The 137,362-nt window shown below is 39.1% G+C and overlaps 2 protein-coding genes across 2 annotated transcripts; one reads left to right on the top strand and one right to left on the bottom strand.

Moving 5' to 3' along the window:
- Window positions 1–13,362: 13,362 nt before the first annotated feature.
- Window positions 13,363–23,759, top strand: LOC309586570 (uncharacterized protein; the record flags this gene model as incomplete). Its single annotated transcript, XM_082303706.1, has 5 exons — window positions 13,363–13,603; window positions 17,564–17,659; window positions 21,414–21,518; window positions 21,937–22,032; window positions 23,650–23,759. The coding sequence occupies 5 exons, from the start codon at window positions 13,363–13,365 to the stop codon at window positions 23,757–23,759; spliced, it is 648 nt and encodes a 215-aa protein (XP_082159832.1).
- A 6,441-nt stretch (window positions 23,760–30,200) lies between these two features.
- VWDE (von Willebrand factor D and EGF domains) lies at window positions 30,201–70,422 on the bottom strand (the record flags this gene model as incomplete). Its single annotated transcript, XM_082329559.1, has 31 exons — window positions 30,201–30,221; window positions 31,783–31,886; window positions 32,455–32,550; window positions 33,814–33,909; window positions 34,012–34,107; window positions 34,611–34,706; window positions 35,045–35,140; window positions 36,469–36,564; window positions 37,094–37,189; window positions 37,274–37,369; window positions 37,701–38,381; window positions 39,916–39,978; window positions 40,581–40,718; window positions 41,284–41,503; window positions 41,621–41,871; window positions 43,805–43,919; window positions 44,295–44,399; window positions 45,014–45,169; window positions 48,011–48,147; window positions 49,381–50,366; window positions 50,823–51,031; window positions 52,448–52,721; window positions 54,760–54,833; window positions 55,165–55,379; window positions 56,063–56,207; window positions 57,556–57,645; window positions 59,142–59,401; window positions 60,095–60,160; window positions 62,191–62,422; window positions 65,162–65,346; window positions 70,335–70,422. The coding sequence occupies 31 exons, from the start codon at window positions 70,420–70,422 to the stop codon at window positions 30,201–30,203; spliced, it is 5,583 nt and encodes a 1,860-aa protein (XP_082185685.1).
- Between the last annotated feature and the right edge of the window lie 66,940 nt (window positions 70,423–137,362).

The following is a 137,362-nucleotide window of genomic DNA, read 5'->3' as shown; positions in this document are numbered from 1 at the left end:
CGTGTCAAAAAGCCACAGTCAGCTAAAAATCAAGACATATTTGAATAGATGTATCTATAGTAGCTTGGACAATATTCTACAGATGGAGAGCTAATGCTCAGGAATGACATATGCAGGGAAGACATTAAGGTACTTACACTCCATTTTAGCTCTGTTGTATACATAAACTGTGAACAGCTTAGATGTGAAAACTCACCAAGTCCCAGGGAGACAATGTGATGTACTATGCGGGCTGTGCAGATTGCTGGGTCATCTCCTTCTATTGCAAATCCATAATGGCCAATACTGAATGCAAGGATTGCAAAGGAGACACAAATTCTTAGTCTCATAATAACTCCATTCACTGCGCTAGACTGTATTGTGTATTGACTTCCATGTCAGCTTACAGATAATAGCAGCAGAGGAAAAATAGCTATGAATATGATGTTATTCTGTGTAGGTGTTCTTAGCACTGAAAACAGGAAATAAAACATTCTTTTTCCAGACCACTATTAGATTATTTTTATTCTTATATTGAGTTATATTTCTGTTTCATAATAACCCAAGCTTTTACAATTTTAATTTTTGCAACTTCCCTTGTTTGGTACTACTTTAAAATCAGTCTTGCTTGGCTTTGACTATATACTGCTTATTTTACTTCTGTGATTAGCCTCATTGCCCTTGCAGCAATGAAAGTAACTCACAAAAATAATATCCGTAAGTATACCCAGGAACAGTAGCATTGGCCTGCTGTCGGCCAGTACCTAGGCCATAACGCTGGTTTTGCATTGAGTAGACTCCAGTGGGATGATTTTTGTGTATGCAAAATTATTGCTACCTGGCTTTGGCTGTGCTGCTTAAGAGGAGCTCGTGACCTCCTTTTCTTCTTGCAGGCTGGGCTGGCCAGGAGCCACTGGTGGGGTATTTTTTTTACGATGGGAAATGTTTCCTTCTTAGGGTTATTTGGCTTATCTAAGTTTTCACTAAGAAAATTCCATGCAGGTGTAAACAACAAAAGCTTTGGTAATGTCTTTCATATCTTTTGCCTTCTTTCTGAGGAAAAATGCACTGTTCTTAAGAGGCCGATGTTACGCATTAGGAGTTTTTAATTTGTGCGGGGTGTTGATACTGGATGGCTCAGAGTGCTAAGGAGAAGTATAGGGACCAGGTGTCCTTGGAGCCATTGGGATGGTTCAGATTCCCATCAGCCTCAGCTTCTTTCAGCAGTGTAACAAAAATAGCACTTTTAATGGTGACTCAAACATAACTGATGTTTCATATTGATTACCGAGTGTAAAGGTCACTGCAAATTGTGCCTGGAACACTTGCGTGCCACCCCTGAGCTGGCTGAGGGGGGAAGTGATGGCCCTGCTTTTGTGATATTCAGCCCATATGCTCCTCTGAGTGCCATTAAAAATGAAGTGAAATGGAGGATGTATGGTTTATGGAAAAGAGCGTGACTGTTTTGTCACCTTCTTCCTTGCAAATAACACTGGTTTGCACTCGCAGGGCAGGCTTATTTTAAGGTGTCAGGGCAGTAGGATAGCAAGTTTATCAAGGCAAGCGACCAACTTTAGAAGTTCTAGTAGACAGCAGAAACAAAAAGTTTTGTTCTTTTCTTCATAAGCGATGCAGTTTGTTTTGGCCCATAGACTAATACACTATAAAGCCTGAAATATATCAACCCCCCCAAAATGAAGTCAATCACCTTCTAACAATGATTTGTCTTAAAACAGGGTCCTGCAACCTACATTAATTCTGCAATCCACATTAACAGGCCCTTATTGTTAGCAAATAGTTAATCGAGGCTTTGAATATTATCGTGCATTTAAGAATAGTTATTGTACAAGGTAGTTTAGAAAAGATAAATTACATGAATTGTATAACTACAGGTGTTTTATATTAACCTAAGTCCATGCTATACTGCTCTTTTTGTCCCTGTATAGCCCTATCCCATGATTGGATTAATCACCAGCCAAGTTAATCAGTAGATAAAGATAGATGTAGCAAGAAAAGATGAATAATTGAACAGCTGATTAAGACATTTTAACTGATGTAGACACTAGATGAGAATAAGGGTAAGGTAAGCATTCATAATATAAGTTAAGAGGTCAGATTCTTAGAATTTAAAGAGGGTTTTAAATAGAACACTGTGAAACTAGACATAGAAGGGAAATAAATGACTTTTATGATCTTGCATTGGACCAGTGGTTGAAGTGGTCTACATGGTCAATAAACAAGAACTGAAACGGAACACAAAGAACTGATTTACCAATGGAAAATCAAGGACTTTCTGCTGACCAGAAGAATGAAGAGTTGAGGACACAGTGGAAACCTTAGGTGGACTTTGATAATCATGTAATTGTTACAGAAACATATATAAGGTGACAATTGTAACACTTAGATGCCATTCACTGAGGTGATGGCCCAACTCTGAGTTGTTAATAAAGCAAACTTAGAGATACCCACTTTCTGGTGAAAATTCTTCAACACTTACTTATAATAACTTTGCAGAGCAACATTTGATATCCTCTACTGAAGTATTTTTGTTAACTTGTCAACCAGTATAGGGTCTTAAAAGAGAACCATATGCTCCCAACATGAGCAAATATATATCTGATAGAGGAATGTTGCACAATTGTTTATGCAGATATACCTTTTGAAAGATTTTACTGTTAAATATTATCAGGACTGTGTTTGTTACTAGTTATCACTGTGGTGAAATACAATTATTGATTAGAAATTATTTTTAGAAATTCAAACTGCTGCCCCTGGGCATATTTCTAAAGAGGGGATGGATATATTATAATCTGACAGTATTAATTAAATCATATTTATGCTGTTTTATTCTGTTTTGCTTTAGAAAACTTTCTAAAACTCGTAATGAAAGTTGGGAAAAAGAAAGTTGTTAAAAAGGGGGAGGTCTGTTCTGGCATTGTCTAATCATTTTGTTTAAGGCAAAGGAGAGGCAAAGTAATGCAGGACTGGACTTTTTCATCACTGAAATCAGTAAAAATGAGTGATTTCAACATTAATGTTAACCATTGCAGAGAGGAAGAAGCTGTCTTAGAAGCTGTTTGCAGTATTGAGGCTGGTTTTCAAATTTAATTTTTGTTTAACTTTTGTTATTCTTTTCTCCTAAAATATGACACAGTACATATGTCCAGTCTACCTATAAATCTCCAACCAGTAACATTAAATTTGGAAGCAAAATCATCTTATGCATAAGTAGGGTGAGCTGGAAGTCTAAAATGCTAAGCAGCTGGGCTTTTACTACCCTTTTACTTGATATCTTTATCAAGTATACTCAGTCAAATTTATACAGTCAACGTTTTGTTTTCAATTGTCTAAAACATTTTTGCTGAGCTTATTTCTACCATGTTTCAAGTCAGAGTGGTGTTTGCAGCAGCTCTGCACTCCTCTGTTCGGCATCTAAGTCCTATATATGCGGTGCTACATCCATTATACAGCTATAGGTAGGATCAGCATATATGAGGTGATGTGAATCATTTTGTGCCTGTGGGGCACATTTCACCCAAGGATCTGTGAGTTTTAAGTCTCCCAATGGTTGGCAGTTAGGTGCAGAAAGGTATCTTGTTTATTTACATTTAGTTGCCTGTTGTGGTCATCAGGACACTGAAACTTTGATAACTGCCAGCTTTGTCAGTGCTGGATTTAAACCAGCTCAGAATAATTAGGTGATAAAATGAGAAAGCATGAATGTCCTCTATCCTCATTTGAGATTCAAATATAACTTGTAATTGTTGTTTTGTAACAAGGAGAAGGAAGCCTTCCAGAAGAGGCACAGCCTAAGAAATTTGATTAAAATATGTCAGATGTCAAAATCACCTAAGGTAATGCAAGGGATTGCATTAGTAATGCTTGCAGATGTGACATTTAAATTAGAAAATGGAGAATCTTATGTCTTGGAAGTCTGATTTTCAGGATTTTGGGGCTGGGACTATGCTAGAATATCAGGCTACCTCAGGCTCTGTTTTCATGAACATGTGTTCCAAGGTGTGCATATCTGTACATAAAGTTGCCATATCGCATTTATAAAAAGTGAAATTAAGGACAGCATTACCAACCTTAGGAACTCAAAAGACAGACACAAAACCCCCACTATTTAAAAAAAGTATTTTTAAGAAGTTGGCAGAGTTTAAGAATTTTATCTGCTTGAATTTTCTAGGATGACATTCTTAGTTCTTTTTCACAGCCTTTAAAATTAAAATTGAGTATTAAAACTATTCACAGGATTCCAGAGTCTGAAGATTTAGGGGAGAAAAAAGCAACCAAACAAACCACAAACGGTGAAAACCTTTCACAATTGGCAATACTGTCAATACTCAAGTATGACAGTTACTACTAAATACAACATGAAAAGTCTTCACAGTCAGTGCAGACAAAAGTGTCCCTCAGCGCTAGTGTCCATCAAGGGACTGAGTTTAAATGGGAGCACAGCACATGAATGGCAGAGAGAGCTGAGCTGATCCACTGGAGATCGCCTCATGGGATGTTTAGAGACAGACAGATGACGATAACAAAGATGCTGGGTTTTTTTCTACAAATGTTAAAATTTCCTAGATATATTCATTTCCTCCACCTGTTTCCCACACATACATGAATCAGATGTAGATTTGAGATATTTTCATTGACATTAATGATCATTTTCACTTTTTTTGTTTGTTGGCTAACATGAATTTTAATTCAGTGTCAACTCGTTTGCTCTGTTGTCCTTAAGGATTTAGGCTAGCAACTTTTAATTTTTAAGTTTCTTGGACCCAGATTCCAGCTCTATTCAAATTAGAGGTGGGATCCCTTGACATGATCATACCTAAGCAATTTGGAAAGATGATGTCTACTGGTGATTTTCAGATGAATGACAGCGTTCTTTAGAAATAAACTGTTACCCGACTTCCTTCTTTTTTCATATTCATTTCCTGGCCAGACTTGCACAGATCACATAAAGACACATTTGTATTAGACATGCTGTCATGATTTGAAATGTGGACCAAACAAATAAAACCATGTATACTCCAGCTTTGCTATTAGCTCTAAATATGAGTTGCCTCACAACTTTCTGTTGCCTCGCCATTTGTAAAGTGGTTCTGCTATTTAATTTTCCCTCAGAAGTGCTGTGACAATTAGCACAAGCAGGCAACATTTGTAACGAACTTTAAATTTGTAAAGTGCTCCTAAACTTCTATTTACTATTTACTTGAGCTACCACTTTCTTTGTTCAGAGGTAGATTTGAGGTAATATAACTTAACAAACATAACAATGACATGAAAAACATAGAAATACGTATTAAACTAATTTTTTAACCATCAGCTGCCAAACTGAAGTCGTCTCTGTTGGTGGACAGTAAAGAACTGATTGTACTTTTTTTTTTTTTTTTTTTTTAAATAAGGAATCATTCAGAGTGCTGATCCTTTGAATGAATTCCAGCATGAGTAATTACATCCTACCATATCTAAATATCAATTAGATGTGGTCTTTTTTTATTCGTTTCCTGTTCCACGTTGCTGGGTTGTGTTGCTGTGCCCTGTTGAACAGTAGCCACATTCACCCTAAAGTTGGCAACATTTTTGTGGCAGACAAAGTGATATCTTTATGTCTCAAGGTTGATTCTCTGAATGCTTCCACAGACACTGGTTTTGCTCTGGGGCAGCGTCAGTAGTGTTGCTTTGGCTTACGGCAGCATAAATGTGTGTAGGGATTATGGTACAATAATAACTATTATAAATATCAGATTATTAATAATATTTGATACAGTGGACAGTTGATGAATATAAAGCTGAATCCTGTGAGGCAGAGATTTAACTACTGGAACAATATAAAATTCACTACTCAATACTAAAAAAACCCTATCTTAGAATTAATATTTACCCTCTTGGGTTTTTTCCTCAAGTTCATTGGGATGAATTGTGAATATGGACTTTCCACTTCAATTAATTTACAGAACATTAGGCCCCTGGTATTTATACTGTGTGCAGTGGTGTGGTATCTGAGTTATAGTCAATAGTTATACCAAGTGCTATTCAATTATTCTTTTCATTGGATATTATGCCAAATTTCTTTGAGGGCAAAATATAATATTCAGTGACCAAAAAAAATCATTTATTTATGAGGGACATGGTTGAGAGACCACGAGTAGTGAGGAAATCAAATTCTTTCCATTTGCTTGCAAGCCCACTTCAGCAACTCAGCAGAATACAGTGCAGAAAGAAAAGAGGACGGGAAGAGGACTATTGCAGTTTGACTTTGATGGCATTGTGAGATACTGAGCCCTTTAAACTCCAGGCCAAATAAAAATTCAAGGTACCTGGCACCTTGCAATATCACACCCTTTATTTGCCAGGATGTAGGGCCTGATACCACAGTGCTGAAGAAAATAAGGAGGTTTCCAGATGGCCCTAAAGGAAGCTGGATGTGATACTTAGAAGTGTCTCACAGTCATGCTTTATCTGGACTTTGGTCCTCAAGAGTCATTTTTGTATATGAATCACAGATTTGGTTTCTGCTGATGGGTATCTGCTCAGCATCTTTCAGATGGTGCATCTATAAAATGGGGCTGATCTTAGGACCTATAGCATGAGCAGAAAATTCCTTAGTTATAGTGAGACTGGCCTCGGCTTTCAAAATTAAATTGGGCAATATTTGTGTAAACATTTGGTCCCTCCTTGTTGCAGCAACTAACCAAGGTGATCTGCAGTGGAAGATTAGGGCCTTGTTTTATAAAATTGCAACTTTGAAGTAATGCTTTATGTTTGTGAAATCAGATAAAGGGTCACTGGCCTACCCGCTTTGTATAAATGGAAGGTTTCTTAGCTTAGACAACACCAAACATTCCTGAAAGATAGAATCAGATCCAACAAGGAATTAAGGTTACAGTTGAAAGCTGATCTGTTTGCCAGGGAATAAGACAAGCCTTGATCAAAAAGATCAGTACTCTTTTAATGGACAAAAGAAACATCGTTTCCTTTTCTGTCAGGTAATTTACATCCAGGAGTCAAAAGAGGGAGTAGTGACTAGGTGACCTTGTCTTGCATAAAACAGAGCTTCAAACAGAGCTAAACTGTTTCCAGTGAGCCTGGCTGGTCTTTTGCAAGTACTCCTGTATTGCTTTGGGATACCCAGAGTCCCCAGGCACAGATTTATTCTGCACTCTAATTGGAAATGCCTAGGAAAGGTGACAATACGAGAGATTTATAACTAATTGCAATGATTAAAGTGTTGATTCTGTAATATCTCACTAACATATACCATTTCCATGTTTTTATCTAGTATGCAAGTTAGATCTGTGAACAAGGGCTTCAGTGCACATCAGTCTTGTTGACTAAATACCACATATTGAGAGTTTGCCATTATGTGAAGAAAATTACTTATTAGAGTAATTAGAGGTTTTGAAACCTGCATACAGGGCTGGCATCTTTCAGGTTAAAATATTTGTTTCAGATAAATTAAAATAGGGCTTCAGATTATGAAAACAGGGCTAGGTGCACTAATGGTGACAATCTGTATACTCAATCCATAAAGGCCCTTAATTTTGGACACCAACAAGAGATGTGCATGGCAGTTGTAGACGAATGTTTGTACGCAGCCTATACATCCATAATATTTCTGCTTACCTAATTCACACATGGGCATGTTTGAAAATAAACCCATATATCATTTTCCTTCTTTTAGCAGAATTATAGTGACTTTCACACATATTTTCCAAATGCCACCGTAGCCCAACTGCACTGGAAGACAAATCAGTATTCAAACTGTCAACAAAGAAGACTGATGTTGGTCATAAGTCCCTATTATCTGAAAGATTTGACATGGACTTGAGTTGGGATACAGCTTTGATCAATGCTGCTTAACTGTATCATTACCTGATGGCTCATCTATACATGATAGAATGGAGATCAAATTATGCTGAAAAGTACTTATAAATGTGAGTGCTACTTGTGATGCCACATCAATAAACAAAGCGCCAGCTCTGGATGACGTTATTAGACATAATTAAGTACAGCACCGAGTCCAGCTGTAACAGTGCAGCTATGACTGCCAGAGCTTTGAACCGCACATACCACACAGTGCTAGGAAAGAGGTTAGCTGTGTAATACACCTCCTAATGTTACCACCCACACCAGCAAATCTACTTGATTAATGAGGTACTGACATTTTATTAGATTATTGTGCATCACCACTGCCCAAGCACCCTCTAAAATTTCATATCCTGATTTCTAGGCTTATTGTTTTCTTACAAGTCAGTACATTTGAGAGCAGGTTGTGCTGTGTCATGGCTGGTTGATTCATAAAATCCCATGGCACGTGAAGATACAAGCTTATACTTCTTGAATATTTTTCACACCATAATGAAATAAAAGTCTTTGAAATAAGCAAGAGACACATGCGCACGCTCTAGGATGGTCAAAAGTGGGGTATGGAGTGGCCATGGAGTTGTGGGAGAGCCCAGTCCTTGTACCTGCTCTGCCTTACAGGGAGCAGAATCTCAGACTCCAGGGGAGCATCCTTATTCCCACAATATATCGCCAAGTACCTTAGCTCAGATTATAATGCAGGTTTCGCTTCTTCCCTGTCTTCTCCGGACTGGACAGCAGTGCCCCTGAAAAGGCTATTACGTATTGCTGTCTATGATACAGGTAGCCAGTATAGCAGAAGGATGTTGACACTCCTTCCTCTACTGTTTAAATAAGCAAAAAATGAGCCTGTGAATGTCCTACTCCTAAAACTGCTTTCTTTTGGTTTTAGTTTGAAACTAAGTATCAAACATAACCATTACAACATGAATGAATGAAGGCGAATTCTCTTTGTCTAACTCTCTACTTAGCAACTCCATTAACAGCTGTCCTTTTTTTTATCAGATTGTGCTTCTAAGGCTAAAGCATGTCAGATGCCTGGAAGCATTTCTGTTTTCAGTGAGAACCTCTGTTAACATGACACAATCCCTTTAAAATGCAGACATGCACTCAGCAAATTTGATAAGCCCTGAGATGAATTTAGATGCACAAAGATGGTGAAGCGGCCTAATCCTTCCTACAGAAGATAATGTTTAAACAAAATTATTTCATTCAATGAAACACCTGGGCAAGCTTATTTAATATAGTCTTTGCATTTAATTATCTCCACTGAAGGGGCACTTACCATATTTCAAAATATGATCATTTTCTTTCGTATTAATTATTTTAAGATCCTCAAAGGAAACCTGGAGAGAAATAAAAAAAAAAAGGACTCTTAATTAACGTGAGCTACCAGAAGTCATCTTTTTGGAATAGAGAAGCTGGGATATGGGACTGAAAATAAACAGTACTTTAAAAATCAGTCTCTCTGCATGAATGATGAAAAATAGCTGTTTAAAGCTGAAAAGAATTCTGTATGAATGAATTGTTGCTAGGCATTAATATCAGAAAGGCACACTTACACATTAAACTGTCTTTTGGAGAAAAGACAAAAATAGAAAAAATAATTCTGTGAAGAACTCAATATGGTCCAAATTATTGGCAGAAGTCAAGGAAGTGTAAAATTATGATATACTCAGAGAACAATACAGCCTAGAGTCAGCGGCTCAGTTCTTTTCTTCTCTCCTTTTGCTCTTGTGGGGTTAGCATAAACAAAGCTATTCCTTTTGGGAAGAATTTATTCCCCAATATGTTTCTGGCAAGCAATTTTACCAAGAGCGCTCTCACTACACAATGCAATTACCCTCATATTTGCAAGAGGGAATACTGTATATGAAAATAGGAGACCCTGTTCTCCCCACCACAACTGGAACTGCAGTAGGAACAGGGTTTGGCTGTTTTTATTCTAGATAATAAATTTACAGGCTACAGCAACTAATGCATGAGTAATTAGATCACTGCTTTGTTTGCAGCATCAGTACTACATGAAAGGATATTTGCAACATGGAGTTGCATAGGATGAATGTAATTGTACGTATTGAAAGGATAGTTGCAACATGGAGTTGCATAGGATGAATGTAATTGTACGTATGTATCATCTAAAAGTTGCTTTGGTTGCCTAGGTACAAGCAACAGGGGAATTGTGCCCATTTTAAGCAATTATTTAGTATTGCACTTCTAGGCTTCTCTTGTTTAATCATTTAACATGTTACTTTGCTCCTTGAAAGGCTAAATACAGTCTCACAAAGATCATATTACACGTGCCTTAATCTTTGCAAGCGGCCAGACAGCATCTCATGCTATCAGTAACAGATTTGCCTTGTATATTACTCCCTCTAGGAACTGTATGTTCCACACTCCGTAGGTGTGAAAAGGGATCAAAGCCAGCTTTCCAACAGAAGTACTTTTGCCTTTTATTCTATCAAGCAATTACACAAATTTTAATTTCCAGTCAAAGTGAATTCAGTTACCAGACCATACTACTGCTTCATCTAGACAACAAATTAAGCTGTTTTATGCCACTCACAAAACTAATTCAAAGTCAAATCTCACTGTTCCAGACAGACGGTTTTTTTCCTTAGTTTTTCAAAAGGCACGAGGTTTATCATAGAATCATAGAATGCTTTGGGATGGAAGGGACCCTTAAAGGTCATCTAGTCCAACCTCCCTGCAACTGGCAGGGACATCTTCAACTTGATCAGAGCCCCATCCAGCCTGACCTTGAATGTTTCCAGGGATGGGGCATCCGTCACCCCTCTGGGCAACCCATTCCAGTGTTTCACCACCCTCATCGTGAAATTTTTTTTTCTTGTGTTTAGTCTAAATCTACCCTCTTTTAGTTTAAAACCATTACCCTTTGTCCTGTCGCAGCAGGCCTTGCTAAAAAGACTATCCCCATCTTTCTTGTAGGCACCCTTTAAGTGTTGAAAGGCTGCAATAAGATCTCCCCGCAGCCTTCTCTTCTCCAGGCTGAACAACCCCAGCTCTCTCAGCCTTTCCCCATAGCAGAGGCGTTCCATCCCTCTGATCATTTTTGTGGCCCTCCTCTGGACCCTCTCCAACAGGTCCATGTCCTTCCTGTGCTGAGGACCCCAGAGCTGGACGCAGCACTGCAGGTGGGGTCTCACCAGAGCAGAGTAGAGGGGCAGAATCACCTCCCTCGACCTGCTGGCCACGCTTCTTTTGATGCAGCCCAGGATACGGTTGGCTTTCTGGGCTGTGAGCGCACATTGCCGGGTCATGTGGAGCTTTTCATCTATCAGTACCCCCAAGTCCTACTCCTCAGGGCTGCTCTTAATCCCTTCATCCCCCAGCCTGTACTGATACCGGGGATTGCCCTGACCCAGGTGCAGGACCCTGCACTTGTCCTTGTTGAACCTCATGAGGCTCACACAGGCCCATTTCTCAAGCTTGTGCAGGTCCCTCTGGATGGCATCCCGTCCCTCCAGGCGTGTCAACTGCACTGCTCAGCTTCGTGTCACCTGCAAACTTGCTGAACATGCACTCGATCCTGCTATGTCATCGATGAAGATATTATACAGCACTGACCCCAGGACGGACCCCTGAGGGACACCACTTGTCACTGGTCTCCATCTGGACATCGAGCCATTGACCACTACCCTCTGGATGTGACCATCCAGCCAGTTAGTTATCCACTGAACAGTCCACCCATCAAATCCATATCCTTCCAATTTAGAGAGGAGGATATTGTGGGGGACTGTGTCAAAGGCCTTACAAAAGTCCAGATAGATGACATCCATAGCTCTTCCCTCATCCACTGATGCAGTTACTCCATCACGGAAGGCCACTAGGTTGGTCAGGCAGGACTTGCCCTTGGTGAAGCCATGCTGTCTGTCTCGAATCACCTCCCTGTGCCTTAGCATAGCTTCTAGGAGGATCTGTTCCATGATCTTCCCATGCACAGAGGTGAGGCTGAGAGGCCGGTAGTTCCCAGGGTCCTCCTTTTTACCCTTTTTAAAAATGGCTGCAATATTTCCCTTTTTCCAGTCCCCAGGGACCTCGCCTGACTGCCATGACTTTTCAAATATCATGGAGAGTAGCTTGGTGACTACATCAGCCAATTCCCTCAGGACTCTGGGATGCATCTCATCAGGACCCATAGACTTAATGTACGTTCAGGTTCCTCAGGTGGTCGTGAACCTGATCTTCTCTTACAGTGGGAGGACCTCTACCCTCCTGATCCCCATCAAATGGCCCATTGACTCAGGAGGTGTGAGGAGAGAGGTTGCCAATGAAGACTGAGGCAAAAAAGTTGTTGAGTACCTCAGCCGCCTTCTCGTCTGTTGTTACCAGCTTGCCACTTCTGCTCATCAGAGGGGGTACGCTTTCTTTAACCTTCCTTTTCTGGTTGTCGTACCTGTAGAAGCCCTTCTTATTATTCTTTGCATCCCTTGCCAGGTTCAGCTCCAGCCAAGCTTTGGCCTTCCTCATCCTGATGAAAGTTTGTTTCATTTTTCTGTAGAAGCTTTGTGTAGGTGTATCCTTTTATAGCTGTTGGTCAATCAAACCCATCTGAAAAAATTCCCTTGGGCTCGGTCTTGGCACTGAAAGCGTGTGCTTTCTCTGGGAAACATTTAAAATTATGGGAAATGCTTGTGAAAGACAGGGAAACAATGAGGTGAAAATTCCAATCATCTATGTTTGTGTTCTTGCAACCGAAGATATTTTCACAATTGAAATGAAATATATTGCTATTTGTCACAGAACTGTATTCAAGCCAGAAGTTCTCAGAGACTGTACGCTGGATGAGGCAGCAGCATGAAACTTGCATTCTTCCAGTTTTCCCATCTGCAAAGTGGCAGTGAGTTCAGTACATCAATCCTCTCTCTCAAATCACCCTTAAATATTGTGTCGCAATATTCCTGTCGTGTGGTGACTTCAAAGATGGAAGTGAATAGAAACTAGAGGTTCCAGAAGGTAGTGAAGAGGGAGGGAAGCCAGCTACCTGGCAAGAGCAGTGCCATCCTGCAAAGGGGCGAAGGGCCAAGGGACGGCGGGGCCCACTGCTAGGCTTCACGCTGAGGTGGGCTCCCTCACCTGCGCGCACTTTAGCCCTGATAAATGGCTGCTCCTCTGCTTACGGCGGGCTCTGGGCTGCGGCCTGCAGACCCCCCGGGCCCGGTTTATCTCAGCCACTGCGGCCGAGCGCCGCGGGAGCCCCTGCCGCCCGACAGGAGGCCGGTGCGGGCCGCGCTGGCCCTGCCCGCGGACGGGTAACCCGCTGTCTGTCACGGACACCGCGGGGGGCGGCGAGGCGAGGCGAGGCGGGGGGAGGCTGGCGCTGCAGTGGGGGTGAGGAGGAGGAGTGGAAAAGAACTGAGAGGGGGGCAAAGCGAGGGGGGCGTGAAGGAGCGGGGGTGAAAGGGGAGTGAGCTCCGAGGACGGGGAGCGGAGGGGAAGGGCGCGGAGCTGCCCGAGCCAGCGGCTGCCGGCGGGCGAGGCGCCCGGGCCATGGCGCGGCGGGCGGGCGGCGGCGGGGGGGTGCCCCGCCTGCTGCTCTGGCTCTGGCTGGCGCTGTGGGGGCTGTGGCGCGGCGGCGAGGCCGGCGCCCTGCCCGCCGGCGGGGCGGCCCTCTCCCTGGGCGCGGGCCGGCCGGCGGCCTGCAGCCCGCGCTGCCAGCACGGCGGGCTCTGCCTCGGCAACGGCACCTGCCTCTGCTCCAAGGGCTACGAGGGCGAGCTCTGCCAGCACGGTAACGGCCCGGCCTCGCCCCGCCGGCGGGGCGCTCGGGGGCGCCGGTGGGCGGGAAGGCGGCGGTGGGGTCCCTCGGCGGGGAGCCGCCGCGGGGCGATGGCGGGCGGGGAGAAGGCGAGAAGCGGCGGCCGGGGCTGCGGGGGGGAGCTCGTTGGAGGTGGTGGTCCCTGGGGACGTGTCTTGGCCTGAACAGGGCTGGGCACAAGTACCTGTGTGTGAGCTCTGGGAGCTGTCAGCCTCCCTGCAAGTAATCCCGCCGGGAAGATCCGAGGAGCTCGGGTTTGGCTATGGTGTGAGACGGTGGTGGTTGGATGCTGGGGAGGACGCAAACGAAGTGGGGTGGAAGAAGATGGGTAGAGACACTCGGTGTCTGGCGAGGCGAGGCAACGACAGCAAACGGACAGAGCGCAGGCGAGAGCCGGCTCCTGTCTGAAGGCGCTCACCTGAGGTGGGTAGAGCCAGCCGTCGGGAATGGCCGTGTGGTCCGCAGGGAGCGTTTTACCATCTGCACATTGGGTGAACATCCACTTACAGGGCAGGCTTCGGCGTCGGCTTCCTTTTGTCATTTTCTGTATGCGTGTTTAAATGCTTACCTGAGTAAGGCATGATGCTTTTAGAGGCTTGACAGCTTTCTGCGCTTGACACGCAGAATCATTTGTACATCCCGTTTCCATGGTGGGAGGCGTAAAGCTAGGGTGAACTGAAGCCTGTTCCTGATGGTTTCCCAGGGGAGGCAAGTGTTTTTGAAAACATTGCCCAATATGCAAAAGTAAACATTGGCAAGAAGAGTTCCTGTCTAAGCCCTGTTTAATGTAACATGCCCAATTTCTAATTCCTTTTTTCAAAAGTTTAACTACAGAGCATTGTGGCTAATAATTGCTAAAAAACACTCCATATCAGAAGTTCTTTTGACTTGCATTTGTCCTGTGTGAAGAGGTAATATAATTTGTACAGTATTTGGTTTAGTTCTCAATGCCCTTCATCTAAAGCATGATTTTTTATTTTTTTTTTTTTAAACTCTGAAATGGGATGCTGAAAATTTCATTCAGCACCGTGATCATTCATGGAGTGTTGTTGTATTTAGAAGCTAAGGCTAGCGGGTGGCGACAAATGCTGTATAGCTCATGCACTGCGTAGTGGGGATGAATAGCTATGCAGTATGCGCTGTTCCCAACAACTGTTGGACCCTAGACATCTTGGGGTTTAGAGGAGATGTGAAAGATTGTTGGAGGTGCAGATCTGTTTTTGAACTAGAGAGGTGAATTCTGGTATTGTTAAGGGAACCACTGAATGCTTGCTCTCATAAGGTCATCAACGCAGAAAAAAAATTATATAAGTGAAACTTCATCCCTTGTTCTGTCAGGAAAATTCACTGAGATACATTAACTTTTTTTCTCCCCCTTCTCACCAAAAACATAGAAATGAAGGGTGGGACATGTCTGTCTGACTGGGGGGGGTGTTTTGTGCTGGGATTTTTTTTTTTTTTTTTTTTTTTTTTTTTACTTGAAGTGTCGTGTTCTTGAAATAGTGGGGTAAAAAAAGTGTTTGTGATGCCTCTAGCCTTTTCTGGCTATTGAGATGATTGAGAGGGGAAGGAGACAATCTGTTCTGTAATTAAAAAATGGTGGAGTGAATTTCATTACAGTTGAAGGCAGTTTGGAAAAAAACTATATTTGCTCTGGTTTTAAGTAGATGATCTCCAAACTTATTTGAATTTGTGGTTAGAAGCTAAATTGGTCTAATTATATACACAGATGCTATGTTCATTATAGGTTTTGGAATACCCTAACCTGTGGGATCGTAAAACATGGATATAACTGAGGGTAAAAAAGTTGGGCAAGACTTTTTCTAGGACTGGTTCTCTCTAGTTGAATGGATCGCTTAGAAAAGAGCTTTTCCTGATTATTCCTCTTGCTCAAAGTGGGATCACAATGACACACAAGTCAAACATAGAGTAGTTCCGGTGGACTCAACGGTAATACCCGTGAGCGGTCCTAAGAGGTCTCTGAACGTGGGTATATTGTAAAATACTTCAGGGTGCATTCAGCATAACCTTTATTCTGATGAAGCCACTGGTAGCATGTTGTGCTATGAAGCTACAGGTCAGATCCCTCCCATTCACTGGAGGTAATCTTGCTTATACCTAAAAGTCTCGGAGAAGCTGCAGATACTTTGGCAAAGGGTAAAACAAGCATAAGGAAAAGAAGTGCACTTTGGAGGCTGTGGATTTCAGGGCAATATTTAATTCTTTCATAAAGCCCTTGCCCTTTATTGAAGCCCCTGCTTTCTAAAAGGTGCGTGCCCAATGGAGAGTCTTTCTTCAGCTCTCTCCTATAATATATGTTTTGCATGGAAAAGCATCCATCCGTCCAAATGGTAAAAGTTAGCAGATGAGAACAGTAGAATAGGACTGCAGTACTGCATAGTGCACACAGCTAACCTTTTGGTATCTCATTGCTATTCTCTTTCCCCACCCCTGTTTCATGCCAGTGCTTCCCACTTGCTATGCTTTCTTCATGCAGGTGGTATCAAATTTAAGTATTAGGTCTTCAGGGCAGGGCTGGTCTCTTACTCTGTGTATGTGACTTCACAGTGACATTCAGATACCACTGCCATATTAGTATCTTTTAGCATAAATAGGTAAAGTAAACCTTATAAAACTATATGACATAATACAGAAATAGAATTTTTCTTAAATTGAGAGCTCTTGTGCGGCATTTCCAATGAACTGAAAGCATCTGGTAAAACCGTTATGCAGAGCTGAGTGCTGAATGGTTCTTTCATACATGCCTGTATCCTTTATTTGCATGCAAATACTCATGCTGCAGATACTAATGTGAAAAATTCTCCATTCTTCAGTGGGATTGCTTGAGAGTGCATTAAGTATACGAGGGCAAAAATCAGTGTGGTGTTACTCACTGCTCATCTTTTCCCTTTTCTTCCCTCTGTTTCAGACTTCTCACCCATCCAGTCAAAGGATAAAACAATGTGATGTAGACAACTCATCTCATACCTGTTGTTAATTCAGATGAGACTCCCTGAAACACATGGGTTTCTAAAATCTGTGTGTGAATAAACAAATGTTTTCTCAGACACCAGGGCTGATTCAGGAATGATTTATGAGTAGCAAGGAGGGCTATGTGATGGGTAATTTATTTTCAATCTGACTGGACCTGCCCAGAATTTTTGCAAAATTAAGATTTTTATTTGTGCCTTATCCAACCTCTCCAAGCTGTCATCAATGAAAAAGTTGCAGAATTTGTGATGATCATAGATGCTTTCTTCCCAACAGATAATTACAGCTGTGACAAAAGTTACATTTGTCTCAGATGATTTCTAAACCAACACTGTACATTTCAGAAAAGTCTCTGAGAGGCCAACCAAGGCAAAAAAAAAAAAAAAAAAAAAAAAAAAAAGAGGGTGTTGGAGAAGCAAGTTGCTGTCTTGCTTCTGGAGACATTTTAGAGAAGAGGTATGAGGACACGAGCATGTAGTTTTTCTGGAGAGGTATGTAGGAATCCAGGAGAGTTAAGTCTGATATTAAATCTTAATAACTGGAAGGTGCCACTGAAGTTGCAGCATTTTTTATTAAATCATTCTTCTTCTCACCTGTTTTCTCACCTGTCATTACTTGACTTCAGTTATCAAAAGCTTCTTTGGCAGTCCAGCTATGTTCCTTTGTTCTTTTTTAATATGGTACTCTCTTTTGTCTATTCTGTCCAGGGTCCAAACGTTTCCTTAGTTTTGAGTGTTTAAAAGCTTAAAACGGTGCAGTGCTCTCTGTGCAGGGAAACTATTTCACTATGTGGGGATGGTAGGGCAAACATATCTTAGGAAATGCGAAGACAAAATGAGTACTCAGAGACTAGAATAATGCAAATTTCTTATGTACTTAAGCAGTAATTTTGGTAAGCTTCACCAGTATTTATCCAAGCTTTGTTTGTTGTCTGTGTTACAGCAACATGTTATCCAAAATGCAAAAATGGTGGGGAGTGCCTCAGACCTGGAAAATGCAGATGTGCACCTGGCTATGGAGGTAGATACTGTCATAAAGGTGAGTAAAACACCAACAAGTGATAGCTTGGAAAGACAAGAAGTTTGAAAACAGACAAAATTCATTTAGGACTCCTCAAGTCCAGGATCTAATGCTCTTTGAAATAATGACCTTATTCCTTAGACCTCTGACCTTCCTGTCAAAAAATGCATGCTCTAGAGGATCTGCATGCTTGCAGGAGAATGAGATGGAGTATATGTACTGAAATTTGTTGTGAGAATCTGAGAGAATTTGGTCCCTTGGAAAAAAACCTTGTTTATGTGTTAGGTAAATATTCTGTAGTTTAAATGCTGTTTAGCTCTATAACAGACTCTAAATAATTTAATGCGATGACTTGTAGAGATACATAATTCTGTGTTAGGTGGTTGAAACTTTTGTGTAATATCTGCAAGATGGTAATATTGAGGGCAGGTTGCTAAAGATATGTATGGCAATGTATTGTTGATAGGTAATGGGAGGTGACAGAGATGATGAGTAGCAAAGACCAATTTTTATGGTTTTGTGAAGCCTATCAAATATATGCATGAATTGGAAAAGGCAATCCAAGAAAACATTGTTGTGTTGTTCTGAACTGATCATACTACTGATTATAACTTGGGTTCTGAGATAAAAGGGGAAGCAAACTTGAAATATTTGAGGGGAAAATGATGTGGTAGGCAAGATATCCCCAGAGAGCGAAGGAAAAGAAAGCATTGTTTTCCTTTCAGAAGAAATGCCTCAACGTGGCACTTAAAAAAATCCTAGAAGTTCTTTTTGAACAGATGCTGGTAAATTAATTGGGCAGTCATCACTGCTGAGAACTTAATAAGCATTCTGTCTGACTGTGGTCACAGCAGTTAGCAACACCTCACAGGATTCTCTGTTTGTGCTTGATATTTATTCTGCAGGCATTTTCTTTATTTCCTTCAAATGTGAAATGGCTGCAAGAGTTTACTTGGAATGTAACCTAATGGGTACTCGGGGAAGGTACTCTGCTAACTTCTGCAGCTCTTTGGAGTCTTGTTGTTGTTGGGTTGTCTGTGGGCTTTTTTGTTTTGTTTTATTTTTTAATAAAGCTGTATTTGGTATGTTATGAAGAAAGCATGACCTGAGTGTACCTAACATGGTAACATCTGTTTAAGTTTGCAGAAGCTTAAACTGTAGCTCTGGGATGTTAACTAGACTGAATGGGAATTTGACTGCTAGTGATGATAATTTGATATCAAATCAGAACTGTTAACATTATAAAGGAATAAGAAAGATAAGGAAGTGCCTTCTAATGAAGAACACAGTACTGTTGTGTAATGCATTGGGGAATAACTGTTCATTTTGAGTAGACATAACAGTGTTGACAGCAGTGGGGTAAACTGGAGCATGGTCAGCTTCATTTTCCAGCAAAAAGATTTTTTTTTTTTTTTTATTTCCTAAAAGCCAACTGAAAGTGTAGGTTTGTGGGGTCTTGATAGGGACCCCACAAGAAGGGAGAACTTTACCTTCTCAGAAGAGCCTAAGTCAGAAGCAAGGTGAGAAGTACTAGTTAAACAGGAAAAGCAGAGTGAGGATTCAGTTTATGCTAATACTACAGCCTAAACTTGGATTTGTATCTGAGTAAAGGTCCTACTTTCATTTGTTATCACGTTATCCCTGTAAGGCAAAGGATGTGCTTGTGCTTACCATTAAGGTGCAGTACTGTGGCATATGGAGCCTGGATGTTCAAACTTGCAGTGCGGTGCAATGTGCTATTACAGAATCATAGAATCGCACAGAATCACAGAATGGTTGAGGTTGGAAGGGATCTCTGGAGGTCTTGTCCAACCCTCGTGCTCAAGCAGGGCCACCTAGACCCAGTTGCCAAAGACTGTGTCCAGGCAGATTTTGAATATCTCCACAACCTCACTGGGCAACCTATGCCAGTGCTTGGTTACCCTCACAATATCCACTGCTCTCCCCTCATCTACCAGGCCAGTCATTTCATCGTAGAAGTGTATCAAGTTGGTCAAGCATGACTTCCCTTTGGTGAAACTATGCTGACTATTCCTGATGATTTTCTTGTCCTTAATGTGCCTGGGAATGGTTTCCAGGATCAGCTGTTCCATTACTTTCCCAGGGGTTGAGGTGAGGCTGACCGGCCTGTAGTTCCCTGGGTCCTCCTTGCCCTTCTTGAAGATTGGAGTGACATTTGCTTTCCTCCAGTCTTCAGGCACTTCTCCCAGTCACCACGATCGATCAAATAGAATCAATATTAAATACATTAACTTATACCGTGTGACAAAGAAATATGCAAACAAGCCTTGAAGAGCTTTTCTAGCTGTGCTGGAGTTGACTTGCGTGTCCTTGTGTGTTCAGCATTTGTGCCAAAAATCCGTTAGCTGAAATCATGCTCAAAACTTGTGGCAGAACAGAGATTTGGGCTTTTTTTTTTTTTTTTTTTTTTTACCAAGTATCAAGCAGACATCCCAACTGTTCATCATTATAATAAAGGATAGTTGTTTCTCTTCAATACAGTGAAGGTTGTTGTCATGGTTTAACCCCAGTCAGCAACTAAACACCACACAGACACTCGTTCACCCTCCCCCCCAGTGGGATGGGGGAGAGAATCGGAAAAAAAAAAGTAAAACCTGCGGGTTGATATAAAGACAGTTTAATAGGACAGCAGAGGAAGAAAAAAAAAATTACAAAAGAATATACAAAACAAGTGATGCACAATGCAATTGCTCACCACCTGCTGACTGATTCCCAGCCCGTTCCTGGGCACTGATCGCTGCCCCCTGGCCAACTCCCCCCAGTTTATATACTGAGCATGATGTCATATGGTATGGCATAGCCCTTTGGCCAGGCTGGGTCAGCTGTCCTGGCTGTGCTCCCTCCCAGCTTCTTGTGAACCTGGCAGAGTGTGGGAAGCTGAAAAGTCCTTGACTAACACAAACACTACTTGGCAACAACCAAAACATCAGTGTGTTACCAACATTATTCTCCTACTAAATCCACAGCACAGCACTATACCAGCTACTAGGAAGAAAATTAACTCTATCCCAGCCAAAACCAGGGCATTGGTGTATACATTTACATTCATGCTTGTGAAAGGATGCATTTGATTGTACAGAACAGTGATTATGCCATATTTCAAAGATGGTGCACACCACAGTTGATACCAATCATATGTCTGGCATAAATAATGCTTCATTAATGAGGTCTTCAGGGCTTTGATGTGTAGAACAGTTCTGGAATGAGGAGGCTGACTTAGATAGTTGGTCTTTGGGAAGGCACCACTCGACTATAGTCATAGGTTCATTTGTCAAAGTAGTATCCCCTTCTCTTCTTCCTCTTGTTATGCGTAGGTCCTGTCAGGCCAGGAAATATATGAATCCTTGACCACATGTTACTGGCTTACCACCTGTGATTTAGCAAGATCAATGAGAATATGCGTGTTAGTAGTTACTGTGGTGTAGCTGATGAACAGTTGGTTCACAGTTGGGGCAGGGGGGGAGCTGTGCCATAGCGATAATCATGTTTGTTTGTTGGTACTCTCAGGCTAAATGCTCAAGCATTTAAGCACATGTTAAATTTTAACAGCATTTTGAGTTGGCATTTGCAGACAAGGTTCTTTCATCCTCACTCACTCCTTATAGAACTGTGCCTTGCTCTGAATAGTTGAAATTTTAGTCTTTGCAGATGTGATAAAACAAGCAGTTGATGGTAGACCAGCTGTTTAAAGATAATTGTCTGCAGTCCTATGCTGCTTCTGAAATTCACTGCATATGCTGTTCTTCCACAGTAAGCTGTGAAGGAGGCTGTCAAAATGGTGGGGAATGCATCTCTGTCAATGGAGTTGTGAAGTGCCTTTGTGCTTCTGGCTGGACAGGATCAAGATGCCAAGAAGGTGGGTATCTACATTCATGAAAATATTTATATTGATTCAAAATGTAACTGCAGTAAGAAATACATTTTAAAAGTATTAAGAGGCTAATAACTATGGAAATGTCATTGGATTACTACATTACTAGAAATGAAGGACCTGCATTGTTGGAACATACTCAGATAAAATAGCGTCAAATTATTTTGCATTAAAGTGTACATCTGTTAACATTTAAACCAGAATTCTTAACACAGTACATAAGTATTTTTTTCCATTTTCATGGTCCTGGAAATGCCTTTAGAGTTATACCAGTTGAGTATCTGGCCTGGAAGAAAATGTGTTTTGCCATTTTGATTTGTATCATCCTGAATCTTTCATTCTGTCAGGATTCTTTTGTATCAGTTTTATAAATCCTGCTGATTTACTCATTCTTTTCTTCTAGCAATTTGTCCCCAAGGTTGTCGGAATAATGGAGCTTGTGTGGCTCCTGGGATTTGTAGCTGTCCAGCTGGATGGGTCGGTGGGGCATGTCACTTAGGTAAATGACTTCTGACATTTTTCGTTTATCCTTTTCTCTGCTTGTTGGATTTACCAATATAGCGTTCAAATCTTCAGTGCCTAACAAAGCTGCTAGGAAAGTATCTTAGAATTGGAAATGAGAGCTGCTTCTGCATACTGTGGATCTTACAAGTATGCATAAGGAATTCTATTCTATTTTCAACTTGGTCAGAAAGACAGAACTTTTCCACTTTAAGTAAATTCAGATTCAGGTTTTGATTGTCACCAAATTCATGACTTGGTATGTCTTGTCAGTATTTCTGAAATATTTTCTATAAACCGAGACCCCATTACAAAGAACTGAAAATGGCCATTATAGAAACACTATCACTACTGATGTGGGTTGGAAGCTTCATTAAATTTTATGCACATGGAAAATTGAAACTTGCTTCTCCCTTTGAGGGTAAGTCGGCAGAATCAACTTCAGGTGTTCTTAAAAAGAGTAAGAGGAAGCTGGCTGTAATCAGGATTAGTACTGACTGACATTCTTGCTGAACGACTTGTATTTTCCCAAATTTTGATTCACAAGAGCAGATGATGATTATAAAAACTTTAATCTACTCTTCTCTGGCAGGGCCTTGTATGCTCATAACAGCACTGCCTTGATGCTAAAGGCAATAATCCTGAGACTGTAAAAAGGAAAGTTGTTTTTGTTTGCTCTCTAGGAGACTGAGAGAAAGCTCATTTAAATATTACTTTTGAACTGGATATCATGGGTGCAAGGCCTCTGGATTAAGTACTCTGCATTTGAAATTTTTGTGTGGCTGTGGGGAATCCAAATCGGCTAGTGTTAATTCTTCTGCAATATATATAGTCAAGCAAACATTAACAAATAATATTTTAACGTTCCCATTTGACCAGCAGAACGCTTATCCTTTATATTAATCAGTGTATTGAGATAGAGGGTGATATTAAAAGGTAAGTACGGGAGATGCGGAGAACATACAAAATGCTTAGCTCCATTCCCTGCACCAGCAATGACAACAGAAGTGTTCACGTTCTTAATGTCAAAATAATCACTGTTCCTGAACTAACTAGAGATCTGCATCCAGCTTGACTTCTGTTGGTACAGATGCTCATAAGCAAATTACAGCCCCGGCTTGTTACCTGAACTGGTGTGTAGCTAGGGGACAGCTAAAGCTGTGCCCACTCAGTCCTCCTCTACTCTTCTCTTGGGGGAGTGGGGGAACAGAAGGGCAGTGTGTCAGCAACAGCTAGGATGTGGCAGTGGTTTCCTCGTGGATGTGGATCCAAGAACCGGCTTGAGTAACTTTCAGCAGGAATTTTTATTGTTCCCTCACTTTCATGGAGGCATCCATCTCAAAAATAGCCTGTGCCTTAAAGAACAACAGAAATGATAGTATTTTAAAAGGAGAATGGAGCATGAATAAGACTAGATGTACTGTGGCTATATTCCAGTGAAGACCATGATGCCATAAATTGAGAGGCATTGCTTTTCAGTTCGTCCATTATGCTTTTATTTATACTGTCCCAGTGCAGTCACCAGGGAACAATTCTGCTAGCACAGTAACACAAAGAAGAAAAATGATCCTGTGTTGTGCTGAAGACATACTGTGTATCTGGTGTCTCGTTTCAGCTGTATGTAAACTACCTTGTCAACACGGAGGAAAATGCATAGCTCCAAACGTGTGCAGATGTCGACTGCCGTACTCTGGTCTACAGTGTACAAAGAAAAGGAAGGAATGAAGCAACTTCAGCAAAGATAAGCTGCATTTTCTTCATGTAACTCTTCGTACAGAGATGAAGTCTGCAGCAGTGGGGAACCTTAAAACAAACATGGTAACTAATTGATTTCAGATAGCTTTTTGTCTTCAGTATATTAAGTAAATGCTTTTCTATATGAAAGAAAAGTATTGCTGATTGTAACAAAGCTGTTAAAAGTATCCAAGTGTGTGTAGTGTATGGCACACATTTTCTTCTGTTCTCATTTTTCTTCATAAGCAGAAGTATTATGTCTTGATTGATACAGCTGACCTTGAAATAAAATTTACTCTTCAAATAAAGTACTTCAGAATAGATCTATGCTCTTCTTTTTGTTTTTCTTTTTTTCCCCTTTGACTAGAAGTATTGCGTTATATTAATGATGTGTTTTTAAAAAGGCCATGAAACAAAATGTCCTTAATTCAGATTATCAGAAGTGGATGTTAGTTCAAGTATAATTTGCCTTTAATAAGATTACACAGTTGCAAGAGTAAACTTGCAGAGTTTGCATGTTTCTGAACATCAGCAAACTGCAAAGCATCTTATTAAAATCCTAGTTATCGTTTTGTGTATGCTTCCTGCCCCTCCCCCCCAATCAGATTTGGATCTTGATCAGTTAAACAGTATTAAGAAAAAAAAAACACAGTGCTTGTTCAGACAGTTCCACTATTACTTTCTAAAAGCTTAATCCATACTGATACTCTAAAAGAGTCCTTATCTTGACTACTTCTACAATCATATTATCTGATCATCTCTCAATTTCCAATTATTTCCCTTCCTTATCCCAGTAAGATAGGGAAATATGTTTATCTCCGTTCTGGAGATGTAGATGTTGATGATTCATTCCTATTCAAGATGGTGGTGTTACAGGAGCAGTAAAATGGGAGGCTACAGACTGGCAGCGAGGAAAAGCTGTGTGTCACAAACCACCTGTGTGGAGGATGCTGAGGCTGGTGTTCTGGACGTGTTCCACTTTGGCCTCATTCAGGTTTTGCAGCCTTTTGAACGGGCTGCAGGTTGGACCGAGGCTCCTATGGTCATTGTGCCATGTCTCATTTGTGCTGTTTCTTGAATGCTACAGTTGAGGAAGGTTTTGCCAAAACATGCAAGTTGTATCAGTCAACTTTCTGAACGATGCCCAAATCCTTTTTTTTTTTTTTTTTTTTAGATAGATTGATTTTCATTGTCTTCTAGGTGAAACTGGAATTTTTGGTGGGAGAATTATGCATTACTTTAATTCATTTGCCTATGTGTTATTTTAATCCATTTGATGGAATAACATTGTATCTGTGTATAAGCTCCCTTACCAGAAGGTGTAGCTTTCATAGGCAGAGTGACTTACACAGGCGTGTTTCTCCAGGGATTACAAGCCTCCAAGCATTGTCGGGAAGCAAAGGAAATGGGATCTTCTCAGTTACCAGCCTTCTCGGAGGGCAAATGAAAGACAAGGGTATAGCTCATAAGACTCCTCTTTTCTGTCATGAGCAATTGCTGTGGTGTGCAGTTGAGAAGCCTTCCTCTGTCCTTGCTTTGGAGGCTTGTTGCAGTTGGTTCAGATGAAACCTGCTACGGACACGTGTTATGCGGGTTTTGTTGTCGGGGCGGGGGATGGAGTAAGAGGAGTGTATGATTTTTTGTGCCGCTTTTGCTGTGATACACTGGATATTTCAGACATGCTGGTAAAAAATGTGGTTTTCATGCATGGAACAAGATGATTTCATCAACGGTTCTGGATTAAGCTTTATGATGATGAAATTCTGTGTGTCTGTCACAGTTCACTACAATAATCACACCATAATTTAGAAATTCAGGAATGAAGTTGAATACCTTAGATGACATACTGCTTGCAGGGAAGTGAATGGAAAAAAATTAATTGCCTCAGACCCAAGATTTCAGAGTAAATGTGCAGATGAATGTAAATGCAAAGAGGTGTGATATCCCAGTATTGTTCCTGAAAAGACTGACTACTTCTAATAAAGCCAAAAGTGACAATAATGGTGATTAGAACCCAAAAGAGATATTAGCATTGTTAGGAGCATGAGACCAGGAGCAGTCGGTGAGAGACCTGTAATTGGTGTTTCTGAGCAGGCCAGAACACATGCTAATTTAAATAGTTCTCTGTTTAGAAATGATTGAAGTAAGCAAGCAGTAATTTGATAGCACACAGAATGTGATTGCGTATTTTAGAAATACTGCTTGAATGTAGCACCATCTACTGGCTACAGGGTTTTTCGTTGGGATTTTTTGTTTTTGTTTTTAAGAAATATCATTTAAATCTCCGCAATGTTTTAAGTGAGTCTAAAAGTGAATTTTCTAGTAGTTAAAGTAGAAGAGTCTCAGAATGTCTTATTAATGACAGTTCAGGTCCTCAAATTATTATTTCCACAGTTCCACATATATTTAATGAAAGAGCTGTCAGTACCTCGAATACTGTGTTCAGTTTTGGGTCCCTCACTACAAGAAGGACATTGAGGTGCTGGAGCGTGTCCAAAGAAGGGCAACGAAGCTGGTGAATGGTCTAGAGCACAAGTCTTAGGAAGAGAGACTGAGGGAAGACCTTATTGCTCTCTACAACTACCTGAAAGGAGGTTGTAGCGAGGTGGGGGTCGGTCTCTTCTCCCTAGTGATAAGCGATAGGACGAGAGGAAACAGCCTCAAGCTGTGCCAGGGGAAGTTTAGGTTGGATATTAGAAAAAACTTCTTCACCGAAAGGGGAGTCAGGCATTGTGGAAGAGGCTGCCCAGGGAAGTGGTTGGGTCCCCATCCCTGGAGGTATTTAAAAGATGGGTAGATGTGGTACTTCAGGACATGGTTTAGTGGTGGACTTGGCAGTGATAGGTTGACGGTTGGACTTGATCTCAAGGGTCTTTTCCAACCTAAATGATTCTATGATTCTATTCCTTGTCTTTTTTTTGTTTCCCACTCACTGGCAGATTGCACATACAAGTTACAGCATGTAATTTTTGGAGCTAGATGTGTCTTCCTGTGAAAAGCTAGTTATGCGTGCAGCTCAAAGGTGAAGAAAAATGCTATAGAACAGGTTACCTCCCTTATTTATTAGAGCTAACTGTAACACCTTATACAGATGCTCTGATTTTCACTAAAAACAACTGGAAAAATTGTAGGGGTAGTGCAGTAGTTGCATTTTTGATATTCTGTCTTTTTAGAGCATGTGTGGAAAGGTGAGAAGTTTCTTCTTTTTAATGTACTTACATGCACATTTTACCATTTATATTTTCTCTTCTACTGTTAGTGGTTGTAGCAAGAATGGAGTTAACTTGGTTTATCTGTAAAATATCCTTTATCGGCTAAACTGAGCTGTGGGTGGAAGTTGAGTAAAATGACCTGACATCGCCATGCGATACCTTTATACAAGAGAAACAGCATCAACATCTTCGGTCATTAGTAACGCTTTCTAACCCCTGTCTTTGGTTTTTGTATATGTACCCAGGTGTTATGTTTTATTGAGAATTTAAATTTTGGATTTTCCCATTTGGGCAAGTAATGGAGTGGATATAGCCAATTTGTCAAGTAGCTTAAGCTTTTATACTGATTTACTTCAGGGTTTGTGCTGATTCTTCATGGGTTTGCTTTTGGTACATGGAAATGTTAACTCACTTTCTATTCTCAGATATGAGAGTATAAAATTAACTTTTGTAAAAAGAAAAGAGCCTTTCACGAGGCCTTTTTTTTTTTTTTTTTTTTTTTTTAAATCACAGCCAACATGGATACAAATGGAGGAAACTGAGTCCTTGCTAAGATCTGTAGTATCTTCTGCGATATCAGTCCTTCCTTCAGAAATCATTCATTGTACTGCATTTTAAAGATCTTTTCAAGATTATGGGCAAAAGCCAGCCTGCACTTGGGAGAATTTCTGCTGGCCTGCAGAGCAACTTTAGTGCAAGCAGATAATAAATGGATGATGTACACAGGTACCTTCCAGCACTGTTTAGTATTTAAAGAAATCATGCAAGAAAATTCAGGGAGGACACCTGTATTCTGTATAATGGGCTAAGAATCACTGCAAGATCTTCAGTTTGGCACAAGTTGCCCTTTGTTCCGTCAGACTGGGACTGTGGCAGCTCCTGCAGTATGCAACCCTTCTCCCCTCTTCTCAATCCCCAGACTCTTTTGGGCCTAATTTCAGATTGCCTTATGCAATTTTAGAACAGTTTTGTTAACCTGTGTACACAAGCCCTGTACGTGCTTCTGCCTCTTGTTAAACTGAGCAGTTTTACTGCATTGTTGCAATGTGCTTTCTAATTACAGTGAATTCTGTTTCACGTGCATGATGGACAATCTAGTAACAAAATAGTTTCAACTAATTACATAATTACTGGGCAGTTTTGAAGTAGCTGGCTGCCTTTATGCATGTACTAGTAATTTTTCTGCTTCATGGGCTTGCTTGGAAAATAGCACAGCTTAGTGCTGAGCATTTTTAACTACTGTAGCAAAACTCTGGATGTGCTTTGGTTCGCACAGCTTGCATTTGGAAAATGTAAAAGAAATCAATTTCTGCCTTTAGAAAATAAATGGGAAATACTAGAAGTTATGATGAAAAAAACCCCTTTATTCAGCCTGAAATCCTAGAAAGGCATAGACACATATTGATTCAGTGTTGTGAACGGAGGGTTGCACAAACTCATTAACCAAAGCGCTATTAACAGTGTTCCTGGCAGATGTTCTCTCTCTCTTTAGCACAACACCTCTGTAACTGACACGTAGAATGGGAATTATTACAATATGAGATTATGCGATATCGATGTGTTTGCATTTTAAAAACATTTTCAGAACCTTGTGTATTCAAAGCATCACCCTGAGGCATCAGTTCCAATAGCTAGTCAGGTTTTGTTCATAGAGATCTTTATGAGATAGGAAACTGTTCAAGTGGAGTAGGTTTTAAATAATACAACAGTTCCCAGCCCGTCAGGCTATCAGCCAGTTGGATGCTCGATTCAAAGAAACTATGGAAACACTGAAACTTAAAATACAAGTGGGAAATTGAAAACATTTTTTAGATTCACCAGTCAGGCACTTGGAAATCCATCAGGTATCATTCTGGAATGATGCTGAGCTCTCAAAATGCCAGCTTACTTTGCAAAATTACTTAAGAGGACTATCAGAAGGTGAGGAGAAATCTAGGCACAGAGCTGCTAACAGCTATGATTTGGCAATCAGCATCCCACAGTGGCAGTAAATGGCAAAACGAGCTCCATTTTCTTCCTATTCAGAATATGTGTGTGTAAATTGAATAGTGCTCAGGAGAACAGGAACTCATGACGTTTATTTTTGGTTTGTATCTATTACCAGAGCTCAGTTGGTTGAGGCATGAACTGAAATGTCTTTCACAGCTCTAGGGGAAGAATATGGTGGTCCTCTATAGGAAACTTCAGAAAAAGTGGAATTTTATTTGTTCAAAAACTATCTATCTGGCTGGTGGTAGGTCCTAACAGTTCATTGGAGCAATAGGTAATGCAAAAACTCCTCTAAAGTTTTTACAAATACTTTCTGATTTGATGCATATGTATGGCATGATTACAGCCAATTCCTCCTCTTATTAGTTCCTATTTTAAGATTCAGCATGGCTAAAAGCATTGTCAAATTTCTCTAAGAGACTCAGGGACAAAATTTCCCCGTTATTAGTGAATGCCATCTCAAAACAGGGGCATAAAAGTCTTACAGACACACAGATCATTCAGCAGCTGGGTACTCAACTGCCTGAGTGTAAATAATGGAGAAGTAAAAAAAAAAAAAGAAGAGTCAGTGTCTGGCTCCTGGCTACAAAGGCTTGCCATAGATAAACCAGAATTATTCTGCATCTGGATGACAAGACATGCAGCCTTGCCTCTGTTGTTAGTAGCCAACTCTTGTGTTAGGTTCCCCTTCCTTCCTCCCTACTAGCTAGTCATTGTAACAGACTGACACAAATACAAGACAAAGAAGAAAAAAATAGTTCTGCTTTTCCATCTGTATGCAGCCAAATACTATGTAGGTAAACAATGTTTAAAAACAGAAGGTACCATTCACAAGCGATGAAGTGCTGCCTTCCTTCCTAGAGACACGTAGCAGCTATTACAATCTTGTTCCCACAAAGGAAGTCTCATAGCCCAGTTGACTACATCCCCAAACTGCAGAATTTTGGGTTTGCATCACTCATCAAATCTGTAAGCCCAGTGAAGAATCAGAGGCTGTGGGGTTTGTGCATGAGGTAGCAAAAAGTTCTAGAAATATACATGTTTTAATGACTACAAGATGGTTGTATTGAAGCTCACCAAAATTCATGACTAATACAAATCTTTTTCAAAATAATGCTTCTGGATATTCCTTTCATTTAAATAAACTCTGTAATTGCCTTCAACCCTCTAGCTATTTTCAAGTCTCATACATCCGTGCGGTATTGCAATTTAATTGATACACTTCTTTTCTTCAACCATGATGCTTTTGTACCTTGGAGAGAAAAATAAATACATAAATGTAAAGATACTTAATGACATTTTTTACGATAAAGTTTAAGAAACAATTCTAATGAATCTCTGCTTTCCTGGTATGGAGAAACACAACATTAAGTTAAATTTGTGCATCTAATTTGTTTATTTCTTTAAGAAAATGTGCCATTTTGGTCAGTGTATGATACAGCACTGTTTGACTGATCAGCAATGTATTTTCTAGATTAAAGATACGCTAAAGCTTTCCAGTATATATTTATGTAAACATTTAAATCAAAATTATTTCTTTTGTTCAGGTCACATTTTAGAAATCCATATTACAAACATTATAGCCTTATCATCATAGGATGTGTAGTTTTATATTTTCAATGTGTGTATGAGCATTTATTAATTGTTTCAATTTCTTAAACATATTTGCCCCACCTCTAGCAAGTTACCTGCTATCCCACCACAAGTGGTATTGGCACTGTATATTGATAAAGTAGAAAAAAGATCTGAACTCCCTCTAGTTTCAACTGGGAGAAACTGAGGCTGGATGAAAGTTAAAGCATTGCTGTCTTCCCTGTTTTTTACCCGTTTCTCACTACAAATGCCTGCACATCTAGCAGTCACGTGATAGGTTTTACATTAAAAGACATAATGTGGCAAAGTACTAAAAAGAAAGGAAAGACGGGAAGGATAGAATATGCTAGTTTGGCTGCAGTAGGAGACCAAAGAACTAAATTGTGCAGGTGTGAACAGTGGCATGTAATTCAAGATGAACGTAAAGGAACAGCACCAGCATGCAGGGCTAAAATCAGCTAGGCTATGTCCCAGCTCCACCAAATGAATTCTGCTGGCACCAGAAAAGTCTCTAAATATGTTGAAATTACAAGAAGGGAAACATCACAGATTATGCGAGAAGAGTAGCTTTCTACTTCAGACATCACCAAAAAGTTAGTTGTAATGAAGCGTTTAATTAAATTACTTCAGTGAATGACTGTCAGCTCTCAAGCAAAGGAATACAACAGAAGATTACGTGACGGAACAGAGAAATGGTCATCATTCACTATAAGGCAAAAAAGTAAAGCTATTCCCAAAGTCACACCTGGGGATAAGGAACATTTGTATAAAACAGGGAGGAACTGAGTGACGCTGTAGTTAGTTAGTTAGTTAGTTGAAAAAGATCAGGGCTTGACTTAACGCAAACTAAGAAAGTCAGCAGTGGGTTACTCTTCCCTAAAATGGGGCCAGATGCTGGAAAAGAGAACAGTGGTTGTTATGAAGAGGATAGTTATCAATGCCTGCTGCAGCCACTTAGGGAGATGACAAGAGATAATCAGCTTAATTCGAAACAAAGGAAATTTTCATTAGGTGTTGAGAACAATTCTGTAAGTATTAGAGCCTATAAATTGCTGGAATAGCTCTTAGGAATTTTATGAATTTTCCCTCACTGGATACGGAACAGAAGAAATTAGACAACCACATTTGGTGTATTTCGTGCTGCTTCATTGCACAAGGGTGGACTAGATAATGACTCCCAAACCGCTGCATCTGTGATGGTGGCTTGACTCTACATGTACCTGAATTTTCTTCCCACAGAGGACTCCGGTATAACCAGGACGACAAGAGCATACGTTAGGCAATACACACTTGCCTCCAAACAGACACTTCTGGTTGCACACAGCTAAAACAAGAGAGGTACATACGTGGCTTTACTCATGAAAACAACTTGGTGAAGGAAAAGTGGCTACTGTCTCTATATACTTATTCTGCTTGCTTACAGGAGCTGAGAACTTGGTAGGTATTTTCATGGGGAACACCCCTCAGTGTGAGGAGGCTTCACAGTCCTGTGGAGCCAACAATGTTCTTACGCCTAGCCGGTCCCCCTTACGCTTTGATGCAGATTTAATATGGGAACATACTGAGGGTGTGAATCGGACTGAGCGAGGGACATGACTAAGGTGGTTTTTAACACATCTTACTATCTCAAGCTATTGCAATGGCCTCTCAGGGCTGTTGCAGCAGCGTACAGTGTTAGAGCAAGCCACTGCATACTGCCACGGTCCCAGACCCCAGACTACCATCGTTCTGGAGGGCTTCAAAACAGGCAGAGGAATTTCTATTCTTTATCCTGCCTTTGACACAGATTTGGGTTAAAATACAACCAAGGTAAAGGACTTCTAGGCACTACGTATGGCTGAAGCGTTCTTAACTGTGCTGAAGCAAGAGGTTTCAGGTCACATCGTTCTTACGTGTTTGACACTGGATTCCTTCCCACTGTGGAGGACAATGACATGTACTCGGTCCAATACACTCCCCACCATTCTTACATTCCTGAAGACAGATCGCTGCACAAACATCATCACAAAGTTTGGTTATATCCCAAGTCATTACTTATTATTTACATTTCAGGATGCCCACGAGAGGTCGCGTGCTTTCCATACACAAGAGTCACATCTTCACTGAAAATCCATCTGAGATCAACAGGATATTAAAGAGAGGCAACGAGAAACAAAAAGCCCTAGAGCCAAAGCATGCATTGAGATGTTCTGATGCATGACAGATTGCTACAAAAGCCTGAAATACTGAATTAAGTCAGCACCACTAAATAGCTTTGTTTTTTCCAAATTTACCTTTCTAAAACCCACACCTTAATGAGAGATCTTTTGTCTGTCATGCAATTTAACACACGGTGAATCAAATCATGAAGATTTGATCCAAAGTTATTTTCTATGACCCATTTTTCTGCACATTCGTCCCTGCTTATTAAGCCATAATCTAAACCATTATTATTTCTCATTGGTTAACTGACTATTTGATAATCAAATCTCTCTTCCACAGTGTCCAAGAATACCTCACTCCTGTCAATATGGGTAATATCTTTTTCAATAAAACTTTCCAATAATTACAGAAAGTAATACAAGGGAAATTGTTTTTCCTCCATGCCATTAGAGAGCTCATTGGCCATATCAATAGCTGAGCCTCGGGTGGGTACTATGACAGACACTAACACTTTATCTATTGGATTTCTACCACCCAGCCTCACACTGATTTTCATGCAGACTGTGCTTTTATCCACGCTGCCACATTTTATTTATGCACCATCAATATCTTCATTAAGATACAACGTGACCCACAGCTGTGCTACCATCAGAGTCCTATTTCTACCTTTCCTAAAGAGCTCATGCCCATTGCATCTTCTAGTCCAATCGCTTCCCACTGTTTCCCGTTTTCCAATCTTTCACTGTACTTCTTTTTCTATTGTATCTGCTTTTATGTCCTACAGCACAAATTGACATTCTTTGACTCAGCTCTTTGCAGAAATACAGATGTTTCTTATTTAGACAAGAATTAAGAAAGAAACATTATTTGCCGTACAAGAATTTAAAAGATATTTTGGTCTCGTGATTTAGCCTAAAAGAACTGCATGGTATTAGTTATCCTTCCTAAATTTTGCTGCCACGTGATAGACCATTATTTTTCAATGTGTATATATTCTTGAGTTCTTTGGCACTAACTTCATATTACTTGTGTGGACAGAGTTGTCCTTAGTCATATATTTATTACTTTTAAGGCATGGTTCTCCCGTTTGTTAACTACAAGATACTCACGAGTGTTACATCTTTTTCCTTTCCATCCTGAAGGACAAGAGCAAATGTTTGGCCCTACGCACCTTCCTCCATTCATGCACCTTGGCTCACAGACACCTTAAAATCAAAAACATCTGCTGTTTAATACATTTAACTGATGATTACAGAATAATTTATTGTTTACTTTCGGATCCTGGAAGGATTTTAACACTGGCTTACTTTTTTCACATCTTCTGCCCGTGTACCCATCAGGACAAGTACAGACATTATTTCTCATGCAATGACCACCATTCTTACAAGGCGGGCTGCAGACAGCTAAAAGATACAAACAGGAGGAAAAGGCTGTAGTTTGCATTTTGTTTGACTTCGTGATATACGTCTAGAAAACAAGACTGCAACACTAAAATTCTGACAGCTTATATAGGCATTCAGCACTATCAATCAATATCAGGCCTGTCTCATAAAAATCATATTAATGTGGTTTGGTGCCTGCATCAATTGTAAAAACAAAATCAGAAAAAAGGGGTCAAGGTTAGCAACTGTATGTGTACACAAGTAACCAGACTACATAATATACATGGGAACTGGTTGAACACTGATCAAAAGGAAGACAAGGCAAATTTTGAGTCTCCCTTCTCCTTGGATGTTCACTGAATCAGCCATAAAATCTAAAAAATAACATTATCTCTGTTTTGCACCACTTCTCAGGTACATGACTTGATAATTAATTTTGTGTCTTAAGATAACAATGTTTTCTTACAGATTTCCTCATAATGGCAGCTAAGAGGGGAGGGAAAAAAAAAAAAAAAAAAAATTACCATTCTGACACTGGGCACCAAAGAATCCATGTGGACAGAGGCAAACATCTGGCTTAGTACAGGAACCACCATTGAGACACACAGGGTCACACATCGCTGCAGAAACAGGGTCAGGAAGAGTGGGAAGCGTGACATCCAAATAAAGTCTATAAAATATGTGCTTCTATTGCAAGGAGAGGAATTAAACACCTCAGATAACTGCAGGTAACACCATTCACATAAAATCTGTACCCAAAATTTTAGGATCAGTATTGGACTCCCTAGAGGTGCTGATGGCAGCAGAACTAACATGCAGAGACAAGAGGGAGTGCGGAGGCTCTGCGGCAGTAAGCAGCCACCCATCGCTGCTGTCTGAGCCACGCGGTTCCAAATTTCAAACTATAGGAGGTCCTACAGACGCTCTCCCGGGAACACGGATGTTGCAGGAGTGTTACCTGTACTGCATGTAGGTCCGTACCACCCAGGTTTACACTGGCAGATGTCTGGAGTAAGACATTCACCACCATTTTCACAGTGTCTGTTGCAAACCACTATGATCCAAGAAGTTGGGCAAAAACAAAGGAGAAGGGGTCAGGGAGGAGACGGGGCAGGGAGAAAGAGGTATGTTACAAATTATGCTTGATTCACTTTTCAGTTCTTTCCCAAATATTAACACTGGCAATAACATACAATTCCACTAGTTGAAGAGGAATTGCTGAATAGATTAATCCAGATGCAAAGCCATAAAAAGCTAGCACCAGACTATAAAGGTAAATAAAATGTCTTTCCATGTAATTATCCATGGTATGGTTATAGTTTAACCACTGGTTTCAGTGTTAAAAGTCTAGAAAATTTCAAATAAATTCTAAAGAAAATGGGAAATTCAATACTAAGAGACAAATAGACCATGTTACACGATGGATTTGATGGACTCCAAGAAAGTTCACTGAAGTGTCCTCCATCACTTCAGCAAGTGCAGCTGCATGCATAGAGTGACACGAGACTAACAAGCAAAGACATTAAAATATCATGGCTGTGGAATCACTTCTTTAGGACAGTATCTCATTCTCTTTAGTATTGCTTAACAAAAAGAGCTGTATTTTTTTTTGTGTCACAACTGAAACTAGAACAAGAAAAACCGAGAACAAAGAGTCCTGGGATTTGAGGAGGAGAGGAACAAAGGATTTTCTCAATTCGGGGTCAATAATGCAGTGGTACGTTCAGCTGAATGACATATAAACAGCATGCCTAAATTTGGACTCTCTGAATGATAAAAATTACCGGTGTGAAACCCACCCAAAATTTGGAGTTGCCAAATTGCAGCATGTAGAATTCAGTATGTAAAAGACAATTTATGCGAGACTAACTAATTCCAATTTTTCAGCTATGATCACAGCAAATTTTCCAATTTTCATGCCAGGTAAAAAAAAGACCCCATAATGTTGTTCTGAATTCAGTTTTCCTGTATCCCAGTTCTTCTGACCCACCAATTCACTAATAACAACTTCTGAATGTACCCCAGTGTTTAACCAATTTAAGACGATAGAAGTTAAAAAGCTGTAAGGACATATTAAACATCTCTGTTTGTTCTGAAGGTAGTATCACACACGCAACGTGCGCATTGTTTCCACGTTTATGAATCATAAATAATAAACCATTTGCAATTTTTATAGTACGTTATGTTTCCAAAGTTTTGTGCAAATACTATCTAACTAATGTTCGAATAGCCCAAGCATGGGAGCCTTCAAAGAGGCACGGGTATTATGTCATTTGCTAGCATTAGACAGAGTGCATCAAAAACTTAAACCATAATTTTCTTTCTTGCTCCTGAAGAACAGGAGAAATGTTCTGTATTCTTCCCTTACGCTTTTTTGCTTACTTGTATCACATCTTGGTCCCACAAAACCATATGGGCAGGTGCAGAGATTTCCGGCCAAGCACGTGCCTCCATTTTGACAGGGTGGTTTACAGTGTGCTGCAGATATAGAATTATATCGTTCAAGAAATCACCTCTAAAAAGATGCATGGATTGGTTATGCTTTAGAAAAAGGAAATGTTAATAATTGACAGTGAGCAAAGAACTGGAAATAAAATAAGGAGATGTATGCAATGCCTTTTGGCAAGAATAAGTAACAAGAGCAACTTAATTCCAACAGAGTACACAGAGTCCCAACAGTGGTGGTCACCCTGAAGAAAAGAAATCTGAGACAATTTCCAGACAGGACTTCCCACTCTTCAGGATTGTTTAGCTTAGAGGCTTCTACATTCACTGGTGAACTCCTCCACTTACTGTGAAAGCTAAATTTAGGAATATCCAATCACAAGCAACATTTACAGTGTACATCAAAAAAAAGTAGGGTATATACCAAGAAGTTACTCAGAGTTCTGTTAAAGTAAAAATAAAATGAACACACCTATTTGCTGTCAGAATGAACAGTCATGGAAGGTATTTACAGCATCCTTTGGGTATTTATGGATTCAAAAGAGAAAAATATTCTATTTACCTTCCTCACAAGCGGAGCCACTGTATCCTGGTAGACACTCACAGACATTGGGCTTAATGCACTTCCCATGGTTTTTGCAATCAGGTCTGCATAGAGCTGTGCAAAAAATCAACAGTGACCTTCAAATCATTAATTTGTGGATATGAGTTACCACAGGCTAAATCAAAATGCCATACTCACCAGCCTGACAGTTATAACCAGCATAACCAGGCTTGCATTTGCAAATATTGGGTGCTACACACTCCATATTTTTGCCACATGTTTGTCTACATCTTGCTGAAAAGCAATGGACAAAACAAAGAAAGGAATAAGGAAAATGAAAATGGCATTTCAGCACAACGGTGTCTTGCCTAACATAATGAACAGATCACATAGAATCCATTAGGTCCCTGCCCATAAGTGGGGAGCCTGAGACACATCAGAAAAATATTTTTAAGTGCATCCATACAACTAAAAACCTGTAGGCTTTGCCAATATTAATAATGAAAATGAGAAAATTCAATACTCTATGCATTTCACTGATCACACAGTAACAACATACTTTCAAGTTATAAAGATGTCACAAGATTCTTCTCTGCAAAGCATTTAGTGTAGTTATTTGTAATACCTCTGCAAGTGAAGCCATCTCCATAATAACCGTAAGGACAACGACCGCACTTGATGCTTCCATCCTGACTTGGCTCACAAGGTACGCCAGGAAAACAGGGTAAATCGGTACAGGTTACTGCTTTAGGAATCACTATTTCACTCAATTCTTCAGGAAGCATTTTTGGCGGGACAGTGACTTCAACACGGACAAAAGGTAAAGGACTCGCTTTATGCTTGGCTAACAAGTGCTGAACTCTGTGAGCATTTCCACCTTTGAATACTTTGCTTGGCAAAGAAAGCCCTTTGCTTATATTTGTTCTGCTGCTAGGAGAAGTCTTCCTGCTGGTCTCAAAATAGCTGTAGGCCTCAACTTGTGCCCTGGTTTTCTTCTCAGGTGATACAGCACGGCTCCTTGAAGATGCAGTCATCACAGCATCTACTGAAGAACTCTCTTCCGTGTTAGCAAGCTGACCACTGATGGTGCTGAGAGCATGAGCAATGTTTCCAGTAACAGCAGGCTGTACAAAAACACTTCTCTGAGAAATAAGTGACTTCCAAGAGGTGATTGTTTTTACTGTGGAGGCTGGTGGAGTGCTGCTGCTGACCATTTCTGTAGAAATAAATCTCTCGGGGACATCTGTAGAACTAGGAATATAGCTTGAGATGCTGAAAACCTTCTCAAAGGATGATTGTTGAAAACCTACAGCATGTCGGAAAGAAAGGGGGGAAAAAAGTATGTGAATATTTTGAGACTTTTTTCCTTCTGAGGGTAGGGAATGTCTTCTGAACAGAAAAACGTACAGCCCCTTCATTCTCTGCTTCAGGAAGTCTCTCCATGTGCTACATCATAATACACGTACGCAGTAGAACCTAACTCCTAACTGGCAGAATTGGAGAAGATCAAGGTATTCTGGCTACGTCCTTTCCCACCCTCACCATGGCCTTTTCTTGGCTGGAAGATAAGGAGAAAGCACCATCTATATGAGGCAGACAGCAGAGATTTTCTCCCGTACTGGGTCAATAAACAGCTTTACTGTCAAAGCAAATTACCAGCTCCTTATACTGCTTCCAACTAGGTAACAGAAACAGAGTTTAAAGAAAAGATACTGCTTATGGTTCACCAGTGTGTCTAAGTGCTAGTAATATGCCTAGAGTCTAGAAGCAGATATTTAATCACAAGTATGTATATGCTTATACTTACTGATGCACCACGGACAGTATTTTAGGTGAATAATCCATCACCTTGTAGCAAAAGTATTACCGTGTTTTACTCTCCAAACTTTTTTATCAACTTTCTTGAAGTTTCTGCATGGGTTTTATTAGTAGGATGTTTCATGTGTTTTATAAGCAACAGAGACTGACTCAGCCTCCTCACTGAAAGGAGTGCAAAGTGAATAAAAAGTTCTTCATATTCTGCCCAGGAAAAGTGGGTGGTCCGGCGGGTTGTGGAAAGGAGTATGGCACTGTAATCCCAGAATGGCAGAATGCCGTATATGGGCTTTCAGCATTATGGGGCAGAGAAGGAATGAAACCAGAGGAGAATATCCAACCTAACTTAAGCTTTGTCCCTAACCGCATTTAGAATGGTACTAGAAAATGGTCTACAAAAGGTTAAAACTTTACTGAATCTTATTACAGAATGCTGTCTTTTGCAGCCATTTTTCAGCCAATGAAGAATTATCCAGCACTGGCAGCAGAGTGAGAGAGTTTTCCTCCTCCCCCACTAACAATTCAGAGATAAAGGGAAAAGACACACAAGAATTTCCTGCAAAGAAAGCCCCAGCAGGCCCAGAGCTGGAAATGCCAGCAGCAGCGTTTATGGAGTTTTGGAATTAAGACATTCACTTGCCATATCCTTCCCCTTTCCTTTGAGTTAAAGTAGGAAAATGGCATTCAACATAATGCCATAAACTTTTGCCTATCTCATATAACAGATGTCCCTATCCCCATGTTACCTATTTTATGTCAGTGGTTAGTCACAAAAACAAAAGGCAACAATAAGAATGTCATACATCAGACTGTCAATAAAATGACTTGACTGACCTAAGGGATTTGTTGATATTGACATTTCAGTCTCATTTTTCACATCAGAACACAACCCCAGTAATGAATTAAATTGAGTCAAACTGAAAAATTAAAGTGACTAACATAAAACTGACTAGAACCTTTATTTGTCAGCTATATTCTTATCAGTATGTGAATCAGAAATTCCATTTTCTTCATGAAAAAATCACCTTTATGCCCTCCAATTTCTCCTGTGGAATCCTTTCTTTCAACATTAGTGTCTTCAAAGCTTTCTAAAAACAAAAGATGTGAAGGCACATTAGTAGTTACTTTTGTTTTAACTGCAAATAAATTACAGAGTTAAAGTTTTAGTACATAAAAATAACTCAAAATTCAGAAAGCAGATGAAGAGTAAAAATTGTTTCTTAAAAGTTTTCAATACAGTATTTTAAAAATACAAGTTATTCAGTAATTGCATTGTAACTATATGTTTGGGCACCTTATTTGGCAAGTGCCTTGATTTGGGTAAATAGTTCTATGTTAAGCAATCCAATAGAACAACATTTTGTCAATAATTGCTCACATTATGAACATAATGCAGAAAAAAAAATAAATTTCATTGTATTCTACTTTGATATAAAAGAATTGGGGTATTTTGTATCTATTTTTTCTAGTCACCTGAAAAAGTGCTTTACAACTATGTGACCCAGTGCAGTCTGATGTTGTCATCAACTGAGATTTTGTCCCAGCCATCAACAGTCAGAGACACAGTCCTGTTTTGCTGACTACTGAAGAGAGTTCTAAGTTACTGTTAGAAACATGAAGCACAACCAAAGGTATTTTATCTGAATGACAACAAGATAATAGCATTCTTCTGAAAAACAAATAATTTTACCGTAACATGACTTCCCATCTCCTTGCAGATTATTTGGGCATGGACCACAATAGTAAGAACCGAAAGTATTGAAGCAAAATACTCCAGGGAAGCAAGGACTGGATACACATTCATCTACATCATCTTGACAATTTTTACCTGCATTGAAACACAGATTTTTTTATTTTTTTTTATAATATTGTGTCACTAGACTTTTTGACAGTGTGTTTATAAAAGATAAAAGTAGAATGCATGCAGGTGCTGAAATACAAAAGAGGCATCTATCAAGTGCAACAAAGTGTTTCAGTGCATCAAATAAGTACAGCTGACTAGGTTTGCTATTCACATTTTTTCATCTTATACCAAGTATCTTGCTTATTGTGGAATATGGAGAAGGTGGGCTGTGAGGACTACATGTTTATCTGTAGGCATAGGAGGAATCACACTGTAACCAAACTCATCACTCCTATGTTTAACCATGTTGCTGTGTTTACCTCTGTGGAGGAAAACAGTGGTGTGCTCTCATAATATAAACAACCATCGTATTCATGCAAGAAAAATCTTGAAGTATATCTTATAACTTTACCACAAGACCATAAAATTTCTTCATACTCTAACAGTAAGCTATTTGCAGTCAAAAATTTAAAAAAAAAGTAGACATAAAATTAGAAACTCCTATTTATCACTACATGTGATAAATACGTGTAAAAAAGTAGCAATTTACCTTGAAGTTCAGGTGGACATTCACAGTAATAGCTGTTTATTCCATCCACACATCTGCCAATACCACACTGGTTAGGTTTACAGTCATCAGTATTCACTTGACAGAGATCACCTTCAAATCCAGCCACACACACACAAAGATATCTTCCACTTCCAGGTGGGAAATTAATGTTTGTCACACATGAGCCATTATTTAGGCAATCACACGATTTTACACTGACCTACAAGACATGCCCAATAAGACAGTTTTCTTTTTTTAATGAACTAGCAATGAGTTTTGTAATTAGATATCTTAAACATCTTACTAGTAGGTGTCATTTTACTGTAATATTCATTACCTCTATTTCTACTTTAGTCTTTGCATTGCAGTCATCTGTCAAAGAAAATGTTAATTTATGGAGATTCATTGACGCAGCTTTCCACAAAAGGAGACCTGATGGGGAAAGACTGGCACCTTCTGGACCAGAATCCAATGTGAAATGAATAGCAGAGCCCTCTGGATCTGAAGCCAAAAACTGATATACAAAATCTTCTCCATAAAAAGTCTGTAGCATACCCTGAAAAGTTTCAAGCACTGGAGGCTGGTTATCTGCAACAAAGGAAATATTTTAAGCAAAGTTGCAATATACTTATAAAAATTAAAAGGTGCATATCTTTCTATTAAGGAAGTCACATGTAATTATTTCTCTTAAATTCTAATGTCATTTGAATGGCACAGGAAAAACACAAGGTATTTTCGTTATAGCTGTAACAACATAACCAAGAAATTACTTATACTACGCAAGAGCTTATAAAGATGCAGTGCATCTATACATAGAAAGAACTCAGAATTTATTGAATTTAAGCACTGTGTTTTAACTATGCAGAGATAGTTAGCAGATGAAAGTACAGGTAGCCATGAAACTCAGAGGTGATGGTGTTTCCTTTAACAAATGAATAGACATTGTTAAGCAATACTTGGGAATGGGCTGCAGTGACCATCTTGGCAAAACTGAACATGAGGTGATGGAATAAGTTATTCACTCGTTCCTAGAAAGGATTTCAACCACACAACAACTTACTCACTGGTAAGTGTTAGTCTATTTAGATGCCTGCACTGTTGAGCTCTAACCTATTTGGCAGGAATAACTAGATTTCTAGAGACTCCAAGTGACAACAAACAACCAAAACCCCAGCACCAGAATAAGTTCTGTGAAAGAGAGAAGCAGAAGCCCTGGGGAAAGTGTAGGTTTTGAAGTTGGACACGGGAAGGTGATTAAGATTGCTAAGTTCTGGGTTACAGTGAAGCGACCGCTCCAAGCAGGAACCCTCCCACTATGGCAGAAACCACGAAGGGAGAAGAAGGTGTAATCAGTGTCTCAGCAGTTAGATTCTGACACCCTCTTCCTAGTGTCATCCAATCTGCAGAAAAGGTTGCGCTTCTGGGTTTTGGGGAATTGCCTCTGGTTTACATTCTTCTCCCATTTCTGACTTTGGCAATATTGAATTCCAGTCCGTGGCTGTAACATGGAAATCCCTTGACTCCCTGACTGCTGGACGAGTTTCATTTCATTCATTTCATTCAGGATTCATTCTTTTGGAATAGGTATAGCTACCTTGGCTTTCGGTACAAGTTTGAAATAGGAAAAGATTCAGCAAGACAAGCACCAGAAGTCCCACACATACAGGACCCTTCCCAATCCAGGCAGAGTCTTGCCAGCACATTCACCCATTAAAACACTGATGGAACGCTTGTATTTGAGATGTTACGGACTCGGGTTGATGGGGCAGGCTGGATGGCTACTAGTAAAGCCCCAAGAGACATCCCACTTGCTGAAGGGACCAATATGATTTGTATATCCAAAGACTAAGATCTGAGCCAAAAGACCTATAACTTCTAGGCTAGAACTTTGTACTATGGAGAAGGAATATGAAGAATCTAGACCAGGTCGTCTTTTCATAGTGCGGTTTCTAACTGGACTGAAGTATGATAGCCTTGGATATACTTTCAAGTATTTGTTTAGGCCATTTATCTATGCCATCAATGTGGATTATGTCCAAATATTAAGTGGCTAATAAATATAACATGCCATTTAATTCAGTTTGTGTTCTCATCTTGTTTGGTATCAGAGTCATTTGTTGGAAAATATCTTTTATTCCTAAATGTTGAAGACAAACATTTGTGGAGGTAGCTGTGCCAAATACCAAAAGACTTCTAAGTGCCAATTAGGCTGACAGTTGTTAATTATCATTAGTTATTTGTAATGGCTACTGGGGGGGCAGGGCAAGGGGAAAAAAAGAAAAAAAGAAAAAAAAAAAAAAAGCCTTTTACATGTATGCTCTGGAGAACAAAATATCATTTTCAGAAATTAGGAGAAATATCAGATGAAAACCAAGATTAAATTACAAGCTAAAGTAGGGGGTACTAAACTGTAAATGAAACACTTCACTAGTTAAACTTAAAACTTCACTATTTCCATGAATTTAAAAACTTAATAGATTTTCAGCTTCTTGCTATTAAAAGAAAACTATTTAGAACTTACTTTCAACAACTGACCAAGTCAACTTTGATATATCAGGTCTGCAGAGTAAGCAAGGGCTGGTTGGATTTGTGTCACCTTCACCATAACAGAGTCCATCTATGTTGCATGTTTTCTCCTTTAAGAGAAATGACAATGTGATTCATTAATTTTTGGTTATCAAACAGTAAATCCGGATGAATTTGTAGAGTGTCAAATAAAATCTAATTTAATCTATTCTGCACTTCCACTAAACAAGTAAGGTTGTTTTTAAATCTAAACAACTGACAGCATGTTTGGTTTTATTTGGTAATTATGTAAGTGCTTTTGGTTTGATTTTTTTAATTCAAAATTGCCTCATCCCAGCTTCTCTTTCTGTGTTTATCATTTCTGTGCATGGAAAATCCATGTTGGGAACAAGAACAAGGTACGTTCTGCTGATTTTTCTAGATTTTTTTCTGCCTGAAAAGATGCATGTTTTCATAATAAACATAGAGAGTAATGAAATACATACCTTTAACTGACATAACGCAGATTCTTGTGGTTCACATGTCTGACAGGCTCCATCATATAATATCATTGTTTTAGAGTTGCTATAAATTACTCCATCATTAGAAATCTGCAAGATGTACAGTAAAAATGGATTAACCCATACAGGCATCAACGTATCGCCAGCGTGGACTGCTAGCTTGAGCTTCAGCTCATTGACAGACACCTACATTTAGCTGTTCAAACTCTCCTAATAGTCATCAGAAGTCTAATCAATCCTGCCAATAACTCTAGGCAGATATTTGACCAACCACATGTAGGTGTCTACTTTAGGGTAAATTGAATAGTGTGTAGACTCTATTGACCTTATTGACTCAATCTGTATGAGAGCTCAGATATATATTTCACACAGGGATTCGTCCATGTAGACTGGGCTCAACTCAATTTTTCCATAAATGTGTCTAATGTCATTTGAAATGCTCTAGGGTAACTACCTGGCCTTTATCTTCTACTCTTGAAGAACGTGTGTCTCTCTAGGTGCTAGGTCATATTTACCAGTCCCCTTGCAGGAGAATGCTCTAAAATGGCACTCAACACTTAAGCTTAGGTGATGAAACTGAGACCCCAAGTTAAGCAAGCAGAGTTTCACCTTTAGTACCATTTAAAAAAGGGTAATATCTATGTAATATATTTTCATCGTAATAGGAATATCTGTAAGTGAATATTTGAAATTTCTGCAGGTACCTTTATTTGCCATCTGGCAATGGGTTTATCATCAACCAGATCCATGATATCAGACTGCTGGCCATCCTTTGGTAACAGGCAGTCGACAGTCCTGGCATTTTGAAAGGCAGCTGGCATAGTTAGAGGTTCTCCAGGAATCCATTGTCTATCATAATACTAAATGTTAAGACAGAAAATCTGTTTTTCAATGAAATACATTATGAAAATATTTTTATCAGAGAAAACAACCATGTATTGCACAGTGTTTGAACAAGTCTAACGTCTCTGGATGCAGTGGGAAATACTAAATGCCATTATTTGCACACATAGATCTCTACCTAAGCCTCCTACTGTGGAAGAAAAGGCAGAGGTCTTTCCTGCCGCATGGCCCTTTGGCACTGCATTGCCAAGGAAAAACAGTTCTTCCAGCTGGAGAGTAATGGGAGGGTTAAGCAGTGGGTGATCCTCTAACAGCACTGACCTGATGTGTAAGTGCCTGTATCCCTCTCCATCTCTGCTCCCATGAGAGGACAAGCTTTAGTTGAAGGAACAGATGAGGTTTTTGGCAGGGCTCAGGTATCATTCTGAGTGCTGGGGGAATACTGGCAGTTAGCCATTAAGCCCTTGCACAAGCCAGTAGATTACACCAGGACAAGTCATCCAAGGATCTCGAGAGTTCAAGGTAACAGAATAGGCATGATAGTACTATTTGACTGAAGTACTGATGTGGAAGCAGGGATAAGCATACTGAAAATAAAGTTAGATGGAAGTAAGAATCCAGACAGACTAAGAATCAAGAAAACAGCAAGATCAAAATAATTTTGAGCTTGACTAGGTTTTACTGAGCTGGCATATTTTTTTCAGTTACTGGAGCCAATCAAGACATTTATTCAAACAGAAAAATAACAGAAAAAGGAAGAAATTTGCTGAAAAGACATATGAGCTATTTTTGTTCCAAACAAACGTTTTGTTTTTCTTTCACCCTATACTCAGTTAAGGAATTCACAGCATGGGTGAGTAGAAGTGTAACAGCTAAATATTTCTAAATATGTCATTTTGGGTGTATTTAGTACCATAACCTTTGAAATGTGATGCAGTCTATTTCTCCAGAAACCTTTTGTTATTAGCCGGAGGCAAGTTCAGCTAATTTTTTCAGAAACATATTAACCTTTCAAAAACCAATTAAAAAACCTTCATATCTACTAGCATTTTAGCTCATTAGGTTCATAGAAAAACTTACTTCTGCAGTTCAACATAAATAAGAAGGAACTAAAACTGGATTTTTGTTTTGGGGAGGTTAAAGACACTCTCATCCTTTACAAAAATCTTAGTAAATTCTGGATCTGTGTAACCACAGGTTCCTTGGCCATGTCCTACCCAAACCTCTATCAAGAGATGTGCAGTAGTCCTGCATCTGTGAGGTACTTCAACAGAGAATTCTCTGAACCACCTCTTTCAGCATGATGCACGAGACCTACATTCTTCCTAACATGGTAGGACAGCCCATGGACAATGGACTTGATTTAACCTCTCAAAAGTGAAAATATAAAAAATAAGAAATTCAATGTGTATTAGCTCTAAATTCTGCCAAAATGTGTTTTCTATGAAATTTTGATCATTTAAGTTTAATCTCAAAATACATGGAGTTCTATACTGTTGCAAGTCCATTGACATTTGCATAAAGTCACTACTACTCTGGTCTGAAAATTAAACAAACAAAACTAAACAAAACAAAACAAAAAAAGCCAAACACCCTTTCTTTTGTATTTTCAAGGAAAAAATTCTCAGCTTCCTCCTCAACTGCAGATAACAGCAGTAGTGTTCATTTTCTAACCTGGCTCTTGTCAGTGAGATCATCATCTTGTCAGTGAGATCATCATCAATAAAAGTGATTCAATAGAAAGCTTTTGTAGTTGAGAGCCAAATACACCACCACAAAGAGTGTTATATCAGAATATCTTGCCATGAGTTAAAACTGAGACATTTCAAACTGTGATAAGTGAACTCTCAATAACGGTCTCACTGTGAGCTTGGTCTAAAAGTCTTTTAACCTAATGGAGTGTAAACTTACTCTCGACTTTATCATTTCAAGCCAACTTGCAGATGAGTGGATACATGTTGTGTTTAAGAAAAATCTATAGCCAGCATTGCTTAATCTGCCAAAATAATTTTAGCATCTGCTGGAACTAACTAAAGAAAACTTGTCTCAAGAACAAAATTTTCCTGCCAAATGGTTCCCCTTTTGCCATCTCCCCCCCACCACTGCCATCATCACATTAATGAAACCCAATTTTACTTTGAAGCTTTTTTATTCTCGTGTCTAACATGACTTAAAAACTTGTAATTGCCTATTGTTAATTCCAGGCTAACACTTGTAAACTGTGTGTAAATTTGCCTTGAGCAAATTCTAGGTCTGAGTAACAATAGTCTCTATACAGATTCCTCTTAGTTTACAGTGCAACATTTTTAATCTCCTCTTCAAACCTGGGGTATAAAGCTGACATGTATCATTAAATGGCTGTGGTATTCTACCCCGGGGAAATGGACAACACATCAAAAATGCCTTTCTCTTTTCATAACATTTATTATGTTTATAAAAGGGCTATTTCAAGCATTAGGTTTGAGACAGAAATCTAGTAATGTCTTTAACCTTGTTGTCCTTTTTCAAAGAAGTGGTACTTCAATTCCTCTCCATAAGCACTTAAAAACACGAACAAGGATGTACTGGTTGTTACTAATAGGGCTGCCCTTGCCCTTTTCTGATGGATAGCTGCTGTACGCTGTTATCTCCCTCTCGGCTGCTGAACATTCCCATTATGTTTTGTATTTCTCTTATCATGGAGGAAATGGCAATCTTGCAAAGACTTGAGTGTCTGCTGCAAAGTGCTGAGTGCCTTTGCTTTTAGTTTCTATTAAAGCATTGGGTTGTACCCACATCATTGAATAACATTAGACATTTTTTCCCCGTCATTCTCTGAGAAGTTTAAAATGTAATTGTTACTATGCAGGGAGACCTACCTGTAATTTGATAATTTCACATTTCAGATTCAATGAATCCCTGAAGCCATGTCCAAAAGCTCTCACTGATGTGCAGTCATACTGTCGAATATCGCACAGCCCAGCATTCTCCAGCTCTGTAATTTCTGGAGCCTGGTCTTCGAAGTAGAGATTAGACAATGAATGTCAGTATATTAACTCATTCATATGCATTTACATTATGTTTATTTCTCTATCCAAATAAGAAAACTACGGAAACAATGAAATACGGACCCAGCTGAAGAAAGGCATAAACAGAAACATTTTTTATTGTTAAAATAAATCTTAACTTTAAAGCTGGGCTTTTGTCTTCTCTTGGAACTTGAATATTATGAAGCAAAGAAAATATTCATCTGATAACAAACATTTGCGAATATGTGTTTTACTTTCTCATCTATGGTTCTTTACATCACACTTGCAGAATAAAATCTAAATGAAACTCAGGCCCTAGTAATAGGAACTGGAAAGGTTACAGTTATGCAATAATTTATAATGGGAATTTTTTTTTTAAAGACTAAACAAAAACATCTCAGGTCGAAGTTACTTCAGGAAATAAACTGACAAAGAATAGAACATTCAAAAATAGTTTCTATGAAGCAAAACCAGTTTATTTGACTTCAAGAGGAATAAAACATTTCCTTTTATTATTCTCTTACCTCTTTCTCTATTTGCCTTTAAATAGGTCACTAAAACAAAAACACCATTGCAAAACAAAACATTAACAGGTTTTGTTTTGAAAAGGTTTTGACTTCTGTAGTACCTTTCATATTTTTCCAGTGTACCTGCTTAACTGAATTTTTAGTGAATGTCTTATTTATGGGGGGGGAAAAACAAAACAAAACAAGACAAACCTGACCAGCTCTATTTGCTGTAGGTCTTTTTAATACACCATCAATTCTGCTCCCACCACATCTAACAGCTTATAGAGATGTAACATCACCAAAGAGAAAAACATCCCACTTACAGTTAATAAACAGGATCACATAGACTATAAAAAATTAGGGAATGGATGGATGTGGCAGATCTTCCCTGAAGAAGACAGAGTGTGAAAACATTGCTCATCTCTTGGGGCAATACTCTGGATTGCAAACTCACCAAGTAGTAAATTTTTTAAATCTGACATAACGAAACTAAGCTCATGTTTTGCCCTTCAGAAACAAGAAGGCTGAAGAGAAAACAATTACAGCTCTATTAAACTGGAACTAAATTGCTGGATAACGACCAGGGCCACTGTAGGAAACCCTTGTCAGCGTACAAAAGCAGCAGCGAAAGGCAGCAAAATAAATTTATGTATGTTGCACAAACATTGAGAACATTATTTAAGTAAATCTCACTTTTTTCTCCCCACTTACCAGACAGTATGCTGCAGTCATATGAGCTGTAGCCTTGAAAACATGCGCAGCCCCATTCTGTACATTCCCCATTACCGCTGCAGAGACTGGGACACTTTAATGCAATAAGTAGGCTCTCAACCGACCCTTCAAGTTCCTGTCGGTTGGAATTTATTTCTTCTAAAACTCTCTTCTCACATTCATTCTCTAGAAGAGCTAAGGAAGCTTCTGCCCAACTGAGGTCATCTTTCAGCAGCAAATCTTTAACACACATATTGATCGCATCCTCTATTCGCCGGCCAAGAAGGCCGCCACAAGATCTTCCTATACTGGAATTAGCTATTGCCTGTTGGCATAGTAACAAAGCACTGGACTCAGTGAGGCCAGAAGGTGTGGGCCAAGAAGGAAGAAACTTTTGGTCGGTGTCAGTGGCATGGTCCTCTGGGAAAAAATAACTATATCCCTCTAAGTCTGTTTGGCTAAGACTTTGGAATAGAAATACTGGATGGTATTCATAATAATTTTGGCGCTTTCCCCTACTTGCAACAGATTGACTTTTGTGAAGATGACTACCGTAACGGTGAGAGTTTCTTTTAATGCCTGAGCTTGAAGATCCTTTTCTTTCTACATCAGTATTTCCCACTGAGGTTGCAGAGACATGTGTGTTCATTAGTGATGTTTTGTGAAGTTTGGTTTGATTATCCTCTCTCTGCAGAAGTGTAGATGAATCCATTTCATGTGGAGATGAACGTTTCTTTAAGCCTCTGACAAGATCGACAGGACTGAGATACTCAGCAGTGACATCCAGGTCTGGTATCAAAGAAAGAAATCTACCATTTTCACTTTCTTTACAAGACCGAGGAAGTTCTGACTGAGAAACTGTCTCTAGTTTATTCACTGATGGATATAATCCAGCATCTTCAAGTGCGCAGTCACAGAAGACTATTTTTCTAGAAGATGATAAAGAAGCAGGTGTCTTGTCAAACAAGCTATCTCCTGGTGAAATTCTAGAGAAGAAAGAAAACGATGAAACTGTATCTGAACTATTTTCATTGTTTTAGCAAAGCATTAACATTTGTTTTGCTTTTTGTTGTTTCATACTTCTACAGCATACATCACAGAATCTGCAGCATACAGCTATATTTAAAGACCAGTTAAATCACAAAATCATGAGAGTAAGTTATAATAGAAGAATTGAGAAGGGTGGATATTTTCTGTATACCTTGATACTTTGCTCAAACCTACTCAAACTAATCTTACATCATACTACTTAAATACTAATTTGGCACTTCAGTTGCAATTTTCTCTGAAATTAATTATGGAATATAATGATGGCATTCTAACATTAACTTAAAAACTTAGGAAGATTATTTTTTATATTATTTTGACAAGTTTTTAAGAGTGTAAAGGAAAGGTTCAACCAAAAATGATGACATTTGATTGAAACAGAAGTATTTTGTTACCTCCATTCCTTAATAAAAGAAAAAGGAACATTAGCATGGTTTGGGATTTTCACCCCACTTGCAGTGTGATAGTCGTTCTCTGCACTTCCATCAAAGGTGCCACAGAGTCCCATTGTATGTCTGTAATCTGAACTGGGTGCCCTAAGTGTTATGCTCATTCCCCATTCACTCACATCAGCACGAATGAAAGCTCCAGAAGAAAACAAAACCTAAAAAGAGATTGAGGATATCATGATGAGAAACATGATTTTTATTTTACCTAATAAAACCAGGTATGTTTGTTGGCAAGGAACAATTGGAAAAGGCCAGGCATATAAAGATATCACATTAAATTCTTGCTCTAACTATTCTGGATCAGACAAATTTCATTATTCCTTCTTCTCATGAAGCCCTGTAAATAAAAACCCTATACATCTCAACCTTAGCAGGCAGCTAGGTGGTGCATTATAGGTCCATGAACTTCATCCATCATTAGCAGGTATATTGTCGAAGGTCAGTGACTGCAAAATCACAGAGAATCAAAGATCTGCTGGGCTGCTCACTCTTCCCATGCTAGCATATGGAAAGGGATGATTATGGTAATATGAACAGACTCTTTGGCAGTACCTTTCTTGACTTTCTTTTTTGTCAGCTACATGGTTCGCTGTGTTAGTAGCTTAATATACAGTCACTTTCTACCTTCAAAGTTGATCCTAAATGTTCTAGATAGCTCAGAAGAGTCTCAAATATTTACTATTAAATTTTAGACAGCTTTACAATCTCTTGAAAGAAATACTATAAGTCTCAAGAACAAAGTCCACTGCTAGTTTAAATGCTGTTTCTATTATTTACTTGCTGTACAAATCTGAGCAAGTCACTTAAAAGGATACTGAGGAACCAGAAAATTAATTTTTCTATTGTCTCATGCCATCTTAATATTTCATATCTGGGGTGTTCAGACGAAGAGCTTCAGATAAAAGTTAAAGATTTAAAATAGACTTGCACCAATAGCCAAACCCAAGTTGAAAAGGCATATCTGTTTTTATGGCTTGCCTTCCAGACCAACAGAGTGATTAAAGAGCACTTGAGGGCTTCACTTTTACATTCTGCTTCATTTGAAGTTCAGTGGAGTCCTACAGCAATTCTATCTACAAAAGAAAAGCTACAGGAAATTATAAAAGCAAACTTGAATGTTTCATCTGAGGGCCACGTTCTCTAGAGAAACCATCTACACTTCTAATTATGTGGATGTCATTTGGCATACTTAATTATCTGCATGCACAGCCTTCCTATATGACACTGGCATGAGCAAAACAGAGCACATGGAGATCTCATTTTGGAACATCAAGGCTGCTAAGTAAGTGCATATTGAATCTGAAAACTGCACCTTCCACACAAGGGTTGTATACTGTGACTGACAACATGGTTCCAGAAGAGTATGCATGTTGACACATCCTTATTTTTGAGGACAACATCCTTCACTTACAAGCAAAACACTGGCCAAAGGACCACAATTGTAAAATAAACATTATGCTATTGCTTAACTGCAGAAAATAAAACATGTTTTAGTTCTGAAGTTGGTGTGAATTGGTAAAAATAATTGCTGAGATAACCATTACATCCGGAAACAATTATTTACTACTTACTGTTACTTTTCTTCCTAGGTAGGATTCAGTGATTCTGACATTGCTTCCTGTTGTGTCTCTATTTATTACAGATAAGTGTGGCTGTGACTCACGTAGCTGACCACTGCACATGTCAAATGCAATTATATCACTTCCTTCTTTGGCAACAAAGCCACAGTTACAGGATGCTGGGTAGTGAAGACTTCCACAGTCCCACTGGCGAACATGAACTTCAAAATCTCGAGACGTACTCTTATAGAGAACAAATGTTCCCGTTTTAAAGTTGTCATAGAGTCTGGAATCAAAAGAATAGCATTTGATATCACTTTGGTTACAAAATAACTATATCGCCACATGTCAGCAACATTATCTTAAAACAGATTTCTAATATTTGGTGAACTTTGATCCTGCAACTCATTTTCCTGCATCAGAAAACACAAACAGTACAGCCCACAAATCAACACACAACTTTGTTCTGAACAAACACCATCATATCTTTCTCTGTGCAGCTCTAAATCAAAAAAATTAAACCTGTTTTACAGCAGAAAAATATGGAATAAAAGAAGGATCATGAGGGGAGTATGTGTAGACAATGGTTGTGAATGGAAACATAACCATGAAGCCACTGCCATTCTTTGATGTCTTTTTTAACAGTGCTTATGACAGGGAACTGGAGGGTACTTCTCAACCTTTGTGTTTCTGCAGCAGTACACCTATGCAGCAAGAGCAGTAAGATGCACACCAGCGTCCATGTGGGGGGCAGCTGCTGAAAACTGCGTAAGTACCCTTGACAAAAGGATTTAGAAAGTCACATACTTTTAAAAAGGTCTCCTTTAGTAAGATGGAGATGGGGAGTGCTTATTCCTAAAGATCTGAAAACTATTTAAGATGAAAACCATAAATAGCAACGTCTTTTTTTTCCTTAGGGTTAGTCATCTGTTCCCTGAAGCAAGGTTAAAATAGCCAATTTAATGATTCAGTGGTGAGAAGGGGGGGGGGAAGAAAAGAAAGAAAAAAACCCAAAACTTTTGCTGCAAGTTTAACAGCCTCTTGGCTATAAATGGCATTTGACAGTTAATTGCAGAATGGTGATTTGCTTTGTGTATAATGGGCCAGCAGACAAACTGCAGATGGCTACCCTACTGGGACTGCACAGGATTACCCATGATTCAGTAAGGACAGTGCCTTTTCTATTTGTTTCCTCAATTTGTAAAATAAAGTGGCAACAGACTTTATCCTTAAAAAGAAAGTTCTTTCCCCGCAGCATCATGCTTCCAGCCAGACTATATCACAGTAAATCACTGCTTCATAAGAAAGCTTGATCACAATGCATCGATGGTTAAAATGCCCAGTGAAGCCATCTCTATAATTTTCACTGAAGGAGGAACTGCAAGATCAGGATAGCCCCAGTGACTTTATCATCATTATTATTATTATTATTACTAGTCACAGTGCTATCAAAGAAGCAATTACAACTTGTCTTTTGCCTTCCGTTATCAAGTTCACAGGAGTGGGATTGTGGGCTGAACATCCTTATTTGGAGGCAACATATCCTCGTCTTCTTACCCTGCCACTTGAAGAAATGTGCGTCTGTTGAGCAGAGAATATAGAAGTCCCAGGTGTGCAGCCTGTGTTTGTTTTGACACCTTCCATGAACTAGAAACACTTTGAAAGACAGAAGCATACCAGAAACATGCCAGCTGTGGGCAAGGAAGCTGTCTTCACTTTAGAAAGGTCAGTGATGTGCAAGTGACAGCAGTGAGTAAGTCGCTTTCAATGCCATTAAGGAACTCAGCACAATGTTACACGGACAGCAGATAGCTTCTAGCAGCTTGATCCTTACAAGGATTCAGATACTGACACCCAGAAATAGGGAAACTATGCCATAGATCGGAAACACCTTTGCATTAAAACAGTTTTGCCTAATCAATAATTTTATCATTGTTCATATTTAATAACATTTCTATCTTTCATAGTCAATAGACTACAGCAACCACTCCTCTCTTGGCATACTCCTCTGAAAAGGAAAATAGTCCATTTGCTTCACTCTTTAGCCACAACCCCAGAACTTGCATTTAGAAATACAAATATTACAAACATCATCATGACTGGCAAGCTTTTACTAACTAAAGCACGTTTATCCTTATTGTCCAAGAAAGAATGTAAAATACAGAGTGCAGCTGTGGATAAATACAGCTAACTTGTATCACCAGCACAGATTTTAAATAAATTAAAAAAAAAAAAAAAGGTAAATAAATACATCAACCCCCCCCAAAAACACCCACAAAAAATCCCAACACACTTAAAATCAAAAGCAGAAATCCAGTGATTACCTTCCATCAAATGTGATTATGTGAGGGTCAGTAAATGAGTAGCAGTAGGCAGTGGGTAGATCCTTTACTGTAATCTTCAAAACAAAGAAGCACATAGTAAGCCATGTCAGATTAGTAAATAAACAGACTCAGGCACATTACTTACTTATCTTATGATACTAGTTTACATTCTAATATATATATTATATTATACTATACTTTCAATCAGAGTAGTTATATAAATATTAAAATGTAAAAAAATTAATTCAAATGAAAATGCAGCATTTCAATGAAAATAAAACAATGGAAAAACTGACCACTTAAAAACCTTGGTGTGAGTCAGCAAGTCACAACTGAAATAGAAACTTCATTAACATCAGCCACATTTCTGGCCAGTTTACAGAGCTTAACATGAAGATTTTCAACCTGTGTGCTTTCTGGAACATAGCCATTCCACAGGAAATTCTCACTGGTTATAGGCTCGACTGCAATTCTGGTAATTCTGTCTCCATCCTGCATAAAGTCTGTCACAGCAGTGAAGTAAATTACAGCTTGACTACAGATTCCGTTATTGCAGGGTTTCTGGAGAAGATCCACATGGCAAGAAGAAAGAGCCAAGTTTAAACCTAACTGCTCTTTACCTGTTTTAATGAAAACACATCAGTAGTGAGTTTTCCTCTAAATAAGTCACATTTTGTATGCTACTGTTAATACAGATACTAACGTAAATATTTGCAAACATTTTAATAAATTAAAATAATTATGTATTTTTCTTGGGTTTAGTCATGCAGAACCCTCTCTCTACATCTTCATACACACACCCAGGAAAATGTTTTTGTATTTTCCAGTTTGATAAACAAATGGAAATCATGACAGGCTTGCTAATGTGACACAAAAATGGTTGTCTGCATACGCAAGGCTCCTCCTGGGATTCATAGGACTTGTGCTTCAGAAAGTACTACAGAAAACTGTAATAATAGTAAAAAATGAGGACTTCACGACTGCATATACAATACTTGCAATGCAACAGGTCAACAATATGAACTGAATTATAGAACTTTGCAAGTAATGGTATTCTGTCTATTCAAGTTAAAGAATACGGCTCCGATATCCATAGCTGCCAAGAACACCTGCTAACTTCAACAAGTAATGGATTATGGACACATTCTTCCATACTTTCAGCAGCAGTATATACAGCCTGTGAATATTTTGTTTTAACATTTTAGAAAGTATTTTACAATGTAACAGCTTCTCCAAAGAAGGAGACCAGCGGGAAAAACACATTAAACATACAAAATGCAACAAAAATCAGGATAATACTTACCTTCATCAACAGTATTTAATGTTAGTGAGATTTTGCAGTCACTTTCAAGCTGGCTAAACTCAGGACAAGGAATAGGAATGCTACTTTCTATTGCCAGCCTGTATTCCTTCCCATCTTCTGATATATCATATGTTTCTGGATGTATCTAGCAAAAAAGAAATTGTACTTAAAATGCAAGCTTTGTGAGTAGACTGCAGCACTGCTTACTAACCAGCTGGGAGTACAGTATAAAAAACTAAAGAGATGGAATGGCATGGTGCATGGCCTGCTCCGCTTGATCACACTTATTTAGATGGTCTGAACAGCAGTGGCATACTGGGAAGAGATGAGGACACAGGAGCGAGAGTCTTGAAGAGGTGGGAATAGGGGGCAAGGATAAGGAAAAGGCAAGAGTAAAGGCTAGCTAGACAGGTAAGGAATCAGCAAACCACATTAACATCACATAAATGTATTCTTTGGGTAACTTCTGGAAGCTAAAATACAAACAGTTTGGTGTATTGTCTGGGGGGAAAGGAGAGGGAAGCTACCTACAGCCAACAATGTCCCAAAAGAATTTGGAAGCACCATATTTCTCCTGGGATTCCTCTCCGTAAACTTACAACACAGCTCACAATAGATGCATAATCAAAACTGCAACTAGAGATCAGTAACAGAGGCCTACAACTGAGCGTTGTACATGGGGTGAATGAAATCCTGAATGCAGCCTCACAGGGAAACAAAAATAACGCACTCACACTTTGCAGTGTGCACTATAGACTTGCACTTACACAAGATAAACCTGGGCCCTGATCCTGCAGAAACATAAGCTCAGGCTTAACTTTATGAAGGGCAAATCCTGAAGTCAACAGGACTATTCCCAACACATAATGACATGCAGTGTCTTTCTGGGATTGGGGTCCCATTCCTGGCCAGCAAATGGGTCCCTATAGCTATGTCCGCAGTAAAAATGGAGCTTGCTCTCTGACCAAGTGGCACGGCACAGCTCATGCCCCAGTTTGCCTCTCTAAGCCCAGACCAGGTTGGCCTCACCCTTCCCTTACCCCCACGGCTAGCTGAGAAGAGGCGCTGGCCTAGGCTATCCCGTGAGCCATGTGCTGGCAGAGCCTGTTGGCATAGGCCGTAATCATGCCAGAAAACGCAGCAGCAGTTAAACGTAATGGACAACAGTGTGCGGGGGCTCAGGTCCGAGCCGTGACCCTCCTAGGTTACAAATACAGCGTCAGAGTTGACCCTAGCTGCTGGAAATCAAGGCTTTCACTACGTGCCTGCTGCCGATTCAGCCTTCCTGCACCCTGAGTACATGCGGAGCATAGAAACAACTGTGACTGTTCTGCTTTTTGACAAATTTAAGTTCGCTACAGCCAACAACATGCTCCATTAATTCACAATTAATACTTTTTGAGTGCCTTCTAATTAGAGGACTGACTGCTGTAGCAATACTCAGAAAGATTCCTACTATGATAAAGTAAAACATTATTTTCTTTCAAAATTACCTTAATGCCAGCAAAAAATTCCTTGCTCTCAACAGAAGAGCTTTGTATATCCGGCTTCTCCATGAAAAAAGCAGAACTGCTACAATAGACCTGTAGGGCAAAACCAGCATAACAGAATACATTTTTGGTATGAAGTGGTCATGTGAAGACAAAACCCAGCCATCACGGGTCAGTTTGATGGATTATTCATGCCCAGTCTTCTGTTTGCACCAAAAGTTACCAATTGCCAATGGTGCTGCTTAAGAAAAACATAGAAACAGACTGAGCATCCTAAGACCTTTTCCTGGCATACTCCACCAGCGGTGCAGAGACTTCTTGAACTAAAGCCCGCATACAAACCATCATGTTTAACAAGCACCTAAGCCTCCACTGATTTAACAAACCCCTTCTGGAGCATTTCTACACCCTATGACATCTTGTGGAAATGCATTCTGTACTTTATTACATGTTATTTACTTCTTTTTGTCCGTTTTACGTTTTTTGCCTTTTAATTTTGTTGAGTGCCCATTAGATCTTAGATAATGCAAAACAACCATCCCCTCTTCTTACTACTTTTTTCCTGGTGTTATGGGCCTGGATAATCTTTTTCAAGCTGAAGAATTTACTGCAATTTCCCTCCACTGAACCAGTTCCATGCTACTAGACACTGTGGTTTTGCTTTGGTTTTGTATGTTTTCTTTATTTTGCTGCATCCCTTTTGAGATGTGTTGACCACACATGCAATATTTCAGATCCTAGGAAAATCAAGAACTCATAGCAGCAGCAGGTAGTTTATGACTGTGCCTTTCCTTTTGACTGTCACCGAGCTAACACTGTCAGACAACTATTCACAAATTCCCCAAAGGATTTTTGAGGATTAGCAATTGCTATTGTTGTCCATAAGCCATCCAAGCAGCCTGGCTTTTGCTTGAACACACATACACACCAACCACATGCTTTTTTGTTTATTATTTTGGCCAGGAAAAATTAACCTATATTGTGGTATATACAGGTAGAAAGCTTATTGATTTTCCAATGCTTAATCTTCTCAAAGTTACTATGAGAGCCTAGGTCTTGATTCTGATACCACAGAAGGTAATGCTCCCACTGCTTTTGATGGCAGAGATTAAACCATTTAAATCCAATCCTAGAGACAAAACCATCAAGCAGCAGCTCATTATTGATTCAGAGAAACTAAATCTATCTAATGAATCAACAACACAGCTTCTCACAACCTCTGGCTCTTACAGCCTCTCACTTAGATGCAGTTGCATCCAAAAATCCTCTTAATTTACAGTATCAAATAAAATCACAGTAGAGGGTGAAGAAGATGCAACTTGAATAAACATTTATCTCCTGGAGACACACTATACTGCACTGAGACAGACAGTCTCAAAACCTTAACAGCAGTGATAATTACCGATATATTCAGTGGTTTTCCCACATTCACATGGGCACTGTTGGTGTAAACAACAACTAGAGGCAGTACGCTTCTGCCAAGAAAAATTATACAGCAAGGTACTGGAACTCTGTCTCTAACAACTGTTAATGTCTACTGAGACATATTTATAAAGATACAAAGAGATTATAATTATGTTTTAACATACTCTGTCTCCAAGTCTGATGTTTATCCCATCTAGTTCTAGAAGTGAGAATGTATGAACTGCTGTTTCATGTTTCAGTTCTTCTTTGACACCTTCAGGAGAAAGTCTTGACCAAGTTACAATGAATCCGACTGAGCTGTTTGTAAAAGGAATGCCAAAGGTACACCTTAGGTAAATGCTGCCTTTGATCAACTCTGCTACAACTTCAGGAATGGCTGGTAGTGGTGGTGACACAGATGGAGAGGATGAAGGAGCCAGGTTACCTAGTCAAACAGAAGCGTGGTTTGTGATTTTTATTCTGTGCAAAAACAATATCGGATGAAATCACATTGACATATATTTCACCAATTAATACACTAATAATATTTACCTTTTTCATATGTGGAAATATTACATAATTGCTTAGAGAATCAGAGAAAATGCGTACGTTCCTTTTATTAATTATTAAAAGGAGAAAAAACTCTTTATCAGCCTTTGATTATATTCTAGCCAATAGGAAGGTGATGAAGAGGGGGGGAAATCCCCAAAACAAGGGAATAAAATACAATTAATTATTTTACTAGACAGGAGAGAGCAACATGCAAAGGAATTTGGAATTTGCTTGACGGAAGAATATTTTCTCTACTTATGAAGAAAGGGTGGGGAGGGGGGAAGGGCTATGTAAAAAGGAACAGAATAAGCAACAGTGTCATTTCTAGATTCATCTTACATTTGACTCCCAAAGATTCAAAGTAATTCTTTTTAACATTTTGGTACTTATTCTGAGCATTATGCTGAGAAAGTACTTTTGTAATCCAAGGTCTGAAATTACCTCCAAACTGCTCATTTTGCAACAGACCGAGCAATACTGTGGATAACATGAACATGTTTTTATTCAAGACAGAATATGACTAAATGTCGATATTATTGGGTCACAGATGCACAGAAAATCTTGAGAGTCAAATGAAAATACTCACTGCTACAGACACCTTGAATTTCCATTCCCTCAGGATCACAGGTTTGTGGCTTTGCATCTGAAATACCTATAAATTGTTCTTAAATTGTATATTCACACACATAGAGTATGTACATCAATGCTCTTAAATTATTGCCCTATGTTAAAAATACACCAAATATCACAAGACACTAACTGAAGTGTAAATTAGCAGAACAGAAGCAATCTTGTAATCCGACCCATATACAATTATGGTAGCAGTCAGTACAAAGCCTTGCATTGGAAACCACAAGTAGATTGGCTACGCCTAGGAGGAAGGGTACAGAACATTCTACCACCTCTACATCTTTTACTGCAGATGTACCCAGCCAATACCTATAGATGTTGTTAGTGAATAAAAAGGAATTAAACTATTCTCTTGAATATATGTTTTGTCTCCTCAAATGCACATCTGAATGCTTATTCATTAATTGTAACCCTCGACAGCCAAATTCAGTGCAGACCTGCTTTGAAAAAAATCATCTTTCCTACAGGGGCCTAAGAAAATGTGCTTGTGCACTGCTATTGCTTGATACTTTGAATGTTATATAAAAACAAGTGGAACTTTGATTAAACATGAAAATACCAGTGTGTTTGTAACAGGACTAGAAAGAGGTTAGTCACTTCACTCAAACTAAGTCAAAAGGACAGCAGCAACACTGAAAACCCTATTCACCAAGAAGAATGAAGAGCAGATTTTGATGTTGCATGCTTCAGTGATATGATAGAGCATTTGAATTCCTTAGCATGTAGAAGAGAGACTGTTTGAAAATTTGCATCAAGTGTTTACAGCTATCAAGTGTTAAGGAGAAAACACAGTACACATGGTAACATAGATACAAAAAGCAGCACAAGAAGTACAAGGCGCTTTGCGTGAAAACATCATCTTAAAAGGAGGCTTTTGAACTCAAAATGTGTTTCCTATTTACAGTATTCAGCAGAGTCAAACCAGAGTTATGTTTCTTGCCTACTTTGTTTTCAGGCAGTAAAAATTTGCTAGCTCACTGTCTATGGTTTTTACATCCTCTTTCCTCTCCATGAGCCATCATCCAAAGTAAATGCAAAGTTTCTATAGTGCAGGAGTTCTTCATTGCTTCAGTCACTTGCATGCTGAAATGTCCCATTTCTGGCATTTTTTTTCTGTCAACAAATCCTTGGAGAATGCCTTAACAATTGGGCCTAAAGATATAATGATAATAAAGCACCAGAAAACCCACTAAGAGTTTTGCTATTAAGCTTTTGAAAGCAGTCGGTAACAGAGAATATGACTTAGAGCAATATAGTATATGATGCATAAAAATATTGCTAGTATTTTCACAATGGTGTGTTATACGAGCTAGTAAGTATTTCCTACTACACTAATTTGTCACTATTTCACAGTATTTATAACTGTAAGGATTTAACTGTGCCTTTCTTAAGTTATCTAAAACATCTAGCATGAATAATGAAATACTGAAGTTTTGAGCTGTGAACACCAACACACTTTTGCAGCAGAAGAGTCCAAGACAACATGAGACATTGCAAAAGGACTCTACTTCGGTTCTTTCTCAGGGTACTAATAAAGTAGAGCATTTCTGTGTTGAATTTTCTTCTAGCAACAACATGTATACTCTACAGAAAGATGATAAAAGAGTTACAGCAAGAAAAATATTCCCAACAATGCTAAACAATAATTGATATACATACAGTTTGGTCAACTTCTTAAACAGAATTTACTCTGACACATAATTCTACGCATATTCAGTAATGGGTATTTGCAGAGTACGAGTGCCATTGTAGGCACTCTGAATTTTGACTTCTAGATGTGTCTTATATCCCCACCTCTGTATATGGAAAATTTCAATTCTTAAGTTTCTGAGCTTTGAACAATACTTGAGTGCTAAATATAAGTTAAAAAGGGGTGGTGTGAACCCACCTTACCACACCATTTTTCTATCGTATCAATATTAAAAGCAAGGATTGCAAGACATTTTAACATGTATAACTATTTCCAGACATTTCCATTCAGCCAAGTATCAGAGAAACACACTTCCACGTAAACACACACACTTAGTTGAGTCAGAGCATGCATTTTCTCACCTTCTGCACAATACCCCATGCATCCTTGGGTGGGCTGCAGTAAGTAAACAAAGAAATCTCCGCAGTTCCTCACACTGACAGGGATTTGGAAAAGACAGCAGTCTTTTGAAGCGCTGAAGAAAAACTGCCATGTAGCACAAGCTGTTAACTGTTTGATCTCACCGGGTCGAGGCATGGATTCTGACTCCCTCAGAGACAACCAGACAGGAGCTTGAGTACCACAATGATTCATCTTCAGCACCAGAGAAAAACATCAGAAAATGGTTAATGCTATATCAAACTGTTGCTGTGCTTTAATGAGAGGTACATACGTATTCAATTAATTTCCTGCATGAGCTTTTAGCAAAGTTTAGACAGTATAATTGAGGGCTTGCTTACTTTCCTTCTCAAGCTTGAATACAAATACACACAAAAGAGAGTTAAGCCCTTCTTTGAATCTGATTAATTGGTGTGTCTAGAGACCGGCTATAATTTAGTGCCTGACGAACTTAACCAGGAGCCACACCTGAATGTTTTGCCCGAAAAAGCTAACAGTTGTGTTATTGCTTAGTGAGTTACTCTACACCCATTAACCTACAGTAACTGACTGTATGCATGCTATTAGAGCACAGCAAATACAAGGTAGAACATGCATATGCTGAATATCACTAAAGGTGCTAAAGCTGACATGTTTTATCTGCCCTTTGACATGAACTGCAGGCCCAGCTAGCCTCCTGGATTTCTGCTGAGATGTAGCCAGCTGATGCAAGGTTACTGACTTGCAGCCCTAGCCAAAAATGCAGGACACCTGATAAGTCCTCTCTGACTTTCAATTGTGATTTAAGGGGCTGTTGTTTCCTCCCTTGCAAACAAAAGCGTTGTTCAGTGCTTTTCCTCACAGAGTGAGAAGTGTGCTGTGGCATAGTCTCCCTCACCACTGTGGCTATGTGAGGTCTTCAGCTCAAAGAAGCTGCCATGCAGGTCACAACTTAACAGTGGTACCAATCATGGTAACTGAAGTGCAAGTCCGATTTAGCAGACACCAGAGTTTACCAGTGGAATACAGAAAAATGAATCCTGAGAAAAGGAGACAAAGAAGGAATCTGGTTCATGGGTTACTAAAATGAGTTAAAGATCACCTCCTGTCTTTCATGTGCTGCAGAAAGCAACCTGAAGAGAAACACCTAGAAGGACGCAGTGTGTTAAAGCTAGCATTTGGAAAATATTTACACGGAAACTATAAATCTGAAATTGTGAGATTTTGAGAACCTCTTCTCCTTCATACAGCGCCTCAAGTATTCCTTTCTTTGACCTGATAGTGAAACAACATCTCAAATCATCTTGTCTTTAGACCTCTTGGTCTAAAGCCTACTGCAGACTCATTGTGCAATTACTCATCTCAAAAGTGCACTTTTCTTTCTTCGTGTAGAATATCTGAGCCTACCACCAATCCATCAGACAGACAGAATTAATGAGAAGTAGACAGAAATGGGATGGATTGTTTAACAGAGTCTGAATCTTTGACAAGGATTAAATACAGCTATAATAAAAGTTCTCCTAAAGGGAAAGAAAGGAGGAAACTTACCAAACGAGACGTGCATTTTAGTTTGGTTTTAATGCTTTGACTTTGCGATTTTAAAATAAATGTCTTGTTTTTGTCAACAGATGCAAAGAAGCAGATGTCAATGCATAAATTTCATTTGCTGAATAAGTTTTGAATCAATCTCTTTCCAACTGTAATTAGCTGGACTCCTCTGTATTAGGACAGTAGCCTATTTTTACCAAATATTTACTAAGCAATGAGAATTTTGGTCAGAGTTCTAAAACTGTCCTAGATGATCTGAGCAGCTATCTTTATAGTCTAACCTCTGTTCTGAAAAACATATCGCTTTTTCCCCTGGTTTATCATGCTGGTTCTCTGCATGAAAGTATCCATTTTGAAAAAATACAACTAGTTAATTAATTTGTTTGTACTAAATCTAACTGAAAGAAAGTTCTTCTGGAATCATACTTTTTGCTAGTTTTTTGCAGTATAAAAGCCTGGATAACAGTAGCCTCTGCAACACAGCCCTCTGAGTCCTTGAGTTAGCTGCACATTAAAGGTACTTCAGTGGCTTTACACTACTGTAAGATTTAATAAAAAATTAATTAAATAAATAAATAGAAATGAGAGGGGCTGCTATAAACTCAATTTAATTTTATTAGTGTGTTTTAACTGTTTAGTATTCCTTTAAAAGTGTTTTATTGTTGGGCTTTTTTTTTTTTTTTTTTTTTCCAGACTGTGACCAGGCAATTTCAATTCATTAGAAAAATCATGGGTAAAATATTCTAATGACATTTTTATTATTTTTAAACAAGGAAATGTTTTAAAATAGGAAACTACAAAGATATATCTCCTTAGCATATAACAATTACAGAGATGTTGGTATGCTCCAAAATAAAGCATTATAAGTCTGAAAGTATTAAATATTAAATTGAGTCTTAAGGGACTTGCAGATGACAAGGCAACTAATTGTCAGTTAGCTCTGTTAGTTCAAGTCATTTTAGGAGTAATTGATTCTCTCTAACATGATCACTTTAAGAGCTCCACAATTACTGGATTCATGTGGGTGCAAGTCTTTATACTGCTTTCATGAGGCCTTCCTAACAGACTGACCATCACATAGTGGAGTTTTACAACGTGATATCCCTGCTACGCTGCCACTGAGAAAATCTTCTCTAGCAGTGACTACAAATGACAGTTTTTGAGTGCTCTAAAAGGGATGTAATTTATCATCCTCTGCTATTGCCCACTCTGTGTAAAATTTTCAACGCTTAAGACTTAATTGTCCAGTTAACATATTTTAATATACTCAAGTCTTTAGAGAGAATAGGTACTCTGTATTCCTCCACATCAGTCTCCATAACCGTGTATTTTTTATATACCTATCCTACTGAAAAATTCTTAAGAAAAAATATGTATTTCTCATAATCTAATGAGTTGTAACAATACCTCCACACACTTGGTCGGCATCTCAGCAGGCTTATCAAAAATCATAAAGCGATACCATCCTGGTGTTAGGGAATGGTCACATATTAAATCCTGAATAGCTGATTGCTGGAGGTGGGATGAATCGAAATCAACACTTCGGTAAGGGCTCTGCAGGATCTGATGTCCACCAGGAGAGCATTCAAGAACTGTGGAGCAAGAGTATTTCGAGAATCAAGATGGAATGCCTAACAAGTATGTTAGAAAAGATGTTAAGTATTTTTAACAGGAAAATATGGATATATCGCAATATGATGTGAAGCTACTTTTACTGAAAAACATATTGAAGTCTTAGTAACAACAACAAATAGGTATGTTAGTACTCCAAAATTTAATAGAATTCATCATATGGTAACTTCCTCTTCTTTAAGTGGACAATAAATGCAAATTAATAACCACGTTAGGCATTACCCTAGATGTAAAAACAGCGGAAAGGAATATGTTTATACTTTCTCTTTGGATTTTGACTTTCTAGTACCACTGATGTTTATGAAACCTAACAACCTGAATAAAAATGGGGTGTCAGACAGAAGAGAGAATCAAAATCTTACCTCAAGACGAGTAAGGATTATCCAAGGGTCTTTTGTAAACAGGCTACCACTTTACAGCATTCATATGCATGAAATGAAGAATTCCCTCAAGTGGATGAGAGGTAGTTGCATACAATTTGCATGTAGACATGCAGATCGTAGCAAAAGTGTGTATGGAAATGGGCAGATACTTAGTTACACATTTTAAGTCAACTTGCATGATGGACATGCTAAATTTTAATAAAGTAAATACAACTGACAAACATATTTTTGGACATCTAAGTGACCTTGTGGCCCCCAGAAAAAGCTCAAAATTGCTGATAGGTAAAAGGATGGATCAGAATCTAAAGAAGTCTTTACAACAGTTTTTTTTTTTAAATGCAGACTCATTCAGAAATAAAGCAGAATGCCAGAATTTCTGAGTCTGACCTGGCAGCTGAGTTGACTCCTGTCAAAGACAATGACAATAAAAGTTCTGGCTAATGGCATATTGCATGCAATGTACTGAATGGCCATTCTTACTCAGGAATGTGCTTGGGAAGTGACAATAGGGGAAAATAAAGTAAGAGAATGTTTATAAATAAATAACATTTAAAATATACCTATCTATTACTAACAAATTTAAAAAAATGCAGCTGTAAGCAAAGCTCTATAATCTTAGATTTTGAATATTAATACTCTGATCTTCAGTTTTTCCTCCCAGGTTTTTCTGTATTTCGTCCATGTTTTGCATGGTGTAATTGTGTCACTGATTAGAAACATATTTTGGTTCAAATCATGCAGTAATGCACTATCTATCTTCCACATTTTTCATGTCATTGTCCAGATAACCACAATTATAAAACAGTTTCAAAATCAGGTAATTCCTCTCCTTTAAATGGAGAGGATGGCCCAGTGAAAGAACAGACTTCATCTCTTTCAAGCACAGTATGAGAATCCTACAGTCTTTCAAAGACTGAAGATTTAATCTGATATGGCTTTAGGCTACCCAGGCAGGTAACAATAGCTTTATCTGCTGTCCTCTAAGGGCAGATGGAAGTCAATGTGATTGACTGTGCCACCACTGTGCTTCCGAGTTGCTTGTAGTAGCCTGTAGGCTATTTGTGTCCATACAAGTTGACCTTATTGAGAATTCATCCTTCATTGGAATTTGAAGAAAAGCCCTTGAAGAATCACTGGTCAGTCATGTGTGTTATTGAAATGTTTTCCAAGCAAGCTACAGCACAAGCAGTTTACGAACCATGGCGAAAGTTTCTTCCTGTCTTCTATTTTTACTGGAATTCTCCCTTTCATACAGCACCCTCATTAGTTTTCTTTCCTGTAACTAAATCACTCCTGAAACAATTAATATCTGTTACCTTTTCCATTAATAAATCAAGCTAGACATGAGACAAGTCTTTATTTTCTTTTCCTCCACAGTTTAATTAGATCATCGTTTGATAGATCTTTAAAACAGCTGACTGTACTCACTTGTAATAGGGTTATAAATCCTACTAAAGATCAAACTATACGTTTCTTCTTATTATGCACATCACTTTAAAATGTCATCTAGCTCTTCGTGTATTCTTTCTTCCTTTTTAGAAGTATGCTAATATTTCCATAATTATTGCTTGGAAATCTCATGTTGCCTAACACTGGTTGATTTTTTTTTTTTCTTTCTTTTCTTTTCCTTACCCATTCTGCAAAACAACTGAAAATAACCGTCATCATCAACAATACAAATTAAAATATTTTATTACAAATTTGAGTGTAACTGATGTGCTGTCTAACTCTAACAACAGCAGAAACAAATAAAACTATTATATTTATGGACACGTATACAAGAAATGAATGTTGTGTTCTCTGTGAAAAAGTTACCCCTGCAGACCAGATCTGCTCAAATCACAGGCATTGAAGAGGGGAGTTGGCTAAATTTTCCACTGAAATCATCATTTCCTTATTCAGGATGTATAAAAAAAATAATTTTGATACAAGCATTCTTTCAAAATTCATTCTCAGAATGATGAATACTGATTTTGCTGTAATGCTCCAGAAAAGCTTTGCCTGTGTCTAACACCCAGCAATTTTCAGCCCAAGAAGTCAAATCTGACAAAATAATAAGGAACTGAAAACAGGGTCTGATAACTTGAAATTGCTAAGGAAGCTTACCTACAGGGCAAGCTCACCTACCAGCTCTGCCTAGTATGGGAGGAACATTGAAGTATGGGAAGATGTATGTGCTACTGTTGACTTCATCCGCAATCACAAAACATTCTGACATGTTCTGACACAAAATGGAAAACTCATGTCAGTTTTAACAGAATTTATCACTTAAGCCTGATTATTCTTGATGGAAGTATTTCCATACATATGGGAGTATTCTTTTTAATTCTTTCTTTTCAGACCTTTAAATGTATTAGTGATTTAGTAACTTTAATTTTAAATATTTGCTTTAGAATAATAAAATTCTAATTATAAAATACACGAATGAATACTTGAGAATTAAGACCATGAAATTCAGACTCCTTTGTAGATTTTGCACCATTAGTTTAACTTAACCTAGCAGAGATACATGTGATACGCTATAAGGAGGGACTTATTTCTAGGAAGTCAAACTCTCCCATTTTGTTTGGAGGTCCAGATACTACATACTGCCTGCTGAAAAAGCAATCCGTCTTGGGAAAACATGGAGCTGTTTCCCTAGAATTTGAGTTTACTTATCATATTCTGTGCTTCTTTCCACAAACACCCTGTATACTGCATATGGTGCTCTCCTGTTCTTTAACTGAGGCCTCCACATGCCAGAAGAATTTGATTCCATATTTGCATTTTCCTGACTGTCTTCAGGATTAATAGAGAGAGCTTTGTCTGGATCCATCCCAGACCTACTTGGTCCTCCCAGATACTGAGAAATGTGACCCTAAGCCGGAAAAGAATTCAACTTTTGCAACATCTTAAACAGAAGGATAGCATTGTGCTGGCAGATGAGCCTTTTGGGAGAGATGCAGATGAAATCTCTGCCCACACACTGGGGTTTGTAGTATGACTGCCACCAACTGGGGCAGGTAATGGGTACTCTGAACACCACACGTTAACCAAAAGCCAAAGAGGTTCTTGAAACCAACACAGGAGCTCATTTTCCACAAAGAAATATTTAAGTGGCTCCCGCTGACTGCCTCTGAGGCCCTGGGGTGGAAAACGGGAGTTCCACAAAGGAACGACTTTCAATTCCCTGTTCACAGCTCTGTTCCAAGCCATGTGCAGAGAGGGGCTGATGATTTTCCACCTGTCCGTAATGTTTCCAGCATTATGGAGCAGTCACGGACTGAGGACTGCTGCGTGCAAACCAGAGCAGAGATGGGAAAAGGAGCCACTCACAGAGGGAGGCACAGGCAAGGGCAAAGTGGCAGGACCGACAACTCAGTTCCTCAGGTACAAATAGCTTATCAGTTTATATCTCCTGCTGTCCAAAGGCCAGGATCTGGCAAATGACTACAGATAAACAAATAGTGCCATTAGTAAGTGCTCACTCTGATCCTGAACGTGCTTTTTCTTGCATCTACTGGCTGCAAAGGATGCAGCATATCAACATCCCATGGCAGAAATTAGAACTAGGACTGCAGTTAATGAAAGTGCTCAGATGTATTTGTGGATTTAATCTCTTCCAAAAATACTAAAATAGAAAGAAGTTCACTTTTTGGAAGAAGTTATCCTGAAATAATTATTTTGGGCAACACTTTTAAAGCAAAACATACAAATGACTGTGACTACCTAAAAGATACCATTTGCTTGGATAAGACATAGCAAAGAACACGATCACAAATGTTGTAGCAATGACAGTATCGCAACGCAATGGAACAGGAATATGAATACTCCTATACGCGGAACAATGAAGAACATAGAATCAACACACGCACATTAATACATCTTTATAAATAACCTTATTTGAATGGATGTTAAAACACTTTTCAACCACTCATGTCCACACCCTAAGGGGGCGTTTCGTAAAGGTAGTAAACAGTTGCATAACCTTTAAAAAATGTAAAATATATGCTTAGAGAATATTTTCTAGTAGTTCTCAATATGATACGCTATTGCATTTACTCTTTATATGGATTTTCTCTCAGAAATTTGAAACAATACAGATACGGGTTTTGCAAAGCGTTTTGCAGCGGTCCCAGCTAAGGGTGTGCCAATGCGCCGCATGCGCTCCGGCACACAGGGAAAAGAGGGCAAGGAAGAGAGAGCGGGAGAATCGACACTCCTGGTCTTCGGTAGGTTTTCCCTGCAGGTGCACTGTGACAGCGACAATTTCTATTTTGTCAGTTCATAAAGTTAAGCCTCTTCCAGTGAAACGAGTTACATGTAACTGCCGGGCTGGAAGAGAAGCGGTGTGCGGGCACGGGGGAAGGACCGACCCGAGCCGCCCCTGGCACCGGCCGGGGAGCACGCTCCCTGCCAGGGCGCTGCTTCAAAGCCCGGCGGGGCTGAGGGCGACCGCTGCCCTCCCCGCCCCACGCCGCCCGGGGCAGCCGCCCGCCCCTGCGCCCTCCCCTTCCCCGGCCGGCGGCGATGCCCCCGCCTGCGGCCGCTCGCCCCCCCTCGCCGCCCGGCCCGGCGCCGCTTACCTCGCCGGCGGGGCCGCGCCGCCGCCAGGCACCCCAGCACGGCCGCGCAGAGCCAGAGGCGGCGGGCGGCGGGGGCGGCCCCCGCCATGGCCCCGCCGCTCCGCTCCGCTCCCCTCCGCCGCACCGCTGGCCCGCGGCCGGGAGGCTCCGCCGCCGCGCTCCCGGGCCCGGCGCCCTCTCCGCTCCTTCTGGCGGCTGCCGGCGCCCACCCGCGCCTCCTCCGCGCAGCCCCTCCCTCGGGGGGTCCTCGGCCGGGCCCGGCCCTCCGCCCGCCTCCCTGCCGGCCCCCGGCCCGGCCCCGCCGGGGGTCCGCTCCCGGCGCTCGGGCGGCGGCGGCGGGCGGCGGCCTGTGCCCGGGCAGGGCGAGGGGGGCTCGGGCCCTGGGCGCCAGCGGTTCCCCTGCGCGCCCGGGCATCCCCTGCCCGGATTTCCCACGGCGGGGGGGGTTTCAGCAGGCGGGCAAAACATTCAGTGATTCTTGCCGGGGGTTTTGTGAAGATGCTTTTCTGAATCCCTGGCAGCCCCAAAGCTGGTTGGCGTCGTGAAAGGGCAATGTCCTACTGTCCTCTGATCCCTAGTCGTATTTATTTTCCAGTGTGCAGTAAAGTGCTGAAAAAGAGCCGGTTTAAAATTGTTTGCTGTGAATCCGTTGGTCATTTCCTTAGATCACCAAGAGTGTTTTATACTTCTGCTTTAGTAATGATTACAAAAAGTGCTGTGTTTCAACACTATTAATGCTGAATGAGTTAAGCAAATATTCAATGGTTTCAATCAACCAAGTTTCAAGGCTTGCTGCAAGAGACTCCTGTTTGGAAATGTCTAGCAGCGGACAAAGAGGACAAACTCAGCGTTTTAAGATTTGGTAATGCTGGTATTTTTCTTTGTAGGCCTGAGGCTGAGCAGGCACTGAACTACTTTGCACATACAACGGTATACAGCAGTCCACAGAAATGTTTCATGTTCTCATTAGGGTATGCAGACCTAAAGCAAACAAATAAATGTTGCTGACACTAAAATACAGCTTACTGCCATCCACTGAACATCTGCAAGGGTAAAATGTTTGGTGAGGACTGCTTCCAGGAGGTACTGACCTGGCAGAGCAGGTTTCCCTGCAGAAGGAGGTATCAGGGCTTGGAGTCAGGCAGAGACAGCGGCGTTGTGTGGGTAACCTCAGCCTGCTTTCGTGCACACACCTTCAGCCTCTTCACTGGAAGAAGCAGTTCAGCTCCATGACGGGAGTGAGTTTTTAAAAGGAATTGCTGGCACAGCCTGAGCGTTGAACTCAGTCTTGGATTTCTGTCAGTTCTCTGAGGCAGATACTTTTCTCCTAAGCATTCAGGGAAGTTTTAACGATGAGTTTTCTTAACTGTTTAGTTAACTATCTGGGTTATTTGTTACCAGATGTGATGAACTTTTATCCTGGAAAGCTGCATACATCTGAAATCAGTTTGTGTTTTGTTTTTTCCCAAGGTGTGTGTTTATAAAGACAAAAAGAAAGAGGTATTTTACAAAACAAGTTACAAAATAAGGACTTAGAAAGACTGATGTGAGAAGCTTTTACAAAATTTAAACATTGAGCTACTTCTTTGACCCCTGCTAATCATGATGGAGTGGTATTTACAGGAGGATTAACACCTTTCATCATGGATCATGGAGGAGACCAAAAGAGGTGGCAATAACGGCTGCTGGGGTAAAGATACCTTTCATCTTTTCTGCCCTGGTTTTCCTCTGCCAGCTCCCTCTGCTACTATCAGCCTTGTAGCCTCTTACAGCGATAGCAGAGCAAGAGCATATAGTGATTAAAAGAGCTGACAGCTTGCCAAAAGTAGTACTCAGCACTCACGGTGACGGAGGTGCATCAGTGACAGTGAATTTATGAAAAATGAAAGTAATTCTAGAGCAGCTGCATGCTTATAATAGGAGTATAGGTCTTTCCAGCAGGTTGCAATTGCAGAAAGATTTAGACAGTAATTTACATAGTTTTAATTAAGTAGATCATAGGCTGTGTAAAATCGCTTTGCACTACTGCAAACATCTCTTTCACTTATGATGGAATATGAAGTCAAACTATAATTTTGTATGTACATATTATTAAGTAGCAGGATGTTTGGGAGGAAAAACCAAGACTGTCGAATGGAGGAAGAATTTAAGATACTGTAAATGATTATGTAGTCCAAGTCATTACTGTTGCAAACAGTTTAAAGTTTGACTGAAAACACGACACAGGGAGCAATGGTATCATTGCTAGGGAGCATTTAGACATTGCAGCACAGAGCAGCATTTCCCAGAGCGGATTTTATGAATAACAATGAAGAAAGAGACGTGTAAGGTTGGCTTTGAAAATTATTCGTAGACTAACTTCCAGTTTAGTAATCTCAGTCTGTTCAGTAAAGCTTTTAAATATATGTTTAATTTAAGGTGGATTCTTAAGTTTCATCTATGAATGAACTAAATTATTTTTTTGAACGAAGTCTGAGTAGAATTGCTGTTGCTGACTCAGGACTGACTTATGAGGGAGGGAAGAGCATAGTGATAAATCGGAGAAAACAGACGTGTTGGATGACAAGGAGCAGGGACTTGGGCAATGGTGAAAAGAGAGTCATTGCAGAAGTTTAAAAATTCAGATCAAAAAGACGGGGGCTCTGCTGATGGTAAGTCCCCCGTGCTGCAACTAGTTTGTACTTGTTTAATGGTTTATCTGCATACGTTTGTGACTGTGCAGTTCTGGCGTGTGTGTATGCATAACAGGAATCCTAGAAAAAACGTGAAAGAGAAAAAAGGGAACTTTCTCATAAATGCAGCCAACATAGCAACTTCTTACTTCATCTGTCACTCCTATTGCCAACATGCTAGTGTGACCTCTGTAACAGTGCACCCTAGATGATGAACTTAATATATGTGAAATATGTGTCTTTCTTACACAATATTTAACGAGATGATGTTATCCCAAATTGCATTTGGGGGAATAGTCCAGAGTGGGCAGCAGGCAAGTGGATAGCAGGCTGATTAAAGATAAAGGAGTAACAGCCTTAAGTATTACAGATGACTAAGTCAGGAAGAACGATCAGCAGCGTTTGCCAAAATGCGTACGTTCACAAATACGTTGTGCGTAGCTGTTCAGGTGCGAACTGGAAATGAGAAATCACCTTTGAGTTTTAAAAGTATTTGGCTCCAGACAAAGCCACGAATGGTTTTTGTAGTTGTATCCAAGCCCTAAACTCAAAGGTAAATAGGGGATCACCTAGAACAAAGGCAGTGCTTGTGGCAGGCTGCTTGGAATAACAAGTAATTAGGGTGAATGCTGGTGCAGGGGAGAGGGGAAGCGGAGGCTGGGAGCTGAGGGCAGCAGCTGGGTGGGTGGATGCTGTCCTGAACAATGAATGCCCAAATCCCACACTTAGGGCTTCTTAGCGATATTTTGTAAACAAAGGTAAACAATTAGAGAATAATCTGATTAAGTTTAAGCTAAAATTGCCCGCTATATCTGATTTATTATAAACCTTTTCTTTCAAACTGTGTAGCTAAGAGTACGAATGGAAGTCTGTCTTAAATGAATCCTCTGTGCTGTACCATGAAGCCTGTCTGTACTGTAGGCAAGGTAATTCTGAATAAGCCCTTTAAACCTATGTTGCTGTGTTTGTTATCTGTGCAGAGATAGAACATGGATGATAACTCCCAGTAAAGCTGTGAGCAGAACTTGGAACCTGGGAGAGAATTCCCTGCAAAGCTTCAAAGGGTCATTGTAGTAATGCCAAGTGCTGGATGTTTGGAAAGTGTTGCCTTCAGCAGATAACACCCCTCTTGCAAGGAGCAGATGGCTGAGAGATAGCCCACAGCTCTGGGCAGATCTAAAAGCATCGGAGAGGGATGAGTTCTCTTGCACTTGCCCTTTAATGTTTTTAGTTCTTGCTGTAAAAATAATTTCTTTTCAATTGTGCCAGTTCACGTATGTGAGTGGTAAGTGAACTTGTCCTTTCTGAAACAATAAATTGTGAACATTCTTTGTCTAATCTAATCAATTCTGTCCTTAAAGTCATATTCCACTCTTCCCTTCAAATTGTGGGTTGTGTGACTTTTAACTGAGCTAAGGTTCATTTGATTTAAAAACATGGTTTAACAGCTCTGAAACTAATGGCCCAAAACGTCACTAAGACATAGGAAGACACACTAAGACACATTGCCGGTTCCAGTTCAGAATGAGATATTTGATTCTATCCCCCACCCCTATCTTTGACACCAAATAAATACAAACAGAGAATCAGTAGTGGTCATATGCATTTATTTATTTTGGTCATTCTGTGGCTAACATTACAGCGTTGCAAGGGATTAAATTTGCTCATGTTTATTCTGCTGGTGGCTTTTTCTTAAAACTGCATGGCTTTTGAGTGGCATTTGTTTTTCAAAATGCTTTTAAAATTTGTAGAAGGTATTTTTTAAACTGCCATGTACATGTACTCAGCGTTGACAGTCTGTTTAGCTTTCAGAAGTAATGACATCTTTAGTATGTTTTAGCTCCTAATTCTCTTTCATATTTGACCTCTTGTGTATACTATATTTGACTTATGTAGTAAAGGACTTCAGTATAAAAATCTAATGTAATTTGGCTTGGATAAGCAGTATGAGGTTTAATATGAATCGTAGGAAATCTATCTCCAGGGGTTATTAAGAGCCAGATAAAATCAGTGGTAGGCTTTCCATTAACTTCGGTTGTCTTTGGATCAGCCCCTTACTCTTTTATGGTTCTCAAGTATTTTTATATTCTTTATGACATAATGGCTTGAAACTTAACTCAAAGGTCTATCAGCTGCATTTACTCAGAATGTGCCAGAGTATTTTGAAGTCTGGGAAGTCCCTTGGCAGGTGGAATATGAATGGAATAATCTTTGTTTTACCCATACTGAACTGTGGCACTGACATGTAATTATGTTGATCACTTGCACGTGATACAACTGTCATGTATTATTTCTTCTCTTTCTGTCTCCCATGGTTTGTTTTTGTGTGTGTACAGCTTAGTAAGTTGTAATTTTAAAAAAGTAGAAAAAACATGGAATTCATTCTTTAGCCTGTATAGAATAAAGATAACTTGAGTAAGGTCCAAAGCATTGATCTTGTAGGTAACCATGTACTTCATACTCTTTAGTCTTACTGACTTTAGCCTGTTTGTGTTTTCACTACTATTTTTCATATTTGTCAAATAAAAATTAACATTACTGGGTAAAGGTGTTGACTAAGTTATGTGCTCTACTGAAATGTAGGTGAGAAAAAATATTTTTAAAATATATAACCTATTCAGATGATGAACAAATACTGAAATCTTTTTCTTAAATTCTCATATTACCTTTGTTATTATTAAAGGCTTTGGTCCTGTAAAGACTAAAACGTGTTTTAGTGAAATCCCTCAAGAAGAAGGGGGATTTGAAATCAAACCTCCCACATCCTAAAGCTAAGAGCTATGTTCTTTCTTTCTGGGCCTATCATTTATCCTCCTAGTTTTTACACTGTATGCGGGACCAGCTCACTAGGTTGTGAGTCGGTAAGATCACTGAGCAGCCAAATCTGGCCGTGTCCAAATACAGACATGACACCCCTGATAAGAGGTACATCCTATCCACACTCAGTGGTTGCTGGTAACACTGACTATACAAATAGATAAACTGTGGCTAGCTTGGCAAGGAAAAGATGCATTCACCAAAGCAGAAAAAGCATATTCTTTGGCTTTGTTTTATGAAAAGGTCTGGTCCCTGACTCAAGGAGAGAGTTCACAGCTGAGGATCATAAAAGGAAGAAAGCACATGAGTAGGGTTTCCTCAGCTTTGACTACTGGGCTAAGTTAGTCTGTGTCTTTCCTTAAGCCTTTGTCTGCATTATAGAGAAAGGCAATATTTATTTATTAATAAAGAACGGGGTGGTAGGAACAGATGCACTCTAGAGGAGCAGAAGCACAGATCATCAATTAGCTTTCACTGGGCGGAGTTGCACTGACTTTTGCTGAGGATTTCACCCAGAATTCCTGTTTTCATGTGTATCTTTGTACAGTAAGAAGGAACTGAGAAGTCCTCACAGAGAGATGCAGATGTGATTTGTTTTTTCCCCTCCCAATTTTCCATTGGGCTTTGTTGAGGCTTTAGACAAGTATTTAGAGGAATACAGATTCCCTCTGCCTCACGACTAATGGAAAATATGTTTCCCGTCTGTTCGACAGATAAAATTATGTATTTTTCTTAGATAGGAGTAAGATACCTCACTGCAGATAGCACTTTCTTGGCACAGCAAATTATGAAAATGTTTTTTGTCATCTGTAGTTTGAAGAAATTGGAAAGACAATGTCTGGTGCCCTGTTAACTTCCCTCTCTGATGGTTTGGCCATCTGAATTTTTAGATTAACACCATTGTTTTTTAAACTGCTTAAAAGAACAGAGCATGACTTGATCTGACATCTATTGACACAGGAACAAAGCACAGACCTGGTTTTGAAGTAGTAATAAAAAAAATGTTCAAAAACTATTTTACAAAATTGTGCAAGGTAGTGTTGCTAGTTGGATTTCTAAAAAATCAATGTGAAAATCCACTACAATGTTATTTAGGTAGTACACCAGATTTAAATGCCTGGTGCTAAATTCATTACACTGAACTATTTTGAGGGCTATTAATTTCAAGAAGTGTAAGACATGATGCAGCTACAGTGTCTGGCTGAGGAAGCCCTAAGCATCAGACTGGAGAAAATTGAGAACAGGACAAGGAATTATTTAACTTGTGTGTTCTGTTTTCTCTAAGCAATATGGTATTGGTCACTGTCAGGCACTGGTACTGAGCTATATGGTTTGACTTTTCTTATGTTCTTAATTTTTAGCAAGGGGTGGACCTATAGAAAAAAAAAAGGGATTCACAAAATAACAAGGCAGCAACAGCTACCTAACCATTGCCAAATTTACTTGGGAGACCTTAGATGGCTTGTGCCTTTTCTCTGGCTTATTGCCCCTATCTTGTAAACAAATTCAGTGTTTAGTTGACTTCTGGCAGACATTGAATTTCAGATTAAATGTGCATATGGATTTTCAGGACTGGCCCCTTACTACTTTGGAGTTGTAAAAATGTGCTGTGAAATGGAAAGGGGATGTAAGTGCAAGGCTGGGGAAGCTGTGATCTAAATGGGATGGGAAGAGAAGTCTGCCCAGAGAATACCAGGAAGTATTACAGGGGGAAAATGGAGAGAAGAAGTTGTGAGCCAACCTCAGCTAAAGTGAGGGTCAGCCTGAAAATTTCCAATTAGTATTTCTGAGTCAGATCAGTTATGGGCATCTGAAGGGAGAAGAAGAAAAACAAAACCAAACTACTAACAAAATCCCCAAACCAATGCAGGTTGGGATCAACATTTGTAGTTCCTATGGCTTGTTTCAGTGCCCCTGGGGGAGGTGACAGTCTTTGCATAGGCTTTGCCCGAGACAGAATTTGATACTAACATCCAGATCTTTCCAAAGGATATACATGTGTATATTCACACTTTTGTATCCAAGGAAGGGAGTACCTTCAACTGCTAGGCACTGAAGTCACAGCAAAGCCTCCGGCATCAGGTCCGTTTATCATTCTACAAGTTTGTCATATTTATACTTTATTTACTTTCCTACATTTTCTGAATAAACTGGATAAGTTTACAAGTGCAAAGTGTTTCCTAATTAAAAAAAAAAAAATTACAAGATATAAATTCCATAAACACTATGCACAGAAAATTTATTTACTAGAATCTCTGTAGAAACTGATGATAAAGAGGCAAAGTGGTACAACCTGGTGGGTCAACTTATCTCCTTTGCAGTAAAGAAGATATTATTTTTAATCTGACTTCATAGGTATTATTTTTGTAGTGCACCAAATATTTTATAAGGATATATAAAAATCTGATTTCTATCTAGAATTAACAAAGTATTAGTTAAATAAAACTAATTATTAAATAAATGGATGTATTAAACCATGTACATGTGTGGATATATAACTGATACAAAGATATTGAGTGCTATTGCTAGAATTGTAATACTTTATTTTACACTGTGGATGTCCTTGACATAATTACTTGTGTCAAGTCCTCATCTGCTTGGTACCATACGACACTCCTTCAAACTTGAAAATGTTCAGAAGATGTGTTAGCAGCTCATACTCTTTCTGATGAAGAAATGTGGTTTTGACAAATACCTGAAGGTTTTGATAGGTGAACAGAACAAAGTCATGAACTTCTGTGTCTTTTCTGTCAGCAGTAGAAAAGCTAGTGCTGGTAAAACACAGTCCTATTTCCTGCTGTATCTCAATTTTCAATTAAGTGAAATTCATCAGCTGGAAGAGCTTTGAGCTTCTGTGCTTTAAGGAGCTATGGAAATACTCTGTTACTGTCAGTAGTAGAGCATCCTACTACTATTGGTATTCTAAGTGTTCTTCTTTATGAGCCTGAGCTATGAAAATATAAAATTAAATAAATGTATCTTATTATTAATAATCTCCTGTTAGGCCTATTGGTCTGTAATACTGTTCAGTTTTCAACTGCTTTGCTGTATGGTTCAGAGACCACCCATGGGCTTGGAGAATGCTTTCAGCAGGTCATTGCTGAAACTGTCAGATGAAGTCAGCATAAAAGATAGATACCAGAAAAAAATGTAGAAAGCAGAGCCAAATTATACTGTTATACTACAGCAATGTCTGAATGCAAGTTGAGGGCGAAAGGTTGAAAAGAATGGAAAATGTTGGGTGTTGTAATAGTCCCTGGGGGGGACACCTTGTTCCACTGGTGTGGCCCCACTGAGCTACATGACTTTGTGCTGGTAAAAGTTAGTCATAGGATTTATATGATTTTAATACAGTTCCAGTAATTGGGGAGAGAAGACTTTACATTTAAGTCAGTTTTCTTTCAGTCCTGCCTGTGTTTTTTTTAGTTTTCCATTGCATATAATACTTTCCTTTTGCAAGATCTACTGTCATGAATTCAAAATACAGTCCACAAGTACAAAACCAAAACAGGAGCTAATGAAAAATGCTAGGAGACAAAACTTCTCATATCCTCAGACACCTGTTAGAAATTTGTTTTGCAGCCTGCCCTTAAATGTGATGGAGATTAATGCTTATGAGTCCCTTGTGAACATGTAAAATATCACAGTTTAAAGCTTCACGTACAGGTTGACAGATAACACATACCTCAAACACATCTACTGTGTCCCACCAGGACTATTCCAAGCTGATGTCCTCTGCATTCAGATGAAAAGAATAATTATCCTTGTCAATGCTGTTCTTTAACTATCTGAAAGCAGTGTGATCTGATTAGTTGCTAACCTAAAGTGGCTATTGTTCAGAAGTGAACATATTTAGAAGTAAAAGTGATCAATACAATGAAACATTTCCTTTGTTTCATTCTGCTGTGTTTAGACTGGTCTGAACTTCACATATTACAAAGGAAAAGGCTGTTTAAAATCTGTTCATTTTTGTCTACATAGTGATATAGACTTGTTCATAGGGGAATGATGGAATGTTGAATCAAGAAGGAAGATAATGTAGGGGAGGCAAAAAGATGATTATTTGCCTTGTGTGTAATGACAGTCTTAGAACTAAAACCATCTTCTTAAGCAAGAGATATCCTCTGTAACGTTTTTTTCCCACTCTGTCCTTGATAACCTCCTTGGCTTCTCTTTTCAGAGTACTCCCACATATGTAGAAGGCAGCTCATCTGTATTTTGAAGATGAAGGGTCATTTTAAACTCCACAACCCATTAACGGCAGGTTTACTGAAGTCAAAACATTCAGTCTCTAAGCCCTCTGCAATATAATCAGTTGGACCTTATTTCCTATCTTTCGTCTTCGATGATACAGATTTAATCTAGCGATACTGTGTTTGCTGATTCGTAAAACTAGGAATTCCCCTTCTATAGATCTATGACTCTGTGATGCTCTTACCTCTCTGTTTCCACACTTACTGCACCACTAACAACAGACGTCCTGCTGTTCGACTGGAGCCTTAGCATTGTGTATTTGAAGATAATCCCTAGACCACCAGCATTTTTTCAGCATCTGTGAACATAAAGGTTATGACAGTTGCCCCTTCTGAGTGTAATTTTTGGTTTTACAAGAATTCTGCTAAAAGATTTCAAGCTGTGATTATCTCTTCCTGCTTCGTGAGGTATTGCTAAGGAAAAAAAATAGTGGAAGTTTTAAAAGCAATACATTCTGCAGTGTTTTAAGACCTTCAATTTGCAACTAAATTATGTACTTAGCTTTACACACTTGACTTCTTTGGACTATTTAACAGCTTACACTGCAGCACATGTTTAAGTGTTTGCAGGATCAAGATCCACATCCTCTCTGCACCATTAAATGTTTTGCAATTGAAGAGTGGGTAGATTCCCCAAGGGGTTGTCTTTTATGTATAAATGGAGAACATCCATGGCTTGCATCTGGGATTTCTCATCTTGTTTGAGTGATCTAATCTCCTTAGTGTGTATGTGTGTACTCATGCACTTAAATATGTAGACATAGTAATGACCAAAATAAGCTTGCTGGGGGGAAAAAGGCAAGCAAGAAAAGGAATTGCCAAGTATTCTTTAAAACATTTCCCTCCATTTTGTGGAAATTTTAAAACATTTTGTTTTCTGGCCAGCTCTACAAATTACCCACTGCTTCCTTCTGTCTGCCTAGCAAAGCTCAGGGCAATTTTCAATAGTCCACACCATTGACTAGCATTTAGTGTACAAATAGAAAACAGTTAAACTCCCCAAATTTTCCTTTTGCTTTTTTTCTTCTCATACTAAATTTCGTCTCCACTTCTCTGGGCTTCCCTCCAGTGCTGGTCTGGAGCAGTTTGTCATAACTTATATGTGCGTATATATATATGTTTATGTATGCATATGAAGAATATACCTCTGTGTGTGTGTATGTGTAAATACATACACATGCGCCTTTTACATATAAAGGATATATATAATGATATTGGTGGATACAGGAGGTTTATTGTTTTGTCCTATGGTTTAAACTGTAAATCTGTCTAAAGCATCTAAGCAGAATTCTTACTATATGATGCCATGCAATTTTGTGTTCAGTGCAAGTCACATTACAGACACCAAATTTTAATATATAGGGGTTTTTTTTGTGTTCGTGACCTATATCACCTGATACTATCAACTCTCTGCAAAGGTCTTTTAAGCCCTCCATAAGAAAATTGTAGTTCTTTCTTTGTGTAGCTTTTGTGAATCACAAAAAAAAGTTACACCGATAGCTCTGGAAGTATTGTCCAGCATTTCAGTCCTCGGCCTTATCGCAGAACATAGGTAGCACCATGGAACCAGTTCACAGAATCATAGAATCATTTAGGTTGGAAAAGACCCTTAAGATAATCGAGTCCAACTGTAAACCTAGCACTGCCAAGTCCACCACTTAACCATGCCTGTGTGTGCCACATCTACATGTCTTATAAATACCTCCAGGAATGGTGACTCAACCACTTCCCTGGGTAGCCTGTTCCAATGCCTGACTACCCTTTCAGTGAAGAAATTTTTCCTAATATCCAATCTAAACTTCCCCTGGTGCAACTTGAGGCCATTTCCTCTCGTCCTATCACTTGTTATTGTGATAGGGAAGAAGAGACCGACCCCCACCTCGCTACAACCTCCTTTCAGGTAGCTGTAGAGAGCGTTCAGTCTTCCTCTCCTTGTTACCTGCAGTCCTGCAGATTGCCTGCTCTGGAAAGATTCCCAGATCCATGGGTTTGAAGAGGATAATGCTCAGTTGAATGCCCCTGCAGAAACCAAAGACTGAAAGGCTTCTAAGTGGCTGCACTGAGCAAAGGAGAGAAATAGACCTTTTAGTACTGTTTCAGTGTTTGACCACTGTCACAGTAAATAAGTTTTTTCTTTTGTTTAAACAGAACTTCCTGTATTTCAGTTTGTGCCCATTACTTCTTGTCCTTTAAATGAGCACCATTGAAAAAGGTCTGGTTCTGTCTTCTTTACTCCCCCCTCTGTCAGATATCTCTACACGTGGAGATCACCCTGAGCCTTCCCTTCTTCAGACTGAACTGTCCCAGCTCTCTCAGCCTCTCCTCATACGTCAGATGCACTAATCCCTTAATCATCTTCCTGTCCTTTCACTGGACGCAATCCAGTATGTACATATCTCTGTTGTACCAGCGAGCCCAGAAATGGACCCAGCACTCCACGTGTGTCTCACCAGTGCTAAGTAGTGGGAAAGGATCACCTCCCTTGACCTGCTCGTGACACTGCCTAATGCAGCCCAGAGGCTGTTGGCTGCCTTTGCCGCAAGGGGACATTGCTGGCTCATGTCCAACTTTTTCTTCACCAGGGCCCTCCAGGTCCTTTCTGCAAAGCCACTTTTCAACCAGTTGGTCCCCACCCTGCACCCCATGCATGGGATTATTCTTCCCAGGGGCAGGACTTTTGCATTTCCCTTTGTTGAACATGGAATTCCTATTTGCCCATTTTTTCCAGCCTGTTGAGGTCCCTCAGAATGGCAGCACAAACATCTGGTCCGTCAAGAACTCCTCCCATTTTCAAAGTTGCTTACAGTGCACTCCGTCCTATCATCCAGGTTATTAATGAAGGTATTAAACAGTATTAGCCACAGTATTGACCCCTGGGATACACTACTAATCACTAGCATCCATCTGGACTTTGTGCCACTGATCATAACCCTTTGAGCCCAGCAGTCCAGGCAGTTTTAAGTCCACGTCATTGTCTGTTTATCTAGTTCATACTTCATCAGCTTGTCTATGAGAAGGTAAAGGGAGACAGCATTGAAAGCTTTGCTAAAGTTGATGAGATAAACAAAAACCACTGCTCTCTCTTTTTCCACTGAACTAGTCATTTTGCTGTACAAGGCCATCAGGTATGTCAGGAATGATTTCTCCTTTATAAATCCCTGCTGACTATGCCGAGTCACATTCTTGTCCTTACTGTGTTTGGAAATGGTTTCCAGGATGGTTGGCTTCATCACCTTCCCATGATTCAAGGTGAGGCTGACCTGTCTGTGGTTCCCGGATTGTCGTTTTTGCACTTCTTGAAGACAGCAGAGACATTTGCTTTCTTCCCAACCTCAGGCACTTCCTCTGATGGTGACGACATTTCAGAGATAATTAAGACATTGGCCAGCTCCCTCGGCACAAATCCAGTCCCATAGATTTGTTTATGTCCAGTTTGTTTAAATATTCCCTAACCTGATCTTCCTCTACCAAAGAGAGTTCATTCCAAATGATTTAATTGGCTTTATTTGTTAGATTTTGAAAATTCAACATCTTTAGTACTTTCTACAATTATTTCTGGACTTTCCAGTAGCTTGAGTAAAGCATTATCAGTTATTGCACAGCAATCTTGCTAATGTTCTATGAAAATCTTCAAGTTTCTACAAAAAATCTTCAAAGTGTCAAGCACTGCAGTTGCAGTGCCCACTGGAATAAAACCATTAAAGCTGTCAATCCAGCAGCCCTCTCTTTCAGCTGTAATTTCACTCTGGAGCTATTCTCTGTACAGTAAATATTAAGGCTACTTTTACAATCTGTGGAAATTTATCCAAGCAAAACTAAAATGTAGCTAACAAGATATTGTCAGTCTAATAGGGCATATTAGTGACATGGTGAAATGGTGAAAAACATTGCTATGTGTAAATACAATAATCAAGATTCACATATGAGACCTTGTGTCTTGTTCCATGGCAAAATTCACATTTTTCAATGAACGCAAAAAATTGCTTACAGTTCACTGTGAGCTTAATGTATAAGTGCAAATTCATTAGTTTTAACACTATTTATACATTTGATTGATTGATTTTTCTTAAAGCTTCCAGAATAGGAATAGATAGTCTAGGCATATCTCCTTGAATGAAGACAAAGTACTGGAATATACCTGCAAAGTGCTTGTTTTTAAATAATCTGATCATAAATCAATAGACAGGGTTTGTAGATTTTCACTAATACAGGCATAAAGAATATACTGTTTTACTTTCTCGTGAAGTTTTTGTAACTGTAACCCTTGGGCTCTAGAGGAGTCAACTGATTAATAGAAATCATCAAAACTATTTAGAGAAACAATTCCCAGCTGCTTGGGAGCGGCGTGTTTTGTCAGCAGTTCAGTACGAAGACGTGCTCTCCGACCTTGGCTCTGCATTAACCTTACGCTCTGTAGCACAACTGTTTGGCACCGTGGACGTGATTGAAGATGTCCCACACTGTAACTCTGCAGGACTGAGAGGGCTGCATGTGTGTGCGTGTGGGCGTGCATGTTTGTGGTTATTTCAATTGTAGTTCTAGAGGTAGTTTTCAGTAAAGAGTTCCATAAAAGCTTATTGAATAAACATTAAAGCCATTTAAAAAACCCTAGATGAGATAGCTGAAAGCCGCTGAGACCCATTTGCACTAGAAAATAAAAACATCTGTTTGGTTTTTTTTAAAGCTCTGCTATCATGGGTTATTCAAACACACACTCCAGAAAACAAAACAAAACAATAGAAACAAAAACCCTGGATGTATGTCATTGCTCATAGCAGTATGATAACAAAATAAAACCTACGTTTTTGTTATTGGTAGGATAGGGTTTTCATCCTATTAAAATGTTGGTCTTCTGCGTATGTTCCTCCGTAAAAACGTAGAAGATAAGAGAACCTTTCCGACAGAAAGGTTAGTTGCCTCTAGAAGCAGCTGCAAACAAAATATCTTAAGGATAAATTCTGTCATGTTTTCTCAAGTAGAGAGAGAGCTTTAGGCCCAAATTCTACAGAAATGTAAGAACAAACATTTTGCTTACAAACTTTCCAGTTCATGTAAATCATGTGTACAGAGCTGTAGCTCTGCAGAAATAATTTCTGCATTTCTGCAGAAATAATTCTTCCTCCCTTCTAAACACCTTATTCTAGAGGATCCTCCGATTCTTTAAGGAGCTGCCACAAACCTGCCACAAACAGTATCGACATGTTCCCCCTCTCACACCTTGGTATTTAGGTTGGTTCAGGAGAAGCAATTACGGAGTAAAGTATTACCGTCATTTAAAGAATGGGATATTTGGAAGAATCTTGAAGACTACAAATCCCGTTAAATAAAAATCCCCCATGAAATACAAGATGTGAGACAACACAGTATTTTTGTTTATTTTATGACTCAGTTTAAAGACAGGTTTTTTGAAGTCACTCAGACAAGACCTCTTACTGTATGTATAGGAATAGCTCTGATTTTGTGTGACTTTCTAAACTAGATCTAGGTGAAAGCAATGACTGGACATGGAGGTCACCCTATATAGTGATTTCATTTTCCTAGAAAGAAAAAACATAATATGCTGAATTGCTGTAATTGGAATGGACTTTAAAAAAAGTCTGAATACTTGGTAGATGTGAAAACCATTCCTTATATATTATAGCATTCTTTTACTTAGGTGTCAGTATTTAACTAGTTGTGGACCTTATACTTAAAAAAAAAAAAAAATCAAAGTTCTATGACAACTTTTCACATATGTCAAAAGCTCTTTCTAAATAGGACTAAGTAGAAATGCAGAAAGCATGAAGAATGCTGTAAGGATTTGAAGCACAAGTAGCTTCTTGTGAAGGATGCAATTTAAAGAACAGCTTTAATGATGATCTTTAGACAATAATGATGGCTTTGAAACTGGCTTGTTTTCTTGACCAAGTTAAATGCAGAATTTTGCTCCAGGGTACATGTTTTCCTGATCATCTTTTCCTTCGGCCGTGGGCATGAGCGAACTGCGTGGCAGTTTGATTCCAGCACTGATGAAAAACAGTGCGTTGATGAAGGATTCTAACACAGGGCTCAGCAGATGGGTGAACCCGCTCACTGAATGAAGCAATGTGGTACTTCACAGCTTATCGTGCCATTCAGCTCTTTTTGCTCCAAAGGAAGCAGATATTCTAGTCATTGCTTGTCTTTATGACAACACCAGCAGCAACTGTCTTCACTGGGGTCAAAATTTTGTTCAGTCTCTGGTGCCCCTGTAAAAGTATTCTACATATTTTAGTGATCTTTGCCTCTACCTTTTATGGAGTCCCTTATAAAAGAAAACTGTTCTCCTGCTGTGCCATTTATGGACGTGATAGCCTTAATTTGAATATTGCAATGGGTAAGTTAAAAGTCCTTTATCTGCTATATGAGTCTAAGAGTATCTTTTACCTATATATATGAGAAGAGGCACAAGCACACAAAACACATATAAGAGAAGGCAAAGTTGAACAAAAGAACATCTTCATATTTCTTATATATGCAAAAAAATGGCTTTGGAGTGAAACTGGAAATAGCTGAAGGGCTCACTGTCCCCTTGGGATAAAATGCACAGCTAGCTAAAATAGATATCTTTCAGGAAGGACTGACCCCATGTATTATCTTTAGCTTGTTAATATGCCACACTGAACAGTTTCATTATTGAGGTTTTGGGTTGCATTTAGGTTGGAATTTCAGGGAAAATCTAAAACTTTGTTTAAAAACTCACAATTAAGTATGAAAATTTTTCAATACTTTGATCTTATAGAAAATATTTGCAATTCTTCAGCTGTTGAATGAAAGACAGAATAAAAAAGATTTTAAAGGCTTTTCTAGATGAAGAAAAGTATATCCTACAGGCTTACACACTTTTATGTCTAGTTTGACATACTGTTATTTATGAAGGAATTATTTTAAATTGACAACAAAGGTTTAAGAGGATTAAAGATTTGTAAACTGTTACTTCTTTTTGTAATTGATTATTCCTGTAGTGTCTTGATTGAGCCATACTGTGAATATACCACTGACTTCTCCATTACTTAAAATACACTTTTTTCTATGCTAAAAATAATAATTTTGATATTACCTTTGATGAGAGCAATAATAGATTTTTGCCTTTTGAAAAGTATTAGTACTAAACCACACTGTTACGAGTTTTTCACGAACATTATCACAAGAATTTATCTCCCCAGCAAACCCTGAGGTCATGCTCCCCTGGTTATTATCTCTAAGTATTGTACCTATAAGATAGCACCTCTAACAGATCCAAGAGCAAAGCTCAAACCTTGGTGAGTATTACTGCATCTGAAGTGTTTTGGGGCTAGAAGTAACTGTCAAGTTCTCTGTTGTCTCTACTCAGTCAAAACTCTCTGATTTTGATTTATGTGGTAAAATAAAATATCTTTATTGAAATCTGTTTTGAACCTTTGTTTGTAGATAGATATATACTTCTCTGTCTGTGAAATCTTTTGGTTATATCCCTGATTTCAACTTTGGGTACACATATTTCAATTCCACTTTATCATCTTAAACACGCATCTGTTGCCATGTTCATTAGTAATGAATGCATATTCTCATGTGCATATCTGTTTCAAAAGCAACTTCATTAATTGTTTCTGTATGTGATTCATGAGGAGATGCATAATGTGTAGTGACTCCTTTGTTAGAGCTATTATTGGCTTTCACATCCAGAAATGTATGGAAGGGGAAAAATCAGACCACAGGACATCACTGTGTGCTTCTTCATATCTGGTGTGGGTGGGATAGCAGTGGGTTCAGGATTTTATTGGCCAAAAGCCAGATGAAATATTCTGAGGGGATGACATAAACTCCAGTGAGGTACAGATAACTACGCTGTATTCATTCTAAGGCTCCCCAAAATATCAACATGGACAGGTCGGCAATTATGCTGTAATTAGGTCCCCAGCTGTGCCTATTTTCAGCTCCTTCCTTTTCCTACTAGGAGGTCTGTGAATGCATGGCACAAGAAAAATCTAGTTCAAATTAGAGCAGGTTGGCAAAACTTCTGACAAAACAGTTTGTCCTGATGAAAAATACCTTCATTCCTGTGAAATTTCAGTGAAGTAATAATCTGGTTCTTTGCCTGGCAGGCTGCTTAGGAGACCAGGTTTCCTAAGTCTGTGGTCCCTGACAGCTTTATCATGACTTCTTCTGAGGCTGGGAATTTCGAATAATAAAACATGGAAGCTAGAAGTACAGAAGACTTTTAGATAAGTGTGGTGGGTTGACCCCAGCTGGTAGCGAAGCTCCCACCCAGTTGCTCACTCATTCCTCCCTCAGCGGGATGCAAGAGAGAATCAGAAGAGCAAAAGTGAGAAAACTTGTGGGTCAAGATAAAGACAGTTTAATCAGCAAAGGGAAGAATGAGGGAAAAAAGTGAGTGATACAAAAGCACTCACTCACCACCAGATGACCAATGTCCAGCCAGTCTCTGAGCAAAGACCACTTTAGAAAAACTGCCCCCAAGTTTTATTGCTGAACATGACATTATATGGACCCTCTGGCCAGTTGGGGTTAGCTGTCCCAACCTCTTGCCCACCCCCAGCCTACCGGCCTTTGGTGGGGTAGTTGGAGAGAGAGCCTTGACACTATGCAAGCACTGTTCAGCAACAGCCAAAACATTGATGTGTTAACAACACTGGTTTGGTCACAGATGTAAAACATAGCACCATGTGGGCTGCTATGAAGAAAATTAGCTCCATCCCAATGAGCCCTTGTACAATAAGATTTTTACTAAGTGTTTGGCCCTGCATTCCACAAAACACCGCTGTGTCAGTTGTAACTGTTTTCCAGGGGAGACAGAGTACTTTTGCTCTGTACTAACATTCTAACTCCCTAGGAAAATACTACGATATTACATCAAAACATTTTGCCAATTTGCCCAGTTTTCACTAGGAAGTGGTGATTGCTCGCGAAGAACAAAGGCTTCATATTTGAAAATAACCTGTTTGTCAGTCATAACTTCTTGTCATGCATGTTTCCCAAAGAAGGGAGAAGTTAGGAAAAGGATCCTATACTTACAGCTTTTAGATTTGGATGTTGTATGCTATTCACTGTTTTTCCCCTACCTGAGTTTCCAAAACCCTTTTTTGCATATTTGATGTGTACCTGCATAACTTGGTAGTGTAGAAATGGAAGGAATGCAGCATGAGAGTCATTTCTGCAGGAGAAGTCAGCATGAGGCTTGTGCATCATTGAAGTTATAAATGGATGGATAATAGGACTTAAATGATACACTAGCTTTGTACTGACTCTCACACTGTGTGGACTGTGGGCCAGACTCTTAAAAATTCGACTCTGTGGCTAAATATAAATACCTAGCTGTTCACTGGAAGTTAAACAGCTTTTGGGAATGTTAGCATCTTATTTTTGTATGTATGTCTTAAACATCTGGTACTGTGTGGCTTTCAGAACTGGGATGTTAAGATTATTTTATTCTTATCTTAAAGCAGAACCAATCCCACTTGAAATCTGCTGAAGGCAGTGGTGGCTATCTAACTTGTAGTTAATTGTCCTGTGGGGTCAGTCCTTAAAGGTTCTTTTAGTTTCCTGAATTAGGGGTTATTGCACCCTTTTTAGGTATGTACTAATAACGTTCTGTTAGGAACAAATTAATGGATTTTTTTTTTAAAGATTGTTTTGTTAAAAAAATGAAGTTCACAACTGTATCGTAATACACCCTGCAGTTGAAAAACTCTGTATCAGCCACAGATGCATTGCCAGGTGCCCAGGTGAGCAGCCAACAACATGAGAAGAGCTGGTGGGTGCTGAAGTTAGTTTGCTTCCTCACACACCATCTTGGCTTTTTATTCTCTTTATAATTATATATGTGAACACATTATACAAGCAATCAGGCTCAGAGGAACTCCTCTTATTTATTATCTGAATAAAGTACATTGACATTAAATAACTATCATGAAGACGTAAGTCATTGTCTCCCACAGGGAAGTTGTTCTTTTATCTTGTCTTGGAGATTGATAATTTCAGAGCCCACAGACAGGTCTCATCTTCTTTTCCATGTTTTTCCATTTACATATGCTAATGGCTATTCTGTCTGTAGATGGTACCAGTTTCCTAAAGCCATTGTTACAGAAAATTAAATTTCTCAGAATTGATTGATGACACAGTTAAAAATGTAACTTAATTAAAAAGTATAATTAGTAGCATGTGAGTTAACCTTGACAGAAAAAATACGGCATGAGGAGTAGACTTGAACAAGTACTATCACAAAAATAAGCTAATGTAATACAGAGAATGACATTTATTATGATCCCTCAGATCCCATACTGGCTGAACAGAATAGCTATTTTATCACTACAAACAGTATCAGAGTTATTTTCCTCAAGGAAAATAAAACTACTTCATGATTCTCATAAGTGGAAATGTAACTGTCTACCGCAAGTTTTATAAGAGTATTTTAAGCCTTCTCGTGTACTAGTCTTAGTTGCCAATACAGTTTGTGTTGTTGAATGAGGAGGAAAGAAGCATACCACACAGAAATACCTCCTTCACTACTGTGTAATTGAATGTCATGTCTGTTTTCTGTAGAAAGTGCCATGCATTAGGGTTTCACCTTCTCACATACACATCAAAGAGAGGGGAAAGAGGAAAGTAGGGCCTCACTTTCGCAAGGAATTGCCTGCGTGTACAGCTGAATCTTCTACTGAAACCTGTATTGCACTTACTTGAATTTCCAGAGTCCCAAGGAGGTGTTGACATGGAGAAGACATGAAGGGCTCCTTTCTTTAGAATAGAGTTCCCTTACAGGTCTAATTGCTGCAGGGAGAGTGTGGCTTAAATACTTCATTAGATTGCCAAACTAGAGGTAAAACAATTCCTTATTTAAGTTGAAAACTCATCAGTCTCCCTAGGAGTTAGTGTCTTGGACTTTTTCTTCATTGCTGATTTATCCTAGCTCTTCAGAAGGAAAGTGAGTTCCCAGATCTTAAGGTCACCTTCCATATCTTATTAAAGACAGCATTTCTAACATTTCTTCTCTGTGTCTAGGTCCGCAAGTGTATTGTGTATCTTGCTAAAAAAAGTGTGTACTTTCATTTCCTGCAGGAAAAAACTAGAGACAAAAAAGTTAACCCTCAGGAGCTGAGGCTGAGAGTCCTATCTCACAAATGATGTAGACAAGCTGTTAGTGGAACATTTGGAGGGGCCAAATTCCAACAGTACTTCTATAAAACCTGATTTTCCTCAGCAGCTTTGCTTATGCAACCTGAGGCAATTAAACCTCCGACACTTCAATGCATGACAAATTGCCATTTGTCTATAGTGAAGTACGGACATATCTAAGAGTGTTTTCTGGTTACTGTGGTTTTTGCCTTGATGCAGCTGTTTGGATTTCAATAATAAAGTAGTGTTCACTCAAGCTTTCATCACTGCTGTGATTTCCTTCAGAGCAAACCTAACAAAAAGTAATGAATACAAAATTGGCCCTATCTAATCTGGATCTAATTTGAGAGTAAATGTTAGACTACAGTGTCAGTTAAAGGAGGAAGGAAACTCAGACAGGGCCCACCCAGTTACTGATGTTCCCAGATGCTGCGTGTCCACAGGTAAAATTTGTCTTAGGAGCTTAAGGCACTTTTTTTCTTGGTTATGCCTTTATTTTTCTTACTGACATATCACCAGTTGCAGGAGGGACACTAAGAGACATTAGCTTTTAAAATATCTTTTCACAGAGGTATTTTTGTATTGGTTTCTTCAAAAATTTTCAAAAATGAGTGTCAAAAGCCCTAAGGTTTGTCAACGCAGGAGTACAAGTGACGTTGTTCAAAGAGATCAAGCAAAAGCATTTGACAAAATGAGTTGAAGTTGTTCATCTTCACCTTAATATACCCTGTCCTAGGACAAACAGCACATTGCAGGTGAAAGTACATAAGACATAGTTTTACATCAGCATGCTAGTGTGTGTATTTGAAAGTTTATACTCTTTAACAGTCTGAATTCTGCCATACTCATACCAATCGGATAACCATCTTGATGTGCAACAAATAATTTCCCAGATATAAAAACTCAAAATGGGCAAGAACTTGGTTATGCCAGAGTGGGGCCACATATTTGGTAGCTACATTGAAAACTCTGTGAAAACTGTGGCTCTTTTCACTGTTCAGCAGTCTTTCCCCCTTCTGGTGATGTTGGTTCCATTAAAGTTGAGTGCCGTCACTGAAAGAAGTTTAATTCTTTTGCTGCATTGTAGTCATATGGTAAATTTTTATAGCTATAACTACTCCTGCTTTATTTGTTATCCCAGCAGGGCATGGCTGAGATATAACAATACTGCACAGCAGGGATGTCTCTTTTCACAAAACATTTCGTTGAGGCTTTTGAGCTATCTCCTACTAATCAGATTTCTCACCAAGGTGCCCACCCACCCAAATCAAGTGTGGTCAGTGGACCTGGCAGGTTACCACGTTCCGAACAGTTTAATGAATATCTACCCATTTAATTTTGCTTAAGAAGAACCACAGGGTGGCTTCATAGGGTGGGATTATTGCCTCTGCATCCTGTTGTTCTTGAGTGTGGATTTAATTTCTGCTTCTGCAATATGAGTTGGTAGTTGTAATCTGAGATAGTACATTTGATCTTGCTGCTCCTGGCAATGGAATCCCATTGAGCCACCTATTCCAAAACAATGCGTGGAGGTTTCTTATAAAACTAAATATTGTCTGACATAAAGTAGCGTATCTAACTGTAGAGCAACAGCTGGCATGCTGAGGATATATTCATTTGCATCCTTCTGCACTGCCTCAAGCAGATATTGCTATACATAAAAGAATTAGAAGATGACATTAAAAATATTATTTGTAGAGACGGTATTTGTTTCCACAGCTGTTTTCAGTTCTCTTTTCTTGTTCCTAATATTTTGCAGTTTCCTTCTTATTCTTGTTTCTCCAGTGGTACCTGTGATGCAATTTTGAAACTCTAATAAACAATATTCTTTGCAGAATCTTCGATGTAGTATTGTAATTTGTAACAATATATACAATATAGATCATTACTAACTTCTTTGGCATATTATCAGACAGCTTTCTGGTCCAAAGGATTAAGAAATTAAACCAAAAGCAGATGAAAACTGAATAACATAACTTGGATAGGTTCTGAAATATCCATTATTTTGCTGTCTGGTTTATGCCTTACACAGTACCAAGCAGCCCAGAATTCAGTCTCAGCTCTGTATATAATTGTACTTTTTTGATAGTTGTGTTCCAACTTTATCATTAGGGACTTAATTCTGCAATTGCTTATGAACAGAATTCCCATTTAAGTCTCTGAACATGCATTCAGATTACAGAAGGGAAAAAATGGTCTGTAGAAATATGATTGCAAATACAGCTATAAACAAGTGAGTTGCTAAAAGTGTTATACAAAAGAAGACACTTAGCCTACAGGTTTTCATCTGATCCCAGGTTCCTGTAATACAATAAGAAAGATATAGCTGTCTGGAAGACAGTTATGTTTTCTCTAGAACAAAGTGAAGCTGTAAGACAGAAAATTAAAGCTTAACCACTTTTTTGTTTGTTTCTTTCTTTCTTTCTTTCCTTCTTTCTTTCTTTCTTTTCGCCAGTCTATATGGTTCAATTATTACATTTCTCTCCACTCTACCTCTTATTGTGGGATTTGCAGGACGTTACTTTGCAAGCACAGCTCACAGGCTTCCTTAACACATTGTCTCATGGAGATAGAGTTTGCTTTGTTTGTGGCTAAATGATTATATTCAATTTTTCAATGCAACTATCCTGACACAGGGTCTTGGACTTTTCAGAATGGAAGAGTGGCTTAAACACAGAGCAGTCAAAAAATAGCAGAAGGTGTTGATGGGATACTATTTTAGAAACTTCAGACCTTCACTAAACATTTACCTTTTACCTGCTACAAGCAGCTCTGAAGCCCTGATGCAAGAAACACTGAAACTGCATGGAGAACACATCTATCATCTACACACTGATAAGATCCGCCTGAGCTCCTTCTCCAGGCAAGACAGTCCCAGCTCTCAGCCTCTTCTCATATCAAGGATGCTCCAGTCCCTTAATCATCTTCATGGCCCTTCACTGGGCTTGCTCCAGTGTGTCCATGTCTCTCCTGTATTGCTGAGCTCAGAAGTGGGCACTGGACACTCTGTATTGTTATATCACCGGTAACTAGGAGGCAGATAGGAAGGATAATATAGCCAAAGCTCCAAAGCAACATCTCAAAATGATCACATATGACCACCAGAATTAATGTACCAGAGCTGTGGGTTTCAAGGGCTGCAAAACTTACACAAAAGTGACTGTTAGAAAATGTGAAATAACCGTTTTCTTTAAGAGAAATCAATGCAAACCAGAAATCAGCATTGGACATTTTGGATCATCTTTGCAACAGAAAGGTTTAGAAATTATATTATACTGTTGTGGTGCTGCAAAAAAAAATATTTTAATCCATCTTTTTGCTCAATATTTTCCCTTTTCCAGGTGCAGTGGCTGGGGGGAGAAGACAATGGCTAACCTACTGTACTCCAGGAAGCAAAACCTGAGAGAGCAATAAAATGGAGTTATTGAACTAGTTAATGAGTATGCTGAAAGCATCTGTCTTTTCATTCTGTTTATAATTTTTCAAAAGAATGCTAATATATTTTGACATGACAGAATGAATGAATAGGAAAAACAACAACATTAGTGCACTGGAAAAAAGGAAACTAAAATCTCAAGAGGAATGGGAAATGAGAAATTTTCATGTTCTTCCATAAAGAGAATTACTCTTTATCTAAATTCCTAAATCCCAGGTTGAAAAGCATAAAGTAATGCATTCAATTTCCTGGCTCTAGGTAGTTGCTTATAAGAGACCATCGTGGGGTATATTTCCTGTTCATATAAATGCTGAGCTTCTGGAATAAATCAATAATATTTTGTCCCCCCTCCCAGGACCATTTTCAAAGGACACTATTGAGAGATGCTGTCAAATTTGAATGTTTGGTTTCTCAGAACTTAAAAATGAAACTCTTTCTAACTGCATATATCATCAGGGGGTTAAAAATAATGAATGCCAATTTTTTTTTCTTCTTTTGCTTAAGAAGTAAGATTGAATCTTTCCAAAGTCCAGAAGCTTTATGGTTATATGCTGAATGTTCTGTTCAGCATCAAGGCAAATCCCAAGTTAAGCTATCAGAGATGAAGAACAACAACAATACCATTGCCTTATCTAAAGCTTTCCTTCAGAGGATTCAAAAGCATTCAGTAAACATTAGCGAATTTAAGTAATTCTCTGTGAAGCAGATAGTCAGAAATTTCAAAAGCCTCTAAGTGCCAGGAAATCCATTAACTCTCTTTTATCAAAGGGCATCCCAGAGTAAGCCAATGAAAAATAGAGTATTTTAGAAGAAAGTCAGTCACAGATTACACAGACTCTTACTGTCAAAAGAGTATAACTTGAGAAAGAGCTGATGTATGCAGTTAGTTTCCTTTCCTTTTATGTTCTGATTAAATGCTCGTTAGTGTTGATAGCAATTCTCTCATTCATTTTCATGGGACTTGGCTCTCACATTCAGAAAGTGTTCTGAAATTTCGTCTGACCATTACAATAAAAGCATCTGAAATGGTGATGTTTTTTGAATCTAGAACTGGAATCTCACCCTTGGCCATGTACAGTGGAGTAGTGACTGTGAGATAGGAGCCTTCCAAAATGTTGAAGTCTCTGGGTCGTGTGCTAAACCTCTGCTGAGCTTCGGTCTTTACATCATGATATACTGGTTAAGAGAGATCAAACACCCATCAAATCTCACTGTTTATATAAAATCAATAAATGTCTTTTTAGTGGCAGTAAGCCTGGAAACTGAACTAAGTCTCAAGTTTTATAACTTACTGTTCTTACACCACTTCCTTGGTGGGTGGCTGTTTAAATTCTGCATCTGAAATCTTTCGGCACAGCATAAATAACCTCTCTAGTGAGCTGTCATTAGACATATTGGTTTTACTCCCCCTCTATACCTGGTTGGTATAAAATAACACCATCAATCTTGTAAAAAGGACCCCTTGTTTTCCTCCTCCAGCCCAGTTACCACCACTGTCTCTCCATAAGTCATGAATACTCCTAGCACAGCAGGAACACATTAATGATTTATTTTTTCTAGGGAATACCCTTATTACAAATGATTTTGTTACCTTGCTGGGTACTCTCACTGCAGGACATTGTTGCTAATAGATCCCCTCGAGCATTTGCAGTCTACGTTCCTCATTTAACTGGATCTCAGGTGCTATGCATGTTAAATACCTCATCTATAATCTCTTTAAGCATGAGATTTCTGTCACAATCTCTTTTGTTGGCTAGGCAATTTCTTACAGCAACAGTAAAAACAGTGCAAGGCTTTTCTAAAATTCATGGGAGAAGTTGCTAGTTGTAGTTATTCACAGCTGCATGCAGCGATGGGCTCATATTTAGGGGGAACATCAGTTCCAGTACCCCTTATGTCTGCCACTCTGTATGACTTTTCAATTTTCTGTAATCCTATATCGCTTCAGACCCTCCTATTATTTTCTTATATGCCTCTCAAACTGTGGCAAAAGAAGTTTTACCATAGACTGCAGCAGGGACAGGACTGAGTGCCAAGACTGAATGCTTTTAAAAATCCTAATTTTCATGCTTTCTGCAAGATTTTGTTAATAAATCCCTACTAACAGATAGAGGAAGTCCTTAGTTAGCTGAGGGAAAGGTTTCAGAGATAAAAGAATGTAGAAAAGGACTGAATGAATGGTAGGTCTTGCACTGACACAGTCCTGCAAGTGTGGGGTGTGCTGGACTATGCAGGATGGAGACTGACTCTGTGGTGTTGAGGGGAAAGATTGAAAAATAGTGAGATGTCATTTGCGTTGGGAATGAAGAATGGATCAGCCAGGGGGAGTGGCTCTGTGCCGGAGGAGGAGAGGCCGATGCCTGTCAAGTGTACTGGGAAGTTGTTATATCTTTTGTTGGTTATATAGCAGGTATGAAGAGAGTATCTAACCAGTGGTGAAGTGGTATGTAGCATGTACGTGGAGCAAGTATATGGAGCATGCAAGCCTCTTGGATTGCATCTCATATGGATTGGAAACCTAAAGGACAGCAATGTTGTGAAAGGCCTGTGCTTCATGTCATCATCTTTTAATAAATACATATAGAGCAAAGTTTATTTGGAGATGCTCGAGGACTTTATAATTTTTCCTTTATAATTTTCCTAAAGAAATACTTTTCTTTATTGTCCATTTTTTCATGCTTTCGCACATACTCCTTTGTAACTGTAATTGTAGCTGATGCTTTTGTGTGATTAGTCTGTCATGAAGAGCCAAGTTCTACTATTTTTTTAATGTATATTCTTCCAAAATGAGATCTTACTAAATCTAAGTAAAAGCGTTTGAACATGGCTCTATATTGTTGGACATGTGTGGTGCTTTGCACTTTTTATTCCTCTTTACAAAGAATCAGAAAATGTAAGATTAATTCAAAACACTTATGGGAGAGGGGTACGTGGAAACAGAGATACAGATTGACACTATTTTGGCACTATTTATAAACAGAAACTGAATGATAGGCCTTCTGTTTTTCCACGTAAATGTTAATTCATCCAAGTGACCTATTGTAGTGTTTAAACTATGGTAACACATCTGTTCATATGTGAAGAATAAAACATAAAGTACCATATTGCATTTACAGTATAAAGATGAAATGTTATAAAGAAGTCTCCTCAGCTTTGCAGTTCCCACTGAGAAATTGCTTCCAAAGTTGTCTGGACATTTTAGTCTGTTTCTGAAGTCCTTACACTCTTACAAGTTTTGCCTTGCAAAGGGACAGGAAAAAAGAACAAAAATTGAATGGATTGTGGAACTATGGAAAGCTGCTCAGGAGGAAATCTTTTTGTTTGTGTGCATCATTTATACTTTTTACACATTCCTTTAGAAAGTATCTGTAGGGTATATGGCAGATGGGCCTCATATGTCCTGCTGAGCATTTTCTCTCACTTACCACTCTGAGCAGGTAACGTAGGCAGGAATGGCCGGCAAGGGAATGCACTGCGGCTCAGCCCGGCAGCTTGCAACTGGTCAGCCACAGCTGATGGCAGAGGAGCTGAGAGTCAGCGCCAGCTCTGTCTCTGCATGCTCTATGACACACAGAGCACAGGACTGGGTGGCCTCTGTAGATGAAGAGGTAATGGGCAGCCAGGTTGCTGCTGCAGGGAAGAGAGGTAGGGGCCATTGTCTTTTATTGAAAAGAAAGGTAGGTGAGAAGGTGACAAGCAGGTCCTGCAGTAAGGATGGTGGCTAGAGACGTGGGAAAGAAACCCCACCAAATTACTGCATCAGGTCACTGCTGATCTGTGGACATTTTTGACTCCAGAATAGCAGCTGATTAGGGCCTGTTATGCAATAATTGCTTGTCCGAGTCAGGAACACCTAAGCTAGAATAATTTCCTTTATGGTTCGTTTTCTGTAGCATTAGTTGTCCAGCTTTCTTTTCCAACAGACAATATTTTCCTATAGTTAATTAATATGCAATGTATTTACTTGATACATGCTAATATGCAGTTTCTGAAATGCAACATATTCACATGACATCACAAGCTGTAACCACAGAGAAGCTATAGTGTCATTTATGCACCATATTTACAAACAATATGAGCTACATTGTGGAGCAAGATATGTCACCGACTGTAGCAGCAGTGGGAATCACCGTCATTCAGACGCAGTAGTAAGTCATGAGAGACATTTGCAGCCTTCCCTCTCCAGAGGTAAATAATATACCACTGGCCTCTTCTCAAATGTGCTTGTCAGCAAGAATGGAGCAGCACCTGCCTCTGCACCTTCTCTCTCACCGCTGAGGAAAGAAAATACACATTTTTTCCTTTCCCTGCCATCCAAGGTCTTGGTAGGTCGAACAGATGTACTGGTTTCCTCCTAGACTCACAGCACCTAATCTTTAAATCTTTATTGTTTTGGTACTGATCTGTAAATTCTCTCAAGCTTCTGCAATATTTGTCAGTTCTCCCATATTTAAGAAATCTACAAATACATATATCATGATCTACAAATTGCATATATTATCTACAAAATGAAGAGTTTTGATAGTGCCTCAGGTACGTAGCACAGCTTGGCTCCCCAGCTCCAACAGTTTAGTCGGAAGAATTGTACTGAAATAAGTTGCAGAATAAAAGTTTCTTTTCTGAGATGCCAAATACACGGTCTTTATTGGAAACATTTCTGCAATTCTGCGCTCTCCCTATATAAGTAATATCTAATCTTTATTTAGTGAAAACAGCCATTGGCACCAAGGGCAGGAAGGAACTTGATAGAGCAAGAATGTTTGGTTTGGATTAAGGTGTTTTTTTCCTTTTGTATAGCCTCTCTCCCAAAGAAAAGGCTCATTGAATGAAGAGTGTTTGCTGGGACAAAATCATTCTCTTTGGTTGAAGACGAAAGAATGCGGGATTAGCAAAGTAGATGGACCCCATGCTTCTCAGATAACGGGTCTGTTTTACCAGAACACTCTAAGAGGATTCTACATTCTGTTAGACAGACTGTGTTTGCTCCACTGAACCAGGCTCATCTAATGCAAAATGTAAACATTTGAAATGGAAATGTGATTTTTTAACATTTTTTTGAACATTTAATAAAAACCAGCCCCTTGAAACTCTGACAATCTCTATCCCTCATCACTTCAGCATTGGTTTCATTTTTCATTTAGTGGGATGCCAGCAGGAGAGCAAACTTTTGGCCAGTAATATCTCTACTTCCATCCAAAATATTTCCCTTTCTTAATGGAATACAGGTAGAAGATATAGGCTAAACTGCTGAAAATCAATGGAATAACATAGAGGTAACCCTAGAACACCGCTGAATACTGTTACAGTGTTGACTGCAGAGCTGTGCCTGAAATGCCTAAAAGCAAAAAAGACATGTTGACTGTTCTGCATGGGAGAAATGCATTGAGTTTAGAGACACTGAGAAACACTGAAAATGGGACATGATTTGGATGCCCAACTGTTCATTTCCAAAAGGACTGGGAAAATGCTGACATAAATTTGTAGGCTTATTGCTGTTTGAAGTTTCTTGGGCACCTAGGAGTATGTGGCAATTGAAGCTGAGCATGGGGTTCTTGTGATTGACATTCTGCTCTTAGCTCCAGATGTTCCTGCAGGAATGCAGTTTTTATGGGATAACAACTGTTTAAAGTATTTGAAAAAACACTGGGCAGAAATCAGTAGTCATTATAAGAGAGAGAGGTTATCAGTAAGAAACACAGAAATCAGCACCTGTAGCACAGGCTTTAATATAGGCATAAATGAGCTGGAAAAAAAAGTGAATAGGAAGATGACAATTTGCCGATGATCCAAATAATTCAGGGTAGTCAAAATGAAATGGACCATGAAGAAGTATAGGGAATGGCTGGGTGCTAAACTGGCAGATGAAATTTTGCTTTGATAAATGCAAATAATGAACACGGAACAAGGCAATAATCTTAACTGTACCTGAAGGGCTCTTATTAGTTAGTGCCACTCAGAAAAGGGAACATGTTATTGTAAATGGTTCTCTGAAAATGCACTTTTAATGCTCAGCTGCAGTCACAAAGCAGCAAGTAGAATGGTTAGCTTTATTGGGAAAGGAACAGAAAACATTGCTATGAGCCTGCGTGAGTCTGTGGGATGCCCACATGTTTCAGAGTCTGTGTGCATTCATATACAGTGAAGGGTGGTAAAGACACTCATGGTAAGGCATGGCTGCCAGGTCAGGGGAGTGTCCCTGTGAAGGCAGGACTCTTCTGCTTGGAGAAAAAGTGACTCAGGTGAGCAATATGATAGGGGTTTACCAAACTTGAGTGGGATGAAGAAAACAAATAGGAAAAAAAAAAATTGTTTCTCATAAAATAAGGACTAGAGAGCATTTGGTCAAATAATCAAGTTTCCAGTTTAAAAAAAAAAAAGGCTTTTTTCAAACTGCATAATTAAAGTGAATGTTTGGCATACCGAATGTTTAAATAGTTCAAAAAATGAAGTTTAGAAATTCATGAAAGAAAGAGTTATCCAAGGACCATTAAAGATAGAGATTTGAAAGACATCTGCAGCACCCAGTGTTAAGACTGCCAAAACTAGGATATACCAAGGAAAGTGCCAGTTTACGCTCATCTCAGTTTTTCACTTTTATTTTTTTAATACAACTTATTATTCCTGCTAGAAACAAGGCTTTTCTGCATATATCCCTAATTTTGCTGAAAATTCACTTTAGACTTAATCTCAATGTATGCTTCTATTTACATTACCTGACCAAGACATTCTGTGTCTCAAATGCTTTTATGTAAAATGTAGGCAGAGATACCCTGACTTTGGGGCACCTGATGACAATAAGGTGTAAGACAGTCAGACACTACGGGTGGAAACACCAGAGAGTGGATGAGCGACCCCATATGGCTGCTGTTGCGGGTTTATGCTAATAGGGATGCAGGCTTTGCTTGAGATGAGCTTTGGTGAGAAAGTGCAGATTTTAATCTCAACAACATTTGATAGTAGATTTCTTACTGAGGCATTAGAAATGTCCATGTGTTGAAATACTAGAGAGAACTGAAAATGAGTGAGTCTAGTTCTGGAAACCCTGCAGTGGCATTAGTGCGATGCTCTGCTCAATCTAGTTATTTGTGCTGGTAAGGCAAGCACCTGTGCTCCCTCTACAATGTGCCATTTACTTTTAAAAGCAAACAGCTGCTTTCATCTTGAAAACTAATTTTAAAATTCCCAGTTCTTTCTCAGACTTGCTACATGAATTTGTGTTAGTCTAATCTGTATTTTATTTACTTTATTTATACCATTTATAAAGGAGGATACTATGTTTTTTGAGGCAGCACACCTTATAGCAAACAACAAAATTCTCTAACAGAAAGTTACAAGCAGTGGAAAATAATTTTATTAACCCTTTGCTTTAATAGGTGGTAAGAAAACAAGGAAGTTCTTGAGACCCATTTATGTAACAGGTCAAATCAGAGTGGCTTCTCCTTCTGTTAAAATATATGCATGGATAAATTTTGTAAACAAAGTTGGAAAAATAGCCATTAGAAAAAGCAAAGTATATTGTTGCACTACATAATTAGGATAAAATTAGGGATGTATCAAAGACTATTTTTTAGTAAATTACTAATTCCTTTCTACAAAACTAAATATGACTATTTTATATCTTAAACCATATTTTTCTTGGCATACTATCTGTCTGCAACTTTGTTAACAAATCAAAAAGTGGCCTCAGGAAGTTGAAAAAGCAAATCACAGATACATCATTATCATCACAAACTAAGTTCATTTTCACAGGTGTTCCAGGTCAGAACAGGCAGGGGTGTTGGTTACTGAGAATTAATTTGTGAAGTGCCCTTTGCCATGGAGCTGTAAAAAGCTTTCTGATGTTCACAAGGCTTAGTTATGTGGATTTCAGCTATGTACACAGATATGCAAGAACAGGAACTATTCAGCCATGAGCTGAAGTCAGTTGTGAACCAGTGACCTGTCATAAACCTTTTAACAAAATTAATTAATTTTAAGGTCTTTGACATAGGGAAGCTTTGACTATTCCAGTGATCATGATACACCTAGAAAACTTTCTAACTTTGAAAGAGGGATGGATAGTTGATCTATTTCAAAATTTTTAATTAAATTCACATAGTGTAAAGCCTGTAATGAATTTAAAAGGAACATAAAGATTGTATTGTGATTTCCAGCTTGATTAATGTATCTTTAAGGACTTGGGTTTTCCCACAGAACTGAAGAGCACAATCCTACCCAGCTGTATGTACATAACTTGTCCATGTGAGTATTCAACGGAGATACATTCTGTGTGAAATTCTGGATTTATTAGTCAATAGAACAGAAGCTGCAAGACCTGTGTGACAGGAAACAAGTTGTGCTCTTTTTTAGAGTAATCCTATTAATTCCTGACATGGTAAACCATAATTTCATGATAAGTTGACTTAAGAAGTTCTTGTCTCTTCAGTTATATCAAGACAACTGTTCGTGGGATCTGATAGACTATCTTGTTTGATTCCTGTCTGTCCCTGAGTAATCATGGTAATCATGTGAGAAGCACATTTGACTTCGATACAACACAAAGTCTTAAGCCTTGGACCAGGAATAAACTGGTTTTGCTTAAGCACAAATCTGCAAAGAGCTTCAGTTACCTACCCCATGTTCTTTTTACTGTGCTTGCATGCTGGGTTGGGGCAGACACAACAGGAAGAACACAGGGGAAGTTGTGCCTTGTAGTGAGGCTGACTAATAGGCATAGGAAAAAGAGGACTCCAATGACTCATATGGAGAAACGGTCTCCATAGGAGGACCCACAACTCCACCTCCCAGGACAGTGAACTTCACGGAGTGAAGGAGTCAGCCCGCTACTTTTTCATTCTCTAATTCCTTGTTCTTCCATTCCTGATTTCTCAGTGGTCCAGCTTCACTAGGAGAAGTAACAAAGAAAGATCTCTCCTGCTGCCTTCCCATGAAGCACTTCTCTAAGAATTAGGAACTATGGCTTCAGCTCTGCCCTTCTTACCTCCCTTCCAAATGTAGAGGGTGCATAACAAGTTGGTGAATGCTGCGTGTTCTCTTTATGTGCAAGTCAGCATCACATCTGCAATTGCACTTGTGTCTTGAGCTGAACCTGGCACAGAGCCAGTTATGAATGAAATGAATTAAAGAAGCTAAAGGGCTCTGACCTTTCCAGAGACTTAAGCACAGTTTTACAATCCTCTTCACATATCTCAGCATCCCAGTAAAATATGTCTCTAGACCTGAGCATTCTGCAGCTTACATGGGGTGGGGAAGTGAGAGAATACTCTTACCCCAAAGTGAAGCAACATTTGTTTTAATCTGTTGACTTTTTTCAGTTTTCTTAGAGGTCAGAATTATGTTCTGAGGCCTAGACACCAAAGCTGGAAATTGGGCAGAAAGCAGGTATTTTATTATCAACAAACAAACAGAGATGCAAAGTGATTACAAGGCCTTTTTGGTGCCTCTCTTGAAATGGTAGCAGCTGATTTGGAAACTCAGTCCATCTGTAGTTTGTTTTTCAGTATCTCCAGATGAGGAAAAACATCTCTGTCGTTCCCTGTAAGGAAAATGCCAGCAGTAACTCTAGGTGGCAGCTGGAGGCAGAGTGATACCATGCAGAGGAAAGTCTGTTTCAGTCAGGCTGTCTGAAGTAGATCCTCAGGAATACTACACTGACCAAACAGTAAAAGGAATTTTCTGAGGTGGAAATATAATCTATCTGACCATCCTTAAATTAAATCAATATCAGTCATATCAGCAAATGAATTTATTGTCATTACGAGTTATGCAGATTAAGAGACAAAACATTTTCCTATGACTTTATCCTGACTATTCTGGCATATCTGAATTTTTCCAGGATGGCGTCATGATGGCAGCCAATTTAGGCAGCACATTTCTTATGAATGTTTATAATACTTCTATGCCCTCCAAAGTTACCATCCAAAAGAAATCTGGACCTTTCTGCATCTTTCAGGTCTGTGATACATAACCTACCTCTGTATTGTCTTCCCTAAAGACTTCTAATTTCTAACTCTCTGGTGTCTCTACTGTTCTTCAGTGTCAGTTCCCTCTGATTAGGCAATGCATTTTTCCTCTGAGAAAGTAAACACCATTATTCTTGGGAAAGTGAACTAAAAATAAAAACGAGGCTTTCAGGTATTAATATTCATTCTGGCAACACTTATCCACATGGTCGTATTCACAGCTTTTTTTAGCCAGCTCTCTCTGCAGGCATACTGTGCAGATGAGGAGTAGTTCATCCAGTTGAAGAAACCTCAGCACAGAAGCCCATAAAAGAGCTCTTTAATCTTTGCTAGCCTCCACTCTCTCTTTTACTTTATGACAGTGATAGTGAGTGTTTCCACTTAATTTCAAGAAGGAAGCATCTAGCTCTTTTTCTTCAAAGCTCTGACAATAGCTCATCCATCTGTACATTCAACTGTACTGTTTTAAAGCGATATGAACTCAGGGAGGCTTTGGGCAATGTTCTCTGTCATTCCAATCACTGTTACAGGAGTTCTGCATAAAGCCTGTCATGAATTTCCAGATTATTGTTGGTATGTAGTGACTTCATCTTTTACTGGTTTTACCGCCTATTTTTTCAAGATGCAGCAGAGCAGAAATATTCCAGAATACCTGCTAACTGGGGAGCATCATCTGAAGCCTCCCAGAACAGGAATTGTTTGTCTTTTAAAGTGAGGGATATTTGTAGCTGATCTCTTGCCTAAAGAACAGCAGCTCAAATTATGTCTAGTGAGGTATATACACCCGGATAAGCCTTGCCTGCCAGATGACACATCCCAGTCTGGATTTAGGACTTACTCTCTGTGGTTTCGCTCCTAAGCTTTCACTGAACTCTGCTGTGCTGCTCTGGCTTTTAACATCTAACCCACTACATCAGCCCTTATTAAAGGGAGTTTGTCTGTCATTCAACCGTATAAGATCTAAACCTTCTTGCTACAAAAGAACCTTGATTTTTATTTGATCTGTGTTAGCATGAGCATGTATCACCACTTAGTTTGCAGTGGAAGATTTTAACTTTACTTTTTGGACTCTAAATATGCAGCATTGTGAGTGCCAAAGATGATGTCCTGTTTTATTTTTATTTAAATACCTTTCGTAAAATTGTAGAAATAAAGATGCTCACTGGATAGCTCTTCCTTCTGAATTTTTCACTACCTTTTGGCCAAGACAACTAAGAGTAAAGCCCTGATGTATGTTGTTGCACTTGCATTAGAAGAATTACATTTGGAACCAGAGCATGTACACAGATACAGAATGCTGTTACCAAATTCGGCACACCAAATACTGGGCACTGTTAGGTTTCAATCATGTATTGCTCAGGTTCATGTTTTAGGGCAAGCAACTCAATTCAGTAAGGCTCTTACCCGTGTAATTAAACTTATTCAGAAAATGTCTTAAATACATGCTTACTTTTCACCAAGCAATGGGGTTGACGTCTCCTTTCTCAAATTAGTGACTAATTGCTGAACAAGCCTTAGATAAAACACTGGATAGTAATAAATCCTTTTTGAGTGTGTTGCTCTTATAATCAAATTACAGATCACTCTAAGAGGTGATACCTGCTTTCAACGAGAACCATGCAGCTAACATGGGACATTTGAAAGAGCAAAGTCAGGAGGACAGAAATACAACATGAAGGTGTAGTAGATGCACAGTTTTGTGTACCAAGTAGTATGTACCAGTTCCATGTGACATCAGCATCTTTGAGATGGTACAGGAAAGGATCTGAATTGAACAGTTTCAGACAGAAAACAAAGTTCACTTGGGAGAATTGTAGAATCTGGCATTTTCTTTGAAAAAAATGCATTGAATAGGACGAAGTACAAATGTGTTATAAAGAACAGCTTCCTGAAACTTTTTTCCCTTCCTGCATCTGCAGCAGTCCCTGTACAGTGGGCCATAAAGACATGCACTCAGGAGCAGTTCACTAAACAAAGCTGTGCATCTAATTTCTCAACATTCAGCTTCGCCAAGAAAAAAGGTGCCCAACCTCTGCAGAGCCATCAACAGATGCTACACCATCCTACCAGCCCTGTGGTGGGAGAGGCTAAAGTAAAAGGAGAAGAAACCAAGGGCCTAAAACTAAGACAGAAGGAGACAGAAAAACATAAAGAATGAATAGAGAAACAGGTCGAAATTGGTATTTCAGCAAAGGGTGGTAGAGGCTATCTGTATTCATGGTTCTGTCACAAGGGAACTCCAATACAAAGGTCTAGTTCGTAAGTGTGAGGGTGCTTTCACCAAACACTCTTTTCACAAGAAAAAAAGATTGTGAATATAAGGCAGAGAGATATTTAAGAGAACAAAAAGGACACCTGAGTGTTGTTAGATAAGTATTTTCTTTTTAAATTTATTTTGTTGCTAAATAAATAAAAGCCAGGCTTCTTCATGCACTGATCTACCTACATCAATTTGACTCATTATTGTTTTCCATTTATTTTTGGGGGGTAAGCATATTGAATAATGAAAGCAAACTCCATCCACCTTCATGTGAATATATTGTAAGTCCTACAATGTGACACATTATTGTAATATAGTGGTTGAATTAATTATTTCAATTTATAAATGAATCAGTGATTTAGAGCTGTGCATATACACAATCTATTTGAGTTGATATTAAGCCTTTGGAAGCAGTGTATATTTATTAGTACCTTTGTAGTAATGCAAATTATACTTGATTTGGCTTCTGAAACACTGAACAAAGAATCTTGGGAATTCAGAACTTTTAACTCCTTATTGTACAGTTTACAATTGATTGTGTTAGAAAATTATTAGTTAATTTACCTGAAAGGGTCCTGGCTGATTGAAATAATATCCAGCTTCTAATGGTAGAATTTTGTATTTAGACTACAAAGTGTTCAGGATTGCAGATCTTCATTACAAAGACAATGTTCATTTGGCTGTTTCATAAAACTATGCTTAGCTAAAGGAATGTAATGGCTTAAGGTTATTCAGCAGAGCAAATATAATTATTCTCATCTGTTAGAGAAATATGAGGATTACTGGAAAATTAATTTGAAAGAGGAAAGGACTTACTATATAATTAAAGAATTGTCTTTATTAAGCAATTGTTGAATTCTAGTAAATTTTGTCTGCTGTTTAAGAAATGAGTTTCCTACTAGCAAAAACATCCTGCAGAAAATAACTTTCATCTGTGTTTAGCAAATGAGGGCAAGGTAATGATATGAAACTGTCTTTCAAAGACAATTTGCAGACAACATTTATTAGGTCCCTACTTATTCACAGTGGACAGAACCAGTAGGTTTTCTCTTGTTCAGTGACTGCAAGAAGTCTGAATGCAGTGTTAAGCAAGACTGGTCTCAGTTCCTCCTTCTGTACTATACGTCTATGCCTATGATGCTCTGTGGGACTAGTCCATTCCCCCTCCCTTCTCTTGCAACTCAGTCTTTCCTCTCCCCAGCTTACAGCCTGTTAAAGGTACTGGTAAGGACACCATCATGTGTGCCTGTCATAGGACTTGGTATTCAGATACCCCTCCATCAAAACTGAATACCTTTGTGGATGTAGGAAAATACTATTATATATGTTTTATGAATACTGAAGAGTCAGCAGGATGTATCCAAAGTAATGTTTTAGGAACAGTATTGCACGCCGCTCTAATACCTCCAGGTTAGGTACCTGGCTTTAAAAGTAATTCAGAAGACTGAGACGATAGAGCATATTGAATGAGGAGAGTTAGATACCCAGGATTCAGTTTGCAACAATCCAGTGGGTTGTTTGAACACCTCATTCAAGAAACAGAACTACCCATTTCTTCTGGTGTGGTGTTTCTTCTTTTTAAAGGAAATACCGTTCTTGGATGTATTTCCATGAGGTTATGAAACTGTTCTGCATTGCTCTTGATTTGTAGAAGTTGTTCTGAATCATAAGGCTGCGATACAGATACACAATTCTGTAAAGTTTAAAGAAACCGAGGTCTGTAAGGAGAGCTTAGACCCTTGTATTCCTATGTACTTAAGGATATTATTTCCCACCCCTCCCCTACTTAGGTCAAGAGGCAGGAATGACATAATTTTTACTAATATACAACTCATAGAATAGCAAGTTTTCAGAACATTTATTGTTTTACACACAGTTCATATGTTGCACTTGAAATCGTTAAGCTTTGTTGTGTATGAATGTTGCAATGAAGCTTGAATCCTCATCTCTCATCCATCAAGTGGTCTTCTGTGAACAGAAATGTGGAAACTGCAGGACCCCAAATTTATGGTACTGATTAATTTATGGCAGATATTTTCCAGTGTATGACTGAAACAGGGCATACATTTTCTGTGGCTACCTTAATGAAAAAATTATCTTCCTGAGTTCAGTTTATGGCTTGCTGGCATTAGGCTACAAGGAAGCCTTTTGGTGGATTTTCCTGGATTACATTATGCATTTTACTGTTAGGCCCAAGATCATTAGAACATGTGAGTTTTTGTATAAAAAGCTGTACCGGGTGTCGGTGGCAAGGCGTTGGCAGCAGGGGGCTGCAGGGCGGCCTCTGTGAGGAGAGGCCGGGGCTGCCCGGCACTGGACACAGCCGGTTCCAGCCGGTTCCAGCCGGTTCCGCAACAGACCCACCTGAGCCCCTCAGCCAAGATGGTGGCGCTTCTGGGGAAACATTTAAGAAAGGGAAGAAGGAGTGAAGCGAAGGAGTGAGGGGAAAAAGGTGAGAAACAGCAGTATGAATTTTCCTAGGACACACTATTAAGAACAAATTGCAATATTCTACCTCCAGTCCTCTTCTTTCCCCGAAAGAAACCATTTCCAGGGGATTTTCTCCTATGTCTCTGTGAAACCTTCTTCCTCAGTCAAGACCTTTTCCTAAGTGAACTCTTCCAGCACTTCTTTAATGAGAAACATACCTTTTCTCCAGATGGTTTCCACTGATTGAATAATCTGACTTGGTAACTTCAGATAGGTAACTTAAAATGTTTCCATTTCCTACTTCTCTGCCAGTGTGAGGTAGGTATTTGCCTATGATGCAGTAGACCATAAAAGCTGCAGTCCTGAAGCAGGATTTTGTTGGTAGGAACTGTACAAGTACAGAATAAAAAGGCGTGTCCTTGTTGGGAGAATTTATGCATCCCAGCTGGAAGACTGAAATACTTTAAACAAGGCAGCAATAAACAGCTAATGGCAAATGTTTATTTTTAGGTATCATTTGTATGACTTTTTGACTCCAAACTACATTATCAGTGTGATAAATGGAATTATAGCCACTCAAAATTGTCATTCATGACAGAAACAGTCTTGCAGAAGTTATTTAGAAAATAATTTGTGAATCTCCTTTTTTTCCCTAGCAGACATTGGATGTGTCCGTGCCTTCAACTGAGATACTTTCTTCCTCGTATATCATCTACATGTATGTAAAGACCCTAGTTCTGGTGGTTATTTTCCAGCCTCTTAGGTGGATGGTTTCCAGCCTTATGGAGATCACAGAAATTTCTGAAAATGGCTGTTTGATTTCAGAAAAAGCAGGACTAAAACTAAAATCTAAGAGTGGGACCAGGCAAATAAAAGCCAAATGTATGATGATAAAGTTAGCTAGCTCATAAGAAAAATGTTGAATTATTTAACCAAACAAAAGTACTATATATACATTGATCCACTGTGTCTATCTGTTATAGTTTCTATATTTTGATTAATTCAAAATTCAGGGAATCCAATCCCACTGGACTCAAATTCGAAAAAGGGAACATCATTACTCTAGCAGCAACTAATGTAATGACTCAAACCCACAGCAATCTAGATTCCTTGTTTTAGTTCTGTCAGCAGTTTTGGTAAATTAAATCCTGTTAGTGAGGGATTTAGAACTTGATCATAAAAGCCAAGGCCATAACTTGGCTTAGGCTGAGACTATGGGGTGATAATTGTTTTAAGGTGTAGGAATACCAAATATTTACAAGCTGATTTTATACACGTACACACACTTACATTCGTGGTTCTTACTGGAAAAGGAGACATATGAGGCGGAGAAAATTTGCTGTCTGGCTTAATTTTGCTTTAGAAGGACATCATTGCAAATCATAAGAGAGCTTTGTGCTATCATTTCTACTGCTGACTACTCTTTGTTGTATGTTTATCTTCTCTTCAGTTGTATGTGGTTTGGAAATAGCAGAGTGAAAGACTGCTATCAGAATGGATTAGAAAAGACAAAATAAAGTTTCTCGTGCTTTTATTTTTAATCAGTCACTTTCTAAATTTTCCATAAAAAATAATTTTGTGGTACCTCTCACAGCAAACACAGGTGAGGCTTTTAGTTTTGTGTCATACAATATCTTACGGTAAACTATAATGGAGATGTTTGAAGGCATAACCAGATAAAAGGAGAAATTTATAAGGACTCAAATTTGACAAGTGTGGGAGCTAGTTTTGGGGTTTTGGTTTTTGTTTTGTTATTCTAGGTATCATCAAAGCTGTTTTTCCTGTCTATTGCATTTTTAAGAAATAGGAATTGCCTCTACCTAGCCTTTGAGACTGTTCTCTTTTTCCTTCATCTCAGTGGAAGGAATGATGATAAGGAATTATCCTCACAACTCCTTGTGTAGTGCAGAGACGCCTAAAATAGCTGTGAGCTGGCTTGCATTTCTTAACTCCAGCATTTGAGTGCAATAGAGTTATGTTTGCATGACACTGAATAAGAAGACTAATTAGCGGTGATGGAGGTGTTACCTTGACCTGGACCTGTAGGCATTGATCCTGGAGTTAGCTGGGATATTTCAGCATTGCACTGCACGGGGTTGACATGCCTCTAATTCCTGGGCCTGATGAACAACTACTTCAGAATAAGGGAAATGAAACAGTTATTTTAGTGTAAACCAGGATTTATTCTACTCAGCCTCTAATAAGATTTCAGAAGAACTGAATTTATTAAATCTGTAAGCTTGTTCCTTACTTACATGAGTTATAGCAAGGGACCACTAAACCATCATTTGCCCTCAAACACCACTCTATACCCTGTTATCACATAATAATCAGCATTTTACACAGTAATGCAAACTTCTGTAATTTAATCTTTATTTCTGTTGTTCCAGGAGTGTTTTAAATAGCTAATTCTGATTCACACTGCTTTTACACTGACTTCAGTGGATATACTCAGATTCTGCATGAGTGTAAGAACTAAATCAGAGCTACAAACAGCTAGTGACATCTTCCTGATTTTCTTGAGTTATCACTGGAGCATTGCTACGATATATCCCAAACAAAGGTCCTGAACCTATTTGGCTTAGCTGCCACAGAAATACTGGAAAAAGTAGGTCACTATCCCAAAAAGCTGAGAGCCTAAGGAAAGATTCTAACATAGGCTGGAAACTAGTGATAAGAATTTTTTGTCCGTTTTCAAAATCAAAAGTAAATATCTTTTTTTTTTTTTTTTCTTTTTTCTCTCTTTTTTTTTTTCTTTTTTCTCTCTTTTTTTTTTTGTCTTTTTTCTCTCTTTTTTTTTTCTTTTTTCTCTCTCTTTTTTTTTTTCTTTTTCTTTTCTCTCTCTCTTTTTTTTTTAAATGAAATATCTTCTTTCAAGGTAGAAAGTATAGATACCATTGTCTATGGTTTTCAAGGTTAAATCTGGGTATGATATTCCATCTGTGCTTGCTTGTCCCTAAGAAGATTCTGCAGCTCAGAGTAGGATCCTCACTAGCTTTACTGCTTTTTCCAGCTTGTGCTCTTAAGGTCTCCTTAATCTTATTTAAGTCTACAAATGGCTTATATTTAGCTGAAAACATGAGGTGGTTTTGTGTCAGAAAATTTCAAGCCTTCTTGCTATGCTGCGGTATAGCAAGAAGATTTACTCCTTAGCTTTCCTGGGTTTTAAAACGCCTTTACCTTGTAAAATAAGTAACATGCTGCCATCTATTGGCAATGCAACATGATTTTATTTCTTCAAGTGCTTTTAAGGAATTTTGTATTGATATTTTCTCTTCAGTAAAGCTGTAGGTATCTTGGCAGCATAAACTTGCAAAGGATCAGCCAATTATGTCTTATCATTTACTTTAGGATTGCTGTGAGATCTTTCTGTATTTGAACTAATATAAAGTCCTGCCACAAATCTCAGCTACAACCTCCAACTTCCTTTTAAGCTGAAAGCCTGAAGAAATGTTAATTTCCTTACAAATATAGAAAAATGTATTGTATCAGTGTACAGTGTACACTCTCAAAGGGTTCTGAATGTCGTTCAAAACCAAACAAACAAAAAGCAAAGGTGGGTTCCCATATACTCTTTTGGCCCTGACTGAGCAATTGCAGCAATATAAATGTTGAAGGAACTGCATGGAAGTGCCGCAAACTTAGAAACATTTAAGGAAGAAAGCTTTTTTCCTTTTTTTTTTTTTTTTTTAAATAGTATACTTATAAGAAGAAAAACAAGGAGAAACAAATGTGAACACAGTTCATGTGGGTCTAGGTGATTTGTCACCACTGAATTTTGCTTCCTCCTTCGTCTCCAGTTAAATCTACTATGTACACAGTCATATCACATAGCTGAAGAATACTCTTTATGATTTTATGCTGAAACATCAAAAAACAAAAAACTGAGCCCTGTTTACTCAGCTGAGAACTATAACTGTTCAAACTTGGCCTACTCTGCTGGAGTGCTGGCCAAAGTTTCAGCTGTGTAACGAGCTTCTGCAACAAGAGGGAACAGAGAAATAGCTGATTGAACCAATATAATTTCCAACAGCACACAATGACTGTTTGCCAAGGTGAAAGGGTGCTATAATGTGTTTATAATTTTATACATGTGCTGTGTTCTTATTATACTTCCCTTGCACATATGCAAATACAGAAAACAGTCTGTGTGTATGTGGTTAAGTAATTGCTCCCAGTTATACAATCCATGCTGTTTTAAGAGTGATCATTTCAAGGCGTGTGTAGCAACTATTAAATTATTCTGTTGTCAGAGAGCTTGAAAACCAAAATACAAACTGGAAATTAATTCTGCTATCCTGAGTCTTGTGTCATCACTGATACTGTACAAGCTGAATATTCAGGAGATACTGGTGTAAATACGGATGCTGCTTTATATTCGCTTGTTGTAGTAAATATGAACCTGCTCAAAGCAGAGGGTAGCAAAGCATCAGATCTTATAGGCTATAAAAGTATGTTTAGTAAAAGATAGTTCCATCCCTTAGGATAATTGGGGATACAACAGCTCTGTTTTGTTTTCAAATTACTGTTTTCTTTTCCTCAGTCATATTTTCCTTCTAATACCCTTGTTTTCTAACATGTAAGAGAATCACATTGAACTTGTGGCCTTGTTGCTAGGTTTCAAGCTACATTTATGCAGTCTACTGAGACACTATTTTCGTTTTTGAATTCTGAATCAAGTCCCAAGGCAACAGGGCTCTGTTTCTTAGCAACACAGATGGGTAGACTGTATATTCCAGCTCTTTTGTACAATGGAAGAATAAACAATTCCCTGAATAAGGGTGTGCTGCAAGTTCATCCCTTTGCTTAACTTCCCCTAGAAGAGAGGAAAGAGAAAAAAAACACAGCATCCGAAGTTTGTCAGGAGTTCCCTGTTTTTGCAGAGTGCTCTCTCTGTCTTTCCTGTTCACTGCATCTCTTTGGGGTCCTTATTCATCACTGTGCATATGTATCTGTAGGTACTGTGGATCAGTGAGTTTCAGTTTCTAGGATACAAACATATCATGGAAAATCAGTGGTAACAAAGCTGGTAGAGGTGGGATGTGTGAAAATACACAGACTTTTTGCTTTGGTGAAATTAATAGAGAATCATAGAACTGCATCGCTTTAGAAACTTCCTCTGGATGCAAAAGCTTGGTTTTAGGAAAAAGCCTGGGGCTGGAGCAAACAGGTGGATGATTGAGAGGTAAGGAGGAAGTGGGTATTCACACAACTAGTAAATTAGTGGTGTATGTTATCCAGCATGTGAAAAGGAGAAGAGTTGCCCTTTCTACACAATCTCTGCAAAGGGTTGCATGACACTTCTTGGCAATATAGGCAAAATTTGAATTTTGCTGTCTTCAGGACTGACACTGCCATGAGGAGGGAGGAGTGCTAGGAAGAGGGAGGGGGACAGAGAAGGACGTGCACTCCACGGGGCTGAACATTTCTGCTCCTGACACCTGTGGAGGGACGAGTGTGTACATATCCTTTTCATGATGGCAGCAGCAGCAGCATCAATGCAAAGTCTAGGTTATTACAGTTTTGGCACAGACTAGAAAAGCAGAAGCGCCTTTGCTGTTCATTCACACAGCTGATTGATTGCTGACATTGGCAGCTCCCTATTTTACCTGTACCTAAAGCCAGCCTGGTGAGTCTGCCACTATTTCCCTTTAGTTGCAAAACAAGAAAAGGCTACTCTAAATGTATAAATTATCAGCAGTCAGTTTTTCTCCCCAATTTATTAAATGATCAGATAGATAAACACAGCAGGTAGTTGTGGTGGGACAGCTGGCTTGCCTGTATATTCCTCCTCACACAAATTGATGGGAAGCCTGGGCCACCTTAGAGCAGAAAAGCAGGGTGCCCACCCAAGCCCACCCAAGCCTGTTCACCTCCTCCCAAGCAGGAACAGGCCCAGGCTGTGCTTCAGTGTTTGGATAGCCGGAGAATAATTTGTGGAGTACGGACTGTGAGTTTTGGGCTCTTCCTGGAGGCTGTCCTGCAGTGGGCCCCTGCTGCAGCTGGGAGTGCTCCAGCCAGTGGGATCCTGGACTGGAAGGAGCCTGGTTTGACAGCACAGCACAGCTGAGTATGGCTTGGGAACCAAAATCATCTGAAAAAGAGAGCACAGAAATGTGACCTGTCAAAACCAGTGGGAACTTTATCCCCAGCAAGCTGCCTACCCAAATCCTTGTTCAGAAACAGGATTTTCCTTTTCCTTTATCCTTCAATGGATCACCATCTTCTCTTAAAAAAAAACTATTCTGTCCTCAGAATGAATAAGCACAAAGAAGAGAAAGTTGTATGGTTATAGCTTTCCTTCAGATTTCCTAAGCATTGAATATTAAAGGAAGTAGGAAAAATGGTTTGTATTGTGTTGGGGCCTGTTGCAACACCCTTATGATCTACGTGTTTCTTCCAGATTTTGGAGGACATCCAAGGAGCTCTTTAAGGCTGCTGTTACAGATATAGTGTAATAAATGTAACAGAGTCTGGGAGTGTCTTTAAGATCAGCGAGAGACAGAGCAGAGATAACGTAATATCTAGCTCATGCACAGAGCTAAATACTTTACTGCCTGTTAGGGCGTTAATGCTGCTCCAATTTCCTTTCACCCTGCTCAGAGGCATCCTTAGGTATATGAAAGGGCCTCCCTCTCCCCCTGGGGGAAAAGGTGAAGCTCGAGTGGTGCTGGCTGACGAGATAGCCCACAGCAGGACATAACACCTGGGCACATATTAGGATAGCAATGGGACAGCTCTAATTAATGTTGTGGCCTGGGTGGGCCCAGGAATGCAGAGAAACATGAAAATGCATCGGGAAGGATGGAGACTGGAGTTTCAACATTTCCCTAATTTAAGGTTTGTTTCGTCACTCCTGCTTGTGCAAAATGAGGCTAGTGTGTATCCAACTCTGCCCAGCGAACACCAAATCCCTGCTATGCTGCGCTGCACATGCACAGTTTAGTCTCCCCTCAAGGATGTACTGTTTAGTGAGACAAGAATAAAAACTTTAAGGAGAGGCTGTATTTGTGTTCCTACTTAGTGATGGGTATTTCAGGCAAAATAAAAATCAGAGCTCCTGTTCCTACAGGCTGGTATGAACGTGTAGATTCCTGAACATCCATGCTTTTGGCTTCAGATGGGCTTTCTCTAGTGTTAGGAGTTTGCTTCTTCAGGTTACTTTGCAGAACTGAGAGAAAGCAAAATCAAGAAGAAATAGTTCTTCATCTAAGCACAGGTACAAAATAATATTAAAATGCAAATACACATTTATCTTCAATGAATATACTAGGTTATACAGACAGGGCTAGCCAGACTGCAAGTAACAATAATAAAAGTTCTGTTGTATATCTGTGTATGTTGGGTTTTTTCTTTTTCTGTTTGCCAGGGATTACAATATCTGAGAAGAAAAAATCCATCATCAGGCCATTATGGTCACCCTCCACCCAGACAACCGACAATTTTTATTTGAAAGTCAAACAAAATTTTCTGTGAGCCTTTGTTGGCCTTTCTCCTGGCAACAAACTGTAGTGCAGCAACTCAAAGCCAATACCGATGTATGGCTAAAGCAGCCTCCTGATTTTAGCTACCAGCACTATAGACAACCCTTCTCAGAAGCCACAAGGAAAGGGAAAAGGGGAAATGAAGCAAAAAATGAGCTCTAAGTCCCTAGTCATGCCACAGCTTTCCAGGCTTAGGTCCAGGCTGCTCCTTCCTCTCTCAGAAAGGGGACTTGCCTCAGCTTGTCACTCGCTTTCCACAGATTAGCTCTTATGAGGCCCAAATACTGTTTGTGAAGAATGACAAATATAGGACTGGTGTGTATGAAGACCCCAAACCGCATGATTACAGGCAGGTAAAGTGTCTGGCTACCACACTTTTACAAAGCAAACACTCTGAAATAGAGAGGATGCTTGGGGATCAGTAAATGAAGCCACTAGATGTCAGTCTCACTAGCCAAAAAAAAAAGAAAACCCAGCAGTTAGTACCGCAGCTGGGACCTAACTTGGATAGATAACTCTTGTAGTCACGAATTATTTGCCAAAAAGACTTCCACAGGGAGAGCTGATGAATCCAGGTTTGGAGTTCTATGTTTTCATGTGCTTTGTAGCTGACAAGATGGTTTTCATTTTGGCAGAGCAGATTGAAATACGGACATCAGGGCTAATAATTTCATCTTTACCTTGCTCTCTGTGACATGTATGCCTGTACTTTCTGCCTTCCTCACATTAATAGGTAGCAGTTGAATTGCTTGACACACTGGATGGAAGGATTTTATGGTAATGTTTCCATTTAGCAGCCCTAACTGAGACCAGCATCTCATTGTGCTAGCTGTTGTGCAGAGCATATGGCAAGAAACTATCCTTTTTTCACAACAGCTGAAAATCAAATTATGTACAAAAAAGTTGCAAGGAAAATTTAAAAATCCAATATACAACTTGGATCAGTGCATTCCCCCAAAATCAGTGTGTTAAACATTAGAAGTGCTAAGGAAATCTTCAATCCAAATGGGTTTTGTTCAGACTATTTTGATTTTTTTTTCTTTTGGGGACTCATTCCTTGGTTTGTTTGTTTTTTTGTTTGTGTGGGTTTTGTTTTTTTTAATATCTTTAAAATCAAATGCCATAAAAACATAGAGAAGAAGAATCTTTTATTAAGATTCAATATTATATCCATATTCAATTAACTTTTAATTACAAACCTTCCTATCTCCTCTCCTCTGAGCCCTTCAAAGAATCTTGTCCAAAAGAGTAATTCAGCAAACTTACTATTTCTAAAATACAAAACAAAACCGAGACAAAACAAAACCCCTTCTGTTCTCCAAAGCAAACATTTATACCTAGACTTGTAGCTTATTGAAGAACCACATAAATGGCATATAGCCAATGTTACCTTTCCATGGAAAACAATATTTTTTTCCTCCTTCTGTCTTCATAAGACTATAAATCATGTCTTCATTTATTTGCCAAGCTGCTATAGCAGGAATTTAACTTCCCTGTTTTTGAGTTTACCTAAGGTAATTAAAAGCAAACTTTGACTTAGCTATTACGGCCAAAATAAATTTGTCCAATAATATTCTGTCTCAAGGAAAATTTGCTTTATTTCAAGATGATCAAGTTTCCATAATAGTAATTAAGTGTTAATTTCTCTTAAAACCTGCTAAACAAAACCTTTCTCTTTAAGTAAACGTGTCTTATTTTTTCTCAAGTCTTGGCCAGTAATGTAAATTTGCAAAACCAGTGGAAGGGAAAAAAAAAGCATGTTTGTCCCACAACTCTAATGTTGTGCTTTCTAAGGTCACCACTTCAGAGGGCCTGACTATAGCAAGATAATCTATAGCATCTGTATCTTCGGAAATGTTCTCAAGGTTTCAGAACCTTCCCCATTCCATATCAGGAGAAAACTAATGCTTTAATAATTCGACTATTTCCAAAAACTAATTCCAGAAAGTCCAATAACTACATGACCAAGGTATTTAGCTGTGGGTGTGAAAATTCAGGTCCTTGTTGTGAATCAGATGCTTCGTTTGGGGATTTCAGTGTCACCAGTCAGTTCTCTAATCTCAGGGCTCATGGTTTTCTTTGGTGAAATTCTACCTGAGTGAAACAAGTAATTATAAGTCAGCATGTCTGAAAAGAAATAAGGAAAAAGCAACCCAGCAAGTTGCAACTAAAAATTGCCTATTAAGTTCCTGATAACAACAAACCATTCTCAGACTCTCCTCAGGACAGAGACAAAGGGGATCTCCACTCTGAGATCTAGAGGAAAATAGTGCATGTCGTCTAATTGCTTTGACATATCATTAACTTTTCAGCCAACTGGAACTTAGGCTACTTAGTTCTAGCAGGCTGTAGACTGCACAGTGATGCAAATTCAGTAGAACTAAGGACTTGCCTATACAGTGTATTTTACTCTTTTTTTTCCTCCACTAAAATGTCCCCTGGGGGAACCCTTAATGATATATTGTCAGGAGTTTAAAAGGAAATGAACAATCTGAATACAAGATCTTTAAATAAAAAATGTACCTAAGGACCAGCTGCACTGGTTGAAAATTCTTAAGTATAGACTTGATCTTGCACACACAAAAAGAGGCAATTTCTGTGTTCACTTTAGATGGGGAGTCCCTTTTTCACCATCCAGGCCAATGGGAAATGCTTCATTAAATGGAAATAAGAACTCGGTCAGAAAAGAATAAGAAAAAGGGGAAAGAAGTTGTTTCTTTACAAGAAAGAAGAAGTTTCTTTACAAGAAAGGCAACAAGTAAGGTATGTAAATTACTAGTGTACAGTGTTTCCTTCTCCTTTGGCATTCTCTCCTATATACTTCTGATGTGCATCATACCCATCAATCCACAGTTAAACATTCATTACCATCAAGTTTGCAACATGTAACTTCACACACCATTTATGTTCTCTCCCTGATTTCACAGGGTACTCATCCTGCTGCCTAACCCCACCATTTTGATTTTATCTTGTTCAGTTAATCGGAGAAACATATCTTCCTATTCATGCAGATGATACTGATACCTCCCGAACATCACGGTTATCAATTTTCTATCTTGTAACTCACAAGAAATCAACTGTTTTATGATATCCATTTCAACTTGTGAAGATCAGGGAAAACTGTCAGTCAAATCTGTGTACCTAGCAATGTAGTCTAATATAAGTGATCTACACAAAGAGGCGAATTGCTTGTCAAGAATGGGCTGATGGAGCAAACTGACCCTTTTAAAATACCTTGTCTCAGAAAGATTTTAAAACCAATGTGCTGGTGTCATATCTTGTCCTACACTTATCTGACTCTGCAACATGTGGTTTGGTGAAGAGCAGCACTACCAGCAGCCAAACTCACAATTTCCTCTGCAACTAGCAGAAAATATTACCAGTTATTTAAAATCCTATCCACTTTGAATGCAAACCCACTTTTGCTTCCAAACAATGAGAATACATATCTAAAAAAATGATATGTCATTGATGTTAAATGACCCCCTTGTTTCAGCTTTGCTTTTAGCCCTCTCATAAGTTCTCCAGCAACAGAAAGCTCTTAAACTCATTGTAATGCAGATGACTGGAGGGTATGTTAATGATTAATTAAAGTCACTGGAAAGGTTTGAAAAATAACGCAAATAACTCCATGCAAATAACTCCAAAGCATGCAACATATTTATTCCAAGAAATCTCATCCCCTGTGGTTTTAGTATCACAGCTCCTTTCTCTAGAAGAGTGTTCCATTTCTGTTATTATTCCTTATCTGTATTGTAATAGGAGGCCACTGTACTCATTTGAGATTGGGACCATGGTGATAGGAGTTGTGTCAATAAAGAACTTTAGGGTAATGGAAAACCATAACTCTTGTCAACTCAACAGCTTGACTTGTTAACAAGTTAATTAACAGTTAATTAAATCTTCTAAATCTTGCAATTTTTGAACAGAAATGTTACCGGTGTATTTTTTTACCTTACCTAAATCTAGCTGTTTACAGTTAACTTCAATGTTCTTGGTTCTAGGCATGATGGTTTATCTGATGTTACAATGTATTTTCCTTTTCAAGTGCAGTATGAAGCTAATTTACCAAATCTAGTGACAAGTTACTCGAGAGATCCTTTAAATCTGAAGTTACAATCACAGTATTTAAACATAGGTAAGCCCTTGACAACATGCACATTCATTGTGTTAAAGAAATTAGGAATCAGTACGTGAACAGTAGGGAGCAGGAGTGAGAGCATAGAACCCCTCTACTGCCATGTAGCTGGCTGAAGTGGCCTCAGATGAAGCTTATCAACCAAACAGCAATGTTTTCCCCTAAGTTTCAATATTAGAGAAAGTCTGCTTCCTATCTCTAAATAACAGACTCAGATCACAGAAAATACACTAGTTCACTCATGCAAAGACACTCAGTTTTAAGGATACCTGACACAAGCAGGATTATTAGCTCAAAAATCTTCTTGCCAATGTAGATTTGCGGATAAGACTGCAATTTTCACCTTGTAGTGGTGGTTTATTCCCAGGCAACTGAATCAAGTCCAATGTCTGCAGTCCTCATTGTAGATAGAGTAGTCCATATCTGCATTCCTACTGTGGTGCATAGTCCATAATGGGATGTCTGCCCCTTAGTGTAGTTGCTATAGCTTCACCTCTCATAAAGATAATTTATTTGAAAATAATTAACTACACATTAGTTAAAGTACACACACATACATACCGTGTAGCATAAAACACTGCTTTCTTTGTACATTCACACACAGCAAGGCCACGGACAGAATATTTTTTTGCTTATAATCTTTACCATGTATGTCTGGGTGCTCCTTTTTGGAACCCTATCTGATTAATAATAAACATAGCTTTTCAAATCCTAGAGTCCAGACAGTTTGTCCAATAGCTTATAAATACTGTTTGCTCAATATTTTCAGATTGTGGACTTGAACCACTGAAAGGAAAGCAAAAGGACTCTGATAGGAGATTTCTTAAATACAAGCCTTGTGAAAGCAAATGGGATCTGTAGCTGCTACTAACAAAGAATCCCTGACCACCTAAATCTTCTTCATTTACACTTAGCCAGACTAAAAGGCAACTTCCTGCTTTTCTCTGCATCAAAAGCTTTAATAATAATAATAATAATAACAACAACAACAACAATAACAATAGTTATTATTATTGTTATTGTTGTTATTATTATTTCTGAATTATGTTGCTTTTGGAGTGTTTTGGATCATGCAATAGCTGAACTTGAGGGGCCAGCTGGCATGTCCTAAGGGAAGTGTCACTGTACTGAAGATCGAGGGACATGGACCACCAATTTCCTTTAGCTTTTCAAGAACATAATTCTGTTTCCAGCTCTTGTTGACTTTGATGGAGTCTGGAAAGATAATCTCTTGGGGAACACGTTCTTATTTCAGCCTTTTAGTGGAAGATTATACAGCACTGCACATGGCCATTCATTTGTACAAATTAAGATGGCCATATTAGACTGTTCAAAGACACAGACTATTTCAGAATATGCAGGTACTGGGTGGATGATGTGATGATTTATAAATATACACCAAACACTTAAATGTAGAGATATCCAAAAAGAGAATGTCTCTATTTTCATTATAAAACAGCTCCCATTAACATTACTGAAGATTAGCAAATAGTAGGTTGAGGGGAAAACAAATTGTATAAGGAACCAGTGTAGGTGATGACAGATTCTGAGTTGTGAACATAACTCTGCTGAATAGTGGCAAGCCAATGTGCACATTTGTAAAACACATGAATTGGCTGAACACAAATGTCGCTAGGCATTTCAACGTGTTGTGCTCTGATTTAAGTCTGAAACACGTCTGAGAATGCGTTCTTTGATGAATCTGTCAAAGATCATTCTCATGACAGCCACTCCTGTTTCATTTTGTAGCTCTGATGTACTTCTCTGCTCTCAGAGGCACAGATGGTGGCGTGGTGCTCACACTGCATTCTTGGATCGTGTGGAGGAAAAGCTGTGCTGGCTGCAGCAGGGAGAGGCCGGCAGAGATGTGAGTGTTCATTCTGCTAGAGTAGGGACATTGGATCTAGTCTCATCCAGAGGGCAAATATGATTTTGCTCTCCTGTGGTCTTAGATGAGAAAGGATTGATGAGTGCTGGCAGAAGCCATAATTCCATTGGTTTGGGAGGGTCAGGAGGACACTGACACCCAATTAAACTGAATAGACCCAAGCTTTTCTTTGAGTCCAGAGCACAAAATGCAGATAGCTTGGCTGGCCTTTCCTCATGCCAGCTTGCACTAGGGAAAGGTTACGATCAAGTGAGATCCTTGCAGCATCCAGGATGACTCTGGCTTACATGGGCTTGGTGTATTCATGCAGACAACGCAGCATTGTCTCAGAGTCTGCACTACAGTGTTGATAATCTGAGATAAAGTAATGAAAATGTGCTGGTTACAACACTGACCTTTGCTGGAATAGCTTGTGCTTCTTGGAAAAATACACTTGTCTGAGCAGAGTCATCTGCTGCTATAGCCAGGATGCTCTGTATTTCCGCTTGTCAAATCTCCTGAATGAGATTACTCTTGGGGAGTAACCCCCACTCTAAGAAGGGCCATGTTGGACAGCATCTAAGGCAGGTGGAAAGTAGGACTGCTTTTTAATGTGTTAGGAGACAACTTTTTACCTTCCAACACAAGTCTCCTTCAATGTTCCCAGCCTGCTGGCACTGACCTCCAACAGAGTCCCCATGCTAAGCTGGCAGAGTCCTGGGAGGAAGAGAAAAATGTCCACAAAATACACCATTTTCTGTTTCCATCTTGTCTAGAACAAACTTTTCATGGGGGAAAATCTTGATCTTCTCATTGATGAAACCAGTTTGCTGTAAAACTGCATTTTCTCCCATCATGTTTGATACCAGCCCGATGTGACCTTATAGAGTGATGACTGTGTCTAAATGACAATGTCTTTCACAGGAATTTGAGCCTAAACAGCACAATGCTGAGGAGAAAGCAATGAGACAGAGACTCCACACCATTATCCACACTAACATGCCAAGCTTCTGGTACCAAGAAGTGTGTTCACCTGCACATGCTATGGAAGACACTAGTGGTCCTGAGCTGTGTCTTGTGTATATGCTGTGAGGTCAGGTATGAGCTCTCTGAGAGCCCTGGCCCACTGTAACAAAGCAGGCCTAGATCCTTCAAATAGTACTAAAATTGGCACAGAGAGCCCCCTTTATCAATGATGATCAAATATTTTAGCAAAATATCTGGGTTTTACTGTAAATACTAGCATGGAACAGAAACAGACTAAATGCACTTTGTGTGGTTTATTAGTGGGTATTTGACCTGTTTCACTTAGGTCCTGATTTCTCAAATAACATAGAAGGCAGCATTATTTTCTCTTTCTACTTAAGAAATTCCCCTCTCTACGTATCTCTCTGTATTGCTAAAAATTACTTACTGACTCTTCCAATTCATTAATTCTTTTCTTCCACCAGTCCCTCAATCATCTGGAGGTAAAAGAAATGGCACAGCCCATCACACTCCTGAGAACTAGAGAGGCTGAGTGCCATCATGAGCTTACTTTGGAAACTCCCCATCCTCTCCACGCAAGAGCTGGTGATCAGCAGACTGTGCCAAAATGAACTCTCCCGTGCTTCCATGCTTCCTCTTCCTTCAATAGGAACAGCTGCTTTGCTCTTGACTCTAATTACTAGGGATTGACTGTTGAAAGCTCAACACGGTCAGGTAATTTCAATTCCTTTTATAAACAGTGTGTGAGGGTGTTGAGTGTAACAGGGGGAAGCTTTTTTTAGTCATAGTCTGCATTGCTGAGGGCTTTGGAGGCATACCCAGAGCTAGATTTGGACTCAAATCTCTGGATTTAAACTGTTAAGTAAGCTGCACAGTAAATGGACCCCAGATAGTGATTTAGCATAAGAAAATTGCATATTGGATTGTTTTGCCTTTTCCAAAAGACAGTGAGATACACACCACTGTGGAAAGCTTGGGACACCGGTAAGAATCCCTTAAGCAGTGATCTCATAGCTCTGTGTGCACTGTTGTGGACCTTGGCATTTCTCCAGGATCTCCTACGTGCAACCCTTAGTGAAAAGAAAAATTGTGTAAGATGTTAACGCTGAAAAAGGGCATATTTTTTGTTAAAGAGAGTTTCCTACCAGTCAGGGAGCAATTGCATTGCATCTCCAGACACTTGTTTGAAATTTGGGGTTCCCCGAATTTGAGTTTGGAAAGAATAAAGTCCCCAGTCTGCCTGGAAATTCCCCATTTTCTGAATGCCAGGCAACCCCAGCCCAGCAAATGGTGCTTTCTCTGTGCATGACAAATGAAAGACTTAGGACAAACTCAGTTTCACAGATTGTTAGGATCTGGACCTCTTGTTGGTAGACATAATCATAATATAATGGCATTGTATCTATGCCAATCATGGATAATGATAACATTTTAGCTGAGCCTCCCCATAGTAATAGGGGTAACAGTGTAATGAAGTGGTGCACATAGCAGTTGTCCTTTGAAAGAATGCTATTGACTTGGTCTTTTTACAGATGGCAAAAAAGAGGCAAAGAGCAGATAAATTAATTGTACCAAAAGCATGGGGGAAGAGTGAGTTTCAGGCAAACTCTCTCAGGTAAACTTGATCTCTTATAACACAGGCGGAAACAGTTCCAGTGTTTCTGAAGAAAAGGGATATGAACGCAAGTTAACCTCTGTGCATGACACTTCATCTTGAAAAATGTATATGACAGAGGTATATCTTTGTTCTGACCAACAAGATGGGGGTAGCCCCTTGTGCTTGCTTGCAGTGGGGAGTGAGACAGATGGGCATGCTACAGACACTCATTTCCTGGCTTAGGCAGCTTCACTCTTTCATTAGAGGAGCCAGGAAAAAAACACAGGGCTGCTCTGCAATGAGGAGAGTGCAAGTTGCTAGAGCCTCTGGGGTACAAAGGCTATTATGGAAACTAAGGTACCTGCAATAAATCTATGCATGGATAATGCTCTTTACTGCCAAATATACTATAAGAGATATCCTAAGAATCAAAACAGAGTTGTGAGCCTAAGAGTTCCTTGAAAATGGTGCCTTAGTTTGTTCACCTACTTTGATGTAATAATTACATATACTATACACATTTACCATATGAAATATATATAAGTAAGAAAAAAACAACTGTTCCTTTTAAGAATGCTATGAAGGAGTATAAAGTTTTCTTTTTCTCCAACACCACATCCTTGCTAGGAAGCAGCTTAAAGAGCATTATTGCTACTGACAGGAGAGATATCTTGCTTCCAAATTCCCACAGGGGTATGACACCCAGCTGTAGCTCTTGTGAAAGGCAGAAGTATTGCCACCAGCCAGCTGTGCGGCTAGGAGCCCCTGTTACCCTGCCAGGCTTACCAGTACAATGCAGTGGCTTGGTCTGAAGGACCTGGTGATGCTGCCATACAACACGGAGATTTAGGTGCTCTCTGGAGAGTGGTTCTGCTTCAGCTGCAATGTTGGCTTGGTGCACTCCAGCATCCAGCAGAGCCCAGCAGGAGTGCAGCCTCACCAGCCTTTTGCTGTGTCTCTACACACCATTGCCCATTGTAATGGTTCATAGGTGTACATCGAAGAAGCGCTCACCCGAGTAGGGTGCTGTGGCAGCTCTTCACACTAGCCCCGTCTTAGCATCTCCTTGTCCCTCTGTTGCATACCCAAGTTCTTCCAGAGCACAAAGAGAGCCTGAGATTCCCCCTCAGAGATATTTGCCGTTCAGGCTGATCTCCATCTCTCCTGACACGCTTCACAAAGCTCTTAAACCTCAGAGAAAGCGGAGCACAGTTTTTGTATCAAGGGCTGGCTAAAGTGGTGTTCTCATGCCTCAGCAGTTGGAGATACATGCAAAATCTCTTCATCCTTTTTACTGTTGCATTCTCATTGTGGGGGTTCAAATGCACTGTGAATCTTGCTGACAGCTATGTCAGCCATTTGGGCACGCAGTCAAGTGCAGCGTGGACAGCTCTTAGTCCAGTGTACCAGAAATGACCAGTATCCATTACCAAAAATGTCACTGATCTAAAATCTGTTCCGGTCAGTCAGTATTTTTCCATTGACTTTGGTGTACTTTGGAGCAGGCTTGTGGAGGTGAATTCTTTTGTTTTAGGCAGCACTATTGGATTGTTCCTTTAGAATTGCTTTATAAAAATCTCTACAGCTTATATAAATACAGAGAGTGAATTTGGATACTTTCTGTACTTTCTGAGCTGTAAATACTGTGATCTCATAAATGACTAGAAGAAGAAAGTGTTACATAAAACTATGTTCAGGTCTGCCACCCATGTATACTGACTCTAAAGACAAATCAGTAGATTCCGTAAGTTATTAATACTAATGTTTTGCATAGGTATAGAATTTACCCTACGTACCTTTATTGTAAAACAAACAAATATTTCAAGGTCTCTGTTCAGGACATCCTCTGCCCCCGCCCCCTTCAAATTCAGTGTTATCTCTAAAGCTGTTGTACTTTGTGCTACATTTAGCCATGTATCCTGTGATATCTTAAAAGGAGATCCTACTCATGTGAGTGATTACCATGGAGATTAAAATCAGTGTTTGAATTACACATGGGACTCCTAATTCTAATCTAAGCTCTGTCAACATTTCTATAACTTTGTTTATCTTTTATTTGCCATGAATTTACGCCCAATTCAACCAAAGACACTTCCCCATATCCTCCCTCCATCACAAACCTATACATTTGAAAAATTAAGCACATACACATGGAGTACTCAGGTGGTCAGCAAATTTTAGGTACTGTAAATGGTCCCAGGATCACACTGGTCATGCTGAAAATGTTGATATCCTTGTCACACTAAGCCTTTGAAATACCAAATTTTATGCCTTTCCTGTGGAATAAAATCATAAAAAGACATGAAAGAATCAACCTGACTTACAATATACTAATAATCTAAAGCTTAAAGAATTATTATTAATTTATTAAGATCTTTCTGAGACCTGGTTTACAAAAACTGTTAAACCTAGCAGATTTGTTTGCAATAAAAGAATCTCATATTGACCACAATTAAAATTAACATACTGGAAAAAATGTAAAGAATAATTTTCTGCCAGATACTTCTCTGCTCTGAGCTTTGAGCATTGCATCATACCTTATCATGTTACAGTGATAGCAGTAGAGTAATTTTATTACCTTAATAACACAATTACAGTTAGCTAACACTATAGACATGTGCTGTTTAGTTCATATAAGGAAGAAAAATATTAATTTGTTTTAAATAAGGGACTGTTTTTAAAAAAGGCACTAACTGCATCCAAAAAGACACATAGGAGAGCTGTTCAATACTAAATAAAGCAGTGAAGCTTAAATGAAAAATGTTCTGGGATGCCTCTTTTCATTTAGATAAGACTAATACCCTCTTTTACTTCGCTCCCAACTGCTGTAACAGCTCAGGAAGTGCTGGGAATGTTCTGACTGACTTTTGTGTGCACCATGGCAAAGGGCAATGAGCAGAGAGGAGACCAGAGAGAAGGAGGGCAGGGACCCGTGGGGAGAGGGCCTCAGAGGAGGCAGCAAGATGCGCGCAGCCAGAAAAAGCCAGTTTGGTTTTAGTACCATGGGATTTCCTCAAGTTACAAACCAACAGGCAGCACGTGAAACACAGAAGTTCTATTCTGTAACTGTTTAAAACATAAAGCTTTATAAACATTGAAGTCCTATTTTTCCTGCACAGAGGCCTTTTCTTAGTTGGAAAAATAAAACAGTCATGTAGGTTGTACTAAAATTATACTTAGCACAATAAACTTACCTGTAATAGCATGTTCCTCAGCTGACTCTTTACCTGTCATCCTTAACTTTGTAAAGAGAAACAGTTTATTTGCACTTGCTTCCTACACAGTTGAAGAAGATAGTAACTAAGCAGTGGTGATATTCCTTGAATGTTCATCTCAAGAGATGGATAGGAAAACAACAATCACCTGGCAGCCAGTGGAAAGTCAAAACATGGAGCCATAAACAGATATGTTCCCGTATGTGTTTTCCTGAGAGGATAATTGTTCTTGTTGATGGTTATGTACCTTTGAAAGTAAACAACAGTGTTACTAGTGAAAATAACTAGAAACAGAGAAAGTCCAAGGACACCAAAGGGATTTTTCTTTTCCCAACAGAGGAAATTTTCTGTCCTTGTGGAAAAGGCAAAGAAGGAAAGGGAATATAATGGCCTGGTGTATTTTAAAATAATGTATCAATATGCATGCTTCCGTCTGATCACGTCTCTGAAAGCTGGCTGGCATGCTCTGTGTGAAACATGAGCCCAAGCACACAGGTGCTGTGTAATCACATAATGTTGGCTACCTTGCATTGCATAAGGAAAAAGTTCCTCTTGAATCGAGGAAGAGCTGGACAAAGCCTTAAGTGACTTCCAGATCTGGAATTTCAAGCACACAGTCCATGTGCATAGTGCTGTGTTTCTGTGTCACTGTGTCATTGAAGAAAAAAGAGCACGAAATTAATCAAATTTATTTATTGACTATTGATCTGGGATTTTGGGGGGAGGAGGGTTATTATTTTTTTGGTTTTTTTTCTAGCACCACACAGTTTACCAGTTTCACAACATTGTAGGTCCTGTAAGAGTGGGCATCCCCCAGTCTTTTGTGGTGCTGCTCAGGATTTTACTTTTAAAAGTAGAAATTTGAGAAATGTACTCCAGAAGTCATATATATAAAACAAGGAAGGGGAAATGGTTGGGATAGAGATAACATTTATGTTTGGCTTCTAGACAGATCTAGTCAAGAAAGCTCAGGAGCAGAGCTTAGAAACATGGGACAGGAGAGTGCCAGAGACCTCAGAGCATTGCACCAGGATGGTGGGACGGGATCTACCTTAGCAGGATAAACTGGAGACCCAGGGAAAAGAGGTACCTAAATTATTCATGTGGGGAAGAAGCTAAAGGGTGCTTTGGAGCTCTTCAACTGTTTTATTCTGGAAGGAGTGAATGCTGTAGTTCTGTTTGGGAGCACAGTATTATTGACATGAAGAAAATGAGGGGATGATAAATATTGGAGACATTAGCTCTACTTTTACAGTCAGAGGATTCATTTACTCTGGGAACTATGCCTAATGCTAGCTAGGATTGAAGGTGTGTAAATAATCTGCCCAATTCACTGTCTCACATCAGTTATGCATTTTACCTCACCCTTTAGTTTATCTGGTATCTGCCCTTTGTCAGCGGACAATCAAATTGGAAGAGGAGTCAGGAGAACAGGATCTGCAAAGATAATACACTTATGTCCCTGAGGACATGCCTTCTCTAGAATAATAGGCTCCTTAAAACAAGACATTAAGAAAATTTATTGATTCCGGTAAGATTAATTTTTGCCTTGGAGTCTAGGGCTGAGGAGTTGCATAATTTGCTAATCTGACTGGAGTTGTTATGAAATGTGTGTTCTTCAGACTTTCTCATGAAAAAAACTTGTTCCCGGTGAGTGGCAAAAAACCCTAACGAAGTATTGCTCTGTGTCACTTAGATTTATGAAATCAACTTTGAAATAAATGTTATGTTGACAGTACAACTTTTAATGTTGAGGCACCTCCATGCTTTTTATGCATAGTGCTAATCAGAAAACAGAGAGATTGGGTCCTTTTCCAGTAAGTATGTCTCAGACTCTTGAAACAGGAATCAGTCCCAAGCTTTTATTTAAAATAGATCTTTCTGTAGGACTCTTGAGCAACATCAAGACCCCATCTTGAACATGCGCTACCAAAAGATAACTATTTTAGAAGCTGCTTCCAGCAGGTTTGCAGATCTCAGCAGCTTTTTAGTGAATTAGTACACTTTCAGTATTTCAGAGAAAAGGAGGAAGTTAATTTTATAAATCTGGTGACCCTGATGTAGAAACAAATTTATAGATGCCTTTGTTCTCCTTCAGATAGCTTTGCTTGTGGATCTGCTAAACTCAATGGGCAGATCCCCAATAAATGTCAGTGATCTTAGAAACTACTCACTTAATTTGGGAAGGCTGATCAAGGAAACTTTCCTGCCTTCCTCAAACTGAAACAATGCTGAGAGTATTAATTTTAAAATGCTGTGACAGTGCTCTTGTTAGTGATCTTAGTGTTTTGTGCTGGCATAATTAAACTTGGCTAATACATAAAAGCTGACACACAGTAACAAAATTCATAATTCTCAAATGTGTCATTCTCATAGAGTTTGAAAACACCTTAGCCTTTCATTAATTGAAATATAACAATACGCTTATGCTTTAAGAAAACAAGTGGGAGGCATAAATACTCTCCTATATGATCTTGGTAAGAACTGGATGTCTTGAACAATCTAGAAAATGTTTATTTTCCCAGGTTGGTGTACCAAATTCAAGAAACCTTCAAACAGACTTTTTTCAGAAAGTCAGGAAACAAAAAGTCTTCTCCTCCTTTCCCACATTTCCCTCCCCTTCTTTCCTGTTTCAGATATTTGAGTGATTTAAGTAAGTGCCCAGGGTCAGTGAATTAAAAACTGAAAAAATTGTTTGAAGGCGTTTCAAATTTTATGTGAAGGTCAATGAATGTTTTGAAAAAAATAGTTTCAATAGTTTCATGGTTTCCAAATGCAGAATAAGTTCATATGTGAGATTTGATGAAAAACGTAATTTAAGTACTTAGCTCAATACTTGCAGATACCTATTAAAGAGGAGCTACTCTATATTTATAAAGCAGACATACCACTACAGTGATCTGTATTATTCTGAAAATGTAAAGAAGCTTAAATCCTATTTTTATTCATAGTTAAATTAATCTTACAACTGTTTTGCCTGGAATAGAGAATCTGGCCTACTCCATGGATATCTACCACTGAAATCAGGTACAATGAATGAGTTTATTCCTTCTCTGAGAATTCAGAGGCACTACTTGCTAAATGGGGGTAGGAGATGCACATGCTTTGAGTACTCCGCTTTTCACACATACTGCCTTTAAACGCAGAGGCATTGATGTATTATCTTCATTCAAGAGAAAAAGCTATCTCAAAATAACTTTATTTCAAAATACACCTGTAATTAGAATCTTGGCAAAATACCCTTTCCTTACGATCTTAATTTAATGTCTCACAAAGATTCTTCCTTTTTATATTAAATTTAGTAACTGTCTCAGACAAATTATCAAGGAATTAATGAAGGAAACATTTACCATTTGAAGAATGCAATGAAATAAATTAAACTGAAATCCTACTTCAGTTTAGATAACTACCAGCAGTTTTGCTTTTTACCACTTTTCTACAGATTTGATTGTTCCCCCTTTCCCCTTTGTGAGTAGATGTCTAGAAGAGCCACTGATTTATGTAGATGGAGAGGATGTTTTCCCTGAGTGCTCTCCACTCCTCTGCTTGCCATATCCAATACTTCAGGCCCTCCTTCCACAGATTTAAGGATATCTTGTTAGAGGCTTGATCTATGAGCTTAACGGATGTTGCATATTTAATTACTGTGTCCAGAAGATGATTGTACTTTCTTCGAATTGTTGCTGATTTCTTGTGTTTGGGTAAACCTCTTTTCCTCGGTTTTACTTAGATGCTTTTAACCTTAATTATTGCACTGATGGTAAATGGGAATGTGGCAGTTTTCTTGTCCCTCTTTTCCAACTATTCAAAAATAAACCATCATCAAAACCTGTATGCTGCAACATACAAATAAAAAACTTCAATTATCACTTCTTGACACTCAAAAGATCATTCTGAAATTACAGTCAGACCAAAATTACAGTGTTTTCAAATTCAAAATGGATAAACACTACTCTTTGACACTTAGAGAATGTCAGTCTATGCAGACAAATTCTGTAACTACCTCATACATAGCCCTTTTAGGCTATGCATTTGAACTTTACACAAGAAAGAAAGAAAGAAAGAAAGAAAGAAGGAAAGAAAGAAAGAAAGGTTTAATTCTCTACTGCCTTCCATCCTCTGTAATGCAAAATGATGTCACTTCATCTTTTGTAATGGGAAAAAAGTCACATTGCCAATTCTATTTATGCAAAGCAAATGGACAATCAGCTGATACTGACTTGTGCCTTATGACAGGGTACAACCTTTAGTGCACCATGTGAATGACATGAATGGAACCAACCATTTTTCACGGGGCATCTTGTTTCACAAAGCAGTGTGCAGTTGAATCCCAGCAATGCTGTGGAAATTGAAAAAAGAGAGTGAAAGAGGTTTTGTAACAATAATTGAAGTTATCAACTGCTATAAAGTAGCCTTGTTTTAATTAAACTTTCTGAGTAATAATTTTTGGCCAATACCTCTGAATCTTTCTTAATAAAGAATGGCCTTTCTGTTTTTTCTGTTTCCAACCAAGATACACTGATTCTTTGAAAACCCAAAATTGAACTCTTTGCAAAGAGCTGGAGATTTTCCCCATCAAACTTGAGACTGCTATATCTAAATATAAGGAAGCAAACTTAAGGATCAGTGGGATGATTTTGGTGAAACTTTCTGAGCCACGTATCTGTACAGAACAGCATGATTTATTCCTATGGTAGACCAAACGAGCAGGAAACGTGGACTGGCTGATAAATCACTGATGTGAATAATGACAGTATTTCTCTGTCTAGATAGCCAAGGTAGGAAAATGATGAATCTGAGAATGTTTTTATGAATCTTTCTACTCCCATGACCATGCAATAAAATGCCATGTCATATAAAGGAGACCTTCTCTCTCTTGGAAGATAGGGTATTGCTGAAGGAGTGCTTCAATTCCCTCTCTCTGTCTCCTTGAGATACAATATACTGTGCCTTGGGATGAACATATAATCAGAATTTCTTGATTAAACTTTTATGCTGCTCATTGAATATTTCAGGGGAAGAACATAAGAAAAATGCAGAGAGCTATAACATACTTAATAATTAACACTTCACTTCTCACTAGCCCAGTGTCAAAAATGTTTTCCTAGATTCTTTGACTGAAGCCAACATTCAGACTGCTTCCTCTGCATGCCCTACTTAGGCAGTACCGTTGCTGAAGAATGAATTTGGAGAGTCAGAGCTCCTCAGCTGCTGGGCTTGCGGTGTCCTTACCCGCACAGCTGAGAGTGGCGGGTGCCACTGAAGAATCCCTCATTGCCTGTACAGGGAGCACAGACAACGCCATAGAGAGTGAGAGAGCTCTCACGCAAGCAGAGCAGGACGTAGGTAGGAGTCAGACAGTTGCCAAGCAGAGCACACAGAGTGGCTGCGATCTTATCCTCTCTATGCCTTAGATACCTGCCTCAAAGCTACATGCTAAGGCCCTTTATTTGCTCTGGACTTGAAGGATTAAAACCAGACTCCTCTTTTGAAGGTAAAGGAGGACTTACTACTTTTATGTCAGGGGACTGGTTGGGATTCTGCATGCCTCTCATCTGCTAGCCTCATGACTCAAACTTTGCCAGTAAGGAGGAAAGCTAGGTTTCAGTTTTTCTTCAGCATGTTCTGGCTTTGCTAAAGCCTCTCCTGTTGAAGCTGGGCTACTGAGCAGGATGGTTTGAGGGATGAAGAGAGAATGGAAAGAATTAGCAAGTGGTAACATAGTTCTATAGCCTAGTTTTGATAACTTGGCTTTTAAAGCTTTATGGTCTAATTCTTCTTCTGCTCATACAGTATTAGTGATTATTTTTTTTAGAAGTATGTTGGGAATAAGAATTTAGCTCAGATCTGTGAACTGACTTACTGTGGTTGGAGTAAATCTGAAATAACTATTGATTCGTAATTCAGCAACAGAAGAGATGAGAACAGGGGTTGATCTCTGCGACTGTTTGGCCAAGAGTGTGCTTTTGACACACATACTCTGTGTACAACAAACTTTGTAACATGAAACTGGAGGAAAAACTAAACATCTGTAATCCCGTTGTTGAGGTAGGGTCATAGAGTTCAGGAGGGTATTTGTCATACATGGTGAAGAGGAAATAAGCTTTGTAGGAGGAAACACTCATGACATTTGAAAATATTCTCTCCTCACATTCCCTTTTTGTTCCTTCCATTGTGTGCATCACCTGGAAACACCACCTTGTTTTGTTGCAAACCTGATAGGTATAAAAATCAGAACTCAGTACATTGCATTCTGGTTTTCCATATGTTTATACACACTCACACCCTGCATATATGCAGTATAGAACAACAATACTTAAAGGGAAGAAGATCCCTTAATCTATATAACAAAAGACTTTGGAAGTAAATTAGCAAAAAAAGAAACAAAACAAACCCAAAAAACCAAAAAACCCTGCACTTGTCCTTGTTGAACCTCATGAGGCTCACACAGGCCCACCTCTCCAGCCTGTCCAGGTCCCTCTGGATGGCACCCCATCCCTCAGGTGTGTCAACCGCACCACTCAGCTTGGTGTCATCTGCAAACTTGCTGAGGGTGCACTTGATCCTGCTGTGTATGTCATTGATGAAGATATTAAACAGTTCTGGTCCCAATACAGACCCCTGAGGGACACCACTCATCACTGTTCTCCATCTGGACATGGGAAAAAAAGCAGGCATCTAAAGATAGACATATCTCAAACGGTGCAGTCAAGCAGGTAGAAATCTGTGCATCTTTACTGCGTGATTGTGCTCCTCATCTGCAACAGCAGCCAATTGCTATATCCACCCTCCCACTGAGGAAAGGGTGTGAGGCAAAATTATTTCCCTTTGTTACTTCAAAGGTAAAACAGCACTAGGCCTTTGCCATCCTTCTCAGAAAGCCATAGTTTATCAGCAAAATATAATCTTTAGGAAATTAGAACAGAATTCTTTGAAATGTTAAGGTAGTCTGAAATTCCATTCTAGTGCAGTTTCAAATGAGTGTAGTAATTTCAATTTGACCCGGGACTTATAAGTCACAAAAACGATGTTGTTTTGTAGTCCTCTTCACTTCAATTACTACATAAAAACCCATGCAAACACACATAAAAAGTAATTTTAAATATTCTTTCTGAATGTGCAAATCCGAGGATACTTCTCATTTTTTTCTCCAAAATTTCAATTTTGAATAACTGCATGTGAGAAAGCTTTTGATTATTTAAAATGCTATGAAAATCTGTGCAATGTTAACAGTGTCAGTGCTTATTTTTGCTACAAAAAATAGAAGGAAATGGATCAAGACAAAAGAGAGTACAACTTTCATAAGGAGTGAGATTGCAAAAGCAAGATTTCCAAACAGACAAAAATTCATGTTGAAGAGTGCAAACAAATATCCTGGCACTCACAATACAAACTTCAACCCAAGGTTTTCTTTGCTAGCAGCCAGTAAGTAATTACATAGTACGTAATCCTAGTTAAGACAAACTTGGGCATGAGAAAACTCTGCCATCAGTACTAACATCCTTTGTGTCTGAGTAGTGCCACAGACTCCAAGACAAAACAGTTAAACTGTTCTTGTGTCTTTAACCTTTGTCCATTGGTGTGTGATACTGGGCACAGTCAATGCTGAACAATTAGCATTAGTGTGCATCTCATCACAGCAAGAGGGATACAGCTGAGAGTAGTATTTGGTCTGTTGATTGATTGAAAATTTAAAGCTAGAATAAGGAGATGTAAATTTGACTCAATTGGCCTGTGCAATCTGTGCACAAACAATCTGAGCTTGGCCAGACAGGCAGAACAGGTAGGAGACATGAGGCTGCATAACACCGGGCTGGTTTGAGCTCAGGTATGAACAAAACCCAGCACACTTCCAAAGTGAGTGCAACTTGCCAACTTCAGAAGAAATAATAAATCCATATAATTATAGAGTATGTGGTAAGTTCTGCTCACACTGACTAAAGCTAACTAATGTACAAGAATGCAAAAAGGCATGCAATGAGAAGAAGAAAAATTGCTTGGTGTAATGAAGTGAGTAAAAGTGAAAAGAACAACTGGCAAAGAAGGGTAAAGCTGGGAAACCCCGTATGAATATTTCAAAACATCTGATACCATATTGAAACTGGAACTGCTGGAATTTTTTGGCTGTTCTTCCTGAAGTATTTTTCTTCTTCACATGAAGAACAGTCTGGAGAAAAGTATTTCATTTGGGAGGCATAGTGCTTTATCAAGTAGGCTCAGCCTCACCAAGTCCTCAGCCCTGGCAGAATGAGAGATAAAATGCTTGGCCGTAAACTGGTGAAGGTGAGCTGTAACATGTTCACCTGGACCTTGGACAAAGCAGAGTGCCCGCAGGTTCCTTTTTTAAACAGCGGGGATAGAGCTTAGGGTGCCTGTATGCTTCTGTCTGGCAAGCTGATGACACGGTGCTCACCAAAATGGGAGGTGGTAGTAGGTACACATTGTGTAACAGCATCTTTTCCCTCAATAGCTAAACTGTACACCAGACAGTACGAACAGAAGGCAGGGAAGATAGTTAAAAGGATTTCTTAGATGTGGTGCTTTTTTTAACTTTTTGCTGGAGAAGGTGCTCTCTAGCTGCTCTGTTGCATTTGACTGTGCCTCTCTCTCTTTATTGAGGTCACCCCAATCCACCCACAGGTGGGTCCACACGCTTACACGGTGCTTGTATTAACTTGCTAAAACAAACTAGCAGGGAAATCATGAGCCTCAAAATTAATGCAGGTGGATAAGATAATGGACCTAAACACAACCCTCTCTGAAATGTATCTTTTGAT

The sequence above is a fragment of the Platalea leucorodia genome, assembly GCF_965183815.1.
Source record: "Platalea leucorodia genome assembly, chromosome: 1".
In the NCBI taxonomy this organism is placed as follows: Eukaryota; Metazoa; Chordata; class Aves; order Pelecaniformes; family Threskiornithidae; genus Platalea; species Platalea leucorodia.
The sequence above is the reverse complement of the archived record's forward strand: the minus strand, read 5'-3'. Positions and strand labels throughout refer to the sequence as shown.